This window comes from Cibotium barometz, chromosome 22, assembly GCF_041138505.1.
Source record: "Cibotium barometz isolate CiBa-2024 chromosome 22, ASM4113850v1, whole genome shotgun sequence".
In the NCBI taxonomy this organism is placed as follows: domain Eukaryota; kingdom Viridiplantae; phylum Streptophyta; class Polypodiopsida; order Cyatheales; family Cibotiaceae; genus Cibotium; species Cibotium barometz.
In genome coordinates, this window is record NC_141067.1 from 1,197,222 (window position 1) to 1,341,400 (window position 144,179).

At 43.2% G+C, this 144,179-nt stretch overlaps 1 protein-coding gene and 1 pseudogene across 2 annotated transcripts; one reads left to right on the top strand and one right to left on the bottom strand.

The window, feature by feature from the left end:
• The first annotated feature begins 15,791 nt into the window (after nucleotides 1-15,791).
• LOC147626146 (phosphoglycerate mutase-like protein 4) lies at nucleotides 15,792-87,949 on the top strand. 2 transcript variants are annotated; one of them, XM_086816254.1, is made up of 6 exons: nucleotides 15,794-15,939; nucleotides 16,035-16,085; nucleotides 16,166-16,279; nucleotides 47,424-47,555; nucleotides 47,807-47,882; nucleotides 87,548-87,949. In XM_086816254.1, exons 1-6 carry the CDS (start codon nucleotides 15,826-15,828, stop codon nucleotides 87,760-87,762), a joined length of 702 nt encoding a protein of 233 aa, XP_086672380.1. In that variant the 5' UTR covers nucleotides 15,794-15,825; the 3' UTR covers nucleotides 87,763-87,949. The 2 variants fall into 2 exon arrangements, with proteins under 2 accessions (XP_086672381.1, XP_086672380.1); XM_086816255.1 differs by lacking the exon at nucleotides 16,166-16,279 and having other exon boundaries at nucleotides 15,792-15,939.
• Nucleotides 67,858-82,827, bottom strand: LOC147626147 (uncharacterized; annotated as a pseudogene).
• Nucleotides 87,950-144,179: the final 56,230 nt, after the last annotated feature.

A 144,179-nucleotide genomic window follows, 5' to 3' on the forward strand; every position in this document is an offset into this window, starting at 1 on the left:
TTGGTTTTTAGGTCTGCCCCAATAGAGGTGATTTAGGATGGGTAGTTCTCCCATATCCAAAATGAAGACCTAATGGAGCAAGAAGACCATGGTGGCCTAGGAGGACCTATTAACGAAAACTAAATACAAGATAGATGATGCTCCACCTTATGGATGGAGAGTTACCGAGTTGCAAGATGCAAGGAGGGAAGTGTATACCGTAGAGTAGGACATCCCGATGGGTGAGATACATGAGATTCCATCATACACCCTCAACTCCCATCATACTCATCACATTATCTTGGTTATCAAGGGTTTGGTAGATGGTCATGATGATCCAGTTTCCATTCATGATGAGGAGGTTCATCAACTTTTCGATGATGATCCAGAGGATCTAGCTTTGACTAGCATTGATGCAAATATGCAAGTTCTCTTTGAGTCTATTTTTTAGGTTCAAAATGTTCATGATTCAAATCTACAAGATTCCATGGTTGAGTATACTATGCATGATGGTGGTGATCACATTGTCTACTATGCATGATGGTGGTGATCACATTGATGTGATCTCATTTGATGGTTCTCTAGATTCTCAAGGTATTCATTGTCATGCTGATCATGATGATGCTGATGTGGTGATTATGGAAATTTTGCTTTCTCTAGAGCAACGTACACCTAAATGAGCATACTCCTTGCATGAGAGAGGAAGAAGAGAAGAGAAAAGAGATAATGTAAGGGTCGGTTTGGGAACATGCACTTAGCCAACCCTAATGAGGGTAACTTTCTCGATGTGAAGTCGTTAGGGGCTCACTCCACCACCACTTGCATCACCGAAGTGGAGCTTTCCTTGAGCTAGGTAGGGAGCAATGAGAGAAGAAGCTATGGAGAGATCAACTCCTATCTCAATGTCTTGGTGTGTGCGAGAGAGAGAGAGAGAGAGAGAGAGAGAGAGAGAGAGAGAGAGAGAGAGAGAGAGAAGAGGCAAGAAAAAGAGCATCACCTACAAGCACACACATATAATCAAGCAAGCAAGCATGCATACACACAAGAGAAGCACCTACACACAAGCTCACCACCATAGCCACAAGAGAGCAAGAGGGAGAGAAAAGAAGACTCAACTGTGATAATGGGATTATATATCCTTTTCATATTTCATAAGTCACTTTTGTGATAATGGGATTGTCCCATAAGTCACTTATATACATGAGCTCTCTTTTATAATGGTCGACCACCCATTCTACAATTAGGGGCCCAAAACTGATTCTTCTAGCTATATGTCTACCTAGGCTCATTCTCATGGCCAAAATTACTCAAGTTGTAAGCTCAGTCATCCCATATATCTTTTACATGAAGTGCTTAGTTACTCAAGTTATAAGCTTGGTCATCCCATATATTTTTTACATGAAGTGCTTAGTTACATCAAAATGAGTTACATGAAGTGCTTAGTTACATCAAAATGAGTTACAAGAAGTGTAACCACGCTTAAAAATAATGTTAACTAGATAGTGTGGTTAACATACCCCCTCCCTAATTTAGGACCATCCTCGGAGCTCGGGGGGGGGGGGGGGGAGGGGGTCACTCATAAATATGTAAGCCTAGCATGTGGGTTCAATAGAAGGGATTTTTAAACTCTCCTTTTTACACATTTTTTACATACTTGTAAAAGGGTACCATTTAAATAAAGGGGATATTCACAGCTTGAATAGAAAAAGGGTGTGTTTTATTCATGAAAAATCACAGATAAGGGATTTTTAAAATAGGCCTCGAGCGCACGTGATACAGAGGATTTACATATAGTGAAACCCTTGAGCCTCAGAGCTAGCAAGTGGAATCAGCGGTAGTAGATGGAGTAGGTTTGTACGAAGTCATACTACGATTTTGGATATTGGAGGATTTGTGAAAGGCCTTGTAGCTATCAACAAGGACATCTCCATCATATCTTTAAAGGTCTGGAGACGCCAGGCGAACATCCATTAGATGTGCTCGTAGTAGAGCTGAAGAGCTGCTTCAAGGTGGGGCTTTTTTTGAGGTCGAAGGCGAGGCCTTGAGGCCCCTCTTGGTAGTATTCCCACTGTGGAAAGTCTTCCAGTGAGGTTTAAAAATTTGATGGTTTCCACGATTACTGGAACGGGAACCTAATCATATCTAGTGATGAAGGCATTCATCTTCGTGCTCATGCTGGCCTCTGTGCATGGGCATTCATCTTCGTGATCATGCTGACCTCCATGCATGGGCTTTGGGACATAGGTGGGTGTTAAAACCCTAAGATCTCTCTAGATAATTGTTATGCATAAACATGCATAAACCAGGCATAAAGTCATCCACCCAACCACCCTCGAGCCCAAGGAATACACACATGAAGTACAATGAAGTACTTGATGTCCTATACTACCAAGAGGTATGACTCCAATCCAGTAGCATCATGTAGCTGTAGTGTGAAATGGCATGGGAGTAGATATAATCCACTACACAAGAGAACATATCATAGCCTAGCCTCAAGATAATATCCCTTGAGTGTGCCCCATGCCCCTATTATATAGGAGGGCCCTCAAGTGACTCTTGACTCTCCATTTCTCATGTGTGACCCTCCTATTATATAGGAGGGCCCTCAAGTGACTCTTGACTCTCCATTTCTCATGTGTGACCCTTGTATGCCTGACCCTAACCCCTTAAGGTTAGTCCTAACCATGCTCCATTAGAGCTTGTTCCCTTGCTCCCATGCTCACAAGCCTAATGTGGGTTAGCCTCCTAGTATATTGTTATGCATAAACATGTATAAACCAGGCATAATCTCATCCACCCAACCACCCCCGAGCCCAAGGGATGCACACATAAAGTACCTCATACCTTTACCTTGATATCCCATACCACCAAGAGGTATGACTCCAATCCAACAGCATGTAGCTGTAGTGTGAAATGGCATGAGAGAAGATATAATCCTCTACACAAGAGGTATGACTCCAATCCAACAGCATGTAGCTGTAGTGTGAAATGGCATGAGAGAAGATATAATCCTCTACACAAGAGAACATAACATAGCCTAGCCTCAAGATAACATCCCTTGAGTGTGCCCCATGCCCCTAATATATAAGAGGGCCCTCAAGTGACTCTTGACTCTCCATTTCTCATGTGTGACCCTTGGATGCCTGACCCCTAACCTCAACCCTTAAGGTTAGTCCTAACCCATGCTCCACTAGAGCTTGTTCCCATGCTCCCATGCTCACAAGCCTAATGTGGGTTAGCCTCCTAGTATATGCACATATAATGTGCACATAATAGTGGGGTGAACCAAAGAAAGGCTAAATGCAACTTGCAGTTCTCCTTGTTCTCTTTTTGGAGTAGGTCCCAGGCCTACAGTTGGGGAGCTATGTGGGATTGATTCAAAGTGCGAAAGGGGCCTTGTAGTACTCTATCCCAATGTATGGTTTGAGGAGGAAGGGGCATCGCCATATTGGCTGCTCGCCCATGAGCTCAAATGTGATGGGTCAATCATCTGATTGGGGTCGTTTATACCCACCCCATTGTTGGTGTGGGTGCTGGCACCTCTAGGCATCATGTTTGGCATCGAGGTAGGTCCGGAGGACATGGATGTCCATATGGTTTACGAGCCTAGTGATGGGTGTCTACTAGATTTGTTGGTCGAGCACCTACTTGAACTCCATATGATCCAAAAGCATGCCAATTGAGGGGCTTAAGGCGTGGATCCACCTCTTTGTGATCTTGTGGGGGTTGTAGGGGAATATCGCAAGCTTCCTCTAGTGGGGTGGGAGAAGGGAGGTTGGTTGGAAGGTGTGGTGAAGGTGGAGCAGTTGTGACGAGGAGGGAAGGGTGCCGAGGGAGGCATCAAAGAAAGGAGGGTGACATGTCGATGAAGAGGGAAGATCCTTCCAAGAGGTACAGGTAGCCCCAATCCCAGATCGAGGGAGGAAGGGGGTGATGAGGGTGAGGGTGAGGGGGTGGAGAGGGAACACGAGGGGGTGTTGAAGAAGGCGAGGGAAAAAGAGATAAGATGGTGGTTGAAGAGGTGGAAGGGGGGAAACTCGGGCCCCAGAGGATTTTGGTGTGGAGGGTGGGAGGCTCTAGGGGGGGGTGGTTGTGGACACCAATTGGGGGCGGGGGGCTGGGGGATGAGACAAAGGGCCAGGTTGCGATTGGGAATGTGGGAGGGTGGAGAATGAGAAGGATATGAGTGGGAGGTGGAGGGATCACGGGCCTTAGGGGGGTCCGGGGGGGCATTGGCATCATCCCTCGTGCCTCGTCGATGGAGATGTTGAATGGGAAGGCCATGTGGGAGTCATAAAACTTCATGATTCCGGTGGCGCGATGACCTACATTTGGATGTAGTAGCAGCAATGGTAGAGGACTAAGAGCCCATATGGGGTATAAGGTGGGAGGTCTTGTCGGCGAAGAGCTTTATAGACGTAGTAGACATGTGACCAATTGAGCCTTTCCAGGCCTCCAAGGGCAGCAAGGGTTTTGGAGGAGTTATAGGGGTATTGGAAAAGGCCATGTGGAACAGCAAGATCTATGGTGGCTTCATCGTCAGTGGTGACATGCCCATACTCTAGAACCATTGCCCAGTTGATGTGGTTTGTGGCTAGGGGGTGTACAAGGAGTGTGAAGAGGGTGGTGGAATTGGTGAAGGTAATTTGGTTTTGAAAAGAAAGCGAGACAAGTAGGTTGATGAAGGGGCGGGAGAGCTTGTTGCCCAGTTGATGAGGTTTGTGGCTAGGGGGTGTACGGGGAGTGTGAAGAGGTTGGTGGAGTTGGTTTGGTTTTGGAAAGAAAGCAAAACAAGTAGGTTGATGGAGGGGTGGGAGAGCTTGTTGAGGAGGTAGGTGAGTGTGGAGGAGGAGATAGGGTTGTCGATGAAGACATTGTGTTGGAGGAGGTTTAAGCAGAGGGCACGGTATTAGAGATCCAAGAGTTGGGAAGGGTTTTGTGGGGGGAAGGAGAGGTGTTGTAACTCCGTTGCTACATCCATGAGAGCATCAACTTTTCACTTCATGGCACTGGGGATTGACCCTATGGTTGTGGGTGGGGGTTGGACAGCTCGTGCTTCTGCATCCCCTAGGCAACAACTGAACTTTCTTTTGATGGAGTGTTGCCTTGGCCACCCATTAGTAATTATTGAAGGAGGCACGCAGGCAGTTGCATTCGTCCTCGGCGTTGTTGGCTCTGTGGTGGCAAAGCTCTTGGGCATCATTGTGGGTGACAGAGGGCATGGGTGGCGTGGGGGCGGGATTCTTCTTGGGCGATGTGGAGTTGGTATTGGAGCTGGGCTACAGTTGCAAGGGCGATGGCAAGGGTTGCCTTGTGATCTTTTAGGGCTGTTTGCAGGGTTCGTTGGGTGAGGGCAGCTTCTTGGAGATGCTCCTTGGTTTGCTCTACTACTGATCAGCTTTGACCCAGGAGCGTAGCCTGTTGGGCTACTATCACATGTTCATGCTGGCATTGCATATAATATGTCACATGGAGGTGACGAGCTCTTAGCAAGGTTTGAAAAACCTTTCGCGCAAAATTGGGGATGGCGCCTTGGGTGGACCTCATCAGCGCCTTGGGTGGCGCCTTGGGTGGACCTCATCAGCGCCTCGCCCAAGTGGGAAAGTTAAGTCAAATGCTTTCAGTATTCCTTGAAGCGGTGGCCAGCATGCCTGTGTTTCTTCTGGGGGTTATGATTCAGGACCTCTAATAAAGATGAGTCCGCATTTGCGAGGGCAACCATTACAATTGGGGGTGAGAAAGAAAATAAGAAGCTGAGAGAAATTGGGGGCAAAAACGGTAAGAGTTCGGCTAGAGAGTAAGAACAAATGTGAGTGAAATGAAAGGGGGTACTCCTTTCTATAGATTTTCAAGGAAGGCATGCCCGTGGCTTCACAAAGGTATGGGCGTGGCTTTATAAGTGTATGACTGTGGCTATGGAAAGGGTACGGTCGTGGCTACAGAAAGATTACAATCGTGAATACAACACAGATAACAAGTGTGGATGAACAAGTGAACGGCCATGCTGCATGGAGGCAGAATGGATGATCATGGCTTAGATGAATCCACGATCATGGCTTGTCCAGGAAACAACCATGGCTCTTTGAAGGTAACAGTCGTGGCTCTTTGAAGGGAACGGCCGTGGCTTTTTTTTGGCACCATGTGATGAATAGGTTTTGTACCCTAAGACTACATGGTCAACACCCCATTATGGGTTTTGTACTGACTCCTTACCCAATTAGCGACGTGAGAATATGGGTCCAATGAGGTTTGGGCAAGGAGGCTCATTCGTGAAGCTTTGGTGCTTCACGGGAGGGAGAAGCTAGATGATAAGGGGTGGGATGGGTAAGAGGTTGAGTGTAGGGGTGCAACGAGGGAGGTGAATGATAAGGTAGGTGGGGTGGTCGAGGTTGATGGGATATCATTGGGTAGAGACAATGGGTGGGGATTGTGTAGCCTTGGCTTCCTCCTAGATTTTTGCTTTCCCTTTATCCTGTAGAGGGGCAGTGGTGACAACAATTGGGGTTCGCGTTGGCCGCCATTGAAATTTTTGCAATGCAGGAAGCTCGAGAAGAGGAGGTGTGGGTGTCGATAGTCGTGGTAACCAGATTTGTTGGTTGACCTCATAGAACTTTTGGGCCATGAGAAGAGGTTTAGGCACCCACCTGTAAAGTAGTTGCGGGTTGAGAATGAGGTGGGCGGGGGCAAGGGTCCGTGTGTGCCAGATGTTCTCCCTGTTTTTGTGGGCTTGTGGCTGTCTTATCGGAGGCCGCCGTGAGAGATGGCCCTTATGACAAGGAATGGGAGTTGGCCCTTAATGAGGAATGGAGTATTTTGGTTTGCCAAAACTTTGGGTTGTACCGAGGTGGGAGGGGAGGAGAGATTGGATCTACATGGAATCCATAGAGTTGTCACACCCTTGTAATAATCCTGGGCAATGAGGATCTTCTTGGGCACCCAACAGTGAGGATCAGTGGGTTGGGTGCAACTGGAGTGAGTGGGTGCCTCTTGGCAGTTAGTGGTGTTAGTAGATTTAGTAATGTTAGTGGGCTCAGTTGGCAAGGCTTGAGTTGCTAGCGGAGCATGGTGCAAACAAGGCTCTTGGTGTAGTTGGGGTATATTGGTGAAGGAGAGGCCTCTTTTTATACAATACACAGTTCTTAGATACGTTTTGTCAAGTTTCTCAAGTTCAAAGAGTCGATAACTCAAAAAATTACCGCAGTAAGTCTTTCTTGTACAACTACCCTTAAACTTGGCACCAAGAATTCCATAAGCATGGCCGCTTCAGTTGGCAGCCGGTAACTTCTATTCCCAATCCTTTGTGACGCGTCTCTGTGGTCTTGGTTAAGATGGCACATAGGGTGTTGTTAGTGCTTTCTACATGGCCATTAGCTTGGGGCTAATAGTAAAGATTTATGTTGCGTGACCAAGATTTCTTGTAGCAAGAATCGTATTATCTCATTTATGAAGTGGGTACCATTTTCATTGACAACTCAAGGGGGCACCCAAAGCGAGTGATTGTGTACACACTCAGACAGGAATTTGGCCGTGGACCTTATGTCGGCTTTCCTTATGACTCAAGCTTTGATCCATTTCATGTAATAGTTTGTTGTTGCTATGATATCCTGGTCTTGGGTGTGTCGAGCAATCGGGAGGCATCCAATCCTCCCTACTGCGCGGAATTGCGGTCCATTGGCATTCATCACATAGTTTGACATATTCGACCGCATCTCCAAACAAGGTTGGCCGCCATCAGCCTGCTAGAAGGATCTTTCGAGCAATGGTGTTTACTGCTGTGAAGCACCTGCCTGCAACCCCAGAGTGGGCTTGTCACAAAATAGAGACATATTCATCCTTATGGAGGACACATCATCTCATTATTCCATCTTTTCCTTGTTTGTAAAGTTTCCCTGCAACAATCAATTGATAGAGGGTGGCCTTTTTAATAAGGCATCTTGCTTGATCCTTGTTAATTGGCATTTCAATGGGTAGGCCATTAACTAGAAAATGTGCAAGTTCTTGTTCCCATTCAAGAATCAAGCATAGTTAGAATAGGGGGCATCTGACAAGTCATCATCGACACCCATCAGTGGTTCTCCACCCATTAGAAATGCACAACATATGGTCATCAGCCCGACGACTACATGTTGGGAACCTTTGTGTACTGTGATAGTAAAATCAAACTCTAGCAGAATTATGAGCCATCTGGTGATTATGCCCGTGATGCAAGGTTTATTCACCAGATAAAGAAGAGCTTAATGGTCTATGAAGAGAACAAATTTGGTCGCCAAAAGGTAATGAAGAAACTTTTTAACTGTATAGACCATAGCCAACCCTTCTTTTTCTATGGTGGTGTAATTTTGTTCTACTTCGTTAATTGGCAAAGCTAACAAGAAAGTCCATGTTGAAAGAAGTATCTATGCGAACATGAAATATGATTTCCCAATTAGGGGATCTCAAAATGGGAGCGCTCGTCATGCTTTCTTAAGGGTATCATACACTTGTTAGCACTCCTCTGTCCATTCAAAAATAACCAGGAGCACATAAAGGGGACATGCTATGTCGGCATACATGAAGATGAAACACCGGTAATAACCAGCAGGCCCCATAAATCGCTAGACTCCCTTAAAGTTGGTAGGGGGTGGTAGCTTAAGAATGACTCACACCTTTCTATCATCTATGGAAATACCATGTTATGAGGTAATGTGTCTCAAGATCATTCCATGTCAGACCCAAAATTGGAATTTTAGAGGATTAAGAGAGATTCTATAGAGTCGGCATCTCTCTATAGCACTTTTCTCAAACACCACAAATGTGCTTTCCATGTAGAATTGGCACAAAGGTCGTCTATAAAGACTTCAAGGAACTTCCATAGATACTCCTTGTAGGCTATGCACATTAAGAGTTGCAAGGTGCTTGAAGAATTGGTCAAACCGAATGGCATGACACAGTATGCATATGTGCCCCATGTAGTGGTGGGGCAAAGCCATTTCATGTTGATCTTTTGGGTCTATCACCAGCACTTGGTTTTAGTCGGAAAAACCGTCCAAGGAAGCTGTAGGCTTCCTTTCCTACTACAACCCGCTCCTCCAGCACATATTCTGTGAAGGGTAATGGATAGTGGTCTTGTATCATGGCAACATTGACCTTTTTGAGGTCCACACACACACACACTCACTTTTTGGTTCTTCTTGGGTTCTATCACAATGGGTGAGACCCATTTAGTGTGCTCTATTTCGTAGATGAATCCGGCATCTATGAGTCGATTTATTTCTTCACGGACCATCTTGTAGTACTTGTGGTTCATAGGATATACTCTTTGCTTTATTGGCCTTGCCTCTTCCATTATGGGGATGGTGTGTTTAACCACTTCAGAAAGAACACCTTTCATATCAATGTATTTCTAGGCAAAGCAATCTTGGAATTTGGTGAGGAGATCAGTAAGGTCCCCCTCTTCTTTTGCACAAAGGTCTTCCCCAATATAGATGGGTCTCGGATCTTCCCCTGGATCTGCCAGGTTGATCTCCTTTAACTTTGGATGAACCATCATAAGACATTCTTGACTTTTCATCATGGATTCTTTGGGCCTTTTATATTGTACAAAGCGGTCTCCCACCTTGTAGGCTTTGAAGTGTTAAGGGACATGTTTGGTCTCCTCAGCTTTAGCGCTTTCCTCATCCATTCTTTTTTTGGCCTCCCGCTTAGATTGCGCAAAATTTTTACTTTGTGCTCTATGTGCAAAGTGATAGATTTTTTTGGGGTTGAGATTGGAAGTCAAATGACTCTTCTTTTTTAGTGGTCACTGTGTTAACCAGAATGGGGAACTCGTCAAGCTCTTTTTACCAGACCTAACAGAAGTTGAAATGTGCATTAACAACCTCCACATACCTTAGCCAGTGTTTTTCCGATTCTATTGGGAAGATGTAAGTTTCCTTTCATCTAAAGCCATTTGTTTTAAGGTCCCCATAATGGCCTTACTTCTTTGGTGCTTGCAAGTTCATGGCGGCTCGTAGGCACTTTTGTAGCATTGCTCAAAGGAGGTACGTCCAAGAGCATATAGGGAATTATGCAGGGCTACATCTTCAAGTCCCTCTAGGAATCGATCGATCAATCTTTCATTAGAGAACTTATCCCTAGTGAGAGTGAAGATATCTCACCCGGTTGATATAGTCTTGGATGGATTCTCGCTCCTTCAACCTCACATTATGCAGCTCTTCAATTGGATTTCATCGAGTTCCTTATCTTGAATATCCTACTTTGAAGGCTTTTTCAAGGCATCGAAAGGTAGCCTTGCCTTCTGTTTTTAGTGATCAAAACCAGTATCTCATTTTTCCATTAAGGATCACTCACCTTAACTTGATCTTCCACGTGGCCAACTGCCTCATAGATCTGGTTAAACATCTCCAAATGAGGTATGGGATCTCTTGACCCATTAAACTTAGTGATAAGTTTGGAGATATGGGCCAATTTATTCCTTTCTGGCCTTGGCCATTACATTGGCTGCACAGGTCGTGGTGGTACAAATCTTGAAGCTACCCACCTCATTTCCATGGCTATACTCAACATTTCATATGTTAATCTTACCATAGCTAGGGATGGTGTAGGTGGAGGTATGATGGGTGGGGAAGTGAGTCATGGAGGATAGTATCCCACTTGTGGACCGTGCCTCAATGGTGGGCTGGTGTGCACTTCATAATGATCCGTATGGTATCCAGGATACACCGCACGAGGTGGGTAGTGACTGTACATGGGTGCCATGTGTTTAGACTCTTTCTCTTTGGTGAACAGGTTCTTGACCTAGATTTGGTGCTGATCTATGATCTTGAAATGAGTCTGACAACACGGTGGTTAACATGGCTCCCCAGACTGTTGGTTCGATTTGATTTAGATTATTTAGGGCCTACCCCACCTCCAGTCTCGTGTCTAGTGGGGGTGTAACGTTCTCTCAGGTTGAAAATCCATGATTGTTTCCCTGGGATGAGGCTCTTTTGATTGTGTGTTTCCCAAGATAAAGTTTTTTAATCTTAGGCAAGATTCCTTTGTTTAATGTGCAGGGGATCCTGGGGCTTCTCTTGAGTTAATGGTCTGTACATACACTGTGTAGCCAATCCTCACGCAGTGTTAACCAAAGGGTCATATCTAGCAAGCGATTGTGCATAGGAGGGTTCAATGTTGTCAAATAAGGGGTTGTTTCACACCAATTTCACCGAGCCAGGTGCATGAATGTGTTGAGTGATGGTGTAGAGATACACTCTAGAACAAGGAGATTTTCCCCCTCTAGAAGTTAGGAATAGATGTTCGTTCCCAAAGGAATAGACGTTCACCTATTGTGGGTATGGACGTGGCTTAGTTAGAGTGGCAATCGTTCGTTGTTGCAAATACAATCATGGGTTGGAAATAGGAATGGGCATCCCCTTGTGGAGGAACGAGCGTTCGTGCATGAGAAAGGTGCAGCTGTGGCTAGATAGAAGAACATGCGTTCTTCTGCAAAAGAATGGTCGTTCAATTTCAAGAAGGTACGGTCGTTGGCTGGTGTTAGGAAAATATGTTCACTAGTGGGGGGGAAAATCATGGGCTTATGAATGCACGATCATTCACTCATGGAGGAACGGACGTTCGTCTATGAAGGTATGGACGCTCACTCACATATTGACAGGCAAGTATCTTAACTGCACCAAAAATGACATATCTTCTAACAACCACCTCCAAATATTATCTTGACAGAGTCAGCTACACCACATTTATACTCTTTTAGTGCCCATTACTCTCACTTATAAGACAGATTTAGAGAGATTCTCCAACTGGAAAGTGAACGGGCATGGCTAAAGAAGGTACGGCCGTACCTCTGTGAAGTGAACGATTGTTCACTTCTCAGAGATGCAACCCGAGAATGAGTTACACCCAGTTTTTCCCTGATTTCTCAACCTTAGTGATGATTTTTTAGGGTTTTCTTTTTATCTATAGTTTAGGTTAGTCCTAAGGAATGCCTAGGATTAATAGTGTGATTAAGCTAATCATGTAGTTTTTTCTAACTACTTGAAGAAAAAAATAAAAAATCAATGGAATCAAGAGCAAAATTAGGGCGCTTACTTGTAGCTTCCACATTTGGTGTAGCCTCTGAAGCTCCTATTGTTCCCAATGCTCCATTGCAACTCCATTGTACCAAGAAAAACAAAAATAGCATAAATCAAACAAGCAACGCATACCAAACTCCTACAACCCGTGGATTTGCATTTCATCAGTGCAAGACAAGACTCTAGCTTAGGAAGAGATTGTGAGAGACCCTAAGCTAAGTGCTATCCCTAGTAATGGTGCCAAAGACATTCACTTAAATGAGTATTCTCCTTGCATGAGAGAGGAAGAAGAGAAGATAAGAGAGAAGATGCAAGGGTCTGCTCGGGAATATGCACTTAGCCAACCCTAAGGGGGTTAACTCCTCGATGTGAAGCTGCTAAGGGCTCACTCCACCACCAAGATCATGAGATTGTGTTTTCTCCAAGGATAGATTTGAGCTTGTATTGTTTTGAATTCTCCGACCACTGTAAATCCAACCTCAAGTCTGGAAATCTTTAGTTCGAGTTTAAGCATTGGAGTTTTCAATTGTTGTGAGGTCTTCCCCTCCTACAAGCGTAGTGTGAAAATGCCTTCAGGAGTGTCTAGATGGCAAGATGATTAATTGCATAACACGCCTATACCCTATCTCAATAAAACTCCCTTCCTTAAAAGTGTTCCCAAAGGAGTCATAGAACTTGGATGCTATGGTTTCACTCACCGTTACTATGGTTTATTTGAGATGGCCTAAGACTTCAATTAATTCTCCTCTAGAACATCGTTGGGTGGTCTTTAGGGGGGATTATTAGCTGTCCTAAAAAGATACCCAAGTTTCCCAAGACATGATATTGTGGCTAGCATTAGGGTTATTTAACATCAACATTCTCACCCATTGGAATGTTTAAGAGTTTCATGTTCATTAACATCAACATTCTCACCCATTGGAATGTTTAAGAGTTTCTCCTCTAGAACATCGTTGGGTGGTCTTTAGGGGGGATTATTAGCTGTCCTAAAAAGATACCCAAGTTTCCCAAGACATGATATTGTGGCTAGCATTAGGGTTATTTAACATCAACATTCTCACCCATTGGAATGTTTAAGAGTTTCATGTTCATTTTTCACTATCATCATGATTCTCACGATTGTGAAGGGTACATAATAATGTGTACAATGCGTCCATTGACCATTCTGACTGAGACTTGTTTGGATTTTGTGAAAACTTTGGAGGTTTATGCAAGTTCCCTTCCATAGTTCATTAGACTCTTGAACTTAAGAGTATTCTAATTAGCAACTTCACAGGTTAGAACTTAAGAGTATTCTAATTAGCAACTTCGCAGGATATGACTTTCCATGCAAACACCATAGTTTATTAGACTCTTGCATAGAATGAGGTTAGAACTTAAGAGTATTCTAATTAGCAACTTCACAGTATACGAATTTCCATGCAAAGACCTTGAGCCACCAAATTTTTAGATCTTGACATGGTGTATGGCAAAGGCACGTCTTAGACCCATAGAAGTCCCCAATTTCACTCTCATCTCTAATGATGACTGGCTTGTAGTGTCTGTGTGGTAAATTGTTCCCGTGCCTCTTTCTCATGGTTCCCAGGATGTGTTCCGGTAGGTAATATCGCTTCCTCTTGCAAGGAAAATTGGTAATCCTCTTCCTTTTTCTTTTTAGTCATAGCAAACGTGAATTCGACATGATGCTGTTCCATTTTACATAGTTGACTCGGTTTAATAGCTCCATGCTCTCTTGAGATTGCGTTGCATGTCTTCAGGGTTCTCGACACAAATCTTGTTCTTAGCCTTGGGTGCTGCATTGTATTTTAGTGCTTGGATTTGATAGTCAAATGCACTAGATGTGGTGCTCGCGACACTATTTTATCATCTAATTAGGTTCTCATTGTTCTTGCCCTATTCTTACCCATGCTGTAATGAGAACAAACTTTCTTTGGCCACTTGTAATAAGTGTCTCCCATAGGGTTCCTGTGTTTCGTGGAAAGGTTTAGAGGTTGATGCTAACATCATGTGTAGCTTTCTCCTCTTTTGATGATCGTTCTTCAAGCTTTTTCTCCTTGTCCATGGGTTTAGCCTTAACCTCCTGAGCTTGCGTTTTTTTCCTTGGGTTTAGGAGGTTATGTTATGAGTCATTTTTTGGTTTTTGTTTCATGACATCGTCCTCTACCCACTGTGAAGAATCATTTGTTGCAAGCTTTTTAGCTTATGCTTGCATCTTAGATTGTAAGTGTGTGAGATTCAGGGGTACTATGGACAACCGTCCATTTTACACACTTAAGATGTCAAGTGTTAAGTATTGCGAGGCAATACTTAAGATGTTGAGTGTTGAGTATTGCGAGGCAACTTGCATCAAAGCGACCAAAGCAAGGTAATACTTCAGATGTTGAGTGTTGAGTATTGTGAGGCAACTTGCATCAAAGCGACCAAAGTGGCTTTCATGAACATGCGATTAATATGCATACCACAATAACAATTTCCCAGATTTCTCAAATAAGAGACAATGAGGACTTTCTAGCTAGGCTTATTTGCTCAAAACACATTTTTTTAGATGATAAGATAGGAACATTGAGAGGTGAAGGGGGTGAAGAGGATACTGTGCATTCAGAATGGGAAGAGGGTATTGCGTGTGTGTATTCCAATTTCAACATTGAATACTCACTTCTTGACTAGTTTTTTCATGCTAGAAACCCACTTGTAGATCCCACCTGTAGATCCTTCTTGAGCTTGAGAACTTAGCTATGTTAAGGACTATCACAACTAAGCCCTGACCTTAGTGTGAAGTTTCTTCATATAACATTAATGCCAATACACATTCTCGATGTAAAGCCTCATACACTTTTGTCTAGATGAATATTTAGAATTATGAGATGTTCTTTTCTACATGAATAACCTATTGTGTTAGAATTATATCATGTTATTTTCTACATGAAATTGCTTTTTAATTAAAGACAAGCTATTGCGTTTTGTGTAAACATGTTATCAAGAGAATGATAAATATTGTAGAATACTACGTCATGGATTCTCAAGATCCTCAAGATGATGACTATAAGTACTCACCCCGCATTCTTTGTTGGCATGTAGTAGTCCCAAACATCAGGTGTCCTTAGCCAAGCCAGCACAATGTCGGCTACTATTCCTCCTCGTGTGGTAGACTCCCATTCCAAGCTTCTACTTTCATTGGCATGATGATACATACAATTTGCTAGAGAATGTTATGATCACATATGCTTCATCAATGAAGATGTTCTTTCAATTAAGATGTTTTTTTCCAATTAAGCTTTTCCAAGCATGCCTATTTTGGGTTTTGAATTAACCACTATGGTCATGGAGAGGGGTGAGGTGTGCAGTCAATGGCTTATTTATTGTTTTCCCATTTAGGTTGAATTAAGCCTTTTTTTTCCAATTTAGGTACATGATTAAGTTCAATACTTGCCAACTTGCGGCTTGATCATGATAGCTTCATCATTGCATTCAAGGTCCAACATGGTCCCTTTACTTGAAAGCAGTTTTACCATGCCTTGTATCTGTTGCCACTTACAAAGTTTTCCTTGTTCAGGTTGATTGATCTTTTACTTGTTTTATGTCATGTGCAATGAGAGGACTCCAGTAATGATTGCTTCTTGTATGGCAGAGCTTGGACGTATTAGACTCTATCTTGAAGCATGTTGCGGGCAATATAAGCAAGGTATTTGTCATAGAGCCGCGAAATGCAACTTCCCTTGTGACCGTCAAAATCGCTTGGTGGCCGCCCAGCAGCAGTGTGAATGCGCCCTACGGGACCAACAACTAAGAGAGCATGCTACTCCTCCTTCTCACAAGGATGGCAACTGAAGAATTCCTTGGGGACGTGTCGGAGTTGATCGTGGTGCGCCATGGGGAGACCACCTGGAACGCAGCGGGCATCATGCAGGTGCTACATCTCTCCCATTCTCTCTCGCGCGCGCGCACACACACACGAGCAAAATCATGTCTTCGCATCTCCTCATTCCCCTCTTTGCTGCGTAGGGACAAGCGTCATCGAGCCTAAACGATGTAGGAAGGGAGCAAGCCCACGCGGTGAGTACTTTTCCTCAGGAACTCTCTCTCTGAGCTTAGTGTGCCCACTGTCTCACTTACAACTGTAAGAGCTCGTTTAGGTGGCCAGTCGCCTCTCCATGGAGCGAGTTTCGCTTGCAGCAGTCTACTCTTCAGATCTGGAGCGAGCAGCGGAAACTGCAAACATCATTGCCAGCAAATGCCACGCCACACAAGTGATCTACTCTTCACTTCCATCGTGTGAAGATAAAAGTGAATGCCTTTTTTCTGTCATAGATAGATAGAAGATGAAAGTAATCAAAGGCATGCCTTCATGTAAAGCCTTAAGAGGATGTCTTCCGTGAACCCCTTTGTATGCACAAGCGACTACCACCCGAGTTGGAACAAACTTGCCAGAGACCAGGATCATTTCAGAAGTGTGCATTTTCCTTTCAATCATTTCATCACGTTGTGTCAATGGTAATGAACACACGAAGGCTCTACCAGGGAGCTGCCACTATCTACGGTTCCAGGACCGATCATCTCAGGACCAAAATTGTCACCATTTCAACTTCAGAATCGTGTGAATGATGAAACTGGGATGGAGTCAGGTTAGAACACATGAGCCAATATTCTCATCATAGATGACGAAAGAGCTTTTTGGTTGGGTCTCGGCAACATGTGTGCAAGCTCCCAATGGTGGCAACCAGGACCTACCCCTACTGTTGTGTGCTCACATGGTAGCATCAGCCTAGGCTTAGAGGATACATGTCCATAATACATGCTTCAAGACCTTGGGATGCACTGTGTTGATCAACTTTATTTTTTTTTTCAGACAGGGATGGTTAAATGCACAGCTTCGTGTTGTGCATCTATTTGTTATGCAAAACAATGGGATTTTTGAATGTTAACATCTCCATTAGAAATAATCCCTTGGTTGGGAAGGTATTTATTATGCCTGCAGGAACAATGGAAGAGGAGATGATTCTTGGACGATTCTGGATTTGCGCCAGCAACTGTCACATCCAATGGGCAAAACGGGAAGTACAACTCAATGATGGCAAAGAAACCATCACCCTCCGATTATGGATTTTTGAATGTTAACATCTCCATTAGAAATAATCCCTTGGTTGGGAAGGTATTTATTATGCCTGCAGGAACAATGGAAGAGGAGATGATTCTTGGACGATTCTGGATTTGCGCCAGCAACTGTCACATCCAATGGGCAAAACGGGAAGTACAACTCAATGATGGCAAAGAAACCATCACCCTCCGATTATGGAGTCCATTGAATAAGGGAAAGCAGGCAGTTACATGCGACATGGAGCCACCAATGCCAAGCAAAGTGGACGAATCAACGGAATATGCGTCCCCGTCAGAACATCATCCCCAATCAAGAGAACCACAAAAAAGGCAGTGAATATATGCAGTGAGACAACAATGGATTCCCAAGTCCTAGCTTTAAGCCCAGGGATACTATAATAAGGACAAAACTCCATGGGTGTCAAAGCAGGAAAGCAAAGCTACAGGCAAGAGACAAGGGAACCAATCCAAGGAGAGAAAGTAGCGACCCAGGTACGCCCGAACACCACTCGACGTTCAAAAGCGGTGGGTCAAAAAAGACTTACTAGTAGCACAGGGCTACTATCAAGGAAATGCAAAGGTATGGGTACCAAAAACCAACCTAAGATCCAATGCTGCGTGTACCTTAAGAAGAACAGAAGAGAGTGTCATAACCCTGTGAAAATGGAACAGCACAAGTGTGGGCATGGTGGTTGCTGAGCAAAAATATTAAAAGATTCACATTTGGGGTGTCCGGACAAATGAGAATGATGTGTGGACACTTCAGATGTGAAGGGGGACAAAAATATTAATGTTTTTAATGTTTTATCGATGGTTGCCCCTAGGCCTTAGTGGCCCCTAGGGAACTTTAATGTTTATTAAAGTTGGGGCCCTAGGACATTTTTGGGGAGAGGCCACTCCACTTTTGGAGTTGCATGCCTCTCTCTCTCTCTCTCTCTCTCTCTCTCTCTCTCTCTCTCTCTAGCTTTTGGGGAGTCGTGCAAGAAACAAGCGTGGAAGAGAAAGGGGAAGTTGGTCGACTGTTGGTTGTGGTTTTTGCTGCTGATTACTGTGCAAAGTTGGCCGTACAGTCTACGTGTGCAGGCCGTACAACAAGTACAGCAGTACGGCTATTGCAGATTCTTCTGCTGGTACAGGCGACGCTGACAGGCTGAGCAGGTACAGGTGTTGTGGGTTCTGACAGAAGCTGTGCTGCAGGTACAGTCGTACGGACAGCAGGTACAAGCAGCTGTACGACTGCTGACAGGCGACTGGCTGCATGTATAGAACTGTACGAGCTGGTACAGTCGGGTACAGAGGTCGGTTTTAGGCAGTGCAGGCAGGTACAGCTGCCATGTGGACTGCTGGTACAGGCTGTATAGACAGGTATAGTGCTGAATTACTGACCTGTACGGACAGGTACAACATCTTCACTTGCAGGCAGAGCTTTTCCAGAGCTTGGTTGGTGCAGAAGTCAAGTGATTGCAGGGGAAAGAGTATAAACAGTCGTTGTCAAGTGGAGACTGGTATGAACTGTTCCACGGGTGCAGAATCACGCACTGACTTGGTAAGCTCTGAACTTGTTCATCTGTCTTTCTCTCCATTGGCTTATGTCTGCTGCAGAGTTGTGCTATCTGGCCCCTTGTGAGAGGAGGGGTATGGCAGATTGAAAAGGGTGGAAACAGAGATTGGACATTGAATGTATGTTTGTGCTGAGTTGTGGAATCATGTGCATGAGATATGCCAGATGTATGCTTAAGGCTGTCCTGCTGAATGGTCTTGGCTGATCAGAGGGAAGCACAGAGTGTTGCTTTGAGACACAGATCTGTGTGTGTGAATCCTCTGTGCTAAGAGGTATTGTGGGGTGCCAGATTGGACATACAGGTGTATTCTCTTGGTTGGTTTTGTAGTACTCAGCCTTACATATTTTTGAAATTAAATAAAGAAATACCGCAAGGGGCGCCAAGCTTTGGGGCCAACAGGTGTCGTTCTCTTTTCAGATTTGGGGCACTCTAGCTCCACTTAAATTTGTTTTCATATCTGGACTACAAGTGGAAGGGTGACTGCTAGTCTACCGCACTTTGGTTTCTACCAGAGGCCGGTTTCAAGGTTCCGTCCCCGAGACCTATCATCAACTTTATTAAGGGGGTGAGCTCGTGGTTGCCTCGAGGAAAGTCATCGCTGAAAAATTCAGCAACATGTCTGATACAGAAGACGAGTACTTTTATCATGAAGAGGAAGAGCAAGAGACCTCTCCTGAGAGAAATGTATCTGAGGATATTCTTGCAGGAGAACAGGCTGCAGATGTTGAGCAATATGAGGATGTAACACAGCCAGAAGATGTGCTTGGTAAAGAGGAAGATGATGCTCAGTTTAAAAATCGTTTGGCTAGTGTTATGGATGTGTTTATGCAGCTCACACAAAGTGAGAAGTTTGCTGAATTTATGAGATCCCGTACAGAGCCCGAAAAGAAGAAGAAGAAAGTGCGTTCTAAGAACCTTCCTCAGGGTCATAGTGGTGCCTTCCCACAGGATCCATCTTTTGGACAGTTTCCAAACATGCAGCATGCTTATGGTGCTAACTCTCAGAGTTCCTTCTTTGGACAGCCATCTATTCCTCAGTAGACTATGCATCCAGGTTATTTTGGTGGTGGCTCGGTGTTCCAATCTATGACTGGGGGTTATCCTCAGGGAGGCATGGGTATGCCAGGGACTTTTGGAGCAAATTTTCAGCCTGGAATGCAGGGGAATATGTATGGTGATATGCAGTCCAGTATGCAAGGAAATATGTTTGGGGGCATGCAACCTGGAATGCAAGCAAATATATATGGTGGTATGCAGCCAGGTATGCATAATGGTATGTTTGGAAACATGGCTGGAATGTATGGCATGCCAGGCGTGGGAATGGGTAATGTTGACCCTATGATGGGCATGAATGTTGGGGGCAGCAATCTTGCGAAGCCACTTCCATATGATAATCTAACGCCTGTGGGTAAGGCGAAAGATTATAAGGAAGGGGGAGCTGCTGCGAAATTTGATACATTCAGTGGAACCAAAGATAAATTAAAAGCACTTACCTTTTTACAGCAGTTTGATGCTGCTTTTTCTGGTGGGAATTACACAGAGTCCTCTAAAGTGAGGAAAGCTGCCACTTTTCTCAAAGGCAATGCTTTGCAGTGGTGGTCTATGAAACCGGCCTCTGATAGAAAACCAGAGTGCGGTAGAAGCAATCACCCGTCCACTTGTAGTCTAGATGAGAAACAAAACACAGATTGGAGCTAGAGTGCCCAAATCTGAAAACACAGCGACACCTGTTGGCCCCAAAGCTTGGTGCCCCTCGCGGTATTTCTTTATTCAATTAAAAATAATATGTATGGCTGAGTACAACACAAAGACCAGCCAAGAGTTTACACCTGTAAGTCCAATCTGACGGCCCACAAATCCTTCTCAGCACAGAGGATCTATGCACACAGATCTGTGTCTTCAAACAACACACTGTGCCTCCCTCTGATCAGCCAAGATCACTAAGCAGGCCAGCCATGGGCATACATCTGGCATAACTCAAGTGCATGATACATCTTCTCAGCTCAAACATACATGTGCTGTCCAATCTCTGTCTTAATCCCTTGTCAATCTGCCATACCCCTCCTCTCACAAGGGGCCAGATAACACATATCTGCAACAGACATCAAGCAGTAGAAAGAGAGATAGATGAACAGAAACAGAGCTTACCAAGTTCAGCTCGTGAAACAACACTGGAGGAAGCAACAGCACCAATCTGTGCTTGCAGGCACTTGAATCCACAACCCTGCTTCACACGTGTGCTTGCACTTGCCTGTATCCTCCTCCTGATGCTCACTCCTATACTGTCCTTGAAAATACAGATCTGAAAATCAGCACTGTACCCGTTTGTACCGCCTCGGGATACGTGCCAGGAGTTGTACTTGCACAAACAGCCGGCTGTCCACTCTTGTACCTGTCTGAATCAGAGTAAACAGTCTGTCCAGCACCTGTTTGCACCACCTGCAGCAGCCTGCAGCAACTGTACTTGCTGTACTTGACTGTCCGTACACTGTACGGCAGTCGTACAGTAGGGTACGGGCTGTGTACTTGCTGGTACAGCCTGTACTGGTCTGTGCGCAGAGTATCCAGCAGCAGTTCCTGTGCGCAGCCAGCAATAGAGGAGAAAGAGAGAGAGAGTGCTTGCACAGTTCTGGCCGTACAGTGCTGTACGGCTGATTCCACTCAGAAAAACAGCAACAGTACACAGCAAAACAGCAGCCACCTCCCTTCTCCTGTGCTTTTCCACGCTAGAATACATGCGCATGAAGGAACTCCCACTTTTGCTACACGACTCCCCAAAAAGGGAAGAGAGAGAGAGAAGAGAGAGAAAACTCCTCCCCAAATTAATCCCTAGGGCCCCAACTTTAATAAGTTCCTAGGGCCACTAAGGCCTAGGGGCAAACTCCAATAAACATTAAAACTTAATGTTTCTAGTTCCCCCCTTCACACCTAGGGATGTCCACACATCTTAAACTCTGTCCGGGCACCCCCCATGTGAATCATAAAATATTCTGACTCTGCAACCACCATGCCCACACTTGTCCTGCTCCATTTTCACAGGGCCATGACATACCCCCCTCTTGAAAAATGGCAAGCGTCCTCGATTGCATTTTGGTGATGCATCAAAATATCCAAAGTGAAATATACAATATGGCAAGATCAGCGTCCCAATCTCTCTGAGCCATACACATGTATCAATATTCACTGCAAACCAATGGCATGGTAATAGTCCAAGTTGTATACCACTGTGAACCATACATATCCACAAAAATACCATGTGACTAGTACACATATATCATAGAAGTCCCATAAACAGATATACTGTCAGCCTCAGTACCTTCGGGTGAGAGAAAATCTGCACCAAGCGACCTCTAGATGTCATCTGAGCCTGTCTGTATCAAGGGAGTGGAGGGGCTACCCCCCTCTTGAGCATCAGGTAATGCTCCAGACCCATGCTCTGCTGAACCTGAATGAGCCACAATAAGAGTCGGCTCTAACTCAAAGGCATCGAGATAAAGCTGCAAAACCTGAGGTGAATCTGTTAAGTCACCTTCCTCCATCCACTTCGCATCCATCGGTGAATAGTTCTTGAACTTCACAAGATAGCGACGGGAAACTTTACCTCGTACCTTCCTTTCTTTATGTGCCAGTATCTGCTCTGGAATCAGAACCTCATCAATACCTCTATGACCTGCATACGGTGGAGCATGACTTTCAATCATAACCTTGAGTCGCAATGGCCTGGTAACACACAGTCTGCCATGCATCAATAAAAACCCATCTCTGAGAGTGTAATGCTCATGCCGCTGACCCTCAGACATCTGATCATACAACTTTTCAAAATCCTCATCATGGGCATACTGCTCTTTCATTTCATCAAGCTCATGATGATAAGCAAGTGAAACTGCAGAGACCTGTGGCTTGCGTGACAAAGCATCTGCCACTACATTCTTTTTGCCTTCCACATGCACAATCTGGAAGTGAAACATCGACAAAAAGTTTGCCCAACGCATATGCTTCTCTGAAAGCTTAGTCTGCGTGAGGAAATAACGCAAGGTCTGATGATCTGTCTGTACAGTAAAATCAGCCCCAAGCAAGTAGTGTTTCCATGTAGAAAGAGCGTGAATTACAGCCAACATCTCTTTCTCATACACCTGTAAATGCTTCTCAGCATCTTGCAAAACTCTACTCTCATAGGCTATCACATGTCCCTCTTGCATGAGAACTGCACCAATGCTACTTCCACATGCATCACACTGGACAACAAAAGCCTTTCGGAGGTCCGGTAACACCAATACTGGGTCCGAAGTAAGCTTTTCTTTGAGCTTTTTGAATGCTGTAATTTCCCGATCAGCCCATCTAAACGGAGTTGCTTTCTTCGTCAAAGCATGAAGAGGCGAAGCAATTTCAGCAAAGTGCCGTATGTAACGCCTGTAATAGGAACACAATCCTAGAAAGTTGCGTACATCATGCACGGTCCTCAAAGCTGGCCAATTAAGTATTGCTTCCACCTTTGCTGGATCCATACGGACTCCATGACCAGACACAATATGCCCCAAGAAATGTATCTCCTGCAAGAAAAACTCACTCTTCTTGCCATTAACCACCAATCTATGATTTCTGAGTTCTGCAAACACAATGGCCAAATGCCTTCTATGCTCTTCCTCAGTTTGTGAATGCACAATCATGTCATCAAAGAATGTACCGACAAACTCTCTATGAGGCCTGAAAATCCTGTCCATCATTCTGTTAAATGTGGCAGGCGCATTCGTTAAACCAAAGGGCATAACCAAGAACTCATACAACCCAAACGTGGTTCGGAATGCTGTCTTATGCACATCCTCGGGTCTAATGCGTATCTGATGATACCCGCTTTTCAAGTCAATACGACTAAAAATTGTGGAGCCCTGTAAGCGGTCCAAGATGTCATCGATCCTCGGTATGGGGAATCGATTCTTGATGGTATTCTTATTCAGCGCCCTGAAATCTATACACATGCGCCAAGAACCATCCTTCTTCTGCACTAAGAGCACAGGTGAGCAAAAGGGTGATGAGCTAGGCTGAATCAACCCCTTATTCAATAGCTCCTGCACCTGACTCATAATCTCTTCCTGTTGGGCTGCACTAACACGATACGGCGGTCTATTCGGTGGAGTACTACCAGGAATCAGATCTATGGCATGATCTTCTGGCCTCTCAGGAGGTAATTCTCCTGGCAATGACTCGGAAAAACAGTCTTGAAACCCACTTAAGAAATCAGCCCTGTCCTTATCTAACATTGACAAATTAGACTTAGACTCATCATCCTGTGCATCCTTTACATAAATCAAGTACGCGGAAAGATGCTTTTTCATTACTGATGAAATCGCCGAAGCGGATACAATAGGAACAGATTTCCCTTTGAGTTTTACATCCAATACATGCTCTTTCCCTCTATGAGTCAGAGTAATTTTCCTATTGTAAGTATCCACCACCGCATGTACCCTGTGGCACCATGGCATCCCCAACAAAACATCACAGCCATCCAAAGGCATGATGAAGAACTCCTCGCTGTCCACATAACCCTGCAAATGAAGCCGAAGCTTCCCAATAATAGGAGTAACGGGTTCTGCATACCTTGGACAAGCCATATTAGCCTCATGTAACGGCCCCATCTCCTCTGCGCGAATCCCCAATCGGCCAGCCAAATCTGGTGAAATGAAGTTCGCTCTAGCACCTGTGTCAAAGAAGATCAAAGCATTCTGATCTCTCACTTTGCCCCATGCCCTGCACAACTCTGTAGCTTCACCACCTAGCTGCTCCCCCACAAGATCAGGAACTAAGCCTGCAGAAGGCTTTGGTTTCTTTGGCTTGGGCTCTCCTTTATTGTCAGGGTCCTTTTTGGACGTTCTTTTGGGACAATTGAATGACATATGCCCCTCTTCAGTACAGTAAAAACACTTTTGAGCATCTCTCAAAGCCTGTCTTTCCTCAGAAGTCCTTTTGGGCATTGGCAACTTCTTATACTTTGTCTCTGAAGACCCTTTAGCATCACGAGAAGCATGCCCAAATTTTTCAGCTTTCTTGCTCAATTTCTTACTGCCCTTAAATCCAGATGAACCACCTGTGAGTAACGCATTAGCTGTCATAGCATTTTCAATCATCTGTGACATGTTCGTTACTCTTGTCTTTATACAATAATCTCGTACCTCCTTGGGCAGCCCACAACAATACTTCTCTACCTGCTCAGATAATGGCACAGCACGATAAGAAGTCACTGGGAGTAGAGCTTCCCAAAACTTCTTGTTATAATCCTCCAAACTATCACACTTTGAAGCATCCAGCTTGTGCCATGCGGTCATAACATCCACCTCAAATGTAGACGTGAGCCATACGGAAGAGAAAACCTGTTTGAATTGGACCCATGTGGTGGGTGCTATGCCCTGCAAAAGAAGAGTAGACCACCACTGCAAAGCATTGCCCTTGAGAAAAGTGGCAGCTTTCCTCACCTTTGAGGACTCTGTGTAATTTCCACCAGAAAAAGCAGCATCAAACTGCTGTAAAAAGGTAAGTGCCTTCAATTTATCCTTGGCCCCACTGAAAGTGTCAAACTTCACTGCAGCTCCCCCTTCCTTGTAATCCTTCGCCTTGCCCATAGGCGTTAGATTATCATATGGAAGTGGTTTCGTAAGATTGCTGCCCCCAACATTCATACCCATCATTGGGTCAACATTTCCCATTCCAACACCAGGCATACCATACATCCCAGCCATGTTTCCATACATTCCATTATGCATACCTGGCTGCATGCCACCAAACATATTGCCTTGCATCCCAGGGTGCATGCCTGCAAACACATTTCCTTGCATACCGGACTGCATACCACCATACATATTCCCTTGCATGCCAGGCTGAAAATTGGCTCCAAAAGGCCCATACATACCCATGCCTCCCTGAGGATAACCCCCAGTCATGGATTGGAACACCGAGCCACCACCAAAGTACCCTGGATGCATGTTCTGCTGAGGAATAGGTGGCTGTCCATAGAAGGAACTCTGTGGGTTAGCACCAAAAGCATGCTGCATGTTCGGAAACTGGGCAGGAGATGGATCCTGTGGAGTGGTACCACTATGACCATGAGAAAGATTCTTTGAACGAACCTTCTTCTTCTTTTTCTGGGGCTCTGTGCGGGGCTCTGAGCGAGATCTCAAAAATTCAGCAAATCTCTCACTCTGTGTGAGCTGCATAAAAGTATCCATAACACTAGCCAAGCGATCTTTGAACCGAGCATCATCATCCACATCTTCTGGCTGTGTTACATCCTCATAAGGCTCAACATCTGCAGCCTGTTCTCCTGCAAAAATATCCTCAGATACATCTCTTTCAGGAGAAGACTCTTGCTCTTCTTCTTCATGATAGAAGTACTCTTCCTCTGTATCAGACATGATTGCTGAATTTTCAGCGATGGCTTTTCTCAAAACAACCACGAGCTCACCCCCTTCAGAAAGTTGATGATTGGTCCCGGCAACCGGAACCTTGAAACCGGCCTCTGATAGAAAACCAGAGTGCGGTAGAAGCAATCACCCGTCCACTTGTAGTCTAGATGAGAAACAAAACACAGATTGGAGCTAGAGTGCCCAAATCTGAAAACACAGCGACACCTGTTGGCCCCAAAGCTTGGCGCCCCTCGCGGTATTTCTTTATTCAATTAAAAATAATATGTATGGCTGAGTACAACACAAAGACCAGCCAAGAGTTTACACCTGTAAGTCCAATCTGACGGCCCACAAATCCTTCTCAGCACAGAGGATCTATGCACACAGATCTGTGTCTTCAAACAACACACTGTGCCTCCCTCTGATCAGCCAAGATCACTAAGCAGGCCAGCCATGGGCATACATCTGGCATAACTCAAGTGCATGATACATCTTCTCAGCTCAAACATACATGTGCTGTCCAATCTCTGTCTTAATCCCTTGTCAATCTGCCATACCCCTCCTCTCACAAGGGGCCAGATAACACATATCTGCAACAGACATCAAGCAGTAGAAAGAGAGATAGATGAACAGAAACAGAGCTTACCAAGTTCAGCTCGTGAAACAACACTGGAGGAAGCAACAGCACCAATCTGTGCTTGCAGGCACTTGAATCCACAACCCTGCTTCACACGTGTGCTTGCACTTGCCTGTATCCTCCTCCTGATGCTCACTCCTATGCTGTCCTTGAAAATACAGATCTGAAAATCAGCACTGTACCCGTTTGTACCGCCTCGGGATACGTGCCAGGAGTTGTACTTGCACAAACAGCCGGCTGTCCACTCTTGTACCTGTCTGAATCAGAGTAAACAGTCTGTCCAGCACCTGTTTGCACCACCTGCAGCAGCCTGCAGCAACTGTACTTGCTGTACTTGACTGTCCGTACGCTGTACGGCAGTCGTACAGTAGGGTACGGGCTGTGTACTTGCTGGTACAGCCTGTACTGGTCTGTGCGCAGAGTATCCAGCAGCAGTTCCTGTGCGCAGCCAGCAACAGAGGAGAAAGAGAGAGAGAGTGCTTGCACAGTTCTGGCCGTACAGTGCTGTACGGCTGATTCCACTCAGAAAAACAGCAACAGTACACAGCAAAACAGCAGCCACCTCCCTTCTCCTGTGCTTTTCCACGCTAGAATACATGCGCATGAAGGAACTCCCACTTTTGCTACACGACTCCCCAAAAAGGGAAGAGAGAGAGAGAAGAGAGAGAAAACTCCTCCCCAAATTAATCCCTAGGGCCCCAACTTTAATAAGTTCCTAGGGCCACTAAGGCCTAGGGGCAAACTCCAATAAACATTAAAACTTAATGTTTCTAGTTCCCCCCTTCACACCTAGGGATGTCCACACATCTTAAACTCTGTCCGGGCACCCCCCATGTGAATCATAAAATATTCTGACTCTGCAACCACCATGCCCACACTTGTCTTGCTCCATTTTCACAGGGCCATGACAGTCTACTCTTCTTCTGCAGGGCATAGCACCCACTACTTGGGTACAATTTAAACAGGTGTTCTCTTCCGTATGGCTCACATCTACATTTGAGGTGGATGTTATGACTGCATGGCACAAGTTGGATGCTTCAGAGTGTGAGAATTTGGAAGATTATAACAAGAAGTTTTGGGAAGCTTTACTCCCAGTGACTTCTTACCGTGCAGTGCCTTTTTCTGAGCAGGTAGAGAAGTATTGTTGTGGGCTGTCCAAAGAGGTGCGAGATTATTGTATCAAGACTCGAGTAACGAACATGTCACAGATGATAGAAAATGCTATGACAGCTAATGCGTTACTCACTGGAGGATCATCTGGGTTTAAAGGAAGTAAGAACTCGAGCAAGAAAGCTGAAAAATCTGGGCATGCTTCGCGTGATGCTAAAGGGTCTTCAGAGACGCGGTATAAGAAGTTGCCAATGCCCAAGAGAACTTCTGAGGAAAGACAGGCTTTGAGGGATGCTTGGAAATGTTTTTACTGTACTGAAGAGGGACATATGTCATTTAATTGTCCCAAGAGAAAGTCCCAAAAGGACTCTGACAATAAAGGAGAGCCCAAGTCAAAGAAACCAAAACCTTCTGCAGGGTTAGTTCCTGATCTTGTGGGGGAACAGCCAGGTGGTGAAGAGACAGAGTTGTGCAGGGCATGGGGCAAAGTGAGAGATCAAAATGCCTTGATGTTCTTTGACACAGGTGCTAGAGCCAACTTCATTTGTCACGTGCACACCATTCAGGTGTACAGTGACATGGCATCATTTTCGCATCATTAGCATCATCAGGTATTTTACTGGCATTTATGCAATTTTATAGGCATTTTACAGGCATTTATGGGGCAGCCGACAGCAGTTGTGGACATGGCATCTGGCCGATAGCACTTATGCTGGCCGACCAGCAGCATGTTTGCATATATATACAGGCGCCTCTCCATTTAGCCAACCAAGCTCATCATAGCAGCATTCAGTCCAGTGTGCTCCAATGCATCTCCTCCAGGAAGCTTTGGGAGCAGCATTTCCAGCCAACGCATCAGCATATGCAGTAACGCATCATCTTCAGCAAACGCATCATCATCAGTTCAGTTCAGCCCATCAGATCTGCAAACGCATCTGCGTTTCATCATCAGGTCAGCATAACATCTGTTCCAAAGCCTCCCTTCAGCGTCTCCTTCCCAGGAGACAAGGGAAAGATAGTGGACAGCAGTTTTTTTTTTTTTTCCGAGAAAAGATCCTTTCATTAGTTATGTAAAAAACGCCCGTAGGGCTACAAAAGAGATCTCTGCTGCTCCTAACAGTGAGAAGAGCAGTGAATACATCATGGCAGCCCGGGAGACTCTCCCTAGGTGCTGCAAAATACAAGCATCAGTCTAAAGGACTGAGCGGCTAAATCATACAATGGGGGGGGGAAAGAGCTAAACAGGTGGCCTGTAGTGCCAACGGGGGGATCCCGTGTGTAGGGTGTAGAACGGGCCGCAGCGCCAAGTGGTATGAAAGGCCTGGCGCCGTAAGATCGCCTCATCCGAGTCTCCCCGGATGCGGTCGTACTGTCCTCGCAGGGTGTGGATCAACTCCTGCCAAATCCCCCGAACAGTCTCTGCTGGTGGCTCCAATCTCCCCTCAAAGGCCGTGAAGCACCGGGCCCTCCAGGTGAACCAGATGGTGAGGCTGCTGAGGAGCTCCCATTGTAAATCCCTCTCCTGTGTCCAGCTGGCGGACGAGAAATCCGGTGCCGGAACCAGGCGAGGCTGGCCCCTAATAAATCTGATGGCCTGACTGCCCTGCTCCATCTCATAGCCCATAGCAGGGCCTGACGAAGTCGACCAAGCAGCGGCACCCCACGTAAACATACCCTCTGGAGAGAGGGGGGCCAGAATACGCAGCATCCGCAGCCAAATCTGCTGTGCCTGAGGGCAGTCCCAAAGGCAATGTCTCTGTGTCTCCATAGGGTGGCCGCATCGGACGCAGGCCGCCGGAAGACCGCTGTAAACAAGCCAAGTGCCAACTGCTGAGCCCCTGTGGGCGACCAGCCACTGAAAAGCCGAGATCCTGCGGGCCTGTCGACTAGCCCAGAGCCGAGCCCAGAAATCCTCCAGGAACTCCTGTGATAGTCCCTGCAATCGCCAATGCCCCGCTGCCGCTGGAGAAACCGTCCTCCTCGCCGTCAAGATATGCCGTCCCAGCCTAACAGTATACTGGAAAAATGTGATCTCTGTGGCCTCAAGGGATGCATAAGGATCATGCCACTCGTACTCTCCGGGGTCCCACTGCAGCCGGGCCAAGGGGCGCGCTGCATATGCCCATATGCGCCAATCCGGGAGCACGTCAGCAGGGTCGGGGTCAATATGCCACTTCCGAGAAGCGGCAGCCACTACCCGAATCCTCTGAAAGGTGCACTCTGTAACCAAAGGCGACTCCACCTCCACTCTCTGGAGTCTGCCCTCATCCTGAATCTCATAATAGAGGCATCTGCCATCCTCAGTGCTAGCTCTGACAGCAATCAGGATCTCCAACTGTGTAAAGGCTCCCATCCACCGTGGGGCCACTGGCTCGAGAGGTGTGAACCACTCCTCTGAAAGTGCCTCCTGAATATCATCCCTCATAATCAATCCCCCTCTGAAGTGACTCAGCCTCTCCACCTGGGTCTCCTCTGGTAGACTGCAGAAAGCCTGCCAGTCTCCAAAACTACGAGCTGGGCCTGCCGCTAAAGGTCCCCAGGCTAGACGAGGCCGAGAACCCAGCATATGACCCTGCTCTGTACGAACCGCTGGGCTCCAGATGAGCGGCTGCCTGGCCCGCTCCTCAACACAAGAAGGAGGCCGCTGAGAGAGCCCCGGTCTCAGCAGCTCCCAAGCTCTCAGGATACTCAAAGCAAATCTGTCCTCCCATCCTCTACTGAGGCCTGTCCTCCTCATCTCTATGAAGATCCAGCGAATCTCTGGTGCCCAAGTACCCCCTGCAGGAGGCGCCCGGGCCTGCAGTCGCTGCAAGAGGAGCTCTTTCCAAGGCTCAGCGCCTGGAAGCAACCCCCGAACAATAAGCTTCCCCAATAAGGCTCTACTCTGATCGACTGGATCTATAATGCCCAAACCGCCCTGAGCCAGCGGAAGTGTAATAACTGCCCATGCAACCTTTGCCCGAGCTGGCTGACCGTCCCGCCCAGACCACAGAAAGTTCCTGATCAGCCTCTGTACCTGGCTGATGCAAGAGCTCGAGAAAATCCAGCAAGACGTAATGTACCACATAGTCGCTAACAGCACCTGATTTGCCACCACCACCCTCCCAGCCAAGGATAGTTGAGCTGTACTCCAATACAATAGCTTCTTCCGAATGCTCAGAAGAAGCGGGGCAATCTGCTGCTCAGGTGACAAATCGAGGCCAATCTGGCATCCCAAATACCGCACTGCTGTGCCGGGAGGAATCCATCTAAAACCGGGGTCCGGACTCCATGCCGGAGTGGGAGCACTACTGATCCAAAAGGCCACTGTCTTGCGCCAATTGATCAATGCTCCCGAAGCTGCACTAAAAACCTGGAGCGACTGCTCTGCCCGAATAAGATTGGCCTCTTGGCCATGCAAAAATAAGCCCGTGTCGTCTGCAAACTCAGCATCAAGCAAATCCTCCCCCCGGACTGGGAGCTGAAGTCCTCTCAAACCAACCTCCTCTGCCGACAAATACATACTCATAGCCTCCGCAAAGAAGAGAAAAAGGAAAGGGGCGAGAGGACACCCCTGACGGACTGATCTGGTCAGCTCAAAACTCGGCCCCCGACCTCCTGCAATCAGCACCTGGCTGCGAGCTGTGGAATACAAAGCTGCCACCCCTCTGATCCATCCTGGCTCAAAGCCCAGGCGTAGCATAGTGCCCTCTAAGAATCCCCAATCAACTCTATCGTATGCCTTCTCAAAATCGAGAAGCATCACGACCAAGTCCTCGCCAAGAAACCTAGCTCGGGCCGTCGCCTCCCAAAAAGTAAAGATGTTGTCAAGGATACTGCGCTCCTTGACAAATCCTGTCTGAGTAGCATGAATCAACTCCCCCAGGAAGGGCTGGATCCTCAAACGCAAGGCCTTTGCCAAGACCTTGTAGACAGTATTGAGGATCGTAATAGGCCTCCAATGCCGAATATCATCAAATGCATCTGCCAGACAATGCATACCATGGAGTATAGACTATAAAGCATAGTCATCAAAAGCAATGGCATCAGAAGACATCTCTGCAGGCAATGAAGATGTAAGTGTCAAGGCTGACACATGTATAGCCAAATTGGCCTGATCCGCACCTGTGGAAGAAGATGCTAGCTTCTTCTTTTTTTCACTATAAAGCATAGTCATCAAAAGCAATGGCATCAGAAGACATCTCTGCAGGCAATGAAGATGTAAGTGTCAAGGCTGACACATGTATAACCAAATTGGCCTGATCCGCACCTGTGGAAGAAGATGCTAGCTTCTTCTTTTTTTCACTCTCAATACGCTTCCTGCATTCCTCTATGGTGTGCCCTGTTTTCCTGCAATAGTACAGCGCGTTTTCTTTTCAGGCTTGTCCTCTGTCTTGGGAGGATTCGATAGGCTAGGTTTAGGCCCAGATCTATTCCCACGAAAAGGAGGAGCCATTGCTGACTCAGCAGACATCATGTTGTTCCTGTTGGAATGAGATTGCTCTTCACTGAGCAAGAGAGTTACAAGGTTGTCAAAAGTGACCGCATTAGGTGCATTGCCATCCAACAACCACAAAGTGGTGCCAAATGTCTGATAAGAGTCAGGCAAGTTGCGCAAAACTGTCTGAACAAGATAGCTATCTGTCAAGACCTCATCAATGTTAATGAGCTGCTCTCGTAGGTCCTTCACATGCGTAAGGTACTGATCGATAGAGTCACCTTCAAGCATGAGGTCAGTCTCAGGCTTGCCCTGAAGGTAAGCTACACGAGCCTCATTGCGACCTGAATACAACGCCGCCAAGGTATTCCAAGCACCCTTTGTAGTGGTGCAAGAACGAATGTGCGGAATGATATGCCTGCGGCACGAGAGAGCAATCAATGCATGGGCTTGAGCATCCCAAGTACACTGCTGCTGAGTAGGAGAAAGACGAGGAGGTGGACCTGCAGGAGGAGGAGCAGGAATCACTTCACCTTCCGCTGGAGCAGGTGCAAGAGGACGCTCCTCAGTGCCATCCACATACAACCATACATTTTTGGCAACCAAAACATGACGCATCATATAAGCCCACATAGGGTAGTTGTCCCCATTGAGCTTGTCCTCTTGAGATAGCATTTCAAAGAGGTCATTATTACTGTTGGCCATGACAGCACAGCAAATCTGTCACAAGTCACCACGAGTATGCAATGCCCAGCAAAACCGTAAGAATGCGGGACATAAATAGCAGGATAACCAATGGACTGAAAGGGAACTCCTTCACCACACGAGAAATACATATGCATGTCCCAAATCTGCAAGTGTAGTGCACGATGATGCAAATCTATCAAAGTGTCCACAATGGCATACATATACTGCAGCAAACCACAAATGTATACATGTGCCGTGAAACACAATCAGCTGACACCTGTAAGAGCTGCAAGTGCTCAAATCCTGGCAGATCAAATGTAAATTGGTCGAATGCTCCAAAAATGGGCTCAATGTAGAAAAGCCCTAATTTTTAGGCAACCAATTAGACCACATCTGAACCGGATCTGCACCTGTAAATCTGCTAATGCATTTGTCACCTGTACCAAGTGCTGCAATGCCCAAAATTGAGGGAAATGTCCCAATGCCAACCAAATGTGCCTGCAATACCCAAAAATTTGGAGGAAATGCCCCAATGCCAACCAAATGTGCCTGTAATGCCCAAAATTGCCTGCAAATAGTGCCAATTTCTGCAAAATCAAGTCAATTTTTGCAAAATCGAGTCAATTTCTAAAAATCTCCAAATTTCTAGTGCAATTATGCACCAAATCTGCTGAAATCAATGCCAATGTGTGTCAATGTTGCAATTGCAGGCTCAATGGTGAAAACCCCTAATTCTTAACAGGCAAAATGTGCAATTTCAGGTCAGAAAACTGCAAATCCCTCAAATCTTGCCAATTTTGGGTAGATCTGAAGGTGAATCTGAAGTTGCTTTGGGCAGTGCAGAGCAGGTACACAAGTACAGTCATACAGTACAGGTGCAGGTACGGTCATATGGCGGTACAAGGAGGTTGTACAGGGCACGGTATAGGGCGGAGACGAGGCGCAGGCAGCAGCTGCCCGTGAGGGCGACGGCAAAGGCGGCGGCGCTCAAGGCGGTAGGCGCAGGCGGCGGCGATGGAGTTGAGGCCGGTACGGGTGCAGACGGTGGCGGCTGCACACAACCACGTCAGATCTAGACACGAGGCGCCAGATCTAGATCTGGGGTAGCACGAGCAGGGGTGACGGTGCTAGATCTAGGGCGGCGCGGGCAGGGGCGACGGCGCACAGGGGCGGCCGCGGCGTCAGATCTGGGCCAGGGCAACGGCGCAAGGTACAGGGTGGCGCTGGGAAGCGGCGGTACAATCGGGCAGCGACAACGGCGGCAAACAGGGGCAGCCGATCTGTAGGCGCAGGACAAGGCGACAGCGGCGGCGACGGTGCACAGCTGAGGACAGGGCGGCTGAGGGCGGCGGCGGCTGGCAGCTGAGGGCGGCTGAGGGCAGAACCCTAACCCTAAACAGCAAAGCCCTTTTTCAGCAAAACCCTAACCTGCAAACCCTAATGCAGCAAAACCCTAATGCCCTGATGTGTGCAATAGGCTCAATCTTTGAAGGGCAGCAGGGGGCAAACCCTAATGCTAACCTAACCAAGCTCTGATACCAATGTTGGGTAGGAGGGAAGCTAGCCTGCACACACACACACACACAACCTCAAGCACAGAGAAACGTGGGAGTGCTGGAAAAGATGTACTCAATAATGATGTGAAATGAAAGTACAAGTGAGTACTAAAAGGCCTAGGGCAAAGTGCCCAACACACATAAGTGTGTTCACACGGGGAAAAAACCTGTGTCCAGTCACAGAGAAAAAGTGCCCGTGAGTAAGCTGGGTTCACACCTGAACTAGCCGGGAGTGGACATGACCAACACTCTCCGATGGATCTCTCCCAGTAGCACCCTCTCTCGCCTCTCCACCCCTCCGCCCCCCATCACCGCCTGCCTCATCTCCTCCCCCCCCCTCCTCTCCCTACTTCGTCACCTTCTTTTCCTGCCGCGGTCCCCCCCACCCGCCCTCATCTTCCGAGCCCTCCCTCCCCTCCCCCTTCTGCCTCTCCAAAGCACTCTCATCGCCGCCCAACACCTCCCATCCCGGAGCAGAGGTAGCCGACTGGATCCATTCGTCGCTTGATTCACCGTATCTCTGAGCCGGTGGAGATGACCATTGCCGCTTCCCCCGTGAGGGCTCTTCTGCCAGAGTCCCCAAGTGGAGCTCCCAGGGTCTTGGGATAGCCAGTGGATTATAGTTTCTTCTGATTTCTGCTGACGGAAGGGACCGACATTTTCGAGGAGACAGTAGCCCGTGTTTGGATGTGTGTGGGGTTTTTCACCACTCCAGGCCCTCTACACCAGATAATGGCATGATGATCTTTTCTTTCCCCTTCAGTGCAGCCTCGGGGACAAAGTGGGATACTGAGATGGTAGCAGCTGCCATCCAGGGCCAGGCAGTCGAGCTCTCTCATCACCTTCAAGATCTTCGCATCACCGACATTCTCACCCATTTCTGGCAAGTGACTAGGATGGAGCTTGGAGGTTCTGCTCATCAAGGCCAGGACGGAGAGATGGTAGCCCCCAGTCTGGAGGTGCTGCTTTTTGTCTTCATGCATACTTCTGTCACGCTACCTCTTCCCCCCTCTCACAGATACCTCTACTGTGAAAGATGGAGTCCGGAGCATGCATATGCTTGTGCTCGTACAAAGTGGAGTTACAGGGGCGTGCCTTCGCCCTCACACGGATTGTGACTACTCCCCGTCTAAACCCTCACCGTCTAAACCCTCACCCAAGACTCTTTGAGTGGAGGGCAGTTCCACTAGTGCCACATCACACAGAGACTGATATGCAAATCGTTACTTGGAACATTCAGGGTTTAGGGGGGGCCAGTGCGAGGTGTCCTACGAGGCAAGCTCCAGAGAGCCATGGTTGGGGGACCCATAGTTGTCTGCGAAACTAGTCCCACTCATGAGGTATGTAAAAAACGGTATGGTATGAAACTATGCAAGCAAAACTATTGCGAAACTGTTTTTTTTTTTAATGGCCGTTTTTTTGGGTGACTTTTTTTGTCCGTTTTTTTTCTTCATGTTTTGTTTTATTGTTTTTTATGGCCATTTGGGCAATGGGGGCTTTCTACCTTGTCACCTTCTCTCGACTTTGAATCTCTAAATGTGTACGAATATCTATTTTTCAAGTGCTTTTTAAAGTTGATCGTACCTCTATCGAACTTATTTTTCCAAAATAAAAAGTCCCGTGCTGGTACCGTTTTTTCGTACCTTCGTCTCATTTCATACCTTCGTACCTGACAACTATGGGGGGACCCATAGACATTTTATTCCTTCAGGAGCATCACCTCTCAGAGGGGTGCACCAGCAAATGCGGGAAGATTCTTCCAGGCTAGAGTCACTTTCTGGTCCCCTTCCTTCGGCCCCTTTGGGACGTAGGGAGGGGTGTGTATTTCAGTCAGTGAGCAATTGCTTCCGGCAGTATCTGGCTCAGGAGTCATTGTCTTCGGGCATGCACAGTGGATTACCATTACTATCAGAGAGGATAGCGTTGGCTTCTTCAACGTTTACGCTCCAAACGCTGCTACAGGTAGAGTCCTCTTTTGGAGCTCAGTTAGATAGGCCCTCCCTCAGGCTGACTTTTGGTGCTTGGGTGGTGACTTCAACATGATAGAGGCAACAGAGGACAGACTTGGGGGTGGCATGGCCACAGTTTCAAGAGCAGAGTACTCTGCTTGGGAGAAGATGGTTCTTGCAGTCAAGGGATAGGATCCATGGCATCTTCCAGAGTTTGGGCGCCACCTTGGGAGCCTTCCCTTCTCAAGATCGGATAGGAGGAGCACTGACCCTAACCTCTCCAGACTTGACAGATTTTACATGGATGAGTGGGCTTGCAGCCAAGGGGGTATGATTGGTATTTTGGCAGGCACTACATTTTCAGACCACGCCCCTGGTTATTCTGTCCTTAGGAGGACCCCTAGAGGCATGACAAACAAATGGGCTCGAGGATCCCGGGCAGCCTCATTCAGGACCCAGGGATTTGTAGCAGGATAGAGCAGATATGGGCGGGTTTGGATTTTCTTTCAGGCTCTGCTATGCGTATGGTGGATGAGGGCTTAGGGGAGATCAGCAGCTTCTTGCAGGAGGCAGCCTAGAGCCGATTAGAGGATTTCCAGGAGTAGGAGAGGAGTTTGTGGAGGAGTCTTGCCTCTCTACAGCGGCTTTAGGAGAGGTACCTGGATAGCCAGTGGATCGAGAGTCAGCTTGCCGCCGCTCATACGGAGATTAGATCCATAGAGGAGAGGAAGGTGGAGTACCGGTATCATGCCAGGACCTCTTTCTAGACTCAGGCAAGCAATAGTCACAAGGGATCTCTTTGAGATAGCTAGCCCCCATAGGAGGAGAGACGGTATTCGCAAGCTACATGGCCAGGATGGAGCTATTGTTTCAGACCCCCCCGGTGAGAGACATTGCCACGAACTTTTTTCGATCCCTCCTCACTGGTGCCCCAATATCTCCACAAGTGGTGGAAGCAGGCAAGAGGGTTTGGCGGCATACAAGGGAGGTGGTTCCCCCCTCTCATAGGTCATTCTTATTGATACCTTTTACTGTAGAGGAGCTGGCGGAGGCAGTGACACCACTTCCAAGGGGCAAATGCCCGAGGGCGGACGGGCTTCCAGTCTCCTTTTTTCTTCGCCATTGGAACCTCATGGAAGGTAGCCTTCATGTTGCCTTCAATGAGATTATGATCACAAGTGCCATGCCAGAGAGGCTCTTAGAGGGCTTGATTCACTTGATTCCCAAGGAGTGTGGTGACAGATTGGAGATCCGGCAGTGTGGAGACCCATTACTCTTCTAGGGACAAGCTATAAGATCTTGGCTAAGGCCATCAGCAGGAGACTATAGCCTTTCCTCCCATACTTGATCCAAGACACTCAAACTGGCTTTGTTCAAGATCGGAGCATTTTGGACAACATCTTCACCTTCTGGGAGGCGACAACTTCGGCCAGGATGCAGCAGCAGGACCTCATTATGCTACTCCTAGACTTTGAGAAAGCTTATGATAGGGTGGATTGGAGCTTTCTGGAGGGCACTATGAGCAGGATGGGATTCCCCATGGAGTGGATTCGTGGAGTCTCAAGACTCTACTCAGCCTCACACAGCCAGGTTCTCATTCAGGGAGCCCGCGGCGACGGATTCCCCCTCCCCCGCTCGGTTAAACAGGGCTGTCCTTTGGCACCTTACCTCTTCTTATTCGTCGTCGTGGCTATGAGTAGTTTCCTCTCCGCCCAAGAGACCGGGCTTCAGGGATAGTGGCTTCCCCTCCGTACGCAGGAGGAGCTGCTAGACTCAGAGTTTGCAGATGACACAGCAGCTTTCCTTGCAGGAGATGTGGGGAATCTTCAACGGTTTTTCGAATCCTCTTGAGATCTGCCAGTTTGGCATGCGTGGCTGCGACGCTCAACACGGGTGGTCGTCCGGCAGCCCGGGCGCAGGCCAGCCATCCGCCACTTTCTGGTGGTTGGGTCATCCGGAGTTGGGGCCTGGGGCTCTGCTGCCTTAGGGCCAGCCTCTCTCCCTGCCCCCTTATGAGGATCAGCACGAGAAACGGGGGGGGGGGGGGGGGGGGGGGGGGGGGGGGGGGGAGGGACAATTGGGGGCGGCCTCGGCTTGTTGCCGAGGGCAAGCTCTGGCTAGATGGCCCATCTACCTGCAAATGAAACATTGGCCTGGGAGGCCTGAATACTCCACACACTACTGTATGGGGTCGCCCCCCGGAGGCTAGGAAGAGATATACAATGCGGTACAGCCTTCGGTGAGGCCACACAAATGCGGAGAGATGGAATCCTAGTTGCCCAAGTGAGGACTGAGGCAGCAGTGGGGGGGGGACTCCATCACTCTTCCAATGGCACCACCAATCACTGGGAGAAGAGGAAGGTACTCCTTCCTAAGGCGTGGAAAACAAACTGTCACTTGGAAACCCGAGACGCCAGCCAGTGGGTCAGACGTTGGATTGAAGTCATGTTGCCACCGTGCAAAGAAGGCCTGCGCCGTACGGAGTGCAAGGGGACTCAACTGCATGACCCAGTCTGACGCTGCTGACGAGTCAAATTCCACCTGGTAGTATCTGCGCCCCAAAGGGTGGAAATCGGTGATCTTCGCAAGTTTGCCAATGAGGTTGGCCTGAAAGAGATCCCTAAGCTGTCCGCACACAGGGCGGCTACCGACAATTTTGCATACCAGGGTGGAGGCCTCAAGAGAGGCAAGTTGCCATGGAGTCCTCCCGAGGGAATAGACCAGAAAAAAGCCGAAACTTGCTGAAAGCAGAGAAGCCCCGAAGGACTGAAGGAAAACCTGCGAGGATAGGGAGACGTGGCTGGGGGCCGAGGTGGGAGAGTGGGGGGGGGGGGTGGAGGAGACCGGCGGGGGAGCGAAGGCAAAGGCGGGCGGAGGGGGTACTGCGCACATAAAGGATGGAGGGTGAATAGAGGCGGACGGGCGAAGCCAAGAAAGGAAGCGCAAGGGAAGAGGGCAAACGGAAACGAAGGAGGGGGAGGCAGTGCTCGTGATGGAAGGCGCAAGTAACACAGGCGACAGGGGGATCTCGGGGAGTGCTCACAATGTCAGTGGAATCCAGTTGATCTTGGATGATTGACATCATCCCTTTACTACAAGTGGACTCCATCCTTGGTATCCTGCTGCCAAAACTTTAGGCACTCTTGACCACAGGATCTTGTCTTAAAAACCTTCCTTGGATTGCTTCAATCTCTAAAACTCTATTCCTACGTTGATGTCATGTGCATCCCACACTTGGATGCCACGTGGACCATAGTTGCCAGGCGTTTCATGAAACGCGTTTCATAAACGGTTCTTTCAAATCCCAAATGTTTTAAAAACGTTTCATACAAAGGGGGGGAGTACAAGCCCCAAAATTTATATATAAGTTTATAATATGTAAAAAATATGTTGCCTTTTCTACAAAACAATATTAAACATGCATCATTTACACATTAAAACATGTTTACAAGTTAAAACTAAAGAATCTGGGTGACCCAGTTACAGTGGACACCGAATTGATCAATTGGCATAAATAAACTGGCAACATCAAGAATCAATTGATCCAGATTCCATCATCAATAATGGCAACTGCTCAAAACTCAAGAAATAATAATAAAGCAGCTTGCAGGCAAGAGTGACATAGTCCACTGAGCACTCAAAGTGATCACAAAAAGTTTGAATCTTGAGTTGATACAAAAAAAGAAAACTGAAATTTGAAATACACAAAGTAAAGCATGCTGATAGATGCAATCATGCATGACAAACTAGAGGAGCTTGATAGCCCCAGATACTAGAGTCCTCAATCTGGAGTTTGGGCACTCAATCCTCAACATCCTCGATGTGCTCATCAGTAGCCTCCTCGGCTGACTCAGCGTCACTCTTAGAAGAGAACGATGTTGCCTCAGCTGCCGCACTCGTCTTAGCTGCTGCACTGGTACTACCACCTCCTGATAATACTGGTGTTGATGCTCGTGTGGCATGAGCAGGTTCCATCAACTCCTCATACAACATGAGCAGGATCTCCTTCAAACGTTTTCGCAGGCGTAGGTAGGCGTTTTTTCAAAAAACGAGCTCTATGGATAAAAAAACGCTTAAATCGTATAGTTCCCAATAGATTTGAATGAAACGCTTTTCATTTGTATGGAACGTTTCATTTCATTCGAACTGAATAGAACACATTTCATTGCAACTATGACGTGGACATATTTGTATAGCAGGTACCTGGAGTGGAAACTGGTCCCTTGTGAGCCCAATTCTGGGACAAGTCAGCCAAGCTTTCACTCTGAGTGTCCAAGGTCAAGTATACAAGTCCCGTACATGATCTTGGTCAGGTGTGCAAGTCCCGCACATGAAGCAGTGCCAATCCGTACTGCGAGTCACCCTATGGAATGATGACAGGTGTTCCGTGTGTTTGGTTTGTAGCCAGATACCAGGCATCTGCATCCGAGTCTTAGAGCATGTAGTTGCATGTAGAAGAAGGTTGTTGCTGGTCAGTGCTAGTATTGTGTTGTCAGCCAAGTCAATAGTCCACGACTTGTGAAAAATGAGCATTAAATGTTGGCCCAACATTTAATGCTAAGTGATTGCTATATATGCTGGAATTTAACTGCTGACTGGGATTATGAGGTGTCCATGATGCTTAGCATCAAAAGTTAGGCATGTAGCATGCCTTGGGGCTGCCCAATGGCTGGTCCATGTACATGCAACTCCTACATGCTTCTACATGCTTGTGTTATGCAACTAATGGGCTGACTTTGACATGCCCTAACCTTAGATGACTCTACATGCTTGTTCTCGAAGTGGGTGAAGGGGCTGACCCTGACACCTAGGCTGGGAGATTGACCTACGTAGTTCGTGCCTAACATGTCCCGGAGTGGGGCTTACAATGGGGCCATGACATATGACAAATATTCCTAAAAAGGATATTAATGCTATATAATGTTACATTAAATGCTGAGCCAGTGTGTCACATAGCACCATAGTGCAAGGTGCATGTGACATTCCCTCTTGCTTATCTTGGCGGCAGGTTCATGACGTCCACGTAGTCCAACAATATTTGCGGGTATTCTTGGGAAACCCAATCCTCTTCTTTGTTATTGACATCTCTTCTAGACTTGTTGGCTTTCTAGTGTATGCTTCTTGAGCTTTGGCAAGGCGCTCTTTTACTGACTCAATGATCTCTGAAAATGTTTTTGTGGTCTTGTTGGCCTCCAAGAAAGGTGATGCCATCCTCGTAATAAGAAGTGATGAGAAACGATGGGCCAAATGCTATCTCATAAGCAATCCGACCAATACTAGATGAGTGAGTATCGTTAAGGATTGCCAGTACCAAAGGAAGATAATGCTTCCACTTCGACTGCTAATCATGGCAATACAACTTGAGAACATCAAATGCTAGTTGACTATATATTTCTGCCTGGCCATCTGAATGAGGATGGAAACAACTGTAACTTGGTCCCAAAGTTGCCGAATAATGCTCTCAAGAAATTTGAAGTAAATTTGGGATTTGTGTCAGATGTAATTGTCCTTGGCAAATCACATATGGGGTACCAAAGGCGAAGAAACAAGTGAGCGATATCTTTTGCTTTGACTGTTTGCTTGTACGAATGAGCATGCAAAACTTATTGAATTGGTTAACGATCATTATGCATTGTGTGTTCGTGGATCCAAATGTTGTTGGAAGGGATCCTACAAAATCCATGCTGATATCCTAAAAAGGTCCTTCTAGAACTGGCAAAGGCTGTAGTAACCCTGCCTGCTTCGTACGAGGAGTCTTAACCTTTTAGCAAATCTGACATGATTGGACATGCTGATAGACATCCCTTCTCATTTTGGCCAAAAAAATGAACGCTCTAACTTTTCCAATGTACTGTTGATACCTCAATGATCTCCGACAGAGAGTCATGGGTATCTTGAAGAAGTGTCTGTCGCTTTTTCCTTGGTATGCGTAGCTAGTTCTTGTAAAACAACCAGCCATCCTGGATGGTATAGTGACCCGATTTTGACTGAAGGGCCAATCTATACCGGGTCCCGAATTCCAAAGAATCCTCATATTGTGCCTTCATACAGTCTAAATCCTTTCCCTGTATTTTGAGCATAGTGGACTCTTGTAGAGTTTGAATGGTACCTTTTCGACTTAGAGCATCGGAAATGGGGTTATTCTTGCCAGGGATGTATTCAATCATACCACCAAACTGTTGGAGATCTGACTCCACCTGGCTTGTCTGTCACTCCATTGGTCATTAGGCATAGTTTGCAGCCATTTAAGTGCCTGATGATATGTCTAGGCGTCCTTCCGATTGGAGGACAACTCGTATGGCTAAACTGTTGGCATTGGTAATCACCTCAAAAGGATCATCAATGAAGCCAACTTGAGAACTGGGGACTCGAAGGCAACTTTCTTCATTGCATGGAATGCCTCAAGTGCTTTGCCCATAACGGACACTTTTTGCCAACACATCTTCACACCTTGAGCAAGTTTGTGAGAGGTGCTGCAAGGCATAGTTGCGGGAAATTGGAAAACGGAAACGGAAACTTTTTCTAAGGGAGGGAAATGGAAATGCCATGTCAACAAGGGGGGTCATATAACAATAAATTGAAACAATTAAACTTAGTATTCCAAAATCCAAACTACACACAAAACAAAAAGATTTTAGAGTGTAGACTCTACACTCTAAAATCTAAGACAGATTTTACAGCGTGACCCTCAGGATTGAACATTTCTTGTTCCTCAAAGTCTTGTGACTCACCATGATCGGTTGGAACATCTTCTTGGGCCTCTGTAGGCTTATTGTCAACATTCTCTATCGCCTCTAGAATCTCTTGAACTGCACCAGCATCTTCATCTGACTTGTGAAAGCCGATGCACAAAGCCCGGGTATACTCTTGCTTCATCCTTGTTAGCAAACGCAAGTTTCTATTAACAAAGATGAGATCATTTGCTTTTTGAGTTCTAACAAAGATGAGATCATTTGCTTTTTGAGTTCCAAGCCAGTTTCTCTTCTTTGTGTGGATGTGGCTAAAGGTGCTCCACAATTGCTCCAATGCCGAGCAAGAGTAAACTTGGCTCAATATTCGAATGGCCAAGTTTTTGAGCTGAGGAGAATCAGCTCCATAGTCCTCCCACCAAGTTACAGTACTAACATGGAACCTGAAATTTAAGAAATATACAATATTACAATGATAAGCTCTATGTTCATATCTATTATTAAGAGATTTGCAATGTTAATTGTATTATGCAATTTTAAAAGCCTTAAGATTACTTGTCGGGATGTATGCAGGCAGTAAGAGAGAGAGACAGAGAGATAAATTCAATGCTCTAGAGAGAGATGATTGCACAACTCATTGTAGATTGATTAGGTTGATTTGAAGTACACAAAGTACATGCTTTTATAGGTTGCAAACCTTATCTTTTGACTCACATAAATCACATAGACTAGGAAGACAAGTACACATGGCATACTTATCTTATCCCCATTTAAAGTTGGGTTCACACAATTACACATACAAACACACAAACTCGGGTACACATACAGAAGGTGAACACACACACACACGAGATTGGCACACACATGAGACTCTGAAATATCGAACAACGTGGCACTGATGATTTACTCTTAATTATATGATAGTACATCATGACGTGCAATTTCTCTTTCTTCCACCAATCTGTCTTTCTTCTACCAACGTGGCACTGATGATTTACTCCTAATTATATGACAGTACATCATGATGTGCAATTTCTCTTTCTTCCACCAAAATGAGACACCACACATCATGGCTGGTGTCACCAATGTGTGAAACTGCCAACTCTTGGTGCTTAGTTTCTGAAAAAGGGCCTAAAAGCACACTTTCTATCCTCTCGTGAGACAGGCCCAAGCGGCCGGCCCCATGGAAAAATTGGGCTAGTGAAAGTGATCCCAAGGTAAACATACAAGGAGATGGGCTCAATCACATTGCTTCCATACATGGACTGTCTGGATGCAACCTGATGGGAAGTGTTGAAGAGCATAATTTGGGTCTTCCCAAGATTCACTATGAGATCCCTCTCATCACAAAAACTATGAAGCGCCTCTGCAGCCTTTCTGCTGAATCTGATATGTGGACAATGTCATCAGCATACAAGAGGATAGGTACCACTATCTGAGCTAGCTCAGAGCCCGTGCCTCCCAATCTGTCAATGAAGCCAGAGATCTCATCAATGTATAAGCCAAAGAATTTAAAGGATAGTGAGAAGCCCTGTTTGACCATGGATCTTTCTGAAAAGTGCCCAGACTCAGCCAGTCATTGACTCCCATAAAGCCATCACCTCCCACATCATCTCTTGCGGGGGCTGAATCTTGTGCATGTGCAAGTGGCCCAACAGCCGTGGTCTCGGGATTGAGTCAAAAGCCTTCTTGAAGTTTACAAGTTCCCCGGAGCTCAATACGCTTGACCGGCAAAGGGTAACCTTGGGTGAGAAAGAACCAAGCCAAGCTTCAAGACCAACCAGGAGTAAAGGTGCCTACACCAAGCCCAAATAGTAGCCGCCAACACGACACACAAAGCAAACCCAGCAGCATGACATAGACGGCCCAATCCCATAGGCACAGGTGCACAGCGCCCAACACCAGCAGTAGCATAAAGTTCGAAGGCAAGTTTCTTTGAAGAGGGATCTTCCTTTACTTGAAATTCTAGATTAAAACCTAGAATCACCGTACATAGGCCTCTAAGAATGGGGGTTATTTAGGGGAGGCTTTAAGTCTGCAAATTTGGGAAGATAACTAGCATTTGATTGATTTGGAAATCATAAAGCAAGATTCAAAGAATTGCTCTTTTTATGTGATAAATTTCGGGAATAGTTCTAAGCTCGTAGGTCTACTGGAATCGAAGGCTTTGGGGACCATAATTCCTTTCTGACCTTCCAATTATTTGAAGGGAAACTAAGCGGAAAACAAGGTGTGCAGAATATATGGTAATTCTCATAATGGTTGCATGTGTGAATGTATTATTCTCCATGAGACAAGGAATCCTTATAAACCAATGCCTACCCATCTCTTTGACTGAGAGAGTAATGGATCCAAGAAGTCGGTGTATAGAATCTTCTCATGGAAGAAGTCTCTTGGATCCCCTTTGATTCCAAGAGCTTCACACCAGTCACATAGAGTACCTCTCCAGAATTTGGAGAAAATGAAGAAGAAGCCAGCCAGAAGGAACCCACAGGAGGGCACACTGCAGTATGCAGTTGGCAAAAGTCATGGGTGGTCGGACAAGGTTATTGAAACCCTGGATTCACTGATCTAGGAGTGGAATACCCCTCTAAGATCCCGGAAGTAGTGTTGTTTAATTTTCCTTAGAAAGAGATGCTTTCTCTAGAATAAGCTTTGATTGTAAGAAAGTTATGAAGCATTGTATTGTTTTTAGAAATAAGAAACTTTGCAGAGGTGTAATGAGCCCTATTGCGGTGGTTGCTGACATGGTATTGCAGTCACACTTTTGCAGGAGTGCTTTGCTTTGCGGAGTTGATACGGGACCCCACTGTGGTGGCAGTTCCCAGCATGTCAAAGTGGTACATGTTGATTCTGAGGAAGTTTAGATCACACATCTCTGTAGGGATAGTGTAGCTTGAGACCCTGCAGGATCCTGAGATAGGTTATCACTGCGATGAGAGTCTTGGGTAGGTGTCTGCGGCTCCTTCTGGAGCTCGGGGTTGGTCAGGTGGTTACGAGTTCCTGCGGGAGAATGTTTCCAAAGAATGTATAATTAAGATTAAATGATTATAGTTTCGGGAGTATATCTTGCAATTGTGTATTTGTCCTGTGGAACGATCTTTTGTATTTGTTATCAAATTAAACGGAGCCTCATAGGAGATTCCTCGTGGAACCTTTGGATGTGGGAGAGCTGGTCGCCTGCCTTTTCTCGAACTGGGCGATGGATCCAACTGCATTCAAGAGCCATCATTCCCCATGCCAAGGAGCATTGGCAAACATAGGGCATGTGAGGTCCCGTCAGAGCTGACTTTTGGAAACATTTGTAGAGTAGCTCTGCAAGATCTCCTGCTTCCTCTGGCTTGCAGCCTGCGTGGGTCCCATAGTGGGGGCTTGGCTTGCTATGCACAAATTCGCGATGGTCGCAACTTTGGAGCACTATGGGACTTCAAGCGCCACTTCCCGTGGGATTGCCAAACTGCTAAGCAGGTTCACTCTGTAGGATACTGTGTCTCTCTACTATGGACAGACACAATTCCTCTTAATCACTTGGGGTATTGTGGTTTGGGAAATAGAGAGGGGTTTGGCCATTCACATAAGGAGGATTGTATTGGATTGGCACTCCATTTATTCCACCAACAGATGGCAGTTCATCAGGCATGATCAACTCTGTGGTTGCTGGCAATGACCCTGTACCCTCAGTTGGAGTTGATCAGTAGTGTTGTTGGCGGGCCTGGTACGGTGAGATCATGAAGGGCTTGGCAACCATTCCTGCTGAGTCCATTTGCACTATATGGACCGATCTTATCCACAATTTATGCAGCTGATGGGAGCGCCATCAGAGCCGCCCGAGGACAATGCAGGAGAGGCACTACATGGAGTCCTGGCCCTTTGCTGACCAGAGGTAAGGGCAGCAGCATTTGGCATTATACCATCCCCCCCCACCCACCCCAACACACACACACTCTCTCTCTCTCCCCCTCCCCCTCCCCCGCTCCTGCCCGCCCTTGCTCCTTTAGCTGCAGACTTACCTCTCCCTGAGGGTTCATCTTTGTTTTCATTCAGATGTGCTTTTTCTTTAGTAATGGAAGGACTTTGTTCTTAGAAAGGAGAAAATGCACAACAAATTCTGCAGTGTAAAAATCACTTTTTTTTTGGCACTATTGGCTAAACTTTCTTAAACAATCATGATGCATTAGAGATTCCAAGGGATGTTTTTGACTGAGAAAGGAGCTTGGGCAGGCAAGTACTAATGTTGTATGAATTGAGGCCTAAGAACTAGAATGATGGCTTGAATCCTTCTTGAAATGTTTTCAGGTTTCCTTAATGGAGGAGTTGCGTGAGAGGCACCTTGGTAAGCTTCAAGGCCTTGCACGAAAAGAAGCTCGTCGTCTTGAGCCAGAGGCGTATAAAATATTCTTCTCTCATCGTATGGATAAGGCAATTCCTGTAAGCATTCGGAAACAAGGAGTTCCATTAAAAAAACGCATTGTGATGTATGAATGTGCTCTTAGATGTGATCTTGACATGTGGTGCCAAATTCTGAATGAAATTTATTCCCTCTTCTTGATTATAACCTTTGATTACCAGCCAGCCCTTACTGGTAAATGGATCTATATGCCTGTAAGAAGTTAGGATGTTGAACTTCTACTTTTACCTTGTTATGTACAAATGTCTTATGAAGCTGGATCTTCTTGCAGGGTGGTGGGGAGAGCCTTAATGAGTTGTTTCAGCGCTCAAAGAAAGCGCTGGAGAGTATTGCTGAGAAGCATTACGGTATATTTCTAAATTAGCTCGCCTCTTCCTGTTTAGTTATGAGATTAATGTTTTTGATAAGTAGAGTATGTGTGTCTTGTGAAATGGGTTTATGTTCAAGAGTTCACCATATTTTGGAACTTAACATCAAACAGGAAAACAAGATGATAAAATTTATAAGCTCATTATTAGCTGAGTGCTGATGACTATTGAAAAGTGACTATTAATAGTTGCTATTACTTTCCAGTGTGATCCTTGATGTTGCCTGTTTTGAAATTACTGATTATAGCCTTAGTTCAACAATTTGGTTCCAACAATCTTGTCCGTTCTGCAAAGGGATCATGGAGGTGATTGCGCACATTTTTGCTGTAGTGCACGGTACTCTTGGAGGTGTATTTTTTGAGCATCCTCTAATAGAGTTTACAACTTTACACTGGGGGTTTCAGTGGGACTCCATGTTGTGTGGTGGGCAGACACAAAGGTTGGAAAGGTGGTGCAACTCCTTAGTATGATTGGGAACTTCGTTGTGTTGAGATTTACTGTGTCTGACTAGAAGCATTATGATACTATTCTGGGTTATATTTGTGATTTCCTAGGATTCTTCTCCGTGATTTGGACAAATGTCCATGGGTCCTTTGATTGGAATGACAAATTCCTGATTCTCTTCATGACTTTCATGTATAGGACTTAGCTGTGGTAGCAGTACTCAAAGTCTGGCTAGCCATTTTTGGTTGCGATTCATGCCAGTGAGTAGCTACAGGCACAGTGTCATTTGGGGGCTGACATGGTTTGGCGCTTTCGAATACTACGGACTTATGTTAGCCCGAGGATTGATGAAGGTGATAGGGAATGCAATATTGGGCATATTGATGTGGTGTCTAACCTGAAAGTGGCCGACATTCATGTAGGAGTCTGGTTGTATCAAGACCAAGCTCAAGAAGGAATCGATCACTCTATTTTTGGCTTATATGCCTAAAAAAAAGACTTATATGGTGTCAAGCCCCCAGGCTAATAGACCCTAGGATTAAGCATAAACGAAAAGGAACACACACAAAGCCTCAAGCATCTAGCTCATTGCCGAACCACAAACCCATTCAGGCTCACCCTCAAGCACAGGGGGGATAGTAGCATCAGAGACATCGCTCCACACGCAAAGTCCCTAGCATCCCATACCACCACTACACACCCATCGAATGTAAGCACGGAGTAGTCTCAAGGCCTCGAGTCCAGGTCTGAGCCCCAAATTGACTTGTAAAGCCACTTTTATAGTCCTTTTATAAACTAGGAGCCAAATATAGCACATGTCTCATAAAAGCAACTAACCCCCACGTAAGATGCCGTAGTCCTAGGCTATGGTTGACCTAACCTGAAGATCTTAACCCTAGCTAGCCTTGGAGTGCAATATACTTCCCCCCTTAAGAAATTGATGTCCTCATAAATGAATTTGGGAAAGTGACTCTTTAGACTACGCATTGACTCCCATGTAGCCTCGACTTGAGACCGTCCTTTCCATTTGATCAAGTAATGTGAATAGATGGTATATCGAGGCCGTCTAGTACGCATGTCCTCGAGGTTAGGGATCTCCTCCACTAGCACAATCTCGTCACCTTCACCTAGACATTCTTTCAATCTAATAACGTGAAACATAGGGTAAATCTTTACTCTAGAAGGTATTGCTAACTTGTAAGCCACATCATTAATCTTTTTTGTGATCTGGTAAGGACCACAACATCACGAATATAACTTGTAATGCTTGCCAGTCCTCATCGTCTTAGAGTCCTTTGGGACTTCAAGATACACCCACATGCCCTCTTCTTGTAAAACTCTTGGGCTCCGTCATTGGTTAGCGTAATACCGAGCATGATTCTAAGCACTCTTTACGCTTTCCCTTGCAACTTTCAGTGAATCTTGCATGCCTTGCAAGAAATCCATTGCTGATTGCAACTTGACCTCTTGTAGTCTTACGACAATGGGTGACTTTGGTTGATAACCGTATATAAGCATAAATGGGCTAAAACCAGTATAGCCGCATGCCTACTATTGTTATAAGCAAACTCAATCTGTGAAAGATACCTTTCCCACTCGGAGTATCTCTTGGAGACATGCCCTCAACATATCCTCCATAGTGTGGTTCGTCCTTTCCGTTTGACCATCCGACTCGGGATAATCCGAAAATGATATGCTCAAGCGTGTTTCCAACTTGGAAAATGGTAAGAGTTGTGTAGTGAATTTGGGATCCCGATCACTAACAATCTCCTTAGGCAATCCATAGAGCTTATACAATTGCTTCACGAAGAGTTGAGCCAACTAGTGACTCTTTATTGACGACTTGGTAGGGATAAATCTAGCCATCTTCGTCAATTGGTCAACAATGACCTAGATTGAAAATCCATCAAGACACTTTGCCACTTGTTTTGATGAGGAATTTGCAAAGGATGCAATAACCCTCCAGCTCTAAGCTTTTTTGCTTTATTAAGCTGGCAATGGCTGGCAATGGGTACACTTCCACACATTATCCTCAACAAAGGATTTCATGCGTGGCCGATAGAAATGCCGGCCAACCAAGGCTAAGGTTCTTTGTATGCCCGGGTGCTCTGTACTAGGATATCAAAGCTTGGACGGCGAGATCTTTGGTGTGCACATAAACCTTGCCATCCTTGAACAATAATCCACCTCTAATGTTATACTTTTCCAATATCTTTCTCTCAGCAACACTCATCGGAGTGTTTGGAACACTCTGATCTCGTGGGCTGCAACCGACTTAGACTAATTGCCAGATTTGACCAAAATGGAAACATGTTGGCAATGCCCTTTGAGAGAGAGATAGAAGTCAATCGTTATCTCATCAAAAGAGATAGGATCGACCTTGGGGATCCTACTGAGGGCATCAACAACCTAATTGGTTGCCCCCTTATGGTAACGGATGTCAAAGTCCAACTTCTGCATGAGGTCAACCCATCTGGTCTTCTGATCCTTCAGGTCGGGTTGATCACAAATATACTTCAACGAATGGTGATCCGTCCTCCAGATAACAAATTAGGACCCATACAAATAGTGTCTCCAGATTTTCATTGCATGGATAACAGCCAAAAGCTTCTCTTCTTGGGTAGGATACCTTATCAGTGTCTTTGGAAGCTTCTTGCTTTCAAAAGCTATGGGTCTCCCATCTTGGAATAGGACAGTACCTATTGCATAATCACTGGCATCCATTTCAACCACAAAAGGTTTACTAGGATCCACAATCTACATAGGTGTTGAGGTGACTAGCCCCTTCAATGGTCTAAAACATTGATCTAGCTTGTCACTCCAAACCACTAATCAATGTAGCAACACAGACATGGATGTAGCAAGCAAGTAGAGATAGATGGAAGCACAACACTCAAAGTATGACTAGAAAATCACAACACCATCATCACGCTGTATAAACTATATGCCTAAATAATAATGCAACGAGCCCGCATTTGTAATCTTAAATGACACATGTAATTCAGTCTTGAAGGCTGAAATCTTCTCCTCATTAGGACATGTGAGCAGCATGTCATCAACGTATAAAACGATGACCAAAAAACAATCTTTACTTCTCTTTACGTAGAGGGTACTTTCAATTGGACGGTTGCAAAAACCATTTGCAACCAAGTATACGTTCATCTTCTCATACCATGCTTTGGGAGCTTACTTAAGACCATATAAAGCTTTTCTTAACTTGCATATTTTAGATTCTTGTCCCTTCTCAACAAAACCATAAGGCTGTGATACATAAACCTCATGCAAGTCACCATTGAAGAAGGTAGTCTTGATATCCAAGCGATGTGCATTCCAACCATGATGCACTCCCAATGCAATAATATACCTGATCGTATATAGGACGTGGGTGCAAAGGTCTCATCGTAGTCTATGCCCTTCTTTTGAGCATAACCCTTTGCAACAAGCCTTGCCTTGTAGCGATCAATGCTAGCATCAACTTTACGATTTAGCTTATAAATCCACTTTAGATTTACCAGAAGGCAAATCTGCTAAATACCAAGTGTCATTTTTGAGGAAATAGGTTCCTCTTCATCGCATATAATGGTAACGAGAGCATGATCCACAAAAGAATAAGATGCATGATGAGAACCTGCACGTGTCTCGCTAGGTAAAGGAGTAGCTGATTTGTTGTAATGTCTGCACCAGCCATTTTGGTATACTCTTGGATGCTTGTATGGCTACTCTTTCCTCATCCACTGCATCATCCATAATTGTCTCATCAATAGGCTAATGTGGGGACTGAAATTTGAGCTGATTTTCAACCAGTATGAGCTGATTTGCAGCATCTTTTTGAGCATTCATTTACTCCACATATGGCTGCCCGACATTGTGTGTGGTGGGTCCCACCCAAAGTGGTGGCCATTTGGCCTGAAGTATCCGTGGGTGCTTAGAAGATATGTGTGGTGCTAAATCTAGGCAACGGTTCTGAGTGGGGAACGTTGACTCGGGCCCCGTGCCCCATGCTCGGGGTGTGGCACGCTTGTGCTGAGTGGGTCTCTGTTGCTCCTCCTTTGGTGGTGTTGACTGTCTTTGTTTGGTCATGCTGAGAAGGGAAGGGAGCCTCTGGCCGCCGGCAGGCAGTAGGGAGGAGAATCAAGGGTGGGGAAGGTTAGCAAGGATGCTCAGGAGCGTGGTCGCTGTGGCCAACAAGGTGACCCGTCTACTCGCACACAAAACAGCCAGGCCTTCTTTATACCTTATGTTAGTGAGCATGAAGCAATCCACTGTAGACAGAATATGAAGAGTCGACACGAGATTGGGTCCCAATCTAGCCACTTAAGGCCCCCCTCCTACAAGCAACAATATTTGCTTTATTTGCTTTGGTGAACCTCTTTACAATGCAGAAAACTTACTGATGACGATTGACTGAGGATTGCCAAACGCAAGGAAGATGTTTGGCCTCTCATATATATGCTCGTTGGTTTTACCTTCTGTTTTGTCGGCCTGTTTCTGTGTGCCCACGACTGCTGAAGTTAGCATTAAATGCTGCTCTTATTCCATGTATGGGCTGGTGGGTTAGTTGCTGGCCAATAGGCTTGTGGGGGCTGGCCGACTGAGCCAAGGATGGCCTATTGCTGGTCCCCATGCCTAAAGCCCAGGCCCCAAGTTCATGCCCCTTTTGGGTGGCTATGCTGCCCATGAGTAATGCTATAAGGCTGGCCAAAAGGCAAGCCTTGCCCTACATGCTTCTACATGCTTGTTAAATATGCCTATGCTAGGATGACCTACATGAACTGACTGGGTGAAGTGACTTAAGGGTTGGAAAGGCCAACGTTGCTCGTGCCTGACATGTCCTTGGACTAGGGCTCACAATGGGGTCATGGTGTATGACAAATAGTCCTAAAAAAGGTACTAAATCTCTACAAGTATAGCACTGATGGCGAGCCAATGTGTCACATGGTACCTCAGTGCACGGGTGCATGTGACATTCCCTCCTGTTTAGCTTGGCGGCAGCTGCATGGTCTCCAAGTAGTCAGCCACTATCTGTGGGTACACCTGAAAGAACTCCTTGTCGAGCCAAACAGCTTGCTGAGTGCCTTGGTCTTTGAACTTGGTGTAGAATTGTTAGAGTCTTTGATCGGAACCATGCTTCCACTTGTGGAGCAAAATGTCCTCGGGCTCGATAACCTTTGCTTCGTCGACCACTTGAGACTGTTGCTCATCTGGAACCTTTTGCAAAGATGGTCCAACATAAGGCTTCAACCATGAGACATGGAAGACATCATGCATAGTCCAACTATTTGGGAACTTCAACTTCATGGAGACATCACTCAAGTTTTTCACGATAGGAAATGGGCCAAAGCTTCGGAAAGAGAGCTTGGGACAACACTTGTCCTTTAACCGTTGCTTCATGTTGCAAAGGAATATGCAATCTTCCTCCTTGTAGTTGACGTCTCGTCTATACTTGTTGGCTTGCCTGGTGTAGGCTTCTTGTGCGTTTGCTAGGTGCTCCTTTACGGACTCAATAATCTTTGAAAATGTTTGTGGTCTTGTTGGCCTCCAATGATGGCGACACCATCCTCATAAGAAGAGACGAGAAATGGCGATCAAATGCTGCCTCATTTGGAGTCCTGCCAATATTGGATGAATGAGTGTCGTTTAGGATAGCTTGCTGTCACCATTTGGCCACCCAATTGATCCACCCATGTTTTCTCATTATGTATGTACATTGGAATGACGTCCATGGCAGTTGCATATGCCGGGGATTGATGCCACTCATGTGATTCTGTGGACTTGGCTTTCCGTTGGGACTTTTGCATATGTGTACATGCCTGGAAATCCCTGGAGGATTCGTGTTCCATTGGATCTGGGACCTTGTGTACTTGCCTGGAGCACGTCTATTTTGGTATAGTTTCAAGAGTGGACAACTCACCATCTCTCTCTTCCCTCTCTCTCTCGAAGTAGGCACCCCCTTCATGAGGCCTCTTTGGCTGTATTTTCTGCACTTTCTCCTTCCCAACTCCATATCCGAGCTTACTAGTGCGTTTTCCAAGCTTCCAAGAGTGTTTCTAGGTGGTGTTCACTCTCCGACACACTCCCAATGACTGAAATTTAGCAAAACAGCACTTATTTTTGCTGTAATTTCTGGTCTTTTGCTGAAAATCCTAATTTCAGCCCTCCTTACTCAAGTTGAACCATAGGGGAAGCTTTCCCAGGGTTCCCTTCATCCTCTTCAAGACTTTTGTCACGAAGGATCGGGACAAATCGAAGATTTCAACACTCCAAACGCTTCCATCACGAAGACTTCCACTGTCATCGACTCTACTTCCAATTGGTAGGCTTTGATGTTTAAATTTGGAGCAAGTAGCACGAGAGAGGAACCTGACTCCATGATCACATACCCTGTGTAGTGTCTTTTGTCCTACGTGCTCCCTTGCAGATCGTTGCTACCATGTGTCAGTGGAACAATAGAGAGCAGATGGTAGGGAACATGGGCACTTGAGAGGGTAGTGTGAGTTGCAAGTCTACACCGACAACCACATTGTTTGCAATACTGTATTCATATGCATTGGTATGGAAATCTGGTCAGAAATGCCCATGACACTATGTACTTGATTCTCCCAAGCAGAGTCACAAGGGACGGGGGACCGGGACGGGAATGGGACGGGGGACGGCCGTATGTAGGGAATGGGGATGGGGGTAGGAATGGCACTTAAAAATTACTTTGTCGGCACCACTCACTCGCCTATACGGGCAAAGCTTGCATGCCCATGGCCATGCACCGCCTCCGTGAGGGGATGGGGTGTGATTGACCTCATCCCACCATGTCCATCCCGTCGTCCTTCTACACGAGAACTTAAAGTGCCGCCGCCACATGAGGAGGATTCCATGGATGATGGATGTCTCCTTGTCACTTGATAGCTAGGGAGAGAGAGAGAGAGAGAGAGAGAGAGAGTGAGTGAGTGAGGCTTGAGCCTTGAAAGTTGAGGGAGAACTTGAGTGTGAGGGTGGGTGGGTGGTGTGTGTGCGCGCGTGTGAAGCTTGAGAGAGTGTGTGTGAGGGAGAGAGTGTGTGTGCACTAAGTCTTGAGAGGCTAGAGCTTGCTTGTGTGAGAGCTTGAAACTTGAGACTTTGGTTCTTGAGGCTTGCCGCTTGAGGGAGAGAGAGTGTGTGTGTGTGTGAAGCTTAAGCTTGAAGTGTGAGAGGGAGTGTGTGTGTGTGTGTGTGTGTGTCTTCTTATAGGGAGGGAGGCAAGAGAGAGGCCAAGGTCCAAAGCCTCAAAGGCTCAAGGCCTATGGACCAAGGCTAAAGGTCCACGAAAAGCCCCTCCCAAACGGCCAAAAAAAACGGTCAAAAATGTGACCGTTGCCCAAATGGTAACCTGGGGCGTTCCCATGCAGCCGTCCCTCACAGCCATCCCCTCTTGGATCCGTCCCCGGAACGCCGTCCCTTGTGAGGGACGCCGAGCTGGGGACGTCCGTCCCTCCCCGTCCCAAAGTGTTCCCAGGATGGCGTCCCCCTGTTCCAAGGGTCCATCCCCTCCGTCCCTTGTGACTATGCTCCCAAGATCAATATACTTTTATTTGAGGGAGGGGCCAGCCATTCCGGCTCATTGTGTCTCTTGTCAATTCAGCAAATTACTTTTTGTATTGAGCATGTTGTCCATTAAATCTTGGTGTATTTAAGTGTATTGATTAGCATTGTGTTCAATCAAGTTACATTGGTATCAGAGCATACGCAACCATCCCACATGCCTTGGTATCCCCACAGGTGCACGAACAAGAACTTATGTCTAAGAGGATGAATCCACATGCTATTGGAGAGGAACTATCGGCAACTTCACGCCATGCAGAAGTATCCTATGTAGCCCTTGAAGGATACAATGTTTATGGCAATGGTCAAAATGTATGTCAAATGCCATTAATGTGCATGCACAACACATGCAACATGGGTTGCAATTTTTTGTTGGTGCAGGTATTCCGCGTATCTCTCATGCCACTCATGCCTTGGAGTGTGCTCGTGAGGGAGAAGCTATGGGTGAAAATGCACCAATGTGTGTTGAGGGGCCAGCCATGCCTCATGCTTGCAGGGCACATGTATCTATGCCTAATGCATCACTTTTTTTTTTCTAAAATAATGCCAATTATAGGGACTGTCCCAATGTATAAACATGCGGGAAAACATGTACTAATGCATCAAAGTCTCGTGACTTCAAAGTCGGAGACAAATCTGTGAAGTTTGACGCATATCATGGGGAATATGATGCCTCAAAGACACTTGCTTTTATTGCCCAGTTTGATATTGCTTTTAGTGATGAGGATTTCACTCAGAAATCCATGATCTAGCATATAAGCATGTTCATGAAAGGCACTCTACTGCCCATTGGTGGCTCATAGAGAAGCTCTCATCGAATCTTATTAGATCATGGGAAGAGTTCAAGGAGAGGTTCTATGTCCAATTCTTGTCTCCCAATGCATTGAATAAGATAACAATGAACTTATGAAGTGGGATCGAGTAAAGCAGAATGAGGGGGAAACAGTGAATGTATATGTGCAAAAGTTTTGGAAAGTGCTTTTGGAGGTGTCTCCATTTATGCATGTCACCGAGGCGGAAAGGAAGAGAAGGTTTCAATCGGGATCGCAACCTGTGTACAAAGTGGGACTACAAATGTATCATGGTTACACCTTACACCAACTAATCATAGCTACCACTGCCAGCGAGCAATTGGAACTTAAATTGAGTCGATCCAATAAGGCTAAACTCTCATTTAAAGGCAAAGAGAGGGTTGTCCAAAAAAATAATGGATAGCCACCTAAAAAGAACCAAAACCAAGACAAAAATGGTCCAAAGGTTGAAAATAAGTCTACCAAGAAGCGTCCCTTCAAAGTGAGAGACTATGGTCTCACTCCGGAGTAGAAAAAGCAATATATGAGCGAGGGGAAATGCTTTACTTCTGGTAGCACCGAGCATATTGCAAATGCATGCCCAAACAAGAAAAAGCGTGATAATGCGAATGCATCAAAGCCTGATGTGTATATGGTTCCGGATGTGGAGGGCAATACTTCACATGATAGCAAAGACAGGGTTGTATGTAAAGCTTGGGGACAACTTAAGGATCAGTCCGCTTTGTTCATGTTTGATGATTGTGCAACGGAGAACTTCATATACACAGATGGCAGCTGCTTTGGGTATTGAAGTGGAGGATATGGATTCTCAAATTGAAGCAGGGGCTTTCTTTGTTGGTAGAGAAGTGCAGGTTATGCCTATTATCGGCAAGTTGCACATACACATTCAAGGCTATGTGGGTCATGAGGGGTTTCTTGTAGCGCCTTTGAATGGTTGTGATGTATTGCTTGGAATGCATTGATCCGTGCAAGGCTTACAAGACCAACAGAATCACCTTTATGTATAAAGGCCGAGAGCATGTAATTAATGCTGGTGAAGAGGGTGATACCATTCTCCTTGTATCTCATGTACAAATTAAGAAAGTAATGAAAAAGAGTGTTTTGCGTACTTGATTTTTGTACGGGATCATGTTGAAGAAAATAATGTGCATGTAAACGCTCTAAGTAATGAGAGGCTGAAATTCTTGCAAGAGTACAATGATTGTTTTGTTGATGAGTTACCAAATGAGTTGCCACCCGTACGACTGGAAGATCATCGCATTGATCTTGTGCTGGGTAGCCCACTACCTAATAGGCTAGTCTATCGTGTAAGTGCATCCCAAAAAGAGGAGATCATGAAGCAGGTAAATGAGCTTCTTAAGAAAGGTTTGGTTTAGCCAAGCTCTTCCCTTTATTGTTCACCCGTCCTCGTGGTTCAAAAGAAGGATGGATCTTTTCGTATGTGTGGATTATAGAGCTTTGAATAAGCTTAGCATCAAGAATCGGTTTCTAATTCCACGCATAGACAACATTCTTGACAAGTTGGATGGATCTGCATGCTTTAGCTGAATTGATCTCAAGACTGGGTATTATCAAGTGCGTGTGGTGCCTAAGGATGTACATAAAACTGCTTTCAGGACAGCATTTGGGCTTTATGAGTATCTTGTTATGCCTTTTGGTCTTACAAATGTCCCGGCTACATTCAATAGAATGATGGATCGTATATTCCGTGGGTACAGGAAATTTATAGATGTCTTCTTTGATGACATCCTAGTCTTCTCGAAGACCGAAGAAGAGCATAGAGTTCATTTGGCTATTGTTTTTGAAGAACTCCATAAGCATAAACTCTTCATAAATGCAAAGAAGAGTGAGTTCTTCTTGTTAGAGATACATTATCTTGAGCATATTGTGTCCAAAGATGGAGTGCGGATGGATCCTGCAGAGATTGATGCAATTCGGAATTGGCCCGAATTGAGATCAGTGCATGAGATCCGTAGTTTTCTTAGATTATGCTCTTACTATCGCAAGTTTATTCGGCACTTTGCATGGATTGCTTCTCCTCTGCATGACTTGACAAAGAAGAAGGCTACATTCAAATGGATTAATGTAGAGAGGGATGCATTCCTCAAATCGAAAGAGATGCAACTACACATGGTCCAGTGTTGATCATTCCGGATTTGCAAAAGCCATTCAGTGTGGAATTTGATGCATGTGGAAATTGCATAGGAGCTGTCCTAAATCAAGATGGACATGTCGTGGCTTATGAGAGATGTAGATTGCATGATGCAGAGCTCTCTCTTGGCATTTATGAGAAAGAGCTCCTGGCTGTAATTCATGCACTTACCATATGGAAACATTACCTTTTTGGGACTGATTTCACTATGAAAACAAATCACCAGAGTTTGAGGTATTTTCTTACTTAAACTAAATTGTCAGAGAAGCATATAAGGATAGCCAATTTCCTCTCTATGTTTCATTTTCAGATCTTGCACACCCCAAGAAAGAAGAATGTAGTGATACATTGTTACGAAAGCCGTATGTAGCAGCTATCTGGGTTGCCTCTCATGGAGACTTGTCTGCCATGCGTGATTTATATCATACGGATGTTGATTTTGCCACTATTTGGACTGATTTGATGGCTGGTTATGCACATGCCTCATATGTGATCAAAGAGGGTTATCTCATGAAAGATAATTGCCTATATGTGGTGCTGATCATAGAGGCATGATGCCTACTATGCACATGATCGAGCGGTATTTCCTTTGGCCAGGGGAAGGACATAAGAGGCACATGTAGGTGCATGTATCACTTGTCAAAACGTGAAATTCGATAGGCAAAAGGCACTAGGTGCTTATTCCCACACAGCCATGGGAAAGTATTGCAATGGATTTCATTATGGACTTGCCACAGACCCAATATGATGCTATTTGGATAATTGTGGTCTGGATGACCGGCATAATCCGAATCCGTGTAACCATGCACTAATGCATCCTGTTTGCCAAAGCAAATGCACATATCCTGTGTGCCCTTCAGGTATCTCATGACACCTTTCACTGCTTCCCAATGCTTCTTGCCAGGGTTGGCCATGTATCTAGAAACCACTCCCAGTGCAAATGCAATGTCCGGCCTAGTAGCAACCATGGCATACATGAGACTGCCACAAGCTGAAGCATACGGAATCTTGGCCATATCAGCCCTGCCACTGTCTGACTGTAAGCTGAAGCATACGGAATCTTGGCCATATCAGCCCTGCCACTGTCTGACTGTGGGCTGTCCATAGCACCGAGTTTCACATATGGAGGCAAAGGAGTACTAGTCTTCTTCCCCCCATCCATATTGAACCTCTGCAAAACTTTGCCAATGTATTCCTTCTGAGACAAATACAACACATGCTGATTTCTGTCCCGAAGTATCCGCATACCCAAAATGTGATTTGCATCACCCAAATCCTTCATATCAAAGGTATGATGCAGCCTCTTTTTCAAGGCATCCATCTCTTTACGAGATTTCCCGGCAATCAACATATCATCAACATACAAGATGAGGATCAATAGACTGCCATCCAAAGCTTTCTTGGTGTATAAGCAGTGATCTATGTCACTTCTCCTGAAATCCTGGGATTTCATGAATGTATCAAATTTATGATACCATTCCCTTGGTGCCTGTTTGAGCCCATAAAGACTCTTTTTCAGCTTGCATACAAGCTTCTCCTTTCCATTTATTGCATAACCCTTTGGCTGTTGCATATATATATCCTCATGGAGATCACCGTGAAGAAAAGCAGTCTTCACATCCATCTGAATCAAACCTAGATCATCATGAGCAACCAAAGCTAATACAGCTCTAAGTGTGGTCATTTTGACCACTGGAGAGAAGATCTCATCAAAGTCCACACCAAATTCTTGCTTGAAGCCCTTAGCCCCTAACCTGGCTTTGTATCTTGGCTTTGCATCAGGTGCAACTTTGAGCCTGTAAACCCACTTGCATGGCAAAACCTTCTTGCCTGCAGGTAAATGCACCAACTTCCATGTTCCATTTTTGTGAGAGAATCCATCTCTGACTTCATGGCACGCTCCCAAAGAGCCTTGTCTGCCCTCTGTAAAGCCTCCTTGTAACATGAGGGCTCCCCACAGTCAGTGAGCATCAAGTAGTCAACCCCTGGAACAAACCTGTTAGGGGCTCTGGAGGGTCTTGTGGACCTCCGTACCCAATGACCATCATTTGCAGGTTGCTGTCCAGCCTGCATATCACCTATTGGTGGCTCCTGTTCCATGCCATAAGGCTGAAAAATCATGCCCGGTATCTCCTCTAACTGTGGTATAGTTGAATGGGGAATTAGGGTTTCATGTGGGAGACATACACAGAGAAGAAGGGAGAGAGAGAGAGAGAGTTGTGGGGATAAGTCAACTCACCAAGTGTGAGTGTGTGACTCCCCTATCACACATGTATATTTACTCAAGTACACATAGTGCACTTAGTACATTAAAAGTACTAAGTGTACTATGTCCTACACAACTTATGGGCTTGTACACACTATAAGGGTGGGCATAATGCCTTTACCCCAACATATCCCGGCGATGGAACGATGAAACCGGCCTTCAGAAAGCTGACGGGCGGTGAAACAAACACTCGCACACAAAACACTTCATTACCCATGGGAACCTGGAAAAGGGAAACAAACAGGGGGAGCTAGAGTGCTCCTGCAAATAGTACAAGGACACCGATTGGCCCCAAAACGCAGTGGCGCCCCTTGCGGTATTTCTTTACTTGATCAAATATGAGTATAAATTACAACTTGTCTAATCCTCTACCAATAGGATCCTTTATAGCTTTCACCCAGGACTTCCAAATAAAAACTCTTGTTATCACACTATAGAGAAGGCACACCTGTACGACACCTCCCTGCTTAAAAAGGTCTTCTCCATCGCTATCATGGATCCCACAACCCTTTCCCAGACAGCAGTAGGGCTGTACCAAACCACATGTCCTTCCTATAGTCACAGCTTGCATGTAACCTCGAGAAAACTAGAACCTGTTCACATGAATCCAAAGACATGCTTTCCACATGAAACCAAAGACCTGTATCTGATAAACCATAGACCTGTATCCATAAACCATAGACCTGTATTCATAAACCATAGGCCCGTTTCCTTGTTACCAAAGTCCTATTTCTTCTCGAAAGACCAATGTCTTGTTTCCATGACAGATAAATCCACATGTGCACCATCCAATCACGGTGCCAAAAACCTAGAGAGAGAAAGATAGAGGACGCGTCAAGCAATCCCTGAATACACATAGGTCCAGGTTGAAGAGCAACACACATCTCTTCTAAGAACATCATGCTGTGCATATGTAGCTTGATCCTCTGCATCCTAATCTCGTAAACAAAACCTGCTTGCGAAGAGAGAGAGAGAGAGAGAGAGAGAGAGAGAGAGAGAGAGAGAGAGAGAAAATGAGAGAGAGAGAGAGAGAAAGAAAGAAAGATATATTAACGTCTACGAGAGGCCAAAGTCAGCCTATGAACTGTGAATCATCATGGATCGGTGGAGCCCATATACAAACAATATAAGGGGGGGTGGGGATGTGGATGGAGTGCTAAGGCAAGATGCATCTCTATATGCTGAAGGGGTAGTACAAGCATGCTATGCAGATCTATGTCTAACTCCATCCAGTGCCATAAGAGGGATATAAGATATCATACATCGCCGATGCTGAGGCAGTGAATGGCGTGAACATGTACCCTGAGTCTGAATGAAAGCGAGCTAGCCTCTCCTGTGTCTCCATCTGGTGTCGCATTCGGATAGCTGCTATCTCTCGGTGACGGAGTCGGGGTGCTCTATGTCCAGTCTGTCTAGGTCTCCTCCTGGCTCTCAATTCCTCTGCTCTCTGTGCGGTCACCCCACGTGGTACATCAGCTGGCACTGGCATAGCTCTCTGGAAGAAATCTGTGAGCTGGGACTGTCTCCCACCCCTAGTGGGAGCGGGTGTTTGGAGGAGTCTCTCTCGAGAACTATGAAGCTCTAGTAGTAGTCTGCCAAGCTGCCGCTGGTCCGAGGCCTCCATCAATTGATGTAGTGAAGAGTGCTCCTCAAACAATCCTGCATATCTGTCTCTGACCCCCTGGTGGGCTCTACATCTACATACAAAGTGATCCTCAGTCTCCACCTCCTCGCGGCACAATCTGCATATCCGCTCAGCTCTGGGAACCCGTGCCGCTCTCCCAGCCTCTATCTCTAGCTGATGTGATGAGACTCGTAGCTGTCCAATAGCAACGCGAGAGCTGTGTGGCATGTATACATCCATGTACCGCGGTCGATGTATAAACCCATCCCCTGAGATGCTCATAAAGTGGTCTCTGTAATACAGCATCTTCGGTGGTAGTGGGCTCTCTGGTGCTGTCCATGTCTCCTGTATGTAGTGCTGCCATATGTCCTGTCTCATCACTCTGTTCCTCTCATTGAGAGAGAGGTAACCCCGTGGAGCAGACTGATCATACTGAAAAGGTGGCAACCGCTCAATGTCTATCCCATGATGTGTGAACCACTGTAGCATCTGTGCATACCAAGATCCAGTGTGTCCAGCCTCGACCAGCTGTCTGGATGCCTCGAAAGCTCGGCGGGATAATCTCTCCGTGGGCATCTCCCTCATCCTGTATATAAAGGAGATCGTCTGGAACAATGCCTCCACTGCCATAGGTGGTGCAGCAAACTCAGCTCGAACAATGTCGTGTGGGACGGATGGTTTGCTGCGTATCATCCTCGAGAGCATCAAGATTTGTGGTCTCTCCAGCTGTACCCATGTGGAGGTTGCAAGCCCTGGTGCCCAAACTGCTGCTGCATACATCAAGGCTGGTGTCACTAATGTATCAAAGAGCCACCCCTTCGTGCGGGGTTCCTGAAAATGTGCCTGATGACACTGACACTCAAGGCCAGCAAGAGCTGCATACCCCCGGGTCACTTTGTCTTGGACTGCCTGAGCCATGGAGAAGCGTCCAGCTGAGCTAGTAAATGTGATGCCAAGGTAAACATAAGAGCTCACCACCTCGACCCGCCCTCCTGCTAATGTGAGAGTAGTGTGGCTCCTGACTGCGGGTGAAGTGTGGACGATCATAACCTTGGTTTTCCCAAGGTTCACTGTGAGCCCCTGCTGTGCGCAGAAGTCATCAAGAGCCACAAGGTGTCTTTTAAGCCCAACCTGCGTGTCGGATACCAAGACGATGTCATCAGCATAAAGCATAACATGGACAGTAATACCTGATAGCTCAACCCCACAGCCTCCTCCCTGTGTGATGTAATCGACCACCTCATCAATATAGAGCCCAAAGAGCGTGGGGGAGAGCGGGCACCCCTGCTTCACACCAATGGTGCTAGCAACTGTGTCGGACAAGCCTCCTGGGCATCGGACTCTCCCAAAGACCTGCTCATATAGCGTGTATATGCCCCACATCATGTCTGAAGGTATGCCTAGTGTCTGTAGTCGCCGAAAGAGGCGCTCTCTGGGCACAGTATCAAATGCCTTGCGGAAATCCACAAAGCAACAATAGAGCCGTTGCCTCCGTGCCTTGGCCTGATCAATCAGGCACCTCAATGTAAAAATGTGGTCGATGGTCGAGAAGGCTCGACGGAAGCCTGCCTTGCCTGTTGCTCTCAATCCCCCAACCTCTGCATGAGTGCTCAGCTCTGCCTCCAAAACTGCCCCGTATAGTTTGGCCAATATATGGCCAATCATGATGGTCCTGTAGTTCCCAGGGTCTAGTACATCTCCCGCTTTATGGATCGGCACAATAGTGTGCATCGTCCACTCAGCCGGAAACCCCTCTGACAGAGCTCTGTTGAAGAGATGAGCAAGAAATGGTGCCAATGTATCAATAGCATAGATGAGATGCTCTCCCTGTAATCCTGTATGATCTGTCGCCCGTCCATGTTGGAGTTGGCATATGGCCCTCCTAACCATAGGTGGGGTGAAGAAGGTGGAGACTGTGGAGCATGGCTCTGTGGGCTGTGGTATAGGGGGCTGTGCAGGCACATCATAAAGTCTCTCTGCATATGTCTGCCAGGTCTGAGGATCTTCAATAGGTGTGGGAGGACGGGGCTCTCTGAGTCTCCTCCAAGCAGCAGCAGCATCTCTGCTCATGAGCATGTGATATGTGTCCCAGTACTGAGCCTCCTCATAAGCTCGCCGCTTACGGCGGGTGAGAGTATGCATCCTCCTGCCTGCCTGCCTCTGGGTGATCTCCCCGCGAGCCCTCTGCACTCGGAGACTGCGGTAAAGGTTTCTGCACTCATCATTATACCATCGGTTCTGGGGCATGCTCCCAGATGTAGGTGGCCGTCCTGTCTGTATGTGGTATGGGAAACTCCTCGCGGCTGCGGAGTGCAGCACATGTGAGAGCTGGGAGGTGAGCATGGCCATGGGTGCCGATGGATCTAAGGCAAATAGCTGATCATGAACATGATAGTCGTACACCTCGGCTAGGTCCTGAGTGAAGTGAAAAATAGTGCGTGGTGGCTGTATGATGGGTGGGTGGGTCTCCAGTAAGCTCCTGAAAGTGAGGGATAGGTATGTATGATCCGCCCCAATGGGGCATGGTGGTACGGTGAAGTGAGACACCATATCTGCTGCCTCCCGGGATCCCATCACATAATCCACTGTACTACTGCTGCCTCCCACTGGAAAGCAAGTCAACCCACCTGAATGTGGCCATTGAGTCATCCCGTTATAAATAACGAGATGGTGTTGGGCCCCAAGCTCCAGCAAATGTTGCCCATATCCAGTGCTGTCAGCTCCTCCATTAGCGGAGATCCGAGTGGTCCCTGTATCCTCTGTAGCTAGCGGCTCTAGTCTCAAGGGATCCTCAAAGTCATAGATCTCGCACTATCTGCTCTGAGTCCGTGCATGAAGTCCCCCATCAAGAAGACTTCTCCTAGTGTCGAATAGTGTAAGATCTCCTCAGATAAGACAGAGTATGGAGACTCACTAGCCTCTCCTCCACCTGGCTCCTCGGTGATGGCAAACCGCGACCCCTTCGGAGGAAAGTAGCAAAGGGCGATATAAATCCATCTGGTCTCCAAGAGGCGTAAGCTAATCCACATGTATCTTGCCTCCGAGTCTCGTGCTATGACTCGAACATGCTCATGTAACCCATGTCTGAAAAGCACTGCAATACCTCCTGAACCTCGGGAGGTGGCTTGTCTCATCCCCTGTCGGTGAGCTGACTCCCACTGATAACCCTCAACCCGTGGTAAGCCCCTCTCCGGGCTCTCATGTGTCTCTGTCATCAAGATCTCCGGGCTCTCATGTGTCTCTGTCATCAAGATGATATCCCGGCCCTCCATCACCTCCTCAAGTCTCCCTGGATGTGTCCATAGGACTCCATTACAGTTCCAGATTGCTGTGTGTATCTCTTTGTCTTCATGTTGTTTCCTCCGTGTCTCATAGGCCAGATGGCGCTATTCGACCCTCTTCCCATCAATGTAGATGTGACCATCCCTATAATGTGTCTTCTTCCCTTCTTTGCGTGCCGCCTTGATCTTCTTCCCTTCTTTGCGTGCCGCCTTGATCTTCGGCATGCATAATCTTCTGTGCTCCAGTTGCATCCATGTGAGGTCATCATCGAAGTAGATGGGGTCCCCTGGCAAGCTCCTCAAGATAGCCCGTCTTCTCATAAAGCTCATCCTACTCTCCTCGTCCGGGAACTGTAGCACTAAGGCCTTGCCTTTGGTGGAGTCCTTTGGGGTTGTCCTCCATACTCTAGTGAATGGGAGCGGCTCATCCTCCTTTAGTCCTAGCTTGATACATAGGTTCCGCCCGTCAATCTCGGGCGTGGAGGTAGTGCTCTCTGGTATCCCTGTGACTCGGATGTTTAGGCGTCGGATCCGTCGCATCTTCTCTTCATCAAGAGTAGACTGCATCATGTGTACATCTTCTTGTACCTCCTTCTTGATGTTCTTCTTCATCACTTGTACATCTTCTTGCACCTCCTTTTTGATGTTCTTCATCACTTCTACCCATCCTTCGCGGGCTGCCTCCATTTTCCCCTCGATTATGTGGGTGAGGGTTTTGGTGATCTCTTCTTTGATTGCCTCTTTGTCCACCTCAAGAGTCTCTCCTTCCTCCCGTGGACGATCGCGTAAGGATTCCACTTCGCCCTTCAAAAGGTTGATTTCCTCCTGCATGGCGAGCTTTTCCTTCTCCCACTCCTCTTGCATGGTAAGCTTCTCTTCCTTCCATATTTCCGCTTCGGCCTCCAGCTTCCCCATGCGCATCAATAAGTCCTTCTTGATGGCGGTGATGGTGCTGTCCAATGTCTTCTTCTGGTCCTTGATAAGATCCCTAAGGATATGATCAAACTGGCTAATTTTGTCATCTATAGACCCTCCCATTGTAGAGGGAGGGAATGTTTGAAAGGAGCAGGTAAATATGTGGGAGAGAAAGAGAAGAAATGGATGAAATTTCAAGTCCCCATTATGTTGTTGCCTTGGGGGCCTGAGCAAGGGTTGGGTTGGGGAAAACGGCGCGACCAGGGGCAGAGGGGGGCGAATGCAGGCGAACAGTGACAGAGAGGCCTGGCGAAAGAGAGGGGCTACACACAGAGGGGGGCGAATGCAGGCGAACAGGTGTGATGGAGAGAGAGACGGCTACACAAGCAATGGAGGGTAGGCCAGCACAGCGCAAGCTGGGCAGCGAAGGGGGCAGCGGGAGGGGTGGGCGCAGAGCGAAGCGGGAGGGGGGGGGCGAAGGTGGAGGGGTGGGCGCAGCGGGGGAGAGAGAGAGGGGGGGCGCAGGCGGGGGCGCAGGCAGGCAGCGGGAGGCGCAGAGCGAAGCGGGAGGGGGGGGCGCAGCGGGAGAGGGGGGGCGCAGGCAGGCAGCGGGAGGGGTGGGCGCAGAGCGAAGCGGGAGAGGGGGTTGGCGCAGCGGGGGAGAGAGAGAGAGAGAGAGAAAGAGAGAGAGAGAGACCCCTTGGCTGTTAGCCCCCCGGCGCCTCCTTCAGCTCCCCTCCTTCCAAGAGAGAGATAAAGTCAAGCGTGCTGTTCAGCCCTTGCGCCTCTGTGGCCACCTACAGTCCTTCTGGCTGCCCGACTGGCTTTAGAGAGTCTCCCGCCTTGCGCCGGTTGCTGGCTGAAACCCATACGTGCCCATATGTGCTACTACTTGGCGAGGAGAGCCTCCACCTGATACCTGCCTGACTGCCCTGACTGGCTGTAGCCCACCACCTGGCGCCCGTTAGCTGACTGTAGCCCACCTGCCTGTAGCCCATACACGCAGCAGCACCCTGTGTACAACAGCCGCTTGGCCTCCCTGTGTGCAGCAGCCGCCTGGCCCATGTGCAGCAGCAGCACCCTGTAGTCTATGGGCAGCAGCCTGTAGTCCATGTGCAGCACGGCCAGCCGCCTGTGGCCCAGGCGCTGCAGCACCCACCGCCTGTAGACCATGCAGCAACAGCGCTCAGCTGTGGCCCATGTGCACAACAGAGCCCTGGTCACCCGCCTAGTAGCCATGTGCGCTGCAGATGCCTGTAGCTCATGCGCAGAGCAGCCCACCTGGCGCTGACAGCCATACACAGCTTGATGCAGCGCTACCTGGCGCTGTAGCCATTGTGCGCAGCAGCCGCCGACTCCACACGTGCAGCCTCCACACGGCAACCTTCTCCATGATGACCACCACTGGGTGATCTGCCCAAGGGATGTGCCCTGAAGCCATGCGCCACCCTCCACCTTTATAAAGAGGCGATCGCTTTTCAAAAACGCCAAAAGCAGTCAGGAAAACGCATGCTTAAAAAATATAATAATATTTTAAGCCTTCAAAGGTTTATTAAACCTTACAAACTCTAAAAATTCACACTTGGGCTGGCCACACTTGTGAATTTCCTTTTCATATCCAATTGATGCATGTTCACACTGTCCATCCTGTGCCCGTGCTCGTGCCCATCTGCTTGTTGTCCAGAGGGAAAAACACAGGGTCGTAACAGTTAAGAGTTAAAATCTCTTAACAAGTTAGTAACTTAGTGCCAAGTGGTTAGTGGTTACCTGTGCTAGAATCCTCAAAGCTACTCTTTGTAGGTGAGGTTGTTGGTAAGCAAAGGACTCCCACCAAAAGAGAGGCTTCACCATAGAATCCGTCATCCAACATACCGAATTAGCGAATGCAGGGCCCTTCTGATCGTTATAGTTGATGAGCTCTTGTAAGGACTGAAATTGTCCACTCTCATCATCGGGCAATGCTTTCGGTAAGAAAGCATCCCTAGTTTAAGGCAACTCTTGATGAGTGAAAAGTAAGATTGCTTTGTAGGCAGGATGCAACAAAGCAGCAAGGCCATGGATAGGCCTCTTCATCCACTTCCATCTCTTCTCCACGAGTACCAAGATAGCATCGCGTCGAGGAGTAGCCTCAAGGGGATCATTGTGAATTTTAAAATAAAGAAAGAATATATTTTATGAGAAAAAAGAAAGAATAAGTATTTAGATTCAATACTCTATTTTAGTTCATTGAATTATTCTGAATCTTATTTACCTTGTTAGCATATACTCTGGATCAAGCTCATCGAGGAGTGTGGTGCGATGAATCTCGACAATGGCCAATCTCATAAAGTGAGTGAGGAGCCCATAGTAGCCCCCTCCATATCTGTCATGCGTAAAACCTTATACAAGGGAGTAATCGCAATGACTAGGGCGCGAACCTGGCGCCAGAACTCCTCTCCCAAGCATGGCTGTTGAATGGCTGTTGCCTCATCGACATGCGGAGGTATTGTAGGTATATGCTCACTTATAGTAGTGCTACGTGTGAACATGGCTTAACCAAGGGCACGTGGTTTTTCCCCTTGGGTATCAAGTGTGAAAGGACACTCTATCCATATAACTTTTGTACTTCTATATTATATGGATGTGTTTTTATTTGTAGGCATATGCTCACTTATAGTAGTGCTACGTGTGAACAGGGCTTAACATATGGTTTTTCCCCTTGGATATCAAGTGTGAAGGGACACTCTATCCATATAATTTTTGTACTTCTATATTATATGGATGTGACTCACATGCAAGGGTTGACTTGCATTTGTGATCACGACACACTTTGTGTCTTGCTCTCTCTCTCTCTTTCTCTGACCGGAAGAACACAGTTGTATTATTTTTTGTCTCATAGGCCGACTTTGGCCTCTCGTAGACGTTAATATATCTTTCTTTCTCTGTGTGTGTGTGTGTGTGTGTGTGTGTGTGTGTGTGTGTGAGCTTCTTGTTTCTGCAGCTAACCCTAATCTGTAGGAAACCTTGATGTGTGAGTGTGTGAGTCCCAACAAGTGGTTTCAGAGCTGCAGTACTAGTCCAGCGCTTCTGTGCGTCCGTTTGTTCGCCGACAGTCCAACGCTTCTGTGCGTGTGTGCGTCTGTCGGCAGCTTCTTTTGGCGCCCCTTAAGCGACTACTCTGCCACCTCTGTGCGGCGCCCGGCTAGCCACCCTCAACCAGTTTCCGTCTCCTAGAGCAGCGGCACTAGTGCTCCGCCTCCGCCCATCCATCTGGTGCTGCTGTCACCCCAGCGGGCGGCCCCCAGCGGAGCTCAGCCACACTTGTCGCTTATGTGGCATTCGTCAAAAATCTAAGCTTTTTGGGCTCCATAGGTCCGGCAGCATGACTCCGTTTGTGAACCATTCTATCACCTCTTCACCGTCCGTTGTCGACTGTTCCCCTACGACTCGCCTTCATTGACTATTACGCTTGCACTGCCAGCCCGACTGCGGCTTGCCAGCATCGTAGTCTCAGGCCTGTTTGCAGCCACAAGTCGCCATACGGGCACCTACCCATGGTGGCCCCCTGGCCCCTCCCACCAGACTTCGTCCGTCACCAGACTTCAGTGGGCCTCGTCTTCAATGGGCATCCTGTGTACCAGCTTGCTAATACGCCCCTTCTGTGCAGGTAAAAAATTTTGCATGCTTTTACAATTATCAAATAGCAGACATTTGCAGGTACAAAAATTTGGGGGTTTGGCAAAATTTCCCTTTGCGCATGGAAAATCGAAGGCTATGTCAAGAACCATCATTTGCAAATTTCTCAAATTGATGTAGAATTGCCAAAATTGAACATTTTGCTTTGATTGGAATTTGGGGAGTTTTTGAATTGAGGCCAAAATTAGTCAATTGAGTCTCTTTCGATTGTAGAAATTTGGGGCTTTTGTGAAAATTGGACACTTGACTGCACATTGAAGCAATTTCAGTGCATAAAAATTGGGGCTTTTCAATTTGGAGCATGTAATAAGGGATTACAGCAGTGATTTGTCACATATGTATACACATCGAGTGTACTTCGACAATTTGGTGCAGGTTTATACTTGAAGTTGCAGGCAAAAATTTGCACAGGACATTTGGTTGCCAAGTAGTGCACATTGGTGCTTGGTTTGCTTGCAGGTGTATTTTGTCTACATGGCTCAAAATGCTACAGATGTATTCGGTGTGCTCACCCAAGAGACAAGTTGGATGGATCAAACTACTCCCTCTGGAGTTTCATGATCCGTAATTTGCTGTTAGCTAAAGGGCTTTGGGGCATCGTGTGTGGTGTGTGGTGACGACACATGCCCACTTACCATACAGCTAGCAACACCTCAAAGGGGAGGTGCTCAAAGAGCTCCTGAAGTAGAACGTGCTCCCACACAAGAGCAAAAGAGATGGGACTCCAGGGATGCACAGGCCATGTCCTTGATAGCCCTTTCAGTGAAAAGGTCTATTATTCCACACATTCGGTCTTGCGAGACATCGAAGCTTGCATGGGACACATTGGAAGCAATGTATCAGGTACGCAACGAGGCAAGAGTTGCCTACTTGAAAGAGGCAATTGTATCTTCTTTCTATGGATGAGGGTGACTCCATGTCAGATCATCTCACCAAAGTGAAAGATTTGCAGGAACAATTGCTCAACATTGATGAGGTTATCCAAGATAGACAGCTGGTCACTAACACTCTTCATTCTTTACCACCTTCCTATTTGGGCTTTCACACCTCTCTCAACCTCTCTATGAGAGGAGGTGTTGATCCCGTCACTTTTGAAGAGCTGGTGGGTTTACTCTTGCCAGAAGAGCAAACAAGAGCAAACCTATCTAGCAACCGTGGTGCAGACAAGACATTTACAGCCAAGGATAAGAGTAAATCAAAGAGCTTTAAGCATGGGGGACACCAATCTAGTAAGGCCGGTCATGGACAGCTCTCTTCTGGTGGTGAAAAGTCTGACAAAGGGGATGCAAACGAGCCTAAAAAGAAGGGCAAATGTCATTATTGCCATAAGCCTAGCCACTGCATCAATGAATGTAGAAAGCGGATTGCAAAAGAGAAAAAGAAAGATGCAGGCAATGCAGTAGCAAACTCCTCTGATGACAAAGCAGAGCAATTGGCTAATGTAATTCAAGAAGAGTACACTTTTTTGGTCACATGCACTAGTGACACACTAAGTGCTTCAGACAATGATATGTCTTGCATTGCATCTGACAGACAGGATATATGGTATTTTGATAGTGGTGCGTCGAGCCACATCACTTCATGCAAAGATGTATTTCAGCACTTGGTTTATGCTTCTAATGGCCGCACTCTATCATGTGCAAATCATACCACTTATCCAATAAAGGGAATTAGCAATGTCATACTTGTTGCAGCCAATGGTGTCAATATATGTATAACAAAAGTGTTGTATGTTCTAGGGATAAAGAAAAATCTGCTCTCCGTCTCAGCCATAAACGACCAAGGTTTAAAGGATGAATTTGAAGATGGGAAGTGTTTGGTGAAAGACCCATCAGAGGGTTATGAAATAGTCACTTCCGGAACACGATACAAAGGCTTGTATAAGCTTTACAGCTATGACAAGCGTACTTATGATGCACATACAGTGGTTTCCCACACTCCTGCTATGCATGGTGCAGAGCTTTGGCATGCTTGTTTTGGGCATGTAAATTTTTGGATTTTGATGCTTTTGTAGAAGCCTCATATGGTTGACAATATGCCGCCTCTTGAGTCTCCAACAAGACATGTATGTGAGGGGTGTATTTTGGGAAAGATGCATCGAAAACCATTCCCCAGGGATGGAGCTGTTAGAGCTGAAAGTAAATTACAGCTCATACACAATGATGTATGTGGTCCAATGCGGACACCATCCATAGGGGGGGCATCTTTATTTCATCACATTCATTGATGACTACTCTAGGTTTGCTTGGGTTTACCCCTTGAAAGCGAAAGCAGAGGTGTTTACATGCTTTCGACACTTTGTAGCAATAGCTGAAAATATGTGTGGATGTAAAGTCCAAACACTCTGCTCAGATAGAGGTGGAGAATACATGTCAAATGCATTCAAGGATTATATGCTTCAAAAGGGCATCAAACACCAATGTATTGTGCCTTATACACCACAACAGAATGTAGCTGAGAGGAAAAACAGATTTCTCATGGAGATGGCAAGATGCAGAAAGCACAAAAGTTGCCTCACAACTTTTGGATGGAAGCTATAATGTGTGCAACTCATGTGTTGAACAGGTGTCCAACGAAAGCTTTGAAGACGATAACACCATTTGAGGTTTGGTATCCGTATAGCCGAAAGCCAAAAGTGGATTATATGCGTACATTTGGGTGTTTGGCATATGCACATGTGCCAGAACAACTCAGAACAAAGCTAGATGATAAAGCAATAAAATGCATTTTTGTGGGCTACAACAATGAGAGAAAAGGATACCATCTTTATAATCTAGCAACACGCCGGATTTTTGTCAGTAGAGATGTGGTATTTGCTGAAAATTCAGTTCAGCCCATGTACGGCTTGTATAAAAGTCATGATACAGGCATACATGACATGTTTGATGGGCTATTACCCATTGCAATTAGGGGGGATTCAGATCAGCCAGCCCCTACACAAGAAAATCCTCATGTAGAACACATGGAACAGCTAGCAATTCAGACCCCTTCTATGGAAGAAGTTGAAGATCTTGTCAGGGAAGAGCAAACAGCCATAGACACAGCCAAGTCAGTGCCAAGATGGTTGCTGAAAACTTTGCAAGATAGCAAACTTGTAGCTCCATTGACAGGTAGAATAGGAACTACTTCTAGCCATGCATTGAATATGCATCATGGGGAGTCTGCATTAGGCATGGGTGGTTTCTTTGATTCAGGAGAATGAGCACTGGGTGCAAGCCATGCAGGATGAAATCTCTTCTATCATGAAGAACAATACTTGGGATCTTGTGGACTTGCTAAAAGGCAAGAATGTCATTGGAACAAAGTGGGTTTACAAAGTCAAAAGGAAGTCTAATGGTACCGTTGACAGGTACAAAGTGAATGGGAGAATTAGGGTTAGAGTAATTCATGTGTGGGAGACATACTCAGAGAGAACAAGGGAGAGAGAGAGAGAGTTGTGGGGATAAGTTAGAGTAATTCATGTGTGGGAGACATACTCAGAGAGAACAAGGGAGAGAGAGAGAGAGTTGTGGGGATAAGTCAACTCATGATATGAGTGTGTGACTCCCCTATCACACATGTATATTGCACTAGTACACATAGTACACTTAGTACATTAAAAGTACTAAGTGTACTATGTACTATAACTTATGGGCTTGTACACACTATAAGGGTGGGCATTATGCCTTTACCCCAACAACCTCCCACTTAAAGGCAAAGTGCCCTTAAGTAAAGGAAAAGAAAAAATCAGCATGTACATGATAATATACAAGGCCATATCAAGGCTGAAACTGGCCTCATCCAATGCCCATCAAGTGTCTGCCAATGAGCAAATCGCTCCAGAGGCAAACTCTTTGTCAACAGATCAGCCGGGTTGTCATCCGTATGAATCTTAACAAGCTGAATTTGCTTGTTCTCTATCACCTCTCTGATGAAGTGATACTTCACATCCACATGCTTCGTCTTTGCATGAAAGACAGGGTTCTTTGCCAACTGGATGGCACTCTGACTGTCACAATGCAACAATGGAATATCCCCTGTATAACCCAAATCAACCACTAACCGAGATAGCCATAATGCCTCCTTGCAAGCCTCTGTGGCTGCAATATACTCGGCCTCTGTAGTAGATAAGGCTGTGCACTTCTGCATCCTGGATATCCATGACACAGCACCTCCTGTGAATGTAAACACATAACCGGTAGTAGACTTCCGGTTATCTGGATGACCGGCATAATCCGAATCCGTGTAACCATGCACTAATGCATCCTGTTTGCCAAAGCATATGCACATATCTTGTGTGCTCTTTAGGTATCTCATGACACCTTTCACTGCTTCCCAATGCTTCTTGCCAGGGTTGGCCATGTATCTAGAAACCACTCCCACTGCAAATGCAATGTCCGGCCTAGTAGCAACCATGGCATACATGAGACTGCCACAAGCTGAAGCATACGGAATCTTGGCCATATCAGCCCTGCCACTATCTGACTGTGGGCTGTCCATAGCACTGAGTTTCACATATGGAGGCAAAGGAGTACTAGTCTTCTTCCCCCCGCCCATATTGAACCTCTGCAAGACTTTGCCAATGTATTCCTTCTGAGACAAATACAACACATGCTGATTTCTGTCCCGAAGTATCCGCATACCCAAAATGTGATTTGCATCACCCAAATCCTTCATATCAAAGGTTTGATGCAGCCTCTGCTTCAAGGCATCCATCTCCTTACGAGATTTCCCGGCAATCAACATATCATCAACATACAAGATGAGGATCAATAGACTGCCATCCAAAGCTTTCTTGGTGTATAAGCAGTGATCTATGTCACTTCTCCTGAATTTCTGGGATTTCATGAATGTATCAAATTTATGATACCATTCCCTTGGTGCCTGTTTGAGCCCATAAAGACTCTTTTTCAGCTTGCATACAAGCTTCTCCTTTCTACTTACTGCATAACCCTCTGGCTGTTGCATATATATCTCCTCATGGAGATCACCGTGAAGAAAAGCAGTCTTCACATCCATCTGAATCAAGTCCAGACCAAAGCCAACACAGCTCTAAGTGTGGTCATTTTGACCACTGGAGAGAAGATCTCCTCAAAGTCCACACCATATTCCTGTTTGAAGCCCTTAGCCACTAACCTGGCTTTGTATCTTGGCTTTGCATCTGGTGCAACTTTGAGCCTGTAAACCCACTTGCATGGCAAAACCTTCTTGCCTGCAGGCAAATGCACCAACTTCCATGTTCCATTTTTGTGCAGAGAATCCATCTCTGACTTCATGGCACGCTCCCATAGAGCTTTGTCTGCCCTCTGTAAAGCCTCCTTGTAACATGTGGGCTCCCCACAGTCAGTGAGCATCAAGTAGTCAACCCCTGGAACAAACCTGTCAGGGGCTCTGGAGGGTCTAGTGGACCTCCGTACCCAATGACCATCATTTGCAGGTTGCTGTCTAGCCTGCATATCACCCATTGGTGGCTCCTGTTCCATGCCATAAGGCTGAAATATCATGCCCGGTATTTCTTCTAACTGTGGTATATCCATAGGGATATCTTCTGCCATCTCTGGCTGTCCATTTGGACCATTTTCAGCACCATTTAAGGGCTGGTTTTGCTGCTGTAATGGCTGATTTACAGCCCTTTGTTGTTGTCCATGATGTCCATCATCATCAAAGATGACTCTGCTAGGCTCCTGTTGCCTTGCAGGCTCCTTATACATGCATGTTTCATCAAAAATGACATCATTGCTGCATATAATCTTTCTATTCACGGGATCCCAAAGTCTATACCCCATTTCACCTCTGTCACCATATCCTAGGAATATGCATTTGTGAGACTTAGGATCAAGTTTGGTGCGCATTTCCCTGCGTATGTGCACGTACGCAACGCAACCAAACACTCTCAAGTGCTTGTATGACGGAGGCTTCCCTGTCCATACTTCTTCTGGCACTTTCCCACCAAGCCTCGTGTTAGGTGACCTGTTTATAAGGTGAACGGCTGTCATAACAGCTTCAGCCCAAAAACCATGAGGTAACGCAGCATGTGACAACATAGAACGGACCTTCTCCTGAATGGTCCTGTTCATCCTCTCTGCTGTCCCGTTTTGTGGAAGATCATAAGGAGTAGAGAGCTCCCTCTTGATGCCTTTAGCATCACAAAAGTCCTGAAACTGTTTGGACATATACTCTCCACCATTATCGGAACGCAAAGCCTTCAGTGTTTTGCCAGTTTGATTCTCAACATGAGCAACAAACTTCTGAAACACTGAGAATGTATCACTCTTCAAACGAAGAGGATAAACCCACACCTTGCGTGTGGCATCATCTATAAAAGACACAAAATATTTTGCCCCTCCCAAAGAAAGCTGAGGCATCTCACATACATCTGTATGCACAAGCTCTAACTGAGCATCTTTCTGTCCAAGAGCTTTCTTGTGGGGGCACTGTAGTTGCCTACCATATATACAATGCTCACAAAACTGAAAACTTGAAAACTTTAGAGAAGGCAAGTAACCCAAACGAGACAATTGCTCCATTCCTTTGACACTCATGTGTCCCAACCGGCTATGCCACATAGAGATTTCTGGCAGCTCGGTTGCATTTACATTAGCATGGTGACAAACACCTGCATGCATAAAGTAAAGAGTGTCCACCTTAGAGCCTCTGGCAACAACCAGTGAGTCCTTACTAATTTTCCACTTTCCACGACCAAATGTGGTAACATAATCAGCATCATCAAGCTGTCCAGTAGAAAGCAGATTCTTCTTGATCTCAGGCACATGCCTGACATCATGGAGCATAAGCTGTGAGCCATCTGAAAACCCAAGCCTCACATCACCTCTGCCAAGAATCTTGCATGCATGGTTATCACCCAAATAAACCACTCCTTCATTGCCAGCAGTATACCTGACAAACAAGTCTCTGCAACCTGTGACATGAAAGGAGGCACCTGAATCAATGATCCATGAGTGCATACCATGACCACCTGTAAGAAGTGAATGGGCATCAAGTGAAGACGTAAATAGGACCTCATCCTCACTGCCACCTGCATGTGACACATTGATTTCTTCAATCTTGACTCCACTTTTGTCCTTTGGCTTTACATCTTTGGCTTCATCTTTCTCTTTGTCTTTGCCTTTTCCCTTTTCCTTTTGATCATTTTTCCATTTGTAGCATTGCTTTTTAATGTGTCCCTTCTTGCCACAATAATGACATTCCAAATCCTTTTTGGAGCGAGACTTGCTCCTTCCCCGTTCTTGGCTTTTTCCCCTTTGCTGGGATCTCCCACGTGCATTCATTGCATTGGACTTTCCAACAGAGTTGTTTTTCCTGTTCATCTCTTCTTGAAGAAGAGCACCCTCAACATCTGCATATGACAGCATATCATGCGAATTGCTAGTGGCTGTCCTGAATGTGTCCCAACTCTTTGGCAAAGTGCATAACAGAAAAGTGGCTTTGAACTCATCGTCCATTGCCAACTTTTGATTAATGACCTGGCTGACAATGCCATTAAACTCATTTAGATGGGCTGTCATAGACGCCCCTTCCTTCATCTGAAGACCTATGAGTTTCTTCAACCAATACACTTTGCTTGAGGCACTTTGTTGGGCATACAAGTCCTGCAATCTCTGCCACATTCCCCAAGCTGTCTTCTCTTCACGAATGTTGAAAAGTAATGAGTCTGACACAGACAACATGATAGTAGATCTTGCCAGCTCATCCATATCTTCCCACTCTTCAGCAGTAAGAGAAGCGGGCATTACACCCCTTTCTTTGATAGGCTTGTGTTGCTTTTTCTGGAGCAACACATTGTAGCACTGGGTTTGCCAAATATCATAATTATGCGAGCCTTCAAGCTTCTTGATGTGAAGCAATGAAGAGCTCTCACCTGTGGTTGCCATAGCAATATGCAACCTGTCAATGCCTGATTCCCTGCAAAATGTGCAAACACTGCACCAAAAGCACACAAAGTGCTCACAGTTGTTCTCCCAAGCTTTATCTCCCACTGCGGAAGCACAAATGCAACTTTTCTCCCACTTTTTGTGATGAAATCACCAAAATCTGGTTGCTGCAGATTTAGGACAGCACCTTAAATGTGCTCTGTTGCCCTTCCAAAGTACTGTACAGCAGTACTAAGTGCTCACCTGTGATGTACCAAACCTGTACCGGCAAGTACAGTAGTTGAAATTGAACCTTTTGGTCACTCAAAACAGTGTACAGCCATGCCAAAACTTGCACAAAGCTGTGCCAAATCTGTACCAGCAGGTACAGTAGCAATAAATGCTCTCGTGGCTGTCCAAATGAGTGAAAATCAGACTTTTACAGTCCCGAACACTGCATACAACAGTCCCGAACAGAAATTGGGCAAAAGCCCCTTGACTGCAAGCTGATTTCTGAGGATTCAAGGCATAAATGTCTTGCCTGCTGCTTTGCCAAGCTTAACAAGCATAAAATCTTGAAAAGCCCCTTGATTTAAGATCAATTGCTGATCATACATGGTACATTGACGCACATGAAGGCATCCAGAGTGTTCACGATGCTTCCCCCTGGCCACATATACATCCAATACATGAAAGCCCCTTGATTTACAGGCACAGAGTGCTTGACAGGCATCAACACGTTGCCCAAAGCATCAAATGCGAGTGCCTGCATGCAAATCAACCCAATCGGCACAAAAGCCCTTTGATTTGCACATCAATTTCCTGCAATTTTGGCCTGAATGTGCGATTTTTCACATCATACAGCATGTATGCCTGCTTAATTGCACAATTACATCAAAAGCCCCAAATTTCGACATCCAATTTCCTGCAAATTGATCCTGATTGTGACCAATTTCCTGCAAATTGATCCTGATTGTGACCAATGTCACCCAATTTTGCCAATTTTGCTCAAAAATTGAGCAATTTGGCACCTGTACTTGCTCAATTGATTGAATTGATAAGAAATTCTCAAAATTGAAGGCAAATACCTCGTAATTTTTGAATTTCTCTGATCTGCAGGCTGAATTTCAGTTGTTGCAGGAGAAAGGGGGGGCACGTCTGATGCTGCTTGTGTTGATGGAGATGCGCCTGCTGTGCTGCACACCCAAGCTGCTGGCTGCCTACGCTTAGCTTCTGGGCTGCATCCAGTATTGGAGGGTAGCGTGTAGGCGGCCTCTCTCACTCCACCAGGAAGCGATGACGTGTAGGCTGCCTCAGCAGGCAACGATGTCCGATACACAACGTGTTGGCTGAAGAAGTGAGCCAACCAGAGCCAACGTTACACGACTCCTCTACGCCCAGCAGCAATTGATGGTTGACGGCGATAACTTTGCGCTTGGCTCTTACGTGTTCACGCGCTGCTTTCGCCTAGCGCATCTACGCCCAGCGCTACACGCTTGCAGTCGACGGCTCGGGTGGCGCACCAGGAAGGGGGCAAACCTTCAACAAAAGCCCCTTGACGCACTCTTCACAGCCACGCGTCAGTGCTTGCAGCAAACGAGGCGTTGGTCCAAAATCTGTAGCGCTACTAGGTGTTTTCGCTCACGCCCAGTTGAATGTGCCTGATTGGCTGGGCAAACCTCCCTCTAGCGCCAGTCTACACCCAGCGCTACACGCTTCTTGGATTCAGCGCTTCAGTCTCCTACCTGCTGCTCTCAATGAACACAGTGGCCTCTGCGTTTCCTGGCATGGTGGTGGAGACTAGAAGAAAACTGCCTCCAATACGCTCTTGTAGCAACATGGGAATGCACTCTCAAATTAGAGGAATCTTGAAACCCTAAAACACAGCCTGCTCTGATACTAGTTGAATGGGAGAATTAGGGTTAGAGTAATTCATGTGTGGGAGACATACTCAGAGAGAACAAGGGAGAGAGAGAGAGAGTTGTGGGGATAAGTCAACTCATGATATGAGTGTGTGACTCCCCTATCACACATGTATATTGCACTAGTACACAGTGCACTTAGTACATTAAAAGTACTAAGTGTACTATGTACTATAACTTATGGGCTTGTACACACTATAAGGGTGGGCATTATGCCTTTACCCCAACACAAAGCAAGACTTGTGGCTTAAAGGCTATTCTAAAAAAAAGGGAATAGATTATGAGGAGACTTTTGCTCCTACTTTGAGAATGACTACAGTCCGATCAGTGATTGCATTGGTTGCCCATAAAGGATGGAAAGTGCATTAGTTGGATATCAAAACTGCATTCTTAAATGGAGACTTACAGGAGGAAGTATATGTAAATCAGCCCATTGGTTTTGTAGTTCTTGGTGAGGAACATAAAGTATGCAGGTTACACAAAGCATTGTATGGGTTAAAGCAAGCTCCAAGGGCTTGGTATGATAAAATATATGCTCATCTAACCAACCAAGGTTATGTGGGTAGTCCAGTTGAAAGCACATTATGTGAAGAAAACTGGTGCCGATATTCTCATAGTCATCTTGTACGTAGATGTCATGCTCATAACAAGGACTAGTAAAGAACAAATTTCAGATTTCAAGGCTGATTTGAAAGCTGAATTTGATATGTTAGATTTGGGGCCTTTACATTACTATCTTGGCATACAGTTTATGCATAGAGATGATGGCATTGTTATGCAGCAAACTAAGTACATAAAAAGTTTACTAAAAAGGTTTCACATGGAAGAATGTAAGACAATTTCTACTCCAGTAGAACCAAGTGTACGGCTTACTATGCATGATATTGGTGAGCCTTTTGAGGCCGGCATTTACAGCCAGGCAGTGGGATGCCTCATTTACTTGTGTAACACGAGGCTTGGCATATCTTTTGGGGTATCTTTGTTGAGGAAATTTATGCACAAACCAGGCACAAAGCATTGGTAAGCAGTCAAACGCATTTTCCGTTATCTTCAGGGAACCCTAGATCTTGGTTTGTTCTATCCTTGGGGGGGGGGGCAGCTTGTAGCTTTATACATACAGTGATTCAGATTGGGCTGGTGATTATGATACTAAGCAATCCACCAGTGGGAATTATTTTTTCCTTGGTAGTTCATGCATATCTTGGTTGAGCAAAAAGCAACCCACTGTTGCCGCATCTACTTGCGAGGGTGAGTACAGGGCAGACTTCACAGCTACAATAGATTGTGTATAGTTGAAGAGATTATTGGTTGATCTTCGTTAGTGTAAGCAGACACCCACCACCATTCTCATTGATAGCCAGAGTGCTACGGTTGTGGCACGAAATCCTGTATTTCATGCACGTACCAAGCACATTGAGATTCATTATCACTATATCAGAGAGAGGCTACATGCAAGGGAGATCGGTTTATCTTACTCCCCTACACAAGATAATGTTGCAGATCTGTTCACAAAGGCTTTACCTCGAGAGAAGTTTGAAGCTTTTCGCAAAGCTTTGGGCTTACTCTTATACAGAGAGTGATTTGCTACCTTGTACAAGTTCACACTTCCACTATAGGGAGGATTTGTAGGCATATGCTCACTTATAGTAGTGCTACGTGTGAACAAGTCTTAACCAAGGGCACTTTTTCCCATGTGGTTTTTTCCCTTGGATATCAAGTGTGAAAGGACACTCTATCCATATAACTTTTGTACTTCTATATTATATGGATGTGTTTTTATTTGTAGGCATATGCTCACTTATAGTAGCGCTACGTGTGAACAAGGCTTAACCAAAGGCACTTTTTTCCATGTGGTTTTTTCCCTTGGATATCAAGTGTGAAAGAACACTCTATCCATATAACTTTTGTACTTCTATATTATATGGATGTGACTCACATGCAAGGATCGACTTGCATTTGTGATCACCACACACTCTCTCTCTCTCTCTCTCTCTCTCTCTCTCTCTCTCACAGCTTCTTGTTTCTGTAGCTAACCCTAATCTGCAGGAAACCCTGATATGTGTGTGTGTGTGAGTTCCAACAGGTATCTCACCTTGTATCCATTCTTGTCACTCCGGTGAAACCACTGTTACCTAGAGCTTAGACATCACATCATAAAGGTGCTCTAGAAGAAGCCACATGTAGGCAAAGCGCGTCAAGGAGGGCTTCTTTATCTCCAAATTGTTGTGATGGCAGAAGATAGCTAGGACCTTGACTTTTTGACTGAAAAAAGTGACAATATGAGTGACTTGTGTCACCACAGTCTTCACCCACTCTAACTTGCCTATGTCCTCCATAAGCAAGTCAAGGCAGTGAGAGGCACAAGGAGTCCATACTATGGACTTAAACTCTACCTCAAGCAAGCAGCCCATCTTGCGGCAATTGGACGCATTGTCCGTAACCACTTGAACCACATTTTCGGGGCCAATCCACAAGGATGATGGATACATGAAATTTGAATGAGAATATGGAAAATAAATGAGACTTGAAAGTTGGGTAAAAGGCAAAGGCTAAACTTCAAAGCTTCAAACTCAAAATTTAAAATTGTATCTTACCTCAATTTATGTGCAAGAAGCCTAGCGGCGCTACTAGTGTAGGATGCTTTTCTCTCATGGTGAAAGAGGAGAGAGGGAGAAGGAAAGGGAGAGGGAGGGAGAGGCTTGAGGAAGAGGGAGAGAGAGGGAGAGGCTTGAAAGTTGAGAAAGAGGGAGAGGCTTGAGCCTTGAGGGGGAGGCTTGAGCCTTGAGGAAGAGGGAGATGCTTGAGAGAGCCTAGAGGGGAGAGAGGCTTGAGCCTTGAAGGAGAGCTCAAGGGAGAGGAGGGTTGAGCAATGAGCACTTGTGAGGATGGGGTTGGGAGAGGGGCTATTATATAGATAATAGGGAGAGGCTCAAGCAAAGGCAAGGCTCAAGCAAAAGCTAAAGCCCCAAAAACGCCCAAGAAATGGCTCTCCAAATGGTCAAAAAACAGTCAACAAACGGCAAAAAAGTGATCGAAAAATAGTCAAAAAACGGTCGACTGAGATTCGACCGTACCGCCAGCGTACGGAACCATATTGATCATACCGTACCGTACCTCTAAGGTGGTGCACGAACTAGGTGCCACTATGATCCTCTTTATAGTTGTCATGGTACAAAAATACGATATTGTACGGGAATTTTTCGTACGATATGAAATTTTGGGATATCGTACGATAAAATACGGTTTTTTTTTTAACAGTTACAAACTATGGAGCTTCAAGCTTGAATGTGAGGGAAGGTTGAGGGGGGAGGAGTCCACAGTGCTTGAGGAACCAGAACATGGATATGTGTCTCTCCCAGTTGAATCTCCCAATTGTCTGCAAAAAAGAGCTTGCATGAATAATGCAATACGAAAGGTCTCCCACTGTAGTGTTTATGACTAAAGGACCGTCCTTACACAGATACGGGCAGTGCATCTAGGGTGATAGGTTTAGGGACTTCTCTGTAGATCAAAATGGCCCTGTCCAAATCTTCTCCCTCGTACATAACTTGAGGATCTGACTGTCTAGCCTACCTATACCAGGGATCTCCAAGTGATGTAGCAAGATTCTTTCATCCTACCAATCAAGTGTACACTACTAGTCTACCCCCAGATTTTTAAGGTCTCTCAGCAACCCCATATGGAATACTGAGTGGACACGAAAGTTGCGAAGTATTGCGGGCATTTGGGATCTTTGTTGAGCAGGATTTCTATTTTTTTTAAAGCATTTGGAATTTTTTTCTCAAGGTGGGGGGGGGGAGGGGGAACTCGTACCATACGAACCGTACGGTACGAATAGGTTCGTATCAATACGAGAAACAACCCTGATCCTCTTGAAGACTTGTGTCTCGAAGGATTGCAACAAATCGAAGATTTCAACACTCCAAATGCTTCCATCGCGAAGACTTCTGCTATCATCGACTCTACTTGCAATTGGTAAGCTTTGATGCTTAAATATGGAAGCAAGTAGCAGGAGAGAGGAACCAAACTCCATGATCACATACTCTGTGTAGTGTTCTCTTGTCCTACGTGCTCTCTTGCAGATTGTTGCTACCATGTGTTGGTGGAACAATAGAGAGCAGATGGTAAGAAACATGGGCACTTGAGAGGATAGTGTGAGTTGCAAGTCTACACCGACAACCCCATTGTTTGCAATACTGTATTCATATGCATTGGTATGGAAATCTGGTCAGAAATGTCCATGACACTATGTACTTGATTCTCCCAAGATCAATATACTTTATTTGAGGGAGGGGCCAACCGTTCTGGCTCATTGTGAATTTGTGTGTCTCTTGTCAATTTAGCGAATTACTTCTTGTATTGAGCATGTTGTCCATTAAATCTTGGTGTATTTAAGTGTATTGATTAGCATTGTGTTCAACCACGTTACACTTGCATCAACGGAAGATATTGTTCCCATTTTGACTGCCTGCCATGGCAATAGGATATGAGAACATCAAAGGCAAGCTAAATTTATGTTTGACCATTTATCTATGGATGAAATGCGCTAGACAATTGCAACTTAGTTCCAAAGTTATCAAATAATGTCCTTCAAAAATGTGAAGTAAACTTGGGATCTCTGTCTGAAGTAATTGTATGTGGTAAACCACAAATAGGGTACCAAACTCGGATAAGCAGGCAAGCAATATCTTCTGTTATGGTTGTGTACTTCCACGGAATGAGCATGCAAAACTCATTGAACCAGTCAACAATGGTCATGCATTGTGTATTCATGGTTCCTATAGCTACTAGAAGAGGGCCTATAAAGTCCATCCTGATATCCTAAAAAGGTGTCTCAAGAACAAGCGAAGGCTAAAGCAATCCAGCTACTTCGAGTGTGGAACCTTCATTTGCTTGCAAATCTAGACGCCTCCCATAAAGGAAAAGTTTCGAGTGCTTGAGAGTTGTGATCACCCCTAATAGCGCCTTATCATACACCGAATAATTCTTCTCGGTGACATTCAACTTGTGGATGTAATACACCAGTGGTCTGCCATCTTGTTGTAAAATATTGCCAATGGCAAGATTGCTAGCGTCGGTAATAATCTCAAATGGGTCATCCCATGATGCCAGCTTAAGAACTAGCACTTCTACGGCCACTTTCTTCAATGCATGGAAGACCTCAAGAGCCTTATCTGTTAACAGACACTTTTTGGCGACGCTTCTTCACTCCCTTGAGTAGATTTGTGAGAGGTGCTGCAAGGTCGGAAAACTTGCAGCACCTCTCACAAATGATCTGATCTCTTGAGCAGTCTTGGGAATATCCTAGTACCCACAACTGCTGAAATTAGCATTAAATGCTGCGCTTATTCCATGTATGGGCTGGTGGGTTAGCTGCTGGCTGACAGGTCTGTATGGGCTGGCCGACTCAGCCAAGGCTGGCCTATTGCTGGACCCAACGCCTAAAGCCCAAGTTCATGCCCCTTTTGGGTGGCTATGCTGCCCATGAGCAATGCTATAATTCTTGCCTTATGCCTTCTGCCCTACATGTTTCTTAAAATATGCCTATGCTAGGGTGACCTACATGAACTTACTGTTCTCCAAGTGGGTTAAGTGACAAACTCTAGACTTTGACACCTAAGGCTTGGAAAGATCTACGTAGCTCGTGCCGAACATGTCCCTGGACTAGGGCTCACAATGGGGTCCCGGCGTATGAGAAATACTCTTAAAAAAGGTACTAAATCTGTTCAAGTGTAAAACTGATGACGAGCCAGTGTGCCACATAGCACCTTAGAGTGCATGGGTGCATGTGACAGAAAGTCCCGTTCCTCTCCCATTTAGGAGTAAGAGTGCTGCTCACCAGAAATGGCAGGATGTGTTCAAATTGTTCTTCACAACTAAGGTCAAACAGAAGACCTCAGATACCCACTCTATTTGGAGATCAGGGGTAGATATCATTGGGCACTCCGGAAAAGTTTTGGGCCTGTGTCACAATTTATTGTGTACAGTTTCCAAGCATTCCATGAAATGCGTTTCAAAAACATTCTGTAATTTTCAAACATTTACCCCAAGGGTTTCGTAAAGGTTTTGTACTGGTCGGGGGGTCGGCAGGGAGGGTTGTTTTAAGCTTAAAAAAACATGTATCCCTGGAGCATGCAAAAATAAAACCTTTTCTCCCATTCAATGCTTTGAAGCAGCCAAAACATGCCAAGAAAGTCCTTATTCCCCCGGTATTTTAGCTCATCTTCTTATATCCAAACAATCATACAAATCTAAGATTTGCACCGGGGACCGCCAAGGATATAATGAGGGGATCTGGGCCAAAATCCAAGATACACACAATGAAGAAAAAGATGCATGGATGCAGTTGGCTCCAAAAATCCATACACTATGGGTTTGAGCCTTAATAAACCAAAAAAAGAACATGTTTTTTGAGTGCCATTTATTGTAAGAGTGTCATACAGGTAGGAAACATGAGTTGATGCAACACCGACTTGATCAAAGTTGCTTGGCCTCTTTCATCCTCAAGGTGAATCAGCTTGGAGAGAGATTGGCGACTCGAAGAGAAATGGTTCATTTCTTAGTGGGATAAGAGGAAGAGGTATAGACAAAAATTCATGTTTGGGCAACATACCAGATCCAGGACTTCCCAGGATGCCTTCCATGTGCATCCATTAGATTTTTTTGCCTCTGTAGCTCCTAGACCTCCTACTGGAGTAAGGATAGATGAAGCAATTTGGATGATGGTCATCAGACATCCCCATGATCTGGATGCTAATGCCCCAGGTTGAATCCTTGACCAGAAGAATTTTTTGCTGAGGCTTATGCTAGAGGGTGTATGGTTATATCTAGTAGGAAGCCCTCACCCAGGCACACAATCTAGGTCTGTAGTATAACATTGTTCTCACCTCCTATTCTTGACATACTTGATTCATTTAGTTTGCCTTGACCTGTTTTTCAGGCTATTCTGTGGTATGTAGTTGTTTGTTTTGGTGTTTTCTTGCTGTGCCACTGCATGATGGATGCATCAATGGGCTGCCATTGTCTTCAGTGCTCTCTCAGGTCTTCTTTTGAGAAAAAGTATTTTGATAGTCCATGACTTTTATTTATATATTTGGAGACATTATGGGCATATTTTTGTTTGTTTAACAGGAGAAAGAGTGGTAGTTGTTACTCATGGAGGTGTCTTAAGGGCATTGTATCACCATGCGAAAGGAGTTCCTCCTCCCAGCAGAGTTTTCAACACATCCATGAACGTGTTTAGAATAACAACTGAAAAGGTCTGGAGCTTACACGTTTGGGGGGACGTGGCACATCTGAAGGAAAGTCTAGTACCCAGATCAGGCGCTGACCAAGATTCAGCATGAGAACACTTATGAGACACATTCAAATCTGGAACTTTTCATGCATTATACAAAATAGAAAATCACAATGAGAACCTTGTGACCAATTTTTTTGCAGTTGGCCAAGCTGTAGTCAAGTATTGCAAAGGCTGCATTGGCAAGAGCCATGGCCAAATTGCATCAATAAAGATTTCTGCATCAATTCAAGTCACTCTATTGCATTAACATGCTTAAAAACTTTATCATCTTACTAACAATTTCACCTAAACAACAAGAGCCAGTCGTTGGAACTTAGATTGCTTTTGCGGCTTGATGGCACGCGTGACGACTCATTGGATTTTGGTATTATGAGCTTTGAAGAGTACATTTTTTTGCAAGGCATTGATGCAATAGTGCTACATACAAGCAAGTGGAATAGAGGAGCTTATTGTCAATCAACAAGACATCCCTTTACATCTATAAAAGCCAATAATTGTTTATTTCTTTTTGACAGATTCTCCAAGAATTTAGTTAAGCTTTCCAAAGTTAGATTAGGGACCAGTTTGTGCCTAAATTTGTTCTTAAGAAATAAAAAAGATGTGCTTGTCCTTTGCATACATGCATTAGACGTCCATTATTGACAAATTTTGCATCACTTTACACTAGTAAGCTTGAGACCCCTTTACCAATACGTGGAGTGGCTTATTACCCAGAGCTACCTACGTAACAATGGGTATTACGTCCTTAACCTTGGTTTGATTAGCTATGAGCTCTTCAGATAGCTTTTGGATTTGTACCCAAACGTTTCCTATTTGACTTGCTGCTGCTTTAGAGCTTTAAATTTTGTCTTGGTCCCTTTGGCTTTGTGTCAACTCTTCATTGCATCTTTCAAGTTTTGTTGGCCTTGAAGCTATTAATTCTCTTGTTCTTAGCCTTGCTTGTCTACCAACTCCTTAGCTTGGTGATTCCTCTCACCTTCTTGCTGGTTCTTTGTAAGTGTTCCTCCAATGTGCTGACCTTCAGTTGCCACTTTACCTTCAACCACTCCCATTTTCCTTGATCAATTAACCCAGGGTTCTTAGAATCCTTCTTTTGATACGTGGGAATGACTAGCCCTTCCACATCAGATGGTGGGATTGGAATGCATCCATCATCTTATGGTCTTTTCTTAGCTTGAAATTCATTGAAGTGTTTGCACACACTCTTGTCTTCTTCTATATTGGCCCCATTTGCCCACCCTTTCAAAGGCTTCTTGGCACCTTAACACTATTCCAACACATAATACCATCTCTAAAATCATGCCCGATGCCAACTATTTCCGGTTTGACAAATTTGATCGTACCGCGATGTGTATTTACCATCATTGTGTATGATTGATAGGCCCGACCTATTCTTGTTGTGCATGATTTCTTGCATTGTGGACACTTCAATTGCATTGACTACTGTAACATTCAATTCATCACTCATATCCCTTGGGTTTGCACATGACTAGCACTTTTTGGTGGCGCCCTGTGCCCTAAGAATCCGTGTGCCCTTGGCTTTGGCAGTCCAACTATGGCCTCCATTGGCCTAGGCATTAAGATCTATTGACACCATGGGCCCCCTTTGCATCATCACGATTGGCTTTATGTGAGCATGCCAAGCAATAGCCTCCCAATAAACCTAATCATACCATTCTATTCCTTGGCCCTATCCATGGCCTCTTGCAAAGTTCTTGAAGAAGCAATTGTGGACAAGGCCTAGAGAATCTAGTAAGAAGCATTCATGGTGCTAGCCTAACCCCTAATGCAGTTGCATAAAGCTCTATAGGAAAACGGTGAAAGAGTCATGCAATATCCGGGTGGTAAGAGAAAGAGGGACTTTTGTTAAAAACATCACGTGGGAATAAGGATCATAGGAGAGGAGCTTTTGCTCCTAAATTTCATGAGCTAAAAGCTCTTTGCAAGGCTTTAGCTTGATTAATGAGACTTGTAACTGATTAGCTTGATGATTAGCATTACGATTCCTTTAATCTTGGGTATCAATGGAGTGCAGGCTTTGATTGTGAGTTTACAGCAAGGGATTATTGTGTGATTAATTATTATTAGATTAGGGTGGTTTAATAATTGTTGGGCATTAAAAATGTGCACAAACACATGCCAACAACGTCAGTCACACAGATTCGCTAAAAGAGGAAGATAACATAATGTGTATGGTGTAGTACTTGAATAAAAGATTTGGATCTTTGACTTGTGTGGAAGCATAATTTTATATCAACATTTACACCACCAATAATTGCCAATTATCACGGTCATAGTTGCATTTTTTTAAATGTTTAATATATTGAATTTTTTTAATGTTCTTGTGATAGTGGTAAACTACACACCGTTTGATTGGCTAATGCAATTTGGTCTTAAATGAATGCACATGATGATAAAACTCATATGATATTCAACTTGTAACACTATGTACATGTATTTCTTGTGATATTTACTTTATCAGTCTCATTAGGCCCTTGGTTCTATGTAATGGGACTTGATCATCCAATGACCCCAGTTGTGTTTACAAATTGTATCCTTGGGTAGTGGTGGAGTGGTTTTTGATGATTCATTATGGAAGATAATGGTTTTGTTCATGAAAATAAGTTCCCTTGAATCCATTGGTTGCATCTGGTGATTGGATAATCACCACATTATGGATGACAATGGTTTTGTTCATGAAATAAGTTCTCTTGAAGCCATTGGTTACATGTGGCGATTGGATAATCACTTGTGACCATGAGCAAGGATTATTTACAAATCCATAAACATATGTTTATTGAAATTTGGTTTAATTGATTACAAACTTATTGATGGGTCGAGTCCCTTTAGTATCTTATCTAAAGGTCTTTATTTGTATGTCAACCATAAATTTGGTATATTTCCAAGTTTTTGACATTTAAAAAATATGGAAGCCACTTTGCATGAGGGAACTTATTGATACAATTTTGTCCCACATATTTTTTGGACTGGTTTCAAGAGAATCTAGACATGGTTGCATAGATTTTTCATAAGATTGTTTACAAGAAGGGATAAAATTGGGCCAAACAAATCCCCATGTGGCAATTGCACCAAATTTTTTTGATGGGTGTAAAATAATGTGTAACAATTTTGATAGATTGTGAGAACCTTGAGGCATTGTTGAGGATACGTATCCTTTGCCCATGATGGTTGACCTAATTGATCATGATCATTCTTTTTAGAGTAAATTATTACTCCAATGTTGATCTTGGGACAAGATTCCGTAGAGTGGATCCAGGATGGTGGATATTCCTTAGTTGGCATTGGTTGACATGGATTACTCTTTCAAATGCAACAACACTTTGCCAATTCATGAATAATGGATGCCATTCTTAAGGAGAGTTACAACTTCTTGGCCAATACTCATATCATGTTTCCTTTGGTATTTCTACATGTGATATACTTGACTTTGCAATAGAAAATCTAAGCGAGTGCTTCATGTAGAGACATAGTAAGAGTGCGCTTTGTAGGCTAGACTTGCCTTTGACTATTATGTGAAAGGAGTATTATTGGAATATGGGACGTTCTTTTAGAAAAATGTCCCTAGGAGAACAAGGGAGATGGATTCTTTGTTTATGGATTTAATGTATAGTGTGTTGGTTAACTCATTTGTGGTTCACATGGATACATAGGTGGGACATTGTTGCTTTTGGGATGTATTCAACTCAATGTTGAGATATTTCGGTTCCTCATTTGATCTGTAATCTTTATTCATGCTAGATATTAGACTTCGATTTGCTTGAATGGATTCTACAATGATAATAGGTTGATGCCTTAAAACTAGCTTGGTTTTGTGAACTTCACTTTTTTCATGAAGCTTTGGTATGGTCTCCATCATTCTCTAAAAGGCCGGCCTCTACTACAAGGCTCGCATATGGTAACCAATCTATTGTCTAGCATTAATGGCCAAAGGGTCCTAGTTGGGCCAGCCCCAAATTATTTAGCAAATTCTTATGTATGCTAAGGAAAGATAAGATCAATTTGGGATAATTTATTGTTCAAAAGAAGGAAGGTCTACACACTTGATTATTAGACATGAGAAAAAGGTTACCTCTTAAATGTCATTGCAACCTTTGCATGATGGATCAAGGTGTATAATAAACTTTGAATTGAGGCAATAGGGTTTTTTGTTGATCGTATATGTGGACTATGCTATAAACATTACATTCAAATTTGTCAATGATGGCAAGTCAAAAGAGCATAATGGATGTAGTATGATTGCATGTTTTATATTCCAAATGGAAGTGGAAAAGTGTGTTTAGATTTCCATTAGATTATCTTAGCCACATTGATATTTGGTGTTTAGATTTCCATTAGATTACCTTCATCATGTTGATATTTGGTGGTTTTAAACTAATAGACCTAGATTGAAGAATTAAATACTACCAAGTCTATGATAAACTCTCACTAGATGAACATGGTTTTGAGGGGGATTTGAAACCAAAGTGGAGATTGGGTTAGAGTTTGGATGTGCATACTAAAATAAACTAGAATTCTTGGGTACCCTTATCCTCTTGATTGCTTGCACGTGTGCGTTGTCAATGTACTTTCATATAAACATCTTGAAGTGCTTGGATGAAGATGGACATTGCAACCCATACCATTTCTATAGCACATCTTCTTCGTATGCGTGTCTTTCTCAAGTTTATGTGAACAGCTTATAGAGCTCGAACGAGTATAAACATCAAGCCTATGATTATATTCGACATGAGGAATCGATGGACATCGACAGAGAACTTAGAGTATATTGCAAGGTGCATACTAAAATTAACTAGAATGCTTGGGTACCCTTATTCTCTTGATTGCTTGCACGTGTACGTTGTCAATGTACTTTCATATAAACATTTTGAAATGCTTGAATGAAGCTGGACATTGCAACCCATACCATTTCTGTAGCACATCTTCTTCGTATGCATGTCTTTCTCAAGTTTATGTGAACAGCTTATAGAGCTCGAATGAGTATGAACATCAAGCCTATGATTATATTCAACGTGAGGGATCGATGGACATCGACAGAGATCTTAGAGTATATCGCAAGGTAGATAATTCCAAATTCATTACCACATTTGAATTTGAGTTACACGTTAATCAAATCATAGGATTTTCGCGCTTGTTTGTGTGAGTGAAGTTTTTTTTAAAAAAAACATACGTAAAGTATCGTTTGTATGAATGAAGTTTCAAAAAAAAAAAACACTGTACATAAAGTATGGTGGGGAGTTGGCACAGTTCTCCCCAAAATTCAATAAACATAGGAGAATGTGCTCTTTCCCCATTTTCCAAATAGCACTTTCGATATCGAAAGTGGACCAAAACACCTTCAGTGTTGAAGGTGGCCATTAGTCCTACATATTGATTCATGATACAAAGCTTATTTTCAAATGTGGTAATGAATTTATAATTTTCTAATTTGTGAGGTACTTTTGAATCCCCATCGACGAACATAAGAATAGGCTTCAAGCTCATCGATTTTGTGGATATCATCCAAAATTTTTCCTTGGACAAGAACACAATCGAGAAGGAGCGTCAGATCATCTTGTAGGAACTCGAAAAGGTAGTAAAAATAATGGCTAGGCGATATTCCCCCCTTCTCTGATCTGTCATGTAATGGCCTTTGCTAATTTGAGCAGTGTCACACTGCTTTTCCAACAACTTGCGTCAATTCAATTGTTTTTAGCGTGCTTGGGTAGCCACGTGGGTTGCTCTAGATGTTTGCTTTCCTGCAAGCATCGTAGGCTACCCAAGGTAACAAGATCTGCGGATGATGCATCTACCTTGGCTAATAGATCTGCAACCTTGGGTGGTGCCACTATTTTGTTCTTCAACGCAGGGTGCAAATATTGAAGTTTATGCTCCAATTTTGATTCCCTTTTAATAGAAACCTCAGAGGGCTTTGTCAAGAATCCCAATCTGCTAAAGAGAGAAGCATGGAGTCTCCTTCTACCAAGCTCACCCTGAATATCATTGAACCTGAAACAGCCATGGAGATATAATAATTGTTAGCTCAAGATGCACCTCCACTATCTTCCTATATCCTCATCAATGTCACCACAAGATCTCATCTCCAAATCAGATCTCTCTCTCCTCTTTCACCTTCAATGTTGTAATGCATCTTCACTTTTCCCAAGCAATATTTGTTGCATTCCTAATTTTTCCACCCCCCTAAACCACTCCTCTTCGCCATAGCCATTTCTTCGCAACATAACCCTCAGATTCCTCACCACACTTTTCCTTTATCGTGAACACACAATGTCACTTTTGAATGGTAAGTAGATTTCCATTTTCCCCTAATGCGACTCATTAAAAGCGCTAGATGAGATATAGGAGTACCTTCGACAGATGGCTTCATACGAGAAAATCCAAAGCCCTAACCCGAGTCTCCGCGTAAAACCCCAAACTCGGAATCTGGTAGGTTCGTTGAAATCAAATAAACAGGGCTTCGTTGTACTACGAAATCGAGACGAGGACTGGTGACTCCAAGCACGCTGTCTGCTTTTTGCACGCGGTGATCTCTGCTTTTTGGGTTTAAGATTAGTATACCTTTAAGTTCTCTTTTACATTGAAATGATCTTAAAGGTGAGTTCATGTCATGAACTTGAGAAGGAAGAAACATTTTGAGATTGTTTCCTCTTAAGAGTTTTGGAAGTTCCTTGCATATTGAGAAAGAGCATGAAGGAATATAAACAATCCTAAATTGTAAAAACCCTATTAGTAGCGAGAGTTAATTGTGGGCTTTGATACCTCCTTAAATTTCCTTCCTAGATACCTCGACATCTAAGGGGGAGGTCTAGTTTCACAAGGAGGGATTATGTTATGAGCCTGAAAGGCCATGAAAAGTTAGCTCTACCCAATAAGGTTAGATTGGACATGCCTTAAGCCAGCAAGGCACCTGCCCTACCTTCTATCCCTCCTTAGCTAACGGTGGCCATAAGCCCAACACCGCACCCTAGTGACTAGCAAAGCTCGGCATTGCACCCACATGATTAGCAAAAACAAGTATAACGCGTAGGCAGCATAGTAGGCACGACAATGCGTAACACATGGCATAAACAAGGCAGTGAGCACACATAGGCGTTCAAGCAAGCGCATATAGAAAGTATATTTTGGTGATCCAAGTAGACTCTAAATAGATAATGTCATGAATTTACAAGGGCACACAAGGCACTGAAAATAGACCAAAGATAGATCTAGGCTCAATGATCTTGATATGATATGAAGACTTTGAAGCTAGTCTATATATAGTATCAAAGGTAAATCATATCATAGGTTGACCACCCTACGACTAGTCCATATGGAACATACCAGCCACATCACCTAACTGGGACCATATTAGAGTACATCAGAGAAATTTTGTCTATGCATAGCTTGAGGGCATCTAGGCTCGCATTCGGCCCTTGCAACCCAAGGACTAGAGATGATCTCCTTCTAACTTGAGAATGTGGCTAATCAGCCATACAAATATGCATTTATTTTATGTGCCATTGCTTGCTTTGCGAGTTTCTACTCCTATCGCTTTGCAAGATTTTGTGTCTGTCTCAACAACAACGTTTAATAATAGAGGTGCTTCTATCAGGTCTCCATGCCTATATAAATGAGTGGTGTACTCATAAATGATGATTTCTAAGAGCTTGAGACACCTAGGTCATGTGCTCATAAATGAGGATTTCTAAGAGGTCGAGACACCTAGGTCATGAGTAGAAGGTTACATAGAGCCAAAGAAGAGGAAAGATTTCTAAGAGCTCAAGACACCTAGGTCATGTGAGTAAAAGGATAATCTTTAACATAAAGCCAAAGAAGAGGAAAGAAGGATGGTCATCAATGCTTAAAGGAGAAGTATAGCATATATAGCATCTCAAAGCAGGGTACTGCTATGTTTAAGCCAAGATCTTACCCTAGCCTTGCCAAAGCATGTGTTGTTGGGTCTTGTCTTAGAGCCGAAAGCTGCAACTTCCCTATGTGGGTGTGCGAGCTTGTCCATCTCTTGTCCTCACTTTGTTTATACCGAAAGGCTCCTTTGCTGAAGGGGTGAAAGGAGAGCTATCTATGCCTAGATGGAGGCAAAAAGAGGTGGTCCTTTGTTATGGTTCTCTCTCACAAAAGGCGAGGAATGAAGGGGAAGCTAATGGAAGATGAAAACCTATAAACAGACCTATCTAGCATGCATCCAAGCAAGCAAGATTTGATAGCTTACCCTTCCTTTGTAATGAGTGAAGGGGAAGCTAATGGATCCTTTTCTACTTCAACCAAGGCTTTTTCATTTCCTCCTTTTTGACTTGGTGAGTCGAGTTTTGTTTTTTCCTTGAGGTTGGCTATCATTCCTTTCTCATCATTAGTGGTGACTACCTTGTTCAATTGTTCACTCCATTTATTAGAGAATAATTCCTTATGTACTTTAGTGGCCTTGACATATCTTAACCACTAAGTAGTTTCTCCATATATTTCATTGCACCTAGCATGATAGCACTCTTGCTTCAACCATTTCTTGAGGCACAAACCCTTCTATTACCACTTAGAACATAACTATTTGTGCAATTCACTTGAATCATCAACAAAGGTTCTTACATGAATACTGAGATAAAAGGACCTAGGTCTTTTACATCCATTTTTGTGTACTTTGCTTCTCTTGTTTGCATCACATTAATGGTAGCAAGCACATGCATCTGGTTTTAGTGTAGACACTTGTTTCCAAATAAGTTACCATCCACTAGATGTGTTTTCCATGTTTAAAGGTATACCTTTAGAACTTGGGAATATTTTCTCAAATAAATGTGATCTAATACCCAATCATGCACCAAATAAATGTGGTCTAATACCCAGTCATGCACCAACCTGGCTTCACTCATTAAAGGTCTAGCCAAAATGACATCATATATTAGTCCAATTGGTGCAAGAAGTTCATCTCACCACAAATGTATGATTGTAAGAGATGTAAAGAATTTCATCTTAAAGTTTTATAAAACCCCCCATGGGTCATGCTGATGACCATCTGTCATCTTTAATATTATCTATGTGCTTAACAAGAGCTGGCTTAACTACAGGCATGTATGTTGTTGAGCTCTGCCCATGCACTTAGTCTCATTTCCATAACGTTGGTTCCTTTTCTTTGGTTATTTATAGAGAATTAATTAATAGAGAAAAATCATTTCTTTCACTAAATAATGAGCATAGGATTACACCTTGTCTCACCATGAACTTGCACTTTTCACAGGGTTTAGATATAGTCTGTATAGTCAGTACCTTTCCAACACTAGCTATAGATGGGGTATGTGTTCTCGTCTAAACTTTGAGTTCACACAGAGATCATCCATGAATATCTCTAAGAATTTCCTTAGGAAATCCTTGTACATCATGCACATAAGTCTTTAAAATATAGATGGCACGTGGGTTAAACCAAATGAAATTACTTTATAGGCAAGTAGCAAACGCTATCTTGTGTTGGTCCTTTGGGTCTAATACTCCTGAAAAATCCATCTAAGAAGCTCTAGGCTTCTTTTCCTACCACTCTCTAAAGCACATGTTCAATGTGTGATAGTGGTGGGTTATGATCTCTTATCGTGGTTATATTTAAGTTTTTCAAGTTAACACACACATGAATCTTACCATTCTTCTTGGGTATGATCACAATTGGTGACACCCAATCTGTGTGCTCAATCTCATAAATGAAACTTGCCTTGATAAGTCTGTCAATGTAGGTCTCATTATATGTGAATAGTTGTTATTTGACCAACCTAGCACCATCCACTAAAGAAATTATGTGTTGGAAAACCTCTAGAGGGACTCCTTTCCGATAAGCATAGCTCCAAGCGGATACACCTCTATGTTCCTTAAGAATTGCTACAAGTTTTGTCTCCTCTTTTTAGCTTGGCTATCCTCACCAATTCACATTCCTCCCTAAGTAATGCTAAATCCACTTGCTTTGCATCTTTTGGTCTGGCATAGGATACTCCTAGTTCCTCGAATTTTTTCCTTTTTTGGTGGATTTCCATTTTCCACTTTATAGTTTTTGAATCGAGAAGGGACTTGTTTAGGGTCCTCTTCCTAATCGTTGGTGGTAGGGATTGAAGGCTTAGACTCTTCCTTCCTTTATGGCCTTGTTTCATCTTCTTTGTCTAGACTTGGACGATTAGATTAGTCATCATAGGCTAGCACTTCAACTATCTCAGGATCTATTTTCATGGCATTTACACTTGGGCTTTTCAATAGATCCTTCCAACTAGAGTAGAATTTCTCAGTTGTTGGCAGGCTTCCACATATTACAAGTACTGTTCTTCCCCCTCCTTGAGGATTGGTGGGTTTCTAGCTCTACTTTTTGCTAGTTTCTTAGCTCTTTTGAGTAGAGCTTCTCTCTTTTCAAGGAATTCTTTGAGAAGGGTCATCCTCCTTTATCGTCTTTGGCTCTCAGAGGAGTTGGTTTGTGCAAGACTTGCACTTAAGCCCCTAAGTGATACAATGTCTCTTTTTGGAAGCATTGGCATCATAGTCCTGATTTGGATAATGTCTCTACCATTTTTATCACAAAATTGTGTTCTCATAGGTGTAGGACATAGATCTATCATGGCTAGTAAGTGCATCCAGTTTTCCTCCTCTTTAGTTACTTAGTAAATGAAGCTATGGATGCTTCATCTTCCAATTTACATCTTCTTCTGCTAGGGAGATTTCTAAGGAGTTAGTGTATATACTTGCTTAAGACTAGTAATAGTGTACATATGAAATAGCTTTACCATGTGCTTAATGTTAAATAAGGGGATTTCTAAGGAGTTATTGTATATACTTGTTTAAGAGTAGTAATAGAGGAACCTTTTTAAAGAGTTAGTGTACATACTTGCTAGTAAGACTAGTAATAGAGGTCGGACCATTTTTTAGTTTGGTCGGCCTAGTGTGAAAACTAGTCATTTGTATATGTGTCATTTTTGACAATAAGCAATACACGATCATTCCCTTGCAATAGTTTACTTATGAGCTCTCATCTTCCCTCTTCTTGCTTACTTGTATGCTATTAAATCTTCCTTGCTTGATGGATGCATGCTAGATAGTAGGTTTGACAAGAAGGCGTATCTTATACGGGCCTGATGAGGTCAAGGAAGTTGATGTTAGAAAACCCTAGTGTTAACCCATTTTGGGGTTACCAAAAGCATTCTCTACCACATATGGGAGTACCAATAAGTGCCATGAAAAAGAACTATAAAAGTTGTAAATATTATGAGAAAAGCTAGCCTCATGGGTGGCCAAGCTTACTACTTAGAGTTTAAGTTTCGGGTTCCCAAATGTGAATAAAGGCCAGATGTATATAAGACATTTTCTCACAATACAAAGAGACAATCCCCCTTTGTGCTAAGTGAGCTCCTCTTATCTCCTTACTCTTAATCTTGTGTATATGAGAGAGAGAGAGAGAGAGAGAGAGAGAGAGAGAGAGAGAGAGAGTTACAAGGAGGTGCTTACTTTTGCTATTAGGACATGTGTATCTTTATGCTTTGTCAGAGAGTCTAGAGAGTGAGAGAGGTGTGTCCTTGCAAAGAGGTGTAAGCAAATCTCTTATTGACAATAAGAGGGAGGCTTAGAAGATTGGAGATAGATACTACCATGTGAATCTTGGAGGTCATGGAGATCATGGACTTGGAAGCAAGGGAAGTTGTTGTCTATTTTCATTTCTACTTGAATGAGAGAGAGCTCTTGTAAGGAGTAGAAATGGACTCTAACATTTTTGGCACCGCCTATGCTGGGCATTAATATTACTTCTTCCTTCTTCTTAAAGAACGCAGATCCTTCGTTGCATGTTTTAAAATCTACATTTTTAATTTTGGTGAGGCTTTGATTGAAGACATGAGAGCAATTAGGTTGTTGTAGAATGTTGAAAAGTATGGTAAAAGTTTGATTTTTGTTGTTTTTGGTTAAAGAATTAGGTTGTGAGTACTTTTGGGAAGCCTAGAGGGAAGTAAGCTAATCATTTTATTGTTCATTTTTGTGTTTTCATCATTTTTTGTTTTTTCACGTGAAAAACTAGGGTGGTGTTGTTTTTTCTCCTTAAAATAAAATAAAATCATAAAAACTATAAAAGATATTATTGTTTGAGTCTTGTGCGAAAGTTTTCATTACTTTAGATGGGGTAAGCAAGCTCAAAAACTACACATTTCGATCAGGTAAAAATAGGTTTTAGACCCGAAAATTTTAAATCAGTCTAAAACTGGTTTTTTATTACTAGGATTTTTCACGACACATGAAAACTAGAGAAATTAACATCTAAAAAAGTTTTAAAAATCATGTCATGAATTTAGGGATTGCCTTACCAAAAATAAAAAGTCTTATCCTTGAAATCTTATCCTCTTATCTTGAAAAAAAATTGGTGTACAAAACCATACTTGTTCATGCCGTGACTATCTCAAGTTTTTCACGCGTGACTATCTTTGAGATATTCACATCTTTTCTTGAGAAAATCATGCCAAAATAATTTCTTCTATTGAGGTTGTTAAGGTTGCTACATGTTATAGACTAACTGTTAAAGTTCATCAGAAAAGAAACTGCACTCAAAAGATCAAAGTTTTTCACAACTGTGACTATCTCAATTTTTTTACGGTCATGTGACTATCTCAAGTTTTTCATGTGTGACTATCTCCTAGATATTCACACTGTGACTATCTTCTAGATTAGTTCAATTATATATGGTGCTTAGTCCAATTGACTATTGTTTGGGAACAATGCTAGTCTATGGTATATCACCTTGAATTTAAAGAGTAAGTGAACTATTTGTTCATATTGAAGTGGTACATGTGTATTAAGTTTGAGCGAGCCATCATATCTGACCCTAAGTCATCGGATAGACATTCTGGTGTCTTCTTTGTACTCATGGTCTTTCAGGTTTACCTTAATGGTATGATGTCATAACACCACTCGTGAATCATTGGTAATTGGTGCATGAATGGTTTTCCAAGAATCACATCATAGTTGGTGGGCCTTCCAAAGTCAACAATTGCAAATGTATGCTCATAGGTTAGGCCACATGATGTTACCTCGATGTCCTTCACTCACAAGATTCGCATAAGGGTTCATGAATTTATATCTACTAGATTGAGGAATATTTTTGCTCTTTTAAGGGGCTTGTTTTCCCATCTTTGCCACCCACATGTCTTTGGTTACAATGCTCACTCCTCTGCTCCCCTGTCAAGGACCGTAGTCACTCCTCCCAACTTGATCAAAATGGTGGCATTCATATTATCTCCCTCATAGTAATAACTACAATGATTGGGACATCCTTAAATATCCATCATGGGTTATCTATTTTAGCTTGGAGGTCAAACCGAATGCAAGGCTTTGCCTAGACTTCCCTAGAACACACAAACAATAGCCAAACTTGCTTTATTGGATATAGGAGCAGGAAGAAACTTAATGTCATATGAGACTTGGGTCTCATTAGGAAAACCTAACCTTGGTCAAACTCAAGCTCTGATATAAATAGTATCAGGCCTATAAAAAGGATGCTAAAGATTCAAATCCACATCAATTCTTATCTCATGGAAGGTAGTTTCTATGTTATGACTGTAGGTATAGTGTTAGAAGAGATCATCCTTAGAAGGTGAAAGAAAGGGACCTACGGGTTGCATCTATTTATGCATAAAAATCAACTTCAGTGGGAATGACACTTTTATAAACATCCTTTTATGCATCTATTTATGTATAAAAATCAATTTCAGTGGGAATAACACTTTTATAAAAATCCTTTTATGCATCTATTTATTCATAAAAATCAACTTCAGTGGGAATAACAGTTTTATAAAAATCCTTTTATGCATCTATTTATACATAAAAATAAACTTTAATGAGAATAACACTTTTGAGATAAAAATAAATCCTTTATGCATCTTTCTATGCATAAAATCAGTTTTAATGAGAATAACACTTTTGAAATAAAAATAAATCCTTTATGCATCTTTCTATGCATAAAATCAATTTTAATGAGAATAACACTTTTGAAATAAAAATAAATCCTTTATGCATCTTTCTATGCATAAAATCAATTTTAATGAGAATAACACTTTTGAAATAAAAATAAATCCTTTATGCATCTTTCTATGCATAAAATCAAATTCAATGAGAACAACACTTTTATAATAAAAATTTCCATTATGCATCTTTCTATGCATAGAAATTAAATTCAACGAAAACAACACTTTTAGAATAAAAATTTCCATTATGCATCTTTCTATGCATAGAAATTAAATTCAACGAAAACAACACTTTTATAATAAAAATTTCCATTATGCATCTTTCTATGCATAGAAATTAAATTCAATGAAACAACACTTTTATAATAAAAATTTTCATTATGCATCTTTCTATGCATAGAAATTAAATTCAATGCGAGAAATCTACATTGGCTACATGAAAGCCAATAGTGACAAGATATTCAAAAATCTTGTCCGACCATGCTCTTGGTGCCTGTTTTAAGCCATACAAGGCTTTCTTCAACTTGCAAACATGCTCCGGGTGACTCACATCCTCATAACCAAGTGGCTGCAGCATATACACCTCTTCCTACAAATCCCCATGCAAGAATGCATTCTTTACATCCATCTGATGTAAAGACTATTGCTTTGACGCAGCCACTGCTATCACAACTCTCACTGTTGCCATCTTGGCAACTGGGCTAAAAGTTTCCTCATAATCAATGCCATATGTCTGTGCATATCCTTTGGCTACCAATCTAGCCTTATACCTGTTTATGCTTCCATCACTGTTATGTTTTACTTTGTACACCCACTTACATCCAATGGCTTTCTTGCCTTCATGCAATCGCACTAAATCCCAAGTCTCATTTCCATATAGTGCATCCATCTCCTCATCCATAGCTTTCTCCCAACACACATTTCCAACAGCCTCATTAATGCATGTGGGCTCTACAACCTGCACAACCTTTGCCATGTATGCATAGTGATGTGCCACATAACCATCATAGGTAAACCTCTGCACAGGATTCTTCACTCTCCCAGATCTTTGCAGCTTTGCATTCATGGCTTCCATAGCCTTCTTTACACCAGGTGTTCTCATAGTTGGTATCCCAAGCTCCTCACATAGGCTCATCTCTGAGCCACTAGACTCTCCATCAACATGAGAATGCCCTATAAAAATGTCTGGCATACCAAGGGGCAATCCTTGAACTCTTTTACATCTGTAGTAGCAGTCGGATTGATCTCCGGTATCTCCGGTGCCTCTTCATGCTCACCTTCTATGTAGTCCCAATAACCCTTTCCCATCAAGAAATTCATCAACCTGAACCTCCAAGCATGAAAGTTATTCTTATCAAGCTTCTCAGCAACAATCTGGTTTATGCCATCATTTGACATCTTGCCAGACACACAAATTTACCAGAAACAGCACTCTGGTGGTTTGTTCTGCACAAACTACTGTATTTTCTTATCAAGCTTCTCAGCAACAATCTGGTTTATGCCATCATTTGACATCTTGCCAGACACACAAATTTACCAGAAACAGCACTCTGGTTTGTCTTGCACAAACTGTTGTATTTTCTGCAGCGGTACTGTAGTACACTCAAATGTCACAACCAGTGACCTCAATGTGCATACATACACCCAATGGCAACTGTTGACCTCCTTGCAGCACACACAGTGTCTGCACAGCTAATCTGTGTTTCTACAGTTCTTAAAATAGAGTTCTGCAGAGAATCGATGACTTACCCGCAGTGCTCAAAATCGCCTGCTTTCTGAAAAACGGAGGTCCTGACACGCTTGAAACGCGTTTTCGACCCAAAAAACGACATCCGCTAGGACAAATTAGTTGCCCTATGGCTTTACTCCCGCGAAGAAAGCTCCTCAATCAAAGATCGTTTGCCGGTGCCTCCCACCGACAAGGGTGTAGTCGCCAACGCAAATAGGGAAGAGTAGTTGAAGCTCTTACCCTCGTACCGCTTCCTGTGGCTCTCTTGCTTGCAGCTCAGCCCTTAGCATGAACCAGGCGCTCTGATACCATGAAAAGATGCAGGGGAGAAGAGAGCTTGAGCTCTTGCAAGCACACACACACTCACAAAACCCTAATAGAGAACACACAAGGTGAGAGGCTGAAAATCTTCTTCTTCTTCACTCAACACTCAACACACCATATACAAAGATAAGAGTACACACATATGACAAGGTACTCAACCAAATACATACTAGGGTTCTCTATAGTGTGAACCCAACTAAATGAGCTGGTGCTATAACTATGCCAGTCTCTAGAATGTGGCTGTCACACAGCCTGTCATCCCATTGGCCACATATCACCCATGATCTCACCAACTATACCAGTGGTGTAAGTGTGGGACCTATCCCCCAGGTGGGTCATAAGTGTCCACCACCTCACTAGATGAGCTCGATATCTCAACAGGAGAGAGGAGGATATAGAGATGGATATAGCCCACACTACACTCTCTCTCCTAGAGAGAGTGAGAGAGGGAGGGAGGGAGGAAAGAGAGAGGGGGAGGGAAGAGGGTGGCAGAAGGAGGGTGGTGTGGGTTGGGCTGGGGGCGATGGTGGGCGGAGATGGTGGTGGCAATAGTTAGAGAGAGATTGCTCAAGTAGAGAGAGAGGGAAGCCAAGAAAAGCTCCCTTGGTGACCATCCCCAGCATTAAGTATATTTATTCCCCAATAATTACTCACCAACATGTCATCATAGGCTGAAAGACCATCCACTACTTGGACTACGTGCCCAAGTAGGCCTATTTCATAAAAAGAAAAATACATGAGCCTATTTTACAAAAACTTATGTGAGTCTAGCTAGGCCTATTGTGAGCCCACAAGGCATGAGCCGACATGCATGATGCCACAAGGTAGGAGCCCACAAGGCATAAGTCGACATGCATGATGCCACAAGGTAGGAGCCCACAAGGCATAAGCCAATATGCATGATTCCACAAGGCATGAGCCCATATACGTGAGCCTAGCAAGCATGACGTAAATCTAGCTCACCAGACTCGTGTGAGCCTATCTCATGCAAAAAAGACATGAGTCCACTAGACGTGAATCCCCACCAGCCTAGTAATACATGATCTGGGCCCATAGGCATGAGCCCACAAAGTGTGAGCCATGAGCCAATAGATGTGAGCCTACAAAAGAAAAGGTTTTTTAAAAACAACTCAAAATTAATATTTTCTTTTGGCAACTTGAGTAGAACACACATGTCTGAATCCTTTCAGACTTGCACACTAGATACCGATTCACTAGAGGGAAGCCCTTTGATATGAACTTGCTTTGGACTAATTATTAGAAACAACAATCCAATCGACTATAGTCTCCTCAAACCCACCGAACGTTCGGTCCCATTAAATAACCATCACTTAATAAAGTGATCCCGCGTTAAGAATGCAATACTATCAGATCTATCCCAAGCGAGAAGTTTTGGGAAGAAACGAGCAAATAAATACATTCATGAGCAGAGGAACAACGAAACACATGGGAACAAGAGCCACCACTATCCTCTAAGCCAAAGATTCACCAAAAGGCTCAGTGAATAGTGCCATAAACTTTATATAAGGGCATTAAACCACCCTGTTTTTGGGTGAACCTCTAGTGAAGGAGCGGGGGCATGACCAAGAATATCAAGGTTCGCTTCCACCAAAAAGTTATCAAACCATGTCAACAAGACACCACATTGTTTCAAACTTCAGGTATCGATCCTGAGTTGGGATTACTCCAAGATGGCCATGGAGAGGCCATGGCTATGTAGCCCCAACAGCCACAATTAAGGGGCAATTTTGGGATAGGTCTCTTTTGCATTACCATCAAGGGGTGGGCAATCCATAAACTAGTCAATTAAGGGGAAATTTTGGGACATGTCTCTTTTGCAATACCATCAAGTGATGGGCAATTCATAAACTAGACAAGCACATGCAATGCAAGAAAGAGTCCCACCTTTGAATAGAGCCCACTATGGGATCTTCTTCGCCATGGAACCAAGTTCAAGTTTCTCTATGTTTGGACGAGGAACAAAGAATGTGGGGAAAGGTAAAGTGCTAACTAGAGGGACCACTTCAAACCCAGGCGTTCAATAAGGGAAATCACATAATGTGTCTTTGGCTTATTGTAAGCTTGCAGACTCAAAGACAAGCATGTGTATGACCCCAATTGGGGAAACCGCATAGGCCAACCCCATGGGGCATGAAACACTAAACCCAGATACATAGGATTTTGTGCAACCACTCCCTCTTACGTTCCACTACTACGTGAATATAGGACAATCACATAATGTGTTCTTAGCTGCCCACAAGTGTGTTGCCTCTAAAAGCTAGGTAGGCATATGACCAGTGCCATTGGAAACCACTACCAGATCACATAATGTGTCCTTAGCCACCACTGCAAGCCTATAGCCTCAAAGGCAACTAGTGGCATTGAAAACCACACAGCCCAACATACAACCAGTTCCATTGGAAACCACTCCTTTACGTTCCACTACCAGGTCACATAATGTGTCGTTAGCCACCGTAAGCAAGTAGCTTCAAAGGCAACCAATGGCATTGAAAACCACACAACCCAACACAGGTGTTTAGAAAAAGGGTAATCACATAATGTGTCCTCACAATTGCCACAAGGGTAATCAGATAACGTGTCCTTATGACCAATGCCATTGGAAACTACGTCACAGCCTCAACCCGAGGTGTTCAACAAGGGTAATCATATAATGTCTCCTCAGCTACACGTAAGATTGAACCAGTGCCATAACCCTTCACCTCATACCTCTTCGTATTGTAATCGACACACATCAAGAAATAAATGTAAAACCAATACAATTATGTTCTCTCTCTCTATTTGTTTGTTATTATAATTTCTGTTGAAGGCATTTGCCTTTAACACTTTGGCGACCATGACAAAAGGAAGCGGTGCGACGATGAAGCAGAAGACAAGCGGTTGATTTTTCTGTGATGTAGATGGTTGTTGACGTTCTTGCTTGATGAAGATGTTCAATGGATTCCTGGTGGTGATGATGAGTGTGAGATCCCTGCCCCCTCCGTGGTACCCTGTCGGTGGCGGAAGCGGCGTCGGCCTCCTGCGCGGGGCAGGGATCCACACTCGGGGCCTCGTCGCCCCACGGATGTCTGGGATGAGAGGCTAGCCCGGGCGGTTCCTCTGAAACCGGGCCCGAAAAGACTCCCCTCGCCTGGAGGAAGGCACGGGCGATTCCTCCTTGGGAAAATTTTCTAACGGGGGAATTACTCTAACGGGTCAAAGTCTTAACTAGTTAAACTGATCTAACCGAACATGAAGTCACATGGTCAAATCAAGAAGAGACTTGCACTTGGTCCATGGAATCACCGCTTTTTTCCTCATTTACGAGGCATAGCCACTGATCCCCTCCCACAGAACAAGGTCTTCTCTGGATTTAATCTAATTAACGTAGCTAATCGTACCTAGTTGTTTCACAAGAATCCTCTGGCCTAACCCCATCCGGCGGCCCATGGGTTAGCCAACCACCCGGCCACTGTATTGGTGGGATTCCTTTATAAAGATTTGGTTATGTTTTTGCCTGGGTACTGAGGAAAAGAGTTCCCAAGCCCCCTAGCTGCGATTCATGCAAAAATTTAAGATAGGCCTACCACGTACACACCCAATATGAAATTGCCATTTATAACAGATTCAACTGGCTTTAAAACAATCCTTCAATAGGAATCATAATATTTCCGATCATCATTTTCCAAAATTCCGAGTCCATTGTGTACAAAATGTGTCCTCTGGACTCTCCGTTGAAGACCAACTGGCCAACCAACAAGATCCATTATCAAAATTTGGTTCCCAAAAATCTTTCTTTTTTGTCCATCCGAAATTTTCCTCGACGTACGCATGGGTGTCCTAGCAACCGCGAGCCCGTGCATCGCCTGGTCAGAACCCTCTAGGATCCTCCTTAGGTGTCCTAGCACTTCACTCAGGGACCGCTTCGTCAGTCCTCGCCCATCGTACTAGAAGTGCACCATTTTAATCGCACCGAGGCTGGTCAAGACCTCAGCAGGCTTTGCCGTGTGAGCGACGTCCCTTGACGACTCCCCGCCAGGTGTTCCAACAATGAACCTCCTCTTAGTAAAACACATGCCAAATGCTTCCTCTAGCATTCTGGCGTAAAAGAGTCCTTTGAATGAAAAACAGAGGTTCCAATGCAAGTAAAATTCCCAGCTTCATAATGAGGATCCTTGATCTCTCATGAGGGTAATCTACCCATCATTTTATCTATTTATCCAACTAGATTCTTGGTGAGTTCGGTCAAAGGAAAAACTAGTTTAGTTCCGGTAGTCTATTCTTTGTGTTTAGGAACTAGAATTGGTCACACGAAGTTTTTTGCTTGATTCAGATTGAGAGATGGACAAGTAGGTCTAATGTCCATCTCTCTCGTAGTCTAACCAAATTCATTCGGTTTAGTTCTAACAAGGATTCCCTTCAGATAAACATCTAGTTTTGGGTAAATATCAATTTAGTGATTTTTTCAATTAAAATATCCAAAGATATTCCTTATGCCACATAATTTCTCGACCTTAATTCATTAGGTAGAATTATGGTAGAAATTCATCTTTTCACACTAAGATTTAATTCAAATCCATCTTTTCTTAAATATCATAAAAATTCTTCTTTTAACTAAATACCAATACCTATTTTTTTGAATAAACTTAAAATCCATCTTTTTCTCATCTTATGAGTGCAATCCAATTATCATGGGAACTCCTCTTTTACCATAAATTAAATCTATCTAAAATTCTCTTAAAATTTACATAAAATATCCATTAATTTCATTGAACTAGAAATTTCACTTTTCCCATTCAAATTATTGAATTCCAATATGGTGGGAATTCCTCTTTCATCATTTAAATTTATCTATACAAAAAGATAAATTTAACTAAATTTCCTCTTAAAAATTAAATAAAATTCTCCATTAATTCCTTTACACTAAAAATTCCACTTTTCTCATTTAAATGGTTGAATTCCAATTATGGTGAAAATTCCTCTTTCATCATTTAAATTTATCTATGCAAAAAGATAAATTTAACTAAAATCTTTCTTTAATTTTTAAATAAAATATACATTATTTTAGTATTCCAAATTTTTTCTTACTTCATTGGAATACATGGATTTCTATTGTCATGGAAATTTCTCTTTTATCATAAAAATGAATTACTAGAAATTTCTCTTTTTTCTAATTAAATATTTAAGCATAAACATAAAAATTAATTTTTCCATGGTTATGATGAGAATTATTCAATTAATCTAGGATGATTAAACCTAGAATATGGTAGGAAGTTCTCTTTTCATATTATAAGCGAAAATGATTTATGTGCTAATTTTTCAGAAAATTTGCCATAGCTCCGCTGCTATGTGACTGATAAATTTCAATAATTTTGAAAGCATAAAGTTTAGCAACACCATATGATAGAATAACTATTATTTGGATCAATATCCAATTATGGACTTGATTCCTAAGTTTTTCATAATTTAAATAGCATAAAAGCATTAAAAAGCCACTTCTTTGGCCTCTAATTTGACAAGCATAGAAATTACTTTTAGATTTCAGAATTGCTTCATGAGAAGCATCATTTGAATATAGAATAGGTCATAGGAATGACCATTCTTTGGGAGAGAGAGAGATATGCTTAAAAAACATTTGAATTTAAGCATAAATGTAAAATTTATAAGATTTATCACTAAAATTCATTAGAGAGTTCCAATTGCATTAAAGAGCCATTCAATTGAATGCTTCTCAAGCTTGAGAGGGGTTGAGAAGTGAGAAACATTTTGAGATTTAAGAAAAAGGACCATAAACCACACTTTTCCTCTTAATTTGCTTGATTCTTTAGTCAATGGAGAGGCCCCCAACCAATCAATTGGTTTGGTATGTTGATGAAGACTCCAAGGAAGGTTGAAGAGAGAGAGAAGCTCCAATCTCTTCAATTTGTAGAGGATTTTTAGAGGATAATAGAAAATAAGTTTAACTTAGAGTAATACCAACATAGTTTAGTTCAGAGATGAGAATACAAAAGAGTGAGGGTCTATTTATAGGTGAGGGAGGCCACTAACTGAGTCCAACTAAGTTCTAGAATTTTCTAGCTTCAATTTGGACAAGATTTGGACCAGTTTAGCTCTCTTTTTGATTTGGTTTGATCTAGGAGAGAGGAGAGATAAAAATATCCTATTATTTTTAGTTTAAAACTCTTCCACAAATGTTACCAAGGTGTCAAAAATGAATGATTACTCTAAAATATCTCATTTTTTAGTAATATTTCATAATTTTTAACTAATAAATCTTGTCCTCAGTCAACTCTTCATCTTATGTGGGCATTTACTTATTTTTGGATATTTTTTTTTATTCATTGGATTTATCTTATCCCAATACTTGGATTAATCTTATTGGTCCATAGGAACCTTAATTGAACCATAATCCAAAAATTTTAAAAAATCTTGATCCTTAGGCTAAGGTCTTCTAAATCATTTTTAATTAATTCCAATTGCACCTTGGAAAATTTATTTTAATTTTCTATTTTAGGAAAACATATTTTTGATATTTGTAGAATTTCTATGTTCAAAAATATCTCAATATTGATTTACCACTTTCTAGAAATTTTTATCTCACTAGGCAAAACAAGGAAAAATAATATTTTCTTGTATTCAAAAACAGGGAATGATTACAGGGTAATGAAGTAAAGGCTTATTCAATATTCAGGCTGCTGAGGAAGGAATCTTATAATGAGTCAATGATCTTGCATGCTAATGATGCCTTGAGGATTGCAATTCATAAGCCCATTATCGATCGGGGTACAATTGCTGCATGCAGATGGAGGGACGTAGATGGACTGGAGCCGACAGCTATCGGCATTCTTGGCTCTTGATTGTGGTGCAGTGAGCATTAATGGAGGTTTAAAGAGCAGCTCGGAGTAGTGTATTGATCATCGGTCAAGCCGATTTTTGAATTTGAAGGGATCTGATGTCTACGTGCATTACATCGACACTAAGTCACACAGGGAGAGAGTATTGGGATCAATGGTTGTGAGGCCGTCCGCTAGATACGGGCATCACGTGCCATTAGATTAGATCAAGTAAATGTGGCCCAGAAGTAAACTCGGGCCGCCAGGGGGTCGGTGGGAACACCGTCGCTCGAAAGTTAGATTTATGGGTGTGAGGGGAATAAATGTGATATTGATGAGGTGTGCCCCATGTCCCTATTATATAGGAGGGCCCTCAAGTGACTCTTGAATTTCCATTTCCCATGTGTGACCCTTAGATGCCTGACCCTAACCTTAACCCTTCAGGTTAGTCCAACCCATGCTCCACTAGAGCTTGTTCCCATGCCATAATGTGCATATAACATACTTCCCCTCTCTCAAACCATTGCACTCTTGCAATGAAAAGAAGGAGAAATGCACTGAACAATATCGACCGACTCCCAAGTCGAATCCTCTATTTCCCTATCTTTCCACCTAAATTTAACCTTAGGGATTAGTCAACTACAAAGTTTCCTTTCCCTGAATTCAAGTACCTTATGAGGTTCATGTGGAACATAGGATAAATCTTCGACTTCAACGAGTTCTTGAGGAGTAACTTTGTTATCCTCACCTCCCAGTTTCCCTTTCAATCTATTGATATGAAAGACTGGATGAACTCTAACATGTGGAGGTAGTTTTAAGTTCAAACGCAATAGTGCCAATATGATGTATAACTCAATAACGGACCACAATATCTAGGAGATAAATTCGAGCATTTTTCTTTTGACAAAGTCTGAAAATCTTTAGGAACTTTTAAATAAACCGACGCTCCTGGTTCAAAAGACCAAGATGAGCATCCCCTATCAGCATATAATAAAAGGGTGCCCTATCTTGAGCACTTCTGATAGAATCCTAAGCTTCGGTCAGCATTTCTTGCATATCATGCAAGAAATCCCTCGATGCATCAAGCTCGATGTCCTTAAGACCGACATCAATAGGTGCCTTGGTTTGATACCTATACATAAGTATGCACGGACTAAAACCAATAGCCGTATATTTAAAATTGTTATAGGCAAATTCCATCATTGGAATATATTTTTCCCAATATGATGATTTTCTAGAGACATATGCACGAAGCATATCCTCTACAATCTGATTCATACACTCTGTTTGCCCATCAGACTGCGGCGGATGATCAGAGAAATTCACATTCAAAGTAACTTTCTCGTTGTAAACCATTTGGAATAAAGTAGGAAAACATGGTATTATACCAGCAGAAACCAGGGATTCATTGGCACCCTGACATACCCACATATACACATGGAATAACCGACGTCTCGAGTTACCCATATCAACATAGAAGGTCATCAGCATCTCGATGAGTCACATATGTCCATCCGTAAACCATCAGGTTGACTGTATAAATCACCTAAAGTACGGAACTATGCCTATTAATGCCTAGAATGCTTAAAGAATCTTAACAAATTAAGATTAATTTGATAATTAAGCTATGGTGCAAACTTAATGACAGATGAACAAAAAATCAAAATTTGTATGAATGTCAAGAGTAAAGATTGAACACTTACTTGTGTCTCCCACACTTGGCGAAGACCTCAATGCTCCAATGCTCCAATTGACCTCCAGAGCTCCATGGAACACCATCAAACAAACATAAAGGTGGTTATGGCAAAATTTTCTGAAAATTTGTGAAATAAATTTCATCTTTTATTAATCAAAAAGAGTAATCCCCATCGTTGGAGTATTCTAAAAGTGTCATTTTCATTCATGCAACATAGAAAGATGTATATTGATTAAGTTCTATAAAAGAATGATTTTCAATAGAATTAAATTCTATGAAAGCTACTTATTGATAAATTTTTTTATTATGAAAGTGTTACTTTCTTCATTATGGATTTTTATGCATAAAATAATGCATAAAAGTATATTTTTTTATTACAAAAGAGTTACTTTCATCATGTTGATTTTTATGCATAAAAGTATGCATAAAAGATTATTTTTTTAATGATAAAAGTGTTACTTTTATCATATTTGATTTTTATGCATAAAAGATTATTTTTTTAATTATAAAAGTGTTACTTTTATCATATTTGATTTTTAAGCATAAAAGTATGCATAAAAGAATATTTTTTATTATAAAAGTGTTACTTTTATCATTATTGATTTCTATGCATAAAAGAATATTTTTTTTAAATAAAAGTGTTACTTTTATCATTATTGATTTCTATGCATAAAAGTATACATAAAAGAATATTTTTTTATTATAAAAGTGTTACTTTTATCATTATTGATTTTTATGCATAAAAGAATATTTTTTTATTATAAAAGTGTTACTTTTATCACTATTGATTTCTATGTATAAAAGTATGCATAAAAGAATATTTTTTTATTATAAAAGTGTTACTTTTATCATTATTGATTTCTATGCCTAAAAGTATGCATAAAAGAATATTTTTTTATTATAAAAGTGTTACTTTTATCATTATTGAATTTTATGCATTAAAGATATTTTTTTATATTAAAAGTGTGATTTTCATCATAAATGATTTTTATGCATAAACATATGCATAAAAGATATTTTTTTATATCAAAAGTGTGATTTTCATCATAAATGATTTTTATGCATAAAAGATATTTTTTTATATCAAAAGTGTGATTTTCATCATAAATGATTTTTATGCATAAACATATGCATAAAAGATATTTTTTTATATCAAAAGTGTGATTTGCATCATAAATGATTTTTATGCATAAAAGATATTTTTTTATATCAAAAGAGTGATTTTCATCATAAATGATTTTTAAGATGGTAAAAGTGTGACTTTCATCAGAATTGGATTTTATGCGTAATTAGATGCATATAAAATCTTTATAATTAAATAAGGGTTCTCCTTAATCCTCTGTTTAATTTTCATAAAAATTGGAAAAATGAATAAGTAGATAATCTGTGAGAAGAAATGCTACTGTTTCATATTCACTAAGATGGTAATGAGAAAATTCAATTAAACTATCGAAGTCGGAGATCGAGATAATTGATTATTTTTTTCATCATCATAAGAAATTCATGTTTTAGAAATCTGTAAGCAAATATTCGTCGAACGAAATTTAGAAAAAGAGAAATTGAAATAGTACCTTTCGAGAAAGATAGTTTATGAAAACCTTTCCAGACCCAAACTCTGATTCAGACTATTGACCAAGACCTAATTCCTTCGTCAATTTCAATCAATGACGATGTGCCCAGTTCAAGAAAAATGTACTCAAATTTCCCACCGAATCTGAAACTAAGATAAGACTTTTGATTTTGATTTGAGGATCAAGTTAACAGAATTCGAGGAATTCTGTTTGGAATTCAGACCTGGATCTAGAAGTATTGAGATACGGATTTAAGATTATTCATGGTTTTCAAACAAAATCAAAACTGAAAACTTGCAGAGAAACCCTGTTTTCTTAAAGGACTGTCGTACGCCAGAATGCTCGAGGGAGCATTTGGCATATATGTTTATCTAAGGGAAGTTCGGTTGCAACAGCTGGCGGGGAGGAGTGTTCGAGGGACAGCTCGCGGCAAAAACCTGCCCAAGTCTTGACCAGCCGATCCTGGAGGGTTCTGACCAGGCGATGCACGGGCTCGCGGTGCTTAGGACACCCATTCGTATGTCGAGGAAGATATATATATGTATGTTGACAAAATGATCATTGTAATATGTTACTGGATCTCGTTGCTGACTAACTGGTCCCAACGAAGAGTCCAGAGTGGTACTGTTTTTGTGAAACAAGGGATTGAATGAAAATTTTGAACTATGAAATCTGTGATCATATCTGTTTTGTCAATGGATTATTTTTATATTAAAGAGGAGTGTGTGCGTATCTGTTTTCTAAAGCTAAAGTTAAGAAAGGCATTTCAATTATGTGTGGGTGAGTACTTGTTTGGTTTCACCGATTCCAGTGGTCGGGTGGTGGCTAACCCATGGGCCGGATGGGGTTAGGCTGGAATCAGTGGAGTTTTAATAATCAAACTGAAAAATCTTAGGATTACGCTAGGATTCGAGTAGCTAGTTAATTCCCTGATAAATTTCTCAATTGAGTGGATCAACGGCTGTGCCTGATCTTGATCAAGAAAAAAGCGTTGAAATTACTCAGATGATCAAATTATATCAGTGATAGTTTCTTTCTATCTGGTTTATTCAGGTGAAGGATAGTTTAGATTAATCTCGTTAGAAAAAAAATCGTTAAGAAAATTCAAAAAGGTGGAATCGTCCTCGCTTTCCGGGCATGGGAAATTTTCCCAGTTTTGGTTTTCGGAGTGACCACCAGCTGAGTCTCGTGCCCGGACATTCGAGGGCAAGGCCCCGAGTGAGAAACCCTGCCCCGCACCGGAGGGGGTTGCTTCCGCTCTGTCAGCTCTACTGGGAGTCCACCGATGCGCGGAGGGGGGCAGAGGGCTCTCATAGTTGGTATCAGAGCTTTGTTGAAAGCTAATAAAGATAAATAAATTCTTATCAAAAATTGATAATAAAAACTCAAAAAAAGCATTTTCATAATGTATTTTCATTCCGTAAGCTTCTTTAATGAAGAATTTTTAATCAAAGAAATTATTTTTATAGATAGAAGTTCCCTATTTATCTGGTATTCTCGACCTCACCCAATCTCAAGATATGACTGCGTTCGCCTTCGAGCATCTCATTTCTTCCGCTTCAACTCGAACAAGCCGAGCAAGACTCGCACGCCATTTCGAGGATTTATATCTTCCTAACCCAGTGGAGAGACTACAGTATAAGTGGTTTGCAGGGCAGTATGTCCATGCCTCTTGCGACCACCGTGCAATGCTGTGGCAGAACCTCTCATTGGCTATGATTCTGTTAAAGCTGAAAATGGTGTGTGGCGTCATTCTATATCATTCGACGCCTCGAAATTTCAGACTTTCATGCCAAGTCTACGGACTCCTTAGTTGTTTTATTCCTAAGGAGAAAATAATAGCTCCCTTGTCAGTAAGTGAACGTTTGTATCAAGGCATGGCTAGGGCCCCAGTACCGTCGTCTTATACGACTTCCGAGGAGATTTTGAATTCTGGAGCCGAGCTGATGTACATACTACAACTTTTATATAAATAAAGAAATGTTTTTCGGATAAAAATTCCCTATTGTATAAGTGATTGTTTATGGACGATCTGATAAAGAAAAATCTGTTATCAGACATATGTCATAGATCTCCAATAAGATCATTGTCTTGTTTAAGAAATTGTTTTTCGAACCTCATAAGTCATAGGATCTCGTGGAAGATATCAAAATAAAAATTTAATAATATATAAATTTTTGGCAGAATCATGAGACGAGGAAACCGTGGCCATCAGCCAGACCCTCTCTCTAAAGATGACGAGCTTGACCGTCATGTTCGCAAGGCTCTTCCTAGGACTCAGCCAGGACCCTTCAAAGGAGAAGGGGAGAACCTAGGCGAGGCTGTGGAGAAATGGGTGGAAGCCATGAAAGAATATTTTGACGTCACAAGCTACAATGAGCGGAGCAAAATGGCTCTTGCCCAACTAAAAATAGTGGAAAAACAGCCAGGGTAGCATGGAGGAACCACTGTGACACCAACTGTCTGGACAGAAATACTCAGTCCTGGAACGACCTAAAAACCTATTTAAGAAAGAGATTTTGTCCCCTGGATTTTTGGAAATCAAAATGAACGAATTCCTAGAGCTAAAGCAGAAGAGCAAAACCATCGAGGAATATCACCAAGCCTTTGCTGTTCTACTCAAATATTCACCACCTCTAGATGAAGAACAACTCATGGCCAGGTTCATTCGGGGAATGAACGAACCCTTGGACACACTGGTCAAAAATGCCAAGCCAGTGTCCATGGCTGAAGCTGTAAAAATGGCAAAAGATTTTGCCAAAGCCTTTGTAGTAAAGGTCCCGCCAAAGCCAGCACCCTCTAACTTTAAAAGATTCCAAGCCCAAGGAAGTACTTCAAACTTTCCACCCCCGAAGAGGCAGCAAGGCCCGAATCAGAATCAGGATGCAGGAAGATTCCGAAGTGAAGGAAGACCCTTCCCCCAGAATACTTTCTCAGGAGCCCCACCTCTTTCAAGAAATCAGAAGGATGAGCTCAGAAGTGAAAACCGATGTTTTGGATGCCAAGGCTTTGGTCACCAATTGAAAGATTGCCGACTCCTGCCATGTCAAGGGGACAGGGAAGTCAAGGACCCCGAGTTCAGAGACCAACCCCTTCATACCAGTCTAATCAAGGTCCGTCTCGCCCAAGCCAGGGAAACCATAGAAGAACTCTAGCTCAGCCATCTGCCTCTGTCCAGAGTAACCTCAGAACTCCTTCCCAGAACTGAGGCAACCAAAGAGAAAGAGTTCCTCCTCAAACTGCAACAGCCAGAGCAGTCACAATTTTAGATGTAGTAGAAGAGGAAAGAGGGCAGATCTATGCTGCAATTGAAAACCAAGGGCCTAACTGACAGTTCTCAGTCATCCATACTCCAGCAGAGTATCAGGGTAAGCCTTTTAAGCTTTTGATTGATTCAGGCAGTTCTCATTCATTTATTTCCCCTGGATGCTTGCGTAAGCTAATCTTAGAATAGAAATCAGGGAAACCTATGCAAGTTGAATTGGCCAGTGGGAAGATTCTTTTCACTCACCATGAGACAGATCTTATCCAATTCAATCTAGATGGTAATGTAACCGACTATCAATTCAAAGTCTTACCTCTGGGAGTTTTTGACGGGATCCTTGGAATGGATTGGCTCCATAAAAATCAAGCTGACATACACTATCACAATGGAACCATTTCCTTCCATGACCTTCACGGGAACAAAGTTCAAGGAACTAGAGTTTCCGGATCCCCAGACCTTCAGTTAGTAAAAGCTTCCAGGTTACTGAAAGGACTTAGGAAGAAGCAGCAAATTTATGTTGTCAAAATGAACCTAGTAGACTCAAAGCTTAAGGCTAAAGAACCAGACTGGTTAAGTGAATTTGATGACCTATTCCCAGCAGAACTAACTGAAATGCCTCCAATTCGGGAAGTAGATCATGTGATAGAATTAGCCCCCGTCAGCCAGTAGCCCTGCGCACGTACAAAATGCCATCGAACTCAAGGAACAGCTTAGACACCTTTTAGAACAAGGGTTTGTAAGACCCAGTGTTTCACCTTGGGGTGCACCAGCTCTCTTTCAGAAAAAGAAAGATGGAACGTTTAGACTCTGTGTGGACTACAGAGGTCTAAATCAGCTTCTGACAGTTAAGAATAAGTATCCTATCCCAAGAATTGATGAGCTTTTGGATAGGCTAAGTGGAGCCCAGATCTTCACAAAGATAGATCTCAAATCAGGGTATTACCAGATCAGGATTAATGAGCAAGATATCCCAAAGACAGCCATCAATACTCGGTATGGGCATTATGAATTTACTGTCATGCCGTTTGGATTGACAAATGCCCCAACTACATTCAATCGCTTAATGCAGGACATTCTCAGAGAATACTTAGATGATTTTGTTCTAGTTTTCTTTGATGACATTCTGATTTACTCAAAGAATGCAGCTGACCATGAGACTCATGTCCGAAAAGTCCTTGATATTCTAAGGAAGCATCAACTCTTTGCAAAAAAGTGCAAGTGCACTTTCTCTGCCGACCATGTTGAATACTTGGGCTTTCTGGTATCCAAAGATGGAATTTCTCCAGATTCTGCAAAAGTCCAAGTAGTCATAGACTCGCCTGAACCAAAGACAGCGAAAGAAGTCAGAGGATTCTTGGGATTGACTGGATGGTATAGAATTTTTATACCAAAGTATGCTCTTATAGCTTCCCCCTGACTAATCTTCTCAAGAAGAATATCCCATTTTAATGGTTTGCCAGGTGCCAGAGTGCTTTTGATAAGCTGAAGACCGCCTTGGTAACTAGTCCCGTTTTGATGCTGCCAGATTTCTCTCTACCCTTTGAGGTAGTAACTGATGCAAGTGGTTTTGCCCTGGGAGGTGCACTCATGTAGGAAGGTCATGCAGTGGCCTATGAATCCCGAAAGCTCAGAATGCATGAGAGGAATTTGTTGTCCACGACCTGGAATTACTTTCAGTAGTCTATGCCTTAAAGTTGTGGAGACATTACCTACTGGGAAAAAGATTCACTTTGATGACAGATCATCAGAGCTTAAAGTGGATCTTTACTCAGAAGGACCTCAACATGCACCAAAGAAGGTGGATGCAGACCTTACAGGAATTTGATTTTGAAATCAATTACCACCCAGGCAAAGAAAATGTGGTAGCAGATGCCCTTAGCAGAAAAGCCTCCTTGCTTGCAATTACTGTAATATCAAATCCCTTGATTATCATGCAGGATAGATTCTTTGACCCTATTGCTACCCTACTTATGCAGGAAAGCAAAACTCCACAGAAGTTGAACAGAGTTCAAGGGTACAGCCTGGGGATGATGGCATTATGTATTATAATCGCAGGCTATGCATTCCCAATGATGAGGGAACAAAGGGTCAAATTTTGAATGAATCCCATGACAGCATTATAGCAAGACATCCAGGTTTCATCAAAACCTACATGTCTGTAAAGAAAAGCTTCTTTTGGCGGCCTGGTCTGAAAAAGGATGTACTGAATCATGTACGTCAATGTCTGACATGCCAGAAAGTCAAAGCTGAAAGAGTAAAAATGCCTGGGAAGTTACATCCATTGGACATCCCCTAGATGAAGTGGGAATGTATCAGTATGGACTTTATTACTGGATTACCTTCAGTGCAATCAGGTTACAACTCCATTTTCGTGGTAGTTGACAGACTAACCAAAGTTGCCCATCTGATCCCAGTAAAAGAAACCTACACTGCAGTGGATGTGGCCAGAGTGTTCCTCAAAGAAATCTTCAGATTGCATGGCCTAATACCCAGGAGAGAATAGTAAGTGATCGAGATCCCAAGTTTACTTCAAGGTTCTGGACTGCATTTTTCGAAGCAGTGGGAACTTTCTTGGATCTCAGCACAGCTTATCACCCTAAGACCGATGGTCAAACTGAAAGGGTAAACCAAGTAATCAAATATATACTTCGGTCATGCTATGGCAGGGAACCCAAAAAGTGGCTAAGCTATCTGCACCTAGTCGAGTTCGCCTACAATGCTTCTTATCACCGAAGTATCGGGATGAGCCCTTTTAAAGCTCTATATGGACAAGATTGCTTAACTCCATTAACTTGGTCCGATCCATTGATTAGGGTCGAGATGTCTAGACAGATGCTTGACGACATGGAGCAGCACATGCAGGCAATTCGTAAAGATATAAAAGCTGCCCACGATAGACAGAAGCAATATGAAGATAAGAAGAGGACAGACAGAAAATTCAAAGAAGCAGATATGGTCTTCATTCGAGTATGGCAAAAGAAGTTCTTTATCTCTTAGGAAGTACAAGAAGTTATTCCCCAGATATTGTGGACCATATCTAATTACAAAGAAAGTAGGTGACTTATCTTACGAGCTTCTTCTACCTCCTCATCTCAAAGTTCATAATGTATTTCATGTAAGCCTTCTAAATAAATATGTGCCAAGGCTTGATGATGAAATCCTAACCTCTTCAACCCAAGGGCAGATGGAACTCCAACCTAAAAAAATTCTTGATGTTCGAGAAAAGATTCTCAGGAACAGAATTCTCAGAGAATTATTGGTAAAATAGAAGTTCTATCCTTTTGAAGATGCCACCTAGGAGAATGAAACCGATCTGTTGTGCGATTACTCCCAGTTTGCGAGATGAGAGCATCTCACATTTTTCAAGTGGGAGAGAATGTAAGATTCCTCCCTAAGCTCTCAAGATGTCCAGCATCTTCCCCTGTAATCAAATCCCTCTTTAGAAATATGAAAGATCTTGTTTCTACCAGTTTTGGCCTAGAGAGAGAAAATCTTCTAGAGAGTGATAATTCAATTTTTAAATATTTTTGGATAGAAAAATATCTCATCTTATTGAAATAAGCTCCCCTGAAATATAAGTTCAAAAAGATTTTTAGAAGGTGCATTAGAAATTAAGTATAATCTGTTCAAGAGAATCTGTTCAAGAGGCATTATCTTGGGGGTCAAGATTTTTTTTGAAATTTTAAATTAAGGTTCCTATGGACCAATAATATTCATCCAAATGTAGGGAGGAGATAAATAGAAGAATAAAAGAAAAATCCCCCAAAAATGAGTAAATACTCACATAAGATGAAGAGTTGACTAAGGACAAGGTTAATAGTTAAAAAAGAGAGATATTTAGGTAAAATGATGCATTTTTGACACCTCAGTATGGGGGAATTCTCCTCATGAAGGAGGCGCCTATTTCACATGCTTGACCCATTGAATCACACTCCTACCCACCACGGTCACAACAGTGGCAACTCAAGAAGTTCATTGCTTAGGCACAATCACACTTTTGTTTCACATTGGAAATAATCCCTTGGAAGGGAAGTTTTATGTGATGCCTATAGGAAAAATGCATGAAGAGATACTCTTTGGAAGGGGTTGGATGGGACACAACATATGCAACATTGATTGGGATGCAAGGAAGACTACCCTTTAGCTGGCCTTCGGCCAAGTTACTGTCCACATGACGGACGAAGAACCCGTACCCGTTGCTCCCCCATGCTGACAAGTCACCCCTCCACTCACCATCGACATTATTCCACCCCCCATCCACACCACTCAAAAAGAGGTCACTCATCACTTCAAACACACAACTACCTCTCTATCCTCTCCACCACCCCACTAGACAGTAGCCTACTCCCACATCTCAAAAGCCACCCAAGCTGTTGACTCACTCCCACATCTCAAAAGCCACCCAAGCTGCTGACCCACCACAACCAACTAGCCACACTAACACTTCTAATAACGACACTAACAAATGCACACACAGGGCACACCTTCTCAGCTATGGGTACCCAAACGGCTCCTAAATGCATAAGGATATTATGAGGGCACTTCTACTTTGTGGATCCCCTTGACGATCCAACTCTCATTCTTATACACCAGCACCCTGTAAGGTTCCTCCCTCTAGCTTTTGAGATGTAAAGGTGTAAAAACCTCCCCTTCAGTTTTTGTAATCATCCCCTATTTCAAAAAGCTAGAAAATATTGTTTTTCCTTGTTTTTGGCCTAGAGAGAGAAAATGTTCTAGAGAGAGATAATATAAAAATTGAGATATTTTTGGATACAAAGTTTCTCCTTATATTTAAGATGAATTCCCCTGAAACAGAAGTTCAAAAAGAATTTTCCAATGTGCATTAGAAATTAATTGAATATGTGTATAAGAGACCTTAGCCTAAGGGTTCACATTTTTCAGAAATTTTTGACTAAGGTCTAAATAAGGTTCTGAAGGGCCAATAGGATTAATCCAAGTGTTGGGATGAGAAAAATACAAAGAATAAAATAAAATACCCCAAAAATGAGTAAATGGTCACATAAGATAGAGAGATGACTAAGTAATGGGTTTATTAGTTAAAAATTGAGGTTTATTAGTAAAAAAATCAATTTTTGACACCTTCGAGGAGGGAGAGGGATCAAGAAGGAGGCACCTTTTTTTCATCATTACCTTGCATTTTTAATTCAAAAATGAGATATTTTTTATCTCTCCTAGAGCTCTCCTCCTGCAAACTGGATCAAAAAGTGAGCCAAACTGGTCCAAATCTTGTCCAAACTAGGTCAAACTGAAGCTGGAAACCTCTAGAACCCAGTTGGACTCAATTAGTGGCCTCCCTCACCTATAAATAGACCCTCATTCTTTTGTATTTTCATCTTTGTGTATTTACATGCTAGTATTACCTTCAAATTAGTGTAATTTTATTATCCCTCTATTTTGCCTCTACTTTGGGAAGCTTTGGAGCTTCACAAATCTCCATCCTCTCTTGGAGATTACCCTCTCCATCTTGGTGGCCAAGTTCTCCCTTGTGGGCTTCACTTCTCTCCAAAGAATCAAGCCAAAAATTAAGGGTATCCATGGTGTTTTTCTATCTTTCTCAATGGTTATCTTCTTCCCAAATCCTCTAATGGTTGGGAAGCTTTTTAATCAATGGTTTTTTTTCTTGAAATCAAGCTTTTTAATGATTCATAATGTTTAATTGGTTTAATGCTAATCTTTATGCTTAAATTTAATATGTTTCAGATTCGAACTCAGGAGGTTTTTAACTCCATACACTCGGGGATGGGCTAGCCAAGATGGTCTTTCTGCCGTTGGGCAGAAAGTTTTCGGGTGATTGGCTACACCTCACATCTTTTAGTAAATCTCTCTTTCTTTAAAGATTAATCATCTTTATGGTTGGATCCTTGTTATAAGGATGAATCTTAATGATAATCTCATTATCTTAATCAAAACTCTAGGCTTGATAAGCTAGAGAAGAAGATTAAATATTTTTATGATTTTAATCTAGTTAAAAATGATGATTAATTCTTTTAAGCTTGTTTATGATTTAAAAAATCATATTAATTCATTTTAAGATAGAAAGAGAGTTATGCTAACATTTTGTAAGTATTTTCATGGATATTTTAAGAATAATCAAAAGGTTTAAATATAATTATGTTTATAACTATGCTATGTATGCATAATAAAATTTTAGTTTAAAAGAGGAGTTCCTACCACATTTCAATTATGAGTATTTATTTAAGATTAGAAAATTGAACATTCTCTAAAATTGCAGTGAAGCTATGGCAAAATTTTCTTGAAGAAAAGATGAATTTTATTTTTATTCATAAATTCAATAAAGCAAAAAGAGGAATTCCCATCATATTCTAGGCATAACCATTTTTATGCAAAAAGAATGATTTTTGTTATATCTATGGAAAATACTTTTATAGTATTTACGCATAATTGTTTCATTAGAGAAAAGAGAAATTTTTATTATATTGATTTTTACATGCATAAAAATTTAGATGCAAAAAGAGGAATTTCCACGATATTCTAAGTACAAACATTTTGAATATTAAAAGAGAAATTTTTGGCGTATTTCAAAATATGGGTATTTTTATTTATTTAAAAGTGGAGTTTTGAGTATTATCATTTCTTAGAAAATATAGGGAAGCTATGGAAAAATTTATATCCTTAGAGAATGAATTTATGCATAATAAATTTTATGCTAAAAGTGAAGTTTTAAGCATTATTCAATTGTCAGAAAAATAGAGAAGGTTATGCACAAATTTTCTAGAATCATTCAATTTATGAGAATTATGGAAATGATTCATTTAGATAAATGGATTAGTGTTTATACAGAAAGAGAAAATATGGGTATAATTGATTTTGTAAATCCCATGAACCTTTTATTCAAAAAGAACAATATTGATCATATTTTATCTTGAGAAAATTGAGAAAGAATGTGAAAATATTCATATGAATACATGGAGAAAACATGGATGTGATATGATGTGAATGGATGTAGGACGATGTGAATGGATGTGATTAGATATGGAATGATGTGAATGGATCTAGAATGATGTGAATGGATGTAGGACGATGTGAATGGATGTGATTGGATATGGAATGATGTGAATGGATGTAGGATGATGTGAATGGATGTGATTGGATATGGAATGATGTGAATGGATGCAATATGATGTGAATGGATGTGAATGGATGTGATATGATGTGAATGGATGTAGGACAATGTGAATGGATGTAGGACGATGTGAATGGATGTGATTGGATATGGAATGATGTGAATGGATGTGATTGGATATGGAATGATGTGAATATGATGTGATATGATGTGAATGGATGTAGTACGATGTGAATGGATGTGATTGGATATGGAATGATGTGAATGAATGTAGGACAATGCGATATGATGTGAATGGATGCGATATGATGTGAATGGATGCGATATGATGTGAATGGATATAGGATGATGTGAATGGATGTGAACGGATGTAGGACGATGTGAATGGATGCGATATGATGTGAATGGATGTGATTGGATATGGAATGATGTGAATGGATGTAGGACGATGTGATGTGATTGGATATGGGATGGATGTGATTGGATATGGAATGATGTGAATGGATGTAGGACGATGTGAACGGATATGAATGGATGTGGAATGATGCGATGAGAATTGATGTAGAAGAATGTGGAATAATCAGAAATGACATGGAATAATGGGAGTTTGTTGGAAACTCTATTTGTATATGAAATCTGTTTTTAAAGATTGTTTTATGTCAAGAATGCTAGGGAAGCATTTTGACTATCTTGTCGAATAAGGTCATGAGTGAGGACCTAAGTGAAAAGGTTGCAAGCTGACGAAGAGTCAAGGACGTCTCACGTGGCAAGGTCGGCCGAGGTCTTGACCAGCCTCGGTTCGATTAAAATGGTGACCTTCCGGTACGGTGGATGAGGGACCAAGGAAGCGGCCTATGAGTGAAACGCTAGGTGGCCTGCGAAGGAGCCTAGAGGGTGCTGACCATACGGTGCTCGGGCGGCTTTGGGTCGCCCATGGATACCCACGCGCGCGTCGAGGAAGAAAATGAGTTGGAGCTGTTTTCTAAACACGGGCATGGATCTGGTGGGTTGTGATGTGAATAGATGTGATGAGATGTGAGGTGAATAGATGTGATGAGATGTGATGTGAATCAAATAGATGTGAATGAATGAATGGATGAGATGTCATGTCATGTGAATCAGGATGTAAATGAATGATATAGGATATGAGTGGATGATATGTGATGAAAATGGATGTGAATGTGTATGTGAAGAATGGATGTGGATGTGTATGTGAAGAATGGATGTGGATATGTATGTGAAAGAATGGATGTGGATGTATGTGAAAGAATGGATGTGGATGTGTATGTGAAAGAATGGATGTGAAGAATGGATGTGGATGTATGTGAAAGAATGGATGTGGATGTGTGTGTGAAAGAATGGATGTGGATGTATGTGAAAGGATGGATGTGGATGTGTGTGAAAGGATGTATGTGAAAGGATGGATGTGTATGTGATAAAATGGATGTGGATATATATATGAAAGAATAGATGTGGATGTATGTGAAAGAATGGATGTGGATGTGTATGTGAAAGAATAGATGTGGATGTGTATGTGAAAGAATGTGATGTGATGTAAAGAGATGTGATGTGACATGAATATATGTGGATGTGAAGTGATAGATATCAATATATGGATTGATGTGGGTGGTCGTACATGTGAACGATTGGATGGATGTGGATGAATGAGATGAGACGTGTATGAATGAGATATGATGTGGATAGATGTGATGTGATGTTATGTGGATAGAATGTATGTGATGGGATGGTGATGTGAATGAATGAGATGTGATGTTATGTGAATCAGGATGTGAATGAATGAGATGTGATGTGAAATGGATGTGATGTAAATTGGGATAGATGTGATGTGATGTTATGTGGATAGAATGTAGTGATGGGATGGTGATGTGAATGAATGAGATGTGATGTGATGTGAATGGATGAGATGTGAATGAATGTGATGTGATGAGATGTGGATATGGGTAGATGCGATGGATGAGATCTGATGAGGATAAATGAGGAAAGATGTGATGAGATGAAAATGATGTGATTGGATGAGAATGGGAATACATATGAAATGGATGTGGATTAAATAATGTGGATTGATGTGGAACAATGTGGAAAGACGAGAGTTCATTATAGAAACTGTATTTATGACCTGTTTTTAAATGACTTTTATGTCAAGAATGCTGGGGAAACATTTTGACCGTCTTGTGAATGAGGTCATGGAGACCTAACTGATAAAGTTGCAACAGCTGAAGGAGAGTCAATGGAGGACGTCTCGCGTAGCAAGGTCTTGACTAGCCTCGGTTCGATTTAAATGGTGAGCTTCTGGTACGGTGGATGAGGGACTAAGGAAGCGGCCTATGAGTGAAGCACTAGGTGACTTGCGAGCGAAGGATCCTAGAGGGATCTGACCATACGGTGCTCGGTCTCTAGGTCGTCGAAGATACCCACACGTGCGTCGTGGAAGATATTTGGATCAAGGAGTAAGAGTTGTTTTCTGAATTCGGGCATGGATCTGGTTGATTGACCTTGCAGGTCCTCAACGGATGAGTCCATGGCTCTTTTATATGCATCTGTTGGTTGATCTTGCTGATCTTCAACGGAGATTCTATTTTGATTTTTATAAGTGAATATATTGCCGGGTACTATGAGCTAGGAACTATTGAAAAGGCCCCTGGTGTACAGGTGGTGAGCATTCTGGTTGCCAATGATGCCATAGGTACACCGATGAAGAAAAAATTGGAAATTAGGATTCAACCGGATATTTTGGAGGATTATGATAAGTGATACTATAGTTTCATTAAAAGATTGTTTTAAAGACAACTGAATCTGTGAAAAAGGCAATTTCATATTGGGTGTGTAAGTGGTGTGACTAGTTTTAAGTTTGCAGGAATATTCGGCTAGGGGGCCTGGGAACTCTTTTCCCTGGTACCCAGGACAAAACCTAACCAAATTCTTAAATGGATTCCATCACTACAGTGGTTGGGCAGTTTGCTAACCCATGGGACTGGATAGGGTTAGGCTGGACTGATGGATCCCAAAAATGAGACTCAATTTCTGTTATGGTATGATAGATGAAGTAAATACCGAATAAAAATTGTCCTATGGAAAAGAATCAACGGCTGTGCCTCTCAATGAGGAAAAAAGCGTTGGTCTCTATGATCCAAGTGCAAGTCTTCTCCTTGATCTGACTATGGGACTTACAGGTTCGGTCAGATCAGTTCAGTTAGTTAAGGCTCTTGACTACGTTAGAGTAAATTTATTTCGGAGGAATCGCCCGTGCTCTTGTTTTAAGCAAGAGTGGCCACCAATTCACTTTGGAGAAGATTAGGCCAAAAACAATTGAATTATTAAAAAATTCAATATAGATGGCTCACGACAGGAGCAGAGTAACAATGCATAAACACCATTAAGTTTTTACAAAGGGGGAGGCTTCTATTTATAGGAAAAAGTGAGCCTCCAACCAAGCAAACTAATTCTAGAATTTTCCAGATCAGTTTGGTCAATTTTTGACCATTTTTGGGTCAGTTCAGCTTACTTTTTGGATCTAGTTTTGAAATAGGAGAGAGGAGAGATGAAAATATCTCATTTTATTGGCAAGGCCCTTGTCTATGGTCTCCCTTGCTGACCAAGGACTACGATGCCGGCCAAGGGAGTGCTCAGCCAGCAAGGCCCTAGCACTCCCTTGCCAGTTGAGGGATTGCTCGGCTGGTTCAGGGAGTGCTCGACTGGCAAAGGCCCCCTGTCCCTCCTTTGCAAACTTTGCCCTCTCTTGCCTTCCTTTGCATGTGTGTCTTCAAACATGTACATACACATTGTCATGCACACATGCATATGCACACACATATGCATATACATTTATATGTACATATAAGTATTTGTATGTTTTGTTTTATTTTGCTTGTGTGTGCATGATTTAATATAAATAAGAGTGCCATCTTATACCATGAGTGATTATGTGTGTAGGTAGCATTTTCATCTTCGCTCCTCGAGCCAAGCTCAACTTTGAGCCTCTCCCAGGTATTCTCTCACATAAACATAATTGCATACCTTCACATTTAATTTCATACACATAAATAATTTCATATTTGAATGTTTTTTAATTTTGATAATAAGATGAAAAAGCAGCGTGCATGCTGCATTTTAAAAGTGTTTTATATATTAATGTTTTTTAATTTTAAAGCCAAGATGAGAATTAAGCGTGCACGCTTGATTGTGAAAGTGTTAAATATTTTATTATTTTATTATTTTAAGAACAACATGAAAAGGCAACGTGCATGCTGTCTTTTTAAAGTGTTTCATAGATTGTCTTTTTTGTCTAATGCAAAGTTAAATAATGTGGCATTGAGCTCACATGTCTTCTACTTTGAAAGTTGATTACTTTGTAGAGTCTTGTTTGTGATGTATTTTAAATTAAGTATGAAAACTCTATGTCAAATATTAATTGTCTTTGTACATTTGCTATGAAAGGTGTGGTGCTAGTAATGAAAATTTCATTGTTTTGTATATTTGAGGACAACATGAAAAGGCAGTGTGTATGTTTGCTTTTTGTCTTACAAATTATTTTAATGTTTTAAATGTTTTGGTTTAGTTTAAAAACCATACGTGCATGTTACCATTAAAAACCAATGTACTGATTGAGGGTTAGTTTGAACTTATGATATAAGAAATAAGAAAGAATGGTGCACACTCCATCAAAGATGAAGGCACCTCCTTCCTTTAAAAGTAGGTTTGCTTCCAATTATGATTGATTGTTATACAAGCTTAGTATTTTTGCTATGAATACTTTGTAAGCTTGTTACCCTTTTTTAGGAATTGAGTACTCATTTACGATCTGGGAAGACTGGTTATAGAACTTGTGCATGCAATTCTATGGCTTCTTCCAATGTTGTTCAAAGGAAGAAATCAGTGTAAGACCCTCTTCCCTCCAATTTTAAGAGCTCACAACATGAGGAGCTTGATAGCATGAGAGAAGATGAAGTAGAGATAGACCAAGAAGAGCATGATGAAGTTCTTCCATCTCACAATGCTACCTCTCATCAAGAAGAGAATGATCAAGAAGACAATGCAACTGCTATCTTAGAAGCAGCCACAGTGGTTGCAAAACCAATTGATCATCCATCTACCTTTGGTATTGACGTGCCAGGGTAGATTTTGGAGGAGGTGGTTGAAAGCTTCATTGTTAATAGAGGTCGGGAACCTCCAAGAATACCTCTCTGTAGAATTATGGAGAATGAGGCCATTCGAGCTGTTGGTCCAGGGACAGATGGCCTTATAAAAAGATTTGAGAAATCTGGTTACAGTGTGTTGGGGGCCCCATTTATTGTGTCTTTCAAAAAAACTGGCCATGATCAACAATTTGTGTCAGAAAATGATATGCTTGAATGGGGACCAATGTGGAGAGAATTTAATGCAGAGTTCGAGCAAAATCTACCAGCAGCGTGGGAGGATCTTTGAGGGAAGAAATTATTTGTTTGGGATGGACATCATAGACTAAAGACATGGCTCTATATAATCAAAGCACGTAAGTTATTTCTAGTATTAATTAAATTCTTGATTAAATTGAATATGTGTTTGTATCAAGAACACGTTTTCTCTATTTTTCTTCAACCATTATAGAGTACTCTATGATTAAATGGAGACATTGCTCTGTGAAATGCCACTTTATCAATGTTGATCAGAGTACTGAAGGAGAGTTGATGTAGGATTTGAGAACTCAAAATAAGTAAGTAATTACACTCATTCGTGTTCTCTTCGATGGGTCAAAATGAAGTGGATGGTTTGTCATTTTGTTTCATTTTGTTATTTATGTAGAATTGGGAGAACTACCATATTCCCAAATTTTGGTCAAGAAATTTTTCTTTTCCAAAAGTTGGCTATGGCTAGTAAAGAGTCTTTACTCAAGGATTTTTCAAAAGAGTGGTTCATTGGATTGAAGTGGAGTTGGCCTACGAGAGGAAAGCGGCCAAGGGCACATGGTATAATACTCTAGCAGCTTTACTTGCTATGCTTGTTTGGAAGGTAAAATACAAGGACTTTTGTTACTAATTTTTTTACTCTTTGATACTATGAGACCGTAGAATTACTAAGTGGGACTTTTTTGCACTACATAGGAGGAGTTTGATGTGTCTCTAGCCAAAGAGATTGTAAACATTAACGATCCCTCTCTATCAATGCGGGAAAAGGAGAGCATAGCTCGAGGTAGAAATGAGAGGATCTACAAGGAGAGAGCTTATAAGGTATGTAATTTTAATACGGCATGAGTGGAAGCCTAAAAATTAACAATTAATTGTGATTGTAACCTTTTATATGAAGATGCTATCTATCGCAAATCTTGCGAATGGTCAAGGGTTTTTTTTCTCTTCTTTACAATTACAATTGGGTGAAAGAAAAGGACATGGTTGGGTTGACAAAGGATAAAGTTCACTCATTTGCTCTACAGCAAAAATATCTACTGAGAGGTAGATTATTCACAAGTATTCGTATGTATGTGTGTCCATATGCATGCTTCTTTGCATTCGTTTCAAATGTTGTCATTCTGTTGAAAATGTAGGAAGAGAGATATAGTCTGCTCTATGCTCACATGCCAATTAGATGACCCTTCATGTGAGCAATATTTGAGTGTGCAAAAATTTAGAATGTACTTGAGGAAAGAATGGTATTGGGGAAATCTTTTGAAACAATGCCTCAAAATGAAAGGAAAGTTGGTGGAGAAGCTGCCAGAAGGCTTTGAGACATGGTTCTCTAACCAAAGAAGAGACCATATTGACAATGCTTTTTCTGAGTTATGGGACTGCATTGAATACCAAAAAATCAGATGAGAAGATTCCGGAGCTTTCGGAGTCTTCCAAGAGAGTCTTTTATAGGTATTCATACTACATTGTCTCATTCTTTATCATTATGTACCTTGAATTAGAGAACCTACATTGCATATGACATACTAATAATAAGCTGAAAGTTAATGATTATTCCACTTTAATAGATGGATTGTGAAGCTTCATGATGAGCATGCACTTGAGGAGATGCCAACATTTGTGGATGAGTGGATGGATCTCTCTGGACATGGCTCCATGTTTCCTCTTTGGATGAAGGAGCATGGCCTTAGTGAATGGGAGGTGCAATACTGTTCGTGGTGGCTTGACTACCCCATTGGAGAGTATCCAAGGCATGAGGGAGATCATTTCAAGGGTATTCTTTTGCTACCTTTCAAACTGTTTCTATTATTTTACTATGCTATCTTCTACATGAAAACAAACATTCATTTATTATAGAGCATGCACATGAGAGGCCAATTGGTGAAATGGAGGAGGTTGCTTCAGCTTCCAAGAAAGCCATCTCTTCCCAAAAGAAAGCCATCTCTTCTCAAAAGAAAGTAGCTAATACCGTAGAGCCCTCCTACTCAATCGCATCTTTGATAAAGAAACAGTTAGAGTACAGGCAAAGCAATCCTCCAAAGAAATCAAGCAAGCAATCTTCCAAGAGGACTAAGGAAGACAAGGAACCTTCGCAACCTATAGGTATAGGCTAAAATAAGATGTGTGTTTAAGCATATTTCTATCATGGAGGTGTCTCCATGTGAGGAGGCACGGTAGGGAATGAACTTTCATGACATCTTCGTACAGGATACATGTTGAGAATTAGTTCTTACACATCATTGTTAGCACGATTGTGCACTTCTTGTGCAAGGTGGATCTCAAAGGAAAGTTTCTAGATGGTGAGGAGAGCACATCAGTCATGTCTCTTTTCTTTGCAGACTTCCCAACGGGTTGTTTGGTTGAAAAGATTCATATGGAAGTGGTACGTAATTAATTTCTTTTAGATCGATATAAGCTTGGAATTTTCATTTCTTTTGACAAAAAAGATATGTAATAATGTATAGGTGCCTACGTGGAATGAATTCTCTCAAAAAGTAAGCAAAAGGGTGGTTAAATTAGCCTCTTTGCTTGTGTGGCCGACGATGGATGGTATATTACCGTGTGCTCTACAGATCATTTTGGCATTGTTTGTGGTCATGCCACTATGGCGGGATTTAAGCTAAAGCAAACAATTCTCATTTTTATTCGACAAGAGTATGTGCACAAAAGCACACATGAGTGGGTATGTTCAAAACTCTATGCATTAATTTTAATTGTTTGTGCACATTGGAACCACCTTTTGCAACTATAATATATGAGAAAAGGTAATGCTAAAAAGGGATTGTAGGTGGAAGTCCTTCTCTTGGGCATGTTTTATCGAAAGGGAAATCGGCCCGTGTATGATAGGTAGGAGGGGGAGACCATAGACAAGAAGGCCTTCGATGCCCAATCAAGGATTCTAGTGGATTGAGATGATGGCAAGCTAGTCGGTCAAGATGAATTACGAGGTGCTGCGGAGAGGAGCCTAGACTTCTACAGGTGTGTTATAAGACCTAAAAGTACATGTGCAGTATGATGGTGGAATGTCTCATTGACTTTGTTGTGACATAATCAATTGCTATGATAAATGAATGATGGTGGAATGTCTCGGTGTTTAGGTGGTCGGTGTTGACTTTCACGCTGGAGCAGACTGCAGTGGTTGATATTTTTGTAGGCTGTGGTGGACTTGGAGTCACATATGCCGAGCTACATCGGCAGCACTGCTTGTGTATTGACAACGATACACTAGTTTATGAGCGCCATCTTAGGCGGTTTGGGGATATAGAGTTATCTCCTTTAGTAGGACCTGACATAGCGGCAGAGGATGACACAAATTGGGACCAATATGAGCCAGGGTCCCAATAAGTCAATATTAGGTAATTTGGGAAAAATCTCACATTTTGGGAATCAATTACTCCATATAGTTTTGGACATATCTTAAACATACTAACTCCAAATTTGTCGGAGATCATAGATTTAGATTCTACTCTTCAAGATCTTTCCGATGATACGTCACATGAGGGGGTTTTGACAAACTTTTGGACAAGTTCACCATGCTCCCATTTTTCAAATGGGAATGGGATTTTTCCCAAATTATCTAATATGGTGTTCAATGTTCTAAATTTTTATAGTTTTTTATGGCATTGACTATTGGTGGACTTTTTTTGTACCCACATGCACTCTTTGACTATGGGATTGGTGGAATTTTTGTACCCACATGCACACTGTCACTGTTGTTCTGAGTACAGAATTTTTTCTAGGGACCAGTGGTTGGGTGGTGGCTAACCCATGGGCCTGATGGGATTAGGCTGGAATCAGTAGAGTTTTAATAATAAAATTGATCAATAGGAATACGCTTAGAACTTGAATAGTTAAATAATAACCTGAAGACTTCTCAAATGAATAGATCAACGGCTGTGCCTGATTCAATTTAGGAAAAAAGCGTTAATTCCTTCAAGTTAAGTCTGTAATAGTTTCCCTTCTATCTAGTTTATTTAGATGAAGGTTAGTTCAGTATCTTGACCTCGTTATAAAAATTCGTTAAGAAATTCAAAATGGTGGAATCATCTCCGTTTTTCGGGCATGGAAAATTTTCCCGGTTTTGGTTTTCGGAATGACCACCAGCTGTAGTCTCGTGCCCGGACATTCGAGGGCGAGGCCCCGAGTGGGAAACCCTGCCTCGCCACATAAGAGGGAGCTGCTTCCGCTACTGCCAGCAATTGGGAATCCGCCGGTGCGAGGAGAGGGGGCAGTGGGATCTTACAGTTGGTATCAGAGCGCTGTTGTAAATTTATGTAACTGTTGGAATTAGGGTTGCAGGAATGCACACACAACTTCAAGAAGATGAGGAAGCTTGAGCACAACACAGTAGTGTATTATAAGTGCCAAAAATGAAAGATAACAAGCCCTAGAAGATAATGGGCGTATATACAATGCACGGGGGAAAAAACCTCCTAGTGAGGGAAAAAGTGCCCCGGCGGTCCTAAGTGTGTTCACACACATCACTACTATAATATGGTAACAAATCCCCCCTGGAGTGATGCGGTGAACAAGAGCTAGCACTCATGTATAGGGAAGTGTCTAGCTATGTGGACGAATCCACAAAAGGGAGTAAGCCCAAAGCTTTGCGAAAAGCTTCGAACTTCTCACGAGGCAGAGCCTTTGTGAAAAGGTCTGCAAGGTTATCCTGTGTTGGCACATAAGCCAAACTGATCTCTCCTGCAGAGAGTCTCTCCCTGACATAATGGTAGTGCACCTCAATGTGCTTCGTACGAGCATGGAACACTGGGTTCCGCGCAACTGCCAATGCGCTCTGACTGTCAGTGAAGATGGTGGTGGCAGATGGCTGCCCAACACCCAAATCAGCCATAAGGCGTCTGAGCCACACACACTCAACCGTAGCTGTGAAAGCTGCCCTGTACTCAGCTTCACAACTAGAAGTGGCCACAGTAGGCTGCTTCTTGCTCAACCATGATATGCATGAGCTTCCAAGCATGAAGCAAAAACCACTCGTGGACACGCGTGTGTCATAACAACCAGCCCAGTCAGAATCTGAAAAAACATGTAAATCTGGCGGCAATGATCCCCCCTTGGGATAAAACAACCCAAGATGCCGAGTACCACTCAAATAGCGAAAGATACGCTTCACTGCCTGCCAATGCTTAATGCCTGGGCTATGCATAAATCTGCTCACCTGTGAGACTGCAAACTGAATGTCTGGCCTCGTAATGCATACATAAATGAGGCAACCAACAGCTGTCTGATAGAGTGTGACATCAAAGTGATCTCCAGCATCATGAAGACTCAACTTCAAACCTGTCTCCATTGGAGTAGCAATAGGCTTGCAGTCTTCAAGGCCAAATCTCCGCAACAATGTTTCAATATACTTTGTCTGACACAAAGCAATACCTCCATCACACTGCTTAAATTGTATCCCCAAATAATGATGCAAATGCCCCAAATCTGACATCTCAAAAGAGGCATTCAAATCAGCCTTAAAATCAGCAATATGACTCTCATTTGGTCCTGTGAGCAGCATGTCATCGACATAGAGAGCAATGATTAGATGTACACCATCCACACGTTTAACATACAAAGTGCTTTCTGTTGGACTATTCTGAAACCCATGTGCAGTCAAATATGCATGTATTTTTTCATACCAAGCTCGTGGAGCTTGCTTTAAACCATATAAAGCCTTTTTTAACCTGCACACTTTGTTTTCCTGCCCTCTTTGAACAAAACCACGAGGCTGCGATACATACACCTCCTCATGCAAATCTCCATTTAAGAACGCAGTCTTTATGTCCAGCTGATGTACATTCCAACCATTATGAGCTGCTAATGCACAGATGCTACGAACAGTGGTCATACGACATGTGGGAGCAAAAGTCTCATCAAAATCAATGCCCTTCTCTTGAGCATAACCTTTTGCAACAAGCCTAGCCTTATGGCGATCCACTGTGCCATCAGGCTTACGCTTCAATTTGTATACCCACTTAGTGCCAATGGCCTTCTTGCCAGGGGGCAAGTCACATAAAGACCATGTACTATTCTTCATAATAGCATCGTATTCTGCTTGCATAGCAGCCATCCAATTTTCTGAACTTTGTGCCTCATCAAATGAAACAGGCTCACTTTCATCGCACATACTAGAAACAGCCAATGCATAACAATCTGACGCATAAGAGGCACCATGAGAGCCAGAACGAGTGCGACTAGACAAAGGGGCATCCAACTTGCTGTCACGCAAAGTCTGCACCAGCCATCTAGGCATGTTCCTAGAGCCCTCAATCTCTTGTCTCTCATCCTCAAGTGCATCATGCACATCTGCATCAGATATAGGCTGATCTGTGCCATCATTTAAAACCTGCATAGGCTGAAAAACTGCCTCATGAGGTATTGCACTTGACTGTGCACCACTGAAAAGAGGCAACAATGTATCATAGACATCACGTGAGCTGATATCTGTCTCCTTAGTACATGAAACCAAGGGCTGAACTGCATCTTCCACAAATACAACATCACGGCTAACCAAAATGCGCTTTGTCTGTGGATGATACAAACGATAGCCTTTGCTCTCAGCACTATATCCAACAAAAATACATTTGACAGCTTTGTCATCCAATTTTCTGCGATGTTGCACAGGCACTAATGCATATGCCAGGCAACCAAAAACACGTAAATGGCCAACAGATGGCTTGCGGCTATGCCAAGCCTCATATGGAGTGACAACCTGTAATGCTTTGGTGGGACACCTGTTTAGTACATAAGTGGCACACATGACAGCCTCAAGCCAAAAACCATGTGGTAGACTTTGACTCTTAACCATACATCTTGCCATTTCCATGAGAGACCTGTTTTTTCTCTCAGCCACACCATTTTGCTGTGGTGTATACGGCACTGTACATTGGTGTTTTATCCCACGCTCAGCCAGAAATGCATTAAATTCTGAAGACATATACTCCCCCCCTCGATCTGAACGGAGGGTGCCCATCTTACTTTCTGACACATTTTCAGCCATAACCAAAAACTGTTTGAAGCACAAAAACACTTTGGACTTTGCCTTCAAAGGATATACCCATGCATGCCTGGTAAAATCATCAATGAAAGTCACGAAGTAAAGGTAGTTTCCAAATGATGGAGTTTGCATGGGACCACAAACATCACTGTGAACAAGCTGCAATCTGCGTTCAGCTCTCACTGATCCATCTTTGGGAAAGGAAGCACGCTGCATTTTACCCAATATGCAGCCCTCACAAACATGCTTGACAGGTGCCTCAAGCTTAGGCAAAGAAGACACCATTTCAGATTTCTGCAGAGGCGCAGCAAACTTGCAAAATTCAGATGACCAAAACGTGCATGCCACAGTTTTGCATTTGAAATAGCCTGCGTATCCATAATAGCACATGCTGAATCCTCTACACATTTGCCATCCATATTGAGCTTATACAGCCCTCGACATAGTGAACCAGATGCTACAATGATGTCACCACAAGAGAGATCATGAACAGTACATCTGTCATCCACAAATTTTACAACCAAACCTGTTTTGGCAAATGCGGAGACTGACAGCAGATTCTTTTTGATCCCTGGCACATACAATGCATCAAAAAGTGTAAAGGTGTTGCCATTTGCAACATTCAGCACAATCTGTCCAACTCCTTCAACGGGATAAGAGGAGTTATTGGCACAAGTGACAGTATTCCCTGTGGGAGCAGACTCAAGAAAAGTGAATAAACTGCGCTGCGAGGTGATATGCTTAGTGGCACCACTGTCAAAGTACCATACATCTGAATCTACTGCAGACATACATGTGTCATGCAAAGATGGGTCATAACTGCACTGCGCATTGAATGCCCATTCTGTATCTAGCACAACATTAGCAGATTCATTGTTAGAAGGAGAGGCATCTGCAACAGCCATACCAGCCTCTTTCTTCTTAGCCTCTTTCGCAGCCAGCTTAGGACACGCTTTGATGACATGATCATTTCCCTTACAGTACTTGCAAAATGTCTTCTGTTTGTCACCCTTCTTCTCATCTTTGTCTTCCTTCTTTGGTTGCGCAGCATTTGCAGATTTCTGCTTACTAGAAGAAAAGCCAGCTTTACCTTTCCCGCTTCTCTGACTAGCAACGAAAGCTTGATCTGCGACACGCATAATATTCCTGTTTTGCCTTGACTGGTCTTCTTGCAGCAAAACAGAAACTAACTCCTCAAATGATAAGGCATTGGGATTGCCTTTCATCATCAAGCGAAGAGTGGAAGCAAAACCCTGATAAGAATCTGGTAGACCATTCAAAACAGTCTGCACAAGTGAACTGTCTGACAGGATTTCATCTGCAGAAATGAGCTGCTCTTTGAAATCCTTGATCTTTGTCAAAAAGCTATCCATAGAATCACCTTCGTTCATATGCTCACTCTCCAATTGTTTTCGGAGATAAGCAACACGAGCCTCATTTCTTGCCTGATACAATGTGGCAAGTACATCCCAAGCATCCTTAGAAGTCCTGCAGGAGCGAATATGTGGGATAATGGTACGTTTGACAGACAGCGCAATCAAGGCATGAGCCTGCGCATCTCTACCATCCCAACGAATCTGCTCTGCTGAAAGTGGTGGTTCTCGAACAGCTGCTACAGCACTTGTGCCTGCACCATCATCAACAGTACCTGTTTCTGATGTGTTTGCAGCATTCCCAGCCACAATAGGACGTGCATCAATACCCTGCACAATGTTCCATAACCCCTTTGCTACCAATACATGTCGCATCATATATGCCCACAATGGATAGTTGGTGCCATCCAACTTATCCTCAGCAGCCAACATGCGGAATACATCATTGTTGTCAGCCATGGCCAATGACTGTACTACTAGATGTAAATGCTGTCTGTAAGAGGTAAACCTGTATAAAATCGACCTGTGCTATGTAGCACAGCCCAAAACAGACGAATGGGCACCTGTCCTGCAGATTTTAATCTTGATAGAAAATCTGCACAGTAGGACGATTTTGCCTGCGCAGTACTTGGAATGCAAAAACGGAGGGCGAAATGACTTCAGATCAAAACGGAGGGCATATACTAACCTGCAGACGCTCGTGAAACCTCGTCGCAATCGGAGGAGATGAAGCGGCAGGTGCCGGTTATGCTGCCCGGGAGGAGGAAGCCTGCTCTGATACCAATTGTTGGAATTAGGGTTGCAGGAATGCACACACAACTTCAAGAAGATGAGGAAGCTTGAGCACAACACAGTAGTGTATTATAAGTGCCAAAAATGAAAGATAACAAGCCCTAGAAGATAATGGGCGTATATACAATGCACGGGGGAAAAAACCTCCTAGTGAGGGAAAAAGTGCCCCGGCGGTCCTAAGTGTGTTCACACACATCACTACTATAATATGGTAACAGTAACAACATCAGAAATTGCTTAAAATTTTAAAGTAAATGTGAAAAATAATGTTTTCGCTTGTTAAATTTATATTGAATGAACTTCAAAAATTGAAAACTCATAAATTGAATTGCAAATTTATAGATGGATACCCCGAATCTATCTGGCATTTTTGAACTCTCCCAGAGTCAAGATATGATAGCCTTTGCATTCGAGCACCTCATCAACTCTGCTACTAACGACCCGAGTAGGCAGAGTGACTCGCACGTCATTTTGAGAGTCGTTACTTTCCTAATCCTCTTGAGTGACGTCGGTATATGTGGTTCTGTGGAGGACGATGTATTAATGTCAGTACTAGTCAGCCTTAGAGGCTCAGGCAAAATATTTCCTTAGCCATGATTCTGATAAGGCTAGGGCTTGTTCAGCATGTACAACTCTTTGATCATTCACCCAGGAACTTTAGAATTTCATGCCAAGTTTTTAGGCTTCTTAGCCGCTTTATCCCTACTAAAAGTAGAATTACAGCACCTCTTTCTGTAATGAATCGTGTTGTGTACCATGGCATGTCTCCTTCGCAGTTATGAATCGTGTTGTGTACCATGGCATGTCTCCTTCGCTTCTTTATGCGTATACGATTGAGGCAGTGATTTTGGGAGCTGTGATGCTCTATGTATATATCAAAAACTTTTATAATAAACGATGTTTTGCAAAAAAAAATCTAAATTGTTTTCATGATTGTGAATATGGTTGATAAAATTATTAGAGTAAATCTTGTTTCATGAAGTTTGATGAAATAATCATCTGTTTAAAAAATAAATCGTAAAAATTAAATAATCATAAATCTGTTGTCAAAGTTAAGTTGACGAAAATCTCGTATTGTCAGAGTCATGAGGCGCGCGGCCCGCGCAAGGCAACCAGATCCTCTAATCGATAAGTGACGAAGAGTTAGATCCGGATGTTCAAAAAGCCCTGCACAGATCCCAACCTAGGCCCTTCAAGTGTGAAGGGGAGCAGTTAGGTGAAGTAGTGGAAAAGTGTATCGAGGCAATGGAGGAATACTTTGATGTAACTGGCTACAATGAGAGAAGCAAGATGGCTCTTGCCAGGTTAAAGATTGTGGAAACGGCCAGGGTCGCTTGGAGGAATCACTGTGAGACTAATCGTCTCGACCGGAATACCCAGACCTGGACCGAGCTTAAAGCTTACCTCAAAAAGAGGTTTTGTCCTCCGCGCTTCCTTGAAACTAAAATGAATGAGTTCTTGGAGCTAAAGCAGGATAGCCGGACAATTGAAGAGTACCATCAAGCTTTTGCCAAATATTCTCCACAATTGGATGAAGAGCAGCAGATGGCCAGATTCATTCAAGGAATGAACGAGCCATTGGACACCTTAGTAAAGAATGCCAAACCTGAATGCATCCTTTTGTTTTATAAAATAGTTTTGGGAGTAATTAGATTTGTACTATGAATGCAGTCTTTTGTTTTATAAAATAGTTTTGGGACTAATTAGATTTGTACTATCTAACTGTAGTATTTAAGAATGTCGCATCAAGACATCCTTGTATTGATGCTATCCTTATTGAATTCAATGAGGATAGTGAGGGGAAGGTTCTCACAGTGATCGCTCGCTTAAACAGGTAAGAGAATATATGTTTTAAGACTCTTTGAATTAGGAATATTCGACGTATTATATTTCAATATTTCATCATAACCTTAAATTTTATTGCCGTAGGATGAATGAAGTGGGCTACGTTTCTTCTTCTCTTGTGGAAAAAGTGTTCCTCATTAGGGCACTTGGGCTGGCACACTAGAGAGATGAACAAAGCATGGATGGACAAGCATGCCTCAACACAAAAAAAAAAAGGGCCGCCCATCTTGGTACAACTGCAAGCTTTCGAAACTTTCCCAAATCGTATTCCAGGTAAACCTTTTGATGGCACAGAGGATGCACGAGCTAGAGCAAGAGAGAGCGAACGCACGATGTTTTGTGGGTGCTTCATCCACCCTTATTTTCTTTATCCTCTATTAAATAAATGAATGGTATGCTATCTGATGCCCATCAACAGTCTGCGATGTGCAAACCGCTCGGAGGGAAGATCTGCAGGGTTGTCATCTGTGTGAATCTTGACAAGCTAAATGCGCTTGTCATTAAGCACTTCCCTGATGAAGTGGTACTTCACATCAATATGCTTTGTCTTTGCATGAAAAACAAGATTCCGTGCCAAATGGATGGCACTCTGACTATCATTGTGCAAAACTGGGACCTCTCCTACAATGCCCAAATCTCCCACTAGACAAGTAAGCCATATAGCTTCCTTGCATGCCTTAGTGGGGCTGTAATATATTCTGCCTCAATGGTAGATAAAGCCGTCCATTCCTGCATATGAGAAACCCATGAAACTGTACCTCCTGTGAATGTGAAAACATATCCTGTCGTAGACTTCTTGGAGTCTACATTCCCTGCAAAATCTGCATCTGCATAACCAATGAACAGACGTATCCTTCCTCCCGAAGCAAATGCACATATCCCTTGTACCATTCAAGTATCTCAAGATACTCTTCAATGCCTCCCAATGCTTCTTGCCAGGGTTTGCCATATACCTGCTAACCACTCCCACTGCAAAAGCAATGTTTGGACGTGTAGCTACCATAGCATACATCAAACTACCATAGCATACATCAAACTACCAACCGTGGATGCATAATGTATCTTTGCCATTTCAGTCCTCTGCTCGTCTGACTTGGGGCTATCCTCTTGGCCGAGTTTCACATATGGAGGCAATGGTGTACATATGGGCTTCCCCCTCTCCATATTGAAACGCTCAAGTACCTTGCCAATGTATTCCTTCTGAGAGACAGATAAAGAACGTTCTTGCTTCTGTCCCCCCGCACAATCCTCATGCCAAGAATATGACTTGCGTCCCCCAAATTCTTCATGTCGAAGGTCTCATGAAACCTTTTCTTCAACACATCCACATCCAAGGTAGACTTCCTAGCAATAAGCATATCATCCACATAAAGAATCAAGATCAGAAGACTCCCATACGATGCCTTCTTTGTGTAGAAACAATGATCTGTTTCACTCCGTGTATACCCTTGGGATCGCATAAATGCATCAAACTTATGATACCACTCTCGTGGAGCTTGCTTCAGTCCATAAAGACTCTTCTGAAGCTTACATACCATCCGTTCCTTGCCCTGCACAACAAACCTCTTTGGTTGTTGCATATAGATGTCCTCATGCAGATCCCCATGTAGAAAAGCTGTCTTGGCATCCATCTAGACAAGCTCCATGTCTTCTTTGGCAACCAATCCAAGCACTGTACGAAGAGTAGTCATTTTCACTACTGGTGAAAAGATCTCATCAAAATCAATCCCCTTCTCCTGCTTGAAACCCTTGGCTACCAGTCTCGCCTTATACTTAGGCAATGCATCTGTTGGAGACATTTTCAGCTTATACACCCACTTGCATGGTAATGCATGCTTGCCTTTGGGCAACGAAACCAACTCCCAAGTTGCATTTTTCATCAAAGAATCCATCTTTGACTTCATAGCCTTCTCCCACTTATGCATGTCATCTCTAGACATAGCATCCTCATAACATGAAGGCTCACCACAATCTATCAACATGACATAATCAAGAGACGGTGTATACCTCTGAGGAGGGTGTGAGACTCTCGTAGAGAACGTCTCAATACTTGCTCAACCTGAGCATTTTGCTGTCCCAACTGTCTATCCTGCTGAATGTGAGGCTGCACACCTGGCTATGGCTCGTCCACCTCAATATTTCAGACTAGTTTGGTCAATTTTTGACCATTTTTTGGTCAATTTTTGACCATTTTTAGGTCAGTTTAGCTTACTTTTTGGATCTAGTTGAAACAGGAGAGAGGAGAGATGAAAATATCTCATTATTTTTTAGTTTGAAACTCCTCCACACATGTGAAATAGGGGCCTCCTTCATGAGGAGAGATCCCCACACTGAGGTGTCAAAAATGCATCATTTCCTCTAAATATCTCTTCTTTTTTACCTAATAAACCTTGTCCTTAGTCAACTCTTCATCTTATGTGAGCATTTACTCATTTTTAGAAGATTTTCTTTTGTTCTTGAATTTATCTTCTCCCTACATTTGGATTAATCTTATTGGTCCATAGGAACCTTAATTGGACCATAATAAAAAAATGTCTGAAAATCTGGACCCTTAGGCTAAGGTCCTTTATACCTATTTTTAATTAATTCCAATTGCACATTGGAAAGTTCTTTTTGAATTTTTGTTTCAGGGGAAACCATTTTAGACACTAGGAAGATTTTTATATCAAAAAATATCTCAATTTTGAATTACCTCCCTCTAGATATTTTCTCTCTCCAGGCCAAAACAGGGTAAAACAGGATCTTTCTTTTATTTCAGAGAGGGGAATAATTATAAGATCAGAAGGGGAGGTTCTTACACCTGCACACCTCAAAAGCTGGAGGGAGGAATCTTACGTCCTATCCCACTTAAAAAACGCGAGATGTCCTCATCTCGCAAAATTAGAGGACACCTCTTTCCCTTAAGATCCAACTGATTCTGGGGTTCCTTATAGTCTAGTGAACCCAACAGAATCCTGGGATAAAAGATCCCTTATATAGAACTCATCATCAAATACCAATTCACTCAGATCATATCATTCAAATCCTTATCACAATTGTTGGATATGATAATTCAACTATGAAGTTTGATCAAACCATACTCAAGGTGGATCAAAAATTGTACAAAACATCATTAATATGAGGGACAAAAACTGGTATATGCAGAAAATTGCTTTGAGATTAACACAAGAAGACACTAATTATGATTAGACATGAACCAAACTTACATAATCACTTGATCACGACTTGTACCTTATTTAGAGACTCCTCTACCCTATTTTTAGTTGCATGAGTTGCATGAACATTCATAGGTGAATATGTACATGGAGTAAATTAGAATATTTCTTTTAGAATGCACAAACGGTGGGAATTACTCTTTTGGAATAATATAAAAATGAACTTTCTTTTCCACAAAATTCTAGAAAATTTTACCAACCATAACCTCCTTTGTATGGCTGACCATTTCTCATTTTTAACATTCTATTTTTTATTTAAATTAACCCCAATTAGATGTAAAGGACTCTAATCTACATAATTTTTAATTTCCAAGAGAGTAAATAATAAGAAAAGTTTAATTAATCTTTT

Excerpts from the sequence above, each read along its gene's own strand:
- LOC147626146 (XM_086816254.1), top strand. The coding sequence starts at position 15,826 with ATGCTACTCCTCCTTCTCACAAGGATGGCAACTGAAGAATTCCTTGGG. Across the intron at positions 16,086-16,165 it reads GAAGGGAGCAAGCCCACGCG|GTGGCCAGTCGCCTCTCCAT; the intron begins GTGAGTACTTTT and ends GAGCTCGTTTAG. Across the intron at positions 47,556-47,806 it reads GTATGGATAAGGCAATTCCT|GGTGGTGGGGAGAGCCTTAA; the intron begins GTAAGCATTCGG and ends ATCTTCTTGCAG.